The sequence below is a fragment of the Scyliorhinus torazame genome, chromosome 18 (assembly GCF_047496885.1).
Source record: "Scyliorhinus torazame isolate Kashiwa2021f chromosome 18, sScyTor2.1, whole genome shotgun sequence".
Classification (NCBI taxonomy): Eukaryota; Metazoa; Chordata; class Chondrichthyes; order Carcharhiniformes; family Scyliorhinidae; genus Scyliorhinus; species Scyliorhinus torazame.
This window is the reverse complement of record NC_092724.1, coordinates 56,997,592-57,141,150: the sequence shown is the minus strand read 5'-3', so window position 1 is coordinate 57,141,150 and position 143,559 is coordinate 56,997,592. Positions and strand designations below refer to the sequence as shown.

Sequence of the window (143,559 nt, the reverse complement as noted above, 5' to 3'; positions counted from 1 at the left end):
TAAATTTCCTAGAGCCTATGTGTTTTGCTTTGCAAGGTATGTACCTGGATCTATAACTTGTACAAAACTCAATAAAAAACATTTATAAAAAAGGATTGGCATCGGGAGGGCAGAACTCACAGTGCCGTGGACCCAAGGTTCGGTCCCAGCCCCTGGTCATTGCCCGTGTGGAGTTTTCACATTCTCCTCGTGTCTGCGTGAGTCTCATCCCCACAAACCCAAAGATGTGCAGCGTAGGTAGATTGGCCATGCGAAATTGCCCTTTAATTGGAAAAACAATGAATTGGGTACTCTAAATTTACAAGAGATTTGGAAAAAAAAGGATTGGTATGGGGAGGGATGTCAGGATTGAGATGGGGAGGAGGGTCACGATTGGGATAGGAAGATCATGATTGGGATGGGGAGGAGGATCAAGATTGAAATGGGGAGGAGGGTTACTGTTGCAATGGGGACGAGGGTCACGGTTGGAAAAGGAAAGAAGGTCACGGTTGGAATGGGGAACAGGGCCACAATTGGGATGGGGAGGAGGGTCACGATTGGGATGGGGAGGGAGATCACGATTGGGATGGGGCTCATTATTCGGATGGGGAGGAGGGTTACGATTGGGATGGGGCCAGATTGGGATAGGGAAAAGTCAGGATTGGGGTGGGTCGGGAGGTTATGACTGGGATGGGTATTGAGATCACTATTGGGATGGGGAAGAGTTACCTTTAACTATATTTCAGGAGGCAGCCATACCCCTCAGATTAATTACCTTGAATTATGTCAGTGGTCAGGAACAGGAAGGCGGCCCAATAATAATCACTTAAGCTCGGCAGTGCCAGGCCCCCCTATCCCTGCTACGCTGCAAAAAACCCCTCCTCACTCTCGGGGCCTTCCCAGCCCACACAAAGCTCATAACACTCTTCTCAATTTTTTTGAAAAAAGCCCTCGTAACCATCACCGGGAGGCACTGGAACACAAAAAGAAATCTCGGGAGGACTACCATTTTGACCGCCTGCACCCTACCCACCAGTGACAGGGACACCATGTCCTATCTCTTAAAATCCTTCTCCATCTGTTCCACCAATCGTGTTAAATTAAGCCTATGTAGGGTTCCCCAGCTCCTGGCTACCTGGATCCCTAAGTACCGGAAATCTCTTATTACCCTCCTCAGCGGTAAATCATCTATTCCCCTGCTCTGCTCCCCCGGATGCACCACGAACAACTCACTCTTCCCCATATTCAATTTGCACCCCGAAAATTCCCCAAACTCCCTGAGTGTCCGCATTATCTCAGGCATCCCCTCCACTGGGTCCGCAACATACAGCAATAGATCATCTGCATACAATGATACCCGGTGTTCTTCTCCTCCCCTGAGTACTCCCCTCCACTTCCTAGAGCCCCTCAGTGCTATGGCCAGCGGCTTATTTGCCAATGCAAACAGTAACGGGGACAGGGGACACCCCTGTCTTGTCCCTCTATAAAGACGGAAGTAGTCGGACCTCTGCCTGTTCGTGATCACACTTGCCACCGGGGCCCTATATAGCAGCTGTACCCATCCAATAAACCCCTCTCCAAAACCAAATCTCCTCAACACTTCCCATAGGTAGTCCCACTCCACTCTGTCAAATGCTTTCTCAGCGTCCATCGCCACCACTATCTCCGCCTCCCCCTCCGGCGGGGGCATCATCATCACCCCTAGCAGCCTCCGTATATTCGTGTTCAGCTGTCTCCCCTTAACGAACCCAGTTTGATCCTCGTGGACCACCCCCGGGACACAATCCTCTATCCTTGGTCGCTATCACCTTGGCCAGGAGCTTAGCATCCACGTTCAGGAGGGAAATAGGCCTGTAAGACCCGCACTGCAGCGGGTCTTTTTCCTTCTTTAAGAGTAACGATATCGTCGCCTCCGACATAGTCGGGGGCAACTTCCCCCTTTCCCTGGCCTCATTAAAGGTTCTCGTCAAAAGCGGGGCCAGTAGGTCCATGTATTTCCTATAAAATTCCACCGGGAACCCATCCGGTCCCGGGGCCTTCCCCGCCTGCATGCTCCCAATCCCCTTTACCACCTCCTCCACCTCAATCCGTGCTCCCAGTCCCGCCCTCTCCTGCTCCTCCACCTTCGGGAATTCCAGCCGATCTAGGAAATGCATCATTCCCTCATTCCCTTCCGGGGGCTGAGCCTTATACAGCCTCTCATAGAATGCCTTAAACACCCCGTTCACCCTCTCCGCTCCCCGTTCCATCTCACCTTCCTCATCCCTCACCCCACCTATCTCCCTCGCCGCTCCCCTCTTCCTCAGTTGTTGGGCCAGTAACCGGCTCGCCTTCTCTCCATACTCATATTGTACTCCCTGTGCCCTCCACCACTGTGCTTCTGCCTTGCCCGTGGTCAGCAGGTCAAATTCCATATGTAGCCTTTGTCTTTCCCTGTACAGTCCCTCCTCCAGAGCCTCTGCATATTGCCTGTCTACCCTCAGAAGTTCTCGCAACAGTCGCTCCCTTTCTTTGCTCTCTTACTTCCCTTTATGGGCCCTTATGGATATCAGTTCCTCTCTGACCACTGCCTTCAGCGCCTCCCAGACCACTCCCACCTGGACCTCTCCGTTATCATTAAGCTCCAGGTACCTTTTGATACACCCCCTCAGCCTTAGACATACCCCCTCATCCGCCAACAACCCCCTATCCAATCTCCAGAGTGGGTGCTGCTCCTTTTCCTCTCCTATCTCCAGATCGACCCAATGTGGAGCGTGGTCAGAAATGGCTATGGCCATGTACTCCGTCCCTGTCACCTTCGGAATCAGCGCCCTTCCCAGGACAAAAAAGTCTATCCGTGAATACACCTTGTGAACATGGGAGAAAAATGAAAACTCCTTCCTCCTAGGCCTAATAAATCTCCAGGGGTCTACTCCTCCCATCTGCTCCATGAAGTCCTTAAGCACCTTGGCCGCTGCCGGCCTCCTCCCGGTCTTAGACCTAGACCGGTCCAGCCCTGGATCAAGCACCGTATTGAAGTCTCCCCCCATTACCAGCTTTCCCGCCTCCAGGTCCGGGACACGCCCCAGCATATGCTTCATGAAGTTTGCACCATCCCAGTTCGGGGCGTATACGTTTACCAGAACCACCGCCTCCCCTTGCAATCTGCCACTCACCATCACGTATCTACCCCCACTGTCCGCCACTATGGTCTTTGCCTCAAACTGTACCCGTTTCCCCACTAAGATAGCCACCCCCCTATTCTTCACATCTAAGCCCGAATGGAACACCTGCCCCACCCATCCTTTACGTAGTCTGACCTGATTTGCCAGTTTCAAGTGCGTCTCCTGCAACATGACCACATCTGCCTTTAAGTTCTTTAGGTGTGCGAGTACCCGTGCCCTTTTAATCGGCCCATTCAGCCCTCTCACGTTCCACGTGATCAGCCGGGTTGGGGGGCTCTTTAACCCCCCCCCCCCCATGTCGACTAGCCATCCCCTTTTCTAACCCAGCTCCTCACCCGGTTCCCACGTACCCGTATATCCCACCGACGGTGCTCTCCCGTCCCGACCTCCCCTCCCCATAACAGCTCCCCCTTCCCCTTAGCAGAAGCAACCCAGTTAACTCCCCCCCCCCCCTCCGCTAGATCCCTTTCTAGCGTAGTTGCACCCCTCATGTTGCTCCCAGAAGTCAGCAAATTCTGGCTGACCTCGGCTTCCCCCGTTTGTCCTCGGCCCCTCATTGTGCGAGGCCCCTCCTTCCTGCGTCCCCGTTCGCGCCACAATTACCATAGCGCGGGAGCAAAGCCCGCGTTTCCCCCTCGGCCCCGCCCCTGATGGCGCAGTTCCCTTCTCCTTCCCCTTTCCTTCCCACCGGCACCCATAGTTCCCCATACTCCTCCCCCCCCCCCCCCAACGAGGGGAAAAGAGAAAAGTTACAAAATTGAAAAATTGAAAAAATTCCCCCCCCCCCCCCCCTTCCCCTTCCTCGTCCCACATAATCACCCCACCACTTTATTACAGAAGCTTTTTCTCTCGCCAGACTATTCCAGCTTCTTGTCCACAATGAATGTCCACGCCTCTTCTGCCGTCTCAAAGTAGTGGTGCTTCCCTTGGTGTGTGACCCACAGTCTCGCCGGCTGCAACATTCCAAATTTAACCTTCTTTTTGTGGAGCACCGCCTTGGCCCGGTTGAAACTTGCCCTCCTTCTCGCCACCTCCGCACTCCAATCCTGGTACACGCGGATCACCGCGTTCTCCCACCTGCAGCTCCGAGTTTTCTTCGCCCATCTTAGAACCATCTCTCTGTCATTGTAGCGGTGAAACCTCACCACTATGGCTCGAGGTATTTCTCCTGCCTTTGGTCTTCGCGCCAGAACTCAGTAAGCTCCCTCCACCTCCAAAGGGCCCGTCAGTGCCTCCGATCCCATTAGCGAGTGAAGCATCGTGCTCACATATGCCCCGACGTCCGCCCCCTCTGTGCCTTCGGGAAGACCCAAGACTCTTAAATTCTTCCTCCTCGAATTATTCTCCAGGGCTTCCAACCTCTCCACACACCTTTTGTGCTGTGCCTCGTGCGTCTCTGTCTTTACCACCAGGCCCTGTATTTCATCCTCATTCTCCGCAGCCTTTGCCTTCAGGACCCGAAGCTCCAACTCCTGGGTCCTCTGCGCCTCCTTTAGCCCTTCAATCGCCTGTAGCATCGGGGCCAACACCTCTTTCTTCAGCTCTTCCACACAGCGCCGCAGGAACTCTTGTTGCTCCGGGCCCCATACCGAACAGCCATCTTCCGACGCCACCTTGCTTCGAGCTTCCCTTCCTTGCCGCTGCTCCAGTGGATCCACTGCAATCCGGCCGCTATCCCCTCCTTCATCCATATTTATCCAGGGGGATTCTCTCCTATTTCACCACACAATGATTTTGGCCGTTAAAAATTGCCGTTGGGGCTCTTAATAAGAGCCCAAAAGTCCGTTTCAATGGGAGGTGCCGAAACGTGCGACTTAGCTGGTCATCGCCGCACCCGGAAGTCTCAATAGTGAATTTAAACCTGATCTTTGTGTTAAAAGGGTCTTTTGTCTTCCGAATGTTGTTTGGGAATTTATTAAGGATTACTTAGCGTTGTATTCTTTGGAGGTTGTATTTAAATTGATGGTTGCTAAGATGTTCACTGTATGTTTAAAAAAGGTTAACTTGAGTTCATAGAATAAACATTGTTTTGCTTTAAAAAATACTTTTCAATTTCTGCTGTACCACACCTGTAGAGTGGGCCGTGTGCTCCCCATACCACAATCTATTAAAAGTTGTGGGTCAGGTGAACTCCATGATACACTTTGGGGTTCTCTAAACCTTGGACCATAACACCGGCTATGCCAGCATTTATTGCCCATACTTAATTGCCCTTGAGGTGGCAATTAAGAGTCAACCACATTGCTGTGAGTCTCGAGTCACATATAGGTCAGACCAGGTAAGGACGACAGATTTCCTTCCCTCAAGGACATTATTAAGGGTAGCACGATGGCACAGTGGTTAGCACTACTGCATCACGGCGTCGAGGTCCGAGGTTCGATCCCGGCTCTGCGTCAGTGTCCGTGTGGAGTTTGCACATTCTCCCCGTGTTTCCGTGGGTTTCGCTTCCACAACCCAAAGATGTGCAGGGGAGGTGAATTGGCCACGCTAAATTGCCCCTTAATTGGAAAAAATGAATTTGGTACTCCAAATTTATAGAAAAAATAAAGGACATTAGTGAACGAGTTGCATGTTTACAACAATCGACAGTGGTTTTATGATCGTGAGACTTTTTAATTCCAGATTTTTTATCGAATTTAAATTTCACCATCTGCAGTGGTGGGATTTGAACCTGGGTCTCCAGAGCATTATTCTGAGTCTCTGGTTCACTAGTCCAGTGACAATACTACTACACAACCTCCTCCCCTTGTACCAATGATCGCGATGAAACAAGGAAAGAGGTTCTGTGGAGGGAATACGAGCAGCTTGGTGCTAAATTAAAAATCAAAACCACAAAGGTAATTATCTCCAGATTACTTCCTGAGCCACAAGCATTGACATAAGGCCAATAAGATTAAATGTGGGTTCAAAGACTGATGTGGAAGAAATGGTTTAGAGTTCATGAGACGTTGGCCCCAATACTGCGGAAAGAGGGAGTTGTCCCGTTGGGACGGGCTCCACTTGAACCTTGGTAGCATGAGTGTCCTGGTAAATCGAGTAACTCAGGTTGTAGATTGGGTTTTAAACTAAATAGTGTTGGGCGGGGGGGGGGTTTACTTGCATGGAAACTTTTGAAAATCCACATGTAAGGTGAGAGTACTGGTTAATGATGAGGCTAATTCTTACCAGATAATGAAAGGAAAGGACAGAGTGCAAATTTCATATTATACCAGGGAATCATACAAAAGTAGGGAAAATTAATCATAGGATAAACTTAGAGGCTTTGTATCTGAATGTGTGTAGCATTCAGAATAAAATAAATGAGTTAACAGCACAAACAGAAAATCTTGTATAGCTTGGTGGTGATTACTGAGTCATGGCTACAAGGAGACCAGGTCTGGGAGTTGAATATCCAAGGATACTCAATGTTTCAGAAGGATAGCCAGACAGGAAAAGGAGGCAGTGTAGCTTTGTTAATAAAGGAGGGGATCATCGCTGTAGTGAGAAATGATATTGACACTGAAGATCAAGTCATAGAATCAGTCTGGGTAGAAATAAGAAATAGCAAGAGAAAGATGTCCCTGTTGGGGGTAATCTAGAGGTCCCCTAATAGTGGTTTCTCAGTTGGACACAGCATAAACCAGGAAATACTGGGTGTATTGTAAGAAAGATGATATGCATACAGACTGTATTAATCAAACTGGGAAGAGGGAGAGTTCATAGAGTCTATTAGAGATTGTTTCTTGGAACAACAATTTGTTGACCAACAAGGGAGCAGGTTGATTTGGATTTGGTACTGTGTAATGAGATGGGAGTAATTAATGATCTTATTGTGAAGGGTACTGTAAAGAAGAGTGATCATTCATGCTTGAATTTCAAATTCAGTTTGAGGTTAATAAACTTGCGTTCCACACTAGCGTTCTAGTGTTAAACCAAATTAATTACATAGACATAAACACAAATTTGGCCTTGGTGGGCTGGCAGAAAGACTAAAACGTAGGACAGTTGATGAACAGTATCAGATATTTAAGGGGATATTCAATTCCTCCCAACTAAAATATATTCAAGAGGAAGAAAGAGTGTCAGAGGGAGAAAATGCATCCGTGGCTAAGTAAGGAAATTAAAGATAACATTAAAGAAAAAGACTAAGGCATAACGCATTGCAAAGGTCGGCGGGAGCCTGGAGGTTTGGGAAACTTGTAAAGATCAACAGAGGGTTACTAAAAAAGTAATAAAAAGAGCAAAGATAAATTATGAAAGAAATCTGGTGCAAAATATAAAAATGGTTCTATAAATGTATAAAAAGGAACAGAGTACCTAACGTCAACGTTGCTCCCTTAGAGGAAGAGACTGGGAAGCTAATAATGGAGGAATCACAAATGGTCGAGACACTAAATCAATATTTTGCCTCAGTTTTCACGGTGGAGGATACCGGTACCATCCCAATAGTATCAGGTAATGCAGAGATTGTTGAAAAGGAGGAACTCAGGCGGCAGGGTGGCACAGTGGTTAGCACTGCTGCCTCATACCACCGAGGACCTGGGTTTGATCCCGGCCCCATGGCCCTGGTCCATGTGGAGTTTGCACATTCTCCCGTGTCCGCGTGCGTCTCACCCCCACAACCAGAGATGTGCAGTGTAGGTGGATTGGCCACACTAAATTGCCCCTTACTTGGAAAAATATGTTTTTTAAAGAAAAGGAGGAACTTAAAATAATCGCCATCACTCGGGAAAAAGTACTGAGTAAACTCCTGGGATTAAAGGAAGACATGTCCCCAGGGCCTGATTGCCTACATCCAAGGGTTTTAAAGAAATTGGCAGCAGAGATAGTGGTGGTATTGGTTATAATATTCCAAAATTCCCTGGATTCTGGAAAGGTTCCAGTGGATTGGAAAAAGGGAGGAGCTGGCCAGAGTTAATTGGAAGGTGAGCTTAGCAGGAAAGACGGTGGAACAGCAATAGCAGGTGTTTTGGGGGTTATTCAGGAGACACAACAGAAATTCATCCCAAGGAAGAGGAAACATGATAAGAGGAGGATAAGGCAACCCTGGCTGACAAGGAAAATCAGGGACAGTATAAATGCAAAAGAAAAAGCATACAAGATGGCGAGGGTAAGTGGGAAGCCAGAGGATTGGGAAGCCTTTAAAAGCAAACAAACAACTAAAAAAGAAATAAGGGGGAAGAAGGTGAAATATAAGTGTAAGCTAGTTAGTAATATAAAAGGAGATTGCAAGAGATTGTTTTCGACATGCAAAAGTTAAGAGAGAGGCAAGAATGGACATTGGACCACTGGAAAATGAGGCTGAAGTAGTAGTAATGGGGAACAAGGAAATGGCAGAGAAACTGAATCGGTACTTTGCATCAGTCTTCACAGTAGAAGACACCAGTGGCATACCAGAGCTTCAAGAGAGTATGGGGTAAAGGTGAGTGTAGTGGCCATCAGTAAGAAGAAGGTGCTGGGGAAGTTGAAAGGTCTGAAGCTGGATAAATCATCCGACTACACCCCAGGGTTCTGAAGGAGGTGGCTGAGGAGATTGTGGAGGCATTGGTGATCTTTAAGGAATCAGATTGTTCGGGCAAGGTGGTGCAGTGGTTAGCACTGGTGCCTCACAGAGCCGAGGACCCGGGTTTGATCCTGGTCCCGAGTCACTCTCGGTGTGGAATTTGTACATTCTCCCCATGTCCGTGTTGGTCTCCCACAACCCAAAGATGTGCAGAGAGGTGATTGGCCACGCTAAATTGCCCCTTAATGGGAAACGTTTTAAAGAATTAATCAGATTGTTCCCTCTGGGGTCAAGGATCAAACTCCGTATCATTTTAGATTGGATGCCCAGGTTTGAATTCAGATCTGCCTTGTCCTGTCACCTCCTCCAGATTTCACCCTAACTCCTTTAGAAGTCTATTATCAAAACTGACCTCTGGGTGGGAACTTGTTGGGAGCCAAAAGCCACAGGAGAACAAAATGTCCAAGTTTATTAATAATAATAGCTTAATGTTACAAATAGGCTTCAATTAAGTTATTGTGAAAAGCCCCTAGTTGCCATATTCTGGCACCTGTTCAGGGAGGCCTTTATAGGAATTGAACCTATGCTGCTGGCCTTGTTCTGCATTACAAGACAGCTGTTTATCCCACTGTGCTAAACCAGTCCCTGGTTTATCATGTAGTTTATCATGTAGTTTATCATGTGATAACCCTTTTCCCCACACATCCCCTGTCTCATTAACTTTAAACCTGAAGATTGGTTGCCTGAAGTCTCTCATTAAAATAATCTTCTTGCTCCTTCATGCTTCCCGGAGAAATGTAGTTTCCTGCTTATGTTCAACCTGCTAGCCTAACACATTCCCTGAGTGTTAGATTAGATTTTGAAGGGCAGCACGGTGGTGTAGAGGCTAGTGCTGCTGCCTCATAGCAGTGAAGTCCCAGGTTCAGTCCCTGCTCTGGGTCACTGTCCATGTGGAGTTTGCACATTCTCCCTGTGTTGCATGGGTTTCGCCCCCACAACCCAAAGATGTGCAGGGTAGGTGAATTGGCCATGTTAAATTACCCCTTAATTAGAAAAAATTAATTGGGTACTCTAAATTTAAAAAAAAGATTTGAATATGCATTAGCATTTTAGTTTTAAATATATATAGTCATTCTTAAAAAATTATTTTATTCCATCCTTTTAAAGAGTCATTTTAAATTTGGCGTCTTACCTCAATGAAGTGCGTGTTCTCGTTGTAAGCAAATGGAGCTGTTGTGTACACCCCTGGGTTGCTGGGTCTAAACCAATTTTAGCTTTAGTAATAATAAATCTTTCCTGTTTTTACATACACATCAGGGAACATGGTCATTCTCTTACCTGTATCTGTTATCTTTATATTGCTAATTCTGACTCTTGTTTTTATCTCTAATTGTGTTATTTTCTGCTTTGCTCTCCCCACACTCTTCAACTCCTTGCTCTTTTTCTTTCCATTTTGACTAAGAGATGGAAGATGGTACAATATGCTTTGGTGCAGCAGGTGAAGGAACCAACAGTAGCTGCAAGTTGATATTAGGCTGGGGACATGTGGTCTTCAGTTACTCCCTTACATTTTCTCCCCCAATTGCTCATGCTTTCCCCTACCTCCTTGTTGCTATCACATACCCAACCTTTCATCCAACCGCTCCACACCCACATGGAGAGGGGTGTGGTGCATAAATCTCAGCAGGGACAACGTGGGCTGAATGGTCAGTGTCTGTTTTGTGCATTCTGTGAGAACTACAGAAATGTCTCATGGTGCCACCCAGTGGTGCAAGTCTGCTGCTGAATGTAAACTGATCACTTACTCTCATACACAAGTGCCTTGTGTGTGGCAGGAAAACATGATGCCTTCAACAATGTCAAAAAAAAGTTTACATTTATATTGCACTTTTCACAACCACAAGGCATCTCAAAGCGCTTTACGGCCGATTAAGTACATTTGAAATGGAATCACTGTTGTAATGTAGGAGACATGGCAATTTTCACACTGTAAACTCACACAAACAGCAATGTGATAATGATAAGTTCTGTTTTTGTGATGTTGATGGAGGTATAAATATTGGGAAACTCCCATAACATATGGGGACAACGGATATCGCAGCTATTTATGTTGACTTCTTAGTCAATGTATCACCTGCAAATTGAAAAAAGTGATAGATTTTTAATTACTGTAAAATAATTGTGTGTTAAATCATACCCTTCCTGCTACTGCCATAATCCTGGTACTTCCTGCTGTTACCTTAGACCTCACCCCACTGACAGCAGTGCTAAAATAGCTCCAGTCCCTCATTCCCACTTCTTTCCCCCGCCCACTATTTACCTCGGATTAAGTTTTTTTTAATAAACATTTTATTGAGGTATTTATGGTTTTATAACAGTAACAGAAGAAACCGGGTACATACAATTATAAACATAGTGCAAAAGCTGTCTTCCTCTCTCGCAGGTCCCACCTTTTCTAACCCCCTACTCTACACTAAACTAACCACACAGCTCCCCCCGCCCCCTCTTCTGCTGACGGTTAATTTTCCCTCAAGACTTCGACGAACGGCTGCCACGTCCGGGCGAACCCTAACATTGACCCTCTCAAGGCAAACTTGATTTTCTCCAGAGAAAGCTAGCCAGCTTCGGCGGCTTTGAGTCCCTCCAAGCTAATAATATCTGTCTCCGCGCTACCAGAGAGGCAAAGGCCAGAACGTCTGCCTCTTTCTCCTCCTGGAATCCCGGATCTTCCGACACCCCGAAAATCGCCACCTCTGGACTCGGCGCCACCCTTGTTTTCAGCACTTTGGACATGACGTCCGCAAACCCCTGCCAGAATCCCCTAAGCTTCGGGCATGTCCAGAACATATGAACATGGTTCGCTGGTCCTCCTGCACACCTTGCGCACCTGTCTTCCACCCCAAAGAACCTGCTCATCCGGGCCACTGTCATGTGAGCCCGGTGAATGACCTTAAATTGTAGCAGGCTGAGCCTGGCGCATGTTGTGGACGCGTTGACTCTGCTCAACGCATCCGCCCAGAGACCATCCTCTAGCTCTCCTCCTAACTCCTCTTCCCATTTGTGTTTCAGCTCCTCGGTCTGTGTTTCCTCTGACCCCATAAGCTCCTTATAAATGTCCGAAACCCTCCCTTCACCTACCCACACTCTGGAAACTACCCTATCCTGTGTTCCCCTTGGTGGTAGGAGCAGGAAGGTTGAGACCTGCCTGCGTAGGAAGTCCCGCGCCTTCAGGTACCTAAAGTCATTCCCTCTTGTCAGTTCAAACTTCACCTCCAGCTCCCTCAAGCTGGGAAAGCTCACTTCTATAAACATATCACCCAACCTCTCGATCCCTGCTCTCTGCCACCTCCGGAACCCTCCATCCAACCTCCCCGGGGCAAACCGGTGATTATTGCAAATTGGAGACCAGACCGATGCTCCCTCTGCTCCCACATGTCTCCTCCATTTCCCCCAGACTCTCAGGGCCACGACCACCACAGGGCTGGTGGAGTAGCGTGCCAACAGGAAAGGCAGAGGCAACATTACCAATGCCACCAAGCAAGTGCCCTTACAAGATGCCGCCTCTACTCGCTCCCACACCGACGCCCCCCCCCCCCCCCCCCACCCCCACCCCCACCCCCAACCCCCACCATCCACTTCCTAATCATGGCTATATTTGCCGCCCAGTAATAATCACTAAAGTTCGGGATGCCAGCTCGCCCTCACTCCATTCCAACATCTCCTTTTTAACTTGTGGGGTCTTACCTGCCCATACAAAGCCTGAGATCACCTTGTTGACCTGTTTAAAAAAGGGCAGAGGAATAAAGATGGGGAGACATTGAAACACAAACAGGAATCTCGGGAGAACCGTCATTTTCACTGTCTGTACCTTCCCAGCCAATGACAGCGGGAGCACGTCCCACCTCCAAAAATCCTCCTTCATTTGGTCTAGTCGGGCCAGATTAAGTTTGTGCAGCTGTTCCCATTCCCGCGCCACCTGGATGCCTAGGTACCGAAAGCTTCTCCCTACCACTCTAAACGGCAGCTCCCCCAATCGCCTCTCCTGCCCCCTTGCCTGGATCGCGAACATCTCGCTTTTCCCCATGTTCAATTTGTAGGCCGAAAACCGGGCACAATCCCCAGAATTTCTTCCATCCCTTCCAATGGGTCCGACACATAGAAGAGCAGATCTGTCCCCCCCCCCCCCCCCCCGCCATCCACCCCCCCCCCCCCCCCCCCCCACCAGACCAGTCCCTTCCAGCCCTTTGAGGCTCTCAACACAATTGCCAGCGATTCTATGGCCAGCGTGAACAACAGTGGGGAGAGGGGGCATCCCTGCCTCGTCCCCCGGTGCAGCCTAAAATAGCCCGATGACAGCCTGTTCATCCTAACACTTGCCACGGACGCCTGATACAGCAGCCTGACCCAGTCAATTATGCCCCGCTCAAACTCAAACCGGCCCAGTACCTCCCACAGATAATCCCATTCCACCTGGTCAAGTGCCTTCTCTGCGTCCATTGCGACCACTACCTCTACGTCCCTAACCTCTGGGGGCATCATGATAACATTCAACAGTCTTCGTACGTTGGCTGCCAACTGCCTCCCCTTAACAAATCCTGTCTGGTCCTCCCAAATCACGTCCGGAACGCAGTCTTCAATCCTTGAGGTGACTTAATTGAGGCATACAAGATGATCAGAGGATTGGATAGGGTGGACAGTGAGAGCCTTTTTCCTCGGATGGTGATGTCTAGCACGAGGGGACATACCTTTAAATTGAGGGGAGATAGATATAAGACAGATGTCAGAGGTAGGTCCTTTACTCAGAGAGTAGTAAGGGCGTGGAATGCCCTGCCTGCAACAGTAGTGGACTCGCCAACACTAAGGACATTCAAATGGTCATTGGATAGACATATGGACAATAAGGGAATAGCGTAGATGGGCTTTAGAGTGGTTTCACAGGTCGGCGCAACATCGAGGGCCGAAGGGCCTGTACTGCGCTGTAATGTTCTATGTTCTAAGATCTTAGCTAACAATTTGGCGTCTACATTTAGTAGGGAGATTGGTCTGTACAATCCACATAGCTCAGGGTCCTTATCCCGCTTCAGGATCAATGAGATAGTGGCCTGTGACATCGTCGGGGGAAGCCCCCCTCTCTCCCTTGCCTCATTAAATGTCCTCATCAGTAGTGACCCCAGCATCCCAGAGAACGTTTTGTAAAACTTCACGGGCTACCCATCCGGTTCTGGGGCTTTACCCGACTGCATGACCTTCAGCCCATCTGCTATCTCTTCCAACCCGATCGGGGCCCTCAGCCCTTCTACCAAGTCTTCATCAACCTTTGGGAACTTCAGTCACCCTAAGAATTGCCTCAGCCCCTCCGGCCCAGCTGGGGGGTCCGATTCATACAACCTGCTGTAGAATTCCTCGAACGCGTTATTGACCCCAGCTGAACCTCTGACCAGGTTCCCATCCCTGTCCCTTACTTTCCCAATCTCCCTGGCCGCTTTCTAAGCTGCTGCACAAGCATTCTATTGACCTTCTCTCCATATTCATAGATCGTACCCCTTGTCTTCCTCAGCTGCTCCACCGCCTTCCCTGTAGTTATCAAGCCAAACTCCACCTGTAGCCTCCGTTGTTCCCTTAGAAGTCCTGCCTCTGGGATCGCCGCATACCTCCTGTCGACCTGTAGTATTTCCTTGATCAGTCGGTCCGTCTCTGCTCTGTCTGCCTTCTGCCTGTGGGCCCCTCATCGAGATCAGCTCCCCTCTAACCACCGCCTTCAGCGCCTCCCAGACCACCGCAGCCGAAACGTGCCCCGTGTCGTTGACTTCCAGATAGTTCTGGATACATTTCGTCAGCCGCCCACACACCCCTCATCAGCTAAAAGTCCCACGTCCAGCCTCCAGTGCGGACGCTGGCTACCCTCCTTAATCACCTGTAGGTCAACCCAGTGCGGGGCATGATCCGAGATCGTGATTGCTGAATACTCAGTGTCCACTACCCCTGCCATTAAAGCCCTGTTCAGGATAGAAAAGTCAATCCGGGAGTACACTTTATGCACGTGCAAGTAGAAGGGGAACTCCTTCACCTGCGGCCGCCCAAATCTCCATGGGTCCACCCCCCCCATCTGCTCCATAATCCCCTTTAGCTCCTTTGCCATTGCCGGCATCCTGCCCATCCTTGAGCAAGATCGGTCTAGCCCTGGGTTAATGACTGTGTTGAAGTACCCCCGATAACCAGCTTATGCAAATCCAGGTCCAGGATCTTCCCCAACATCCTCCTTACGAATTCCACATCATCCCAATTCGGAGCGTACACATTCAAGAGTACCACCGGCAGCCCCTCCAGCTTTCCACTGATAATAATGTACCGACCCCCCATGTCCGCAACTATTCTTCCCGCTTCGAATGACACTCGCTTGTTAATCAGGATCGTGATCTCTCTAGTCTTAGAGTCCAGCCCCAAGTGGAAAACCTGTCCGACCCATCCCTTCCTTAGTCTGACCTGGTCAGTTACTCTAAGGTGCGTCTCCTGCAACATTGCCACGTCCGCCTTCCGTCCCCTCAAATGCGCGACCACGCGTGCCCTCTTAACCGACCCATTTAGCCATCTTACGTTCCATGTGATCAGCCTGGTTGGGGGCTTCTCGTCCCCCCCCTGTTGCTAACTTTTCGTTGGTTCAATTGGCTCTGTTTTATAACCTTTGCTCTAGAGTCGCCAGGTATCTTTATGATACCACCACGAAGTTCAAGTTCAAGTAATGATCAATAACTCAACACACCAATTAGTAAGATTAAAATCAATACACATTTATTATACACAGTAAATCACTACTCATGCATAAACTCTACTTTCTAGGCTATTTCTACCACTAACAGGCCTATACTTAGCTTTGGTCTGGCCCACCAGGTCAGGGGAACAAATGGCCTTTCGTTCGGGTTCTGAAACTGCGGGATTCAAAAGCTGGTAAGGACTGGTAGCTAGGAGTGCCTATCTCGTAGCAAGCGTTGACTTGAGACTTACTTCGTTGGAGCGGCAGCCGGACAGGTCACTCTCAAGGGTTGCTTCGCGTTGCTGAGTGACCCTGTCAAGAAGGACGATTTGAACTTGGGGGCTTTACTTTATAGTCCCCAGGGGCTTCCCGCCTTTCGGGGCGGACCCCGTACCTGGTTTCAAGTGATTGGACTTCGTTCCAATCGCTTGGTTCGATTTCTCCAATACTGGAGCGGTTCCCTGATCGATGGGCGGTCTTTAGGTGTCCGTTAACCTCTTTTGTGTTGGCTCCTGCTGGCGCCGAGGAGTCTGGCTTGGCCTTGTTTACCTTAAATGTTTCAATTGTTCCCGGGGATCGCTCATTAGTATGTAGATGGCTGCTACATTATTATGCCGATGGTTGCTGGTATCGATGCTGTCTGGGCTTTTGCAGAGTCTAATACACAGTAAACCCGCACCTGCTAGTTTCTGTCTGTGTTGGCTGAATTTCCCTTCAGCCTTTGCTGTTCTCCATTTTACGTCGGGAATTAGCCAACCCAGGTGGCTACACTCCCTCCTTGTGATCCTAACACGAAGCGTGAAGGATCACATAACTGCGTTGTTCTTCATTCCCTGACCCGGCGAGTACTCGTTTGTGGCCTCTACACTAACCATAACTATGCAAGAAATTTTTAGCTGACAATTCTAAGTGGCGCTATGTCAAAACAGGCACATGCAGTACAAAATAAGAAAACGGTACCTCTAACAATCCTCAATAAACTACACTCACTCAAACATTCAATCCTCCTAACTTCCTAAATAATACAAACAAAATCATAGCAGCATTATTCACATTTTTCCTGGCTTGGCAGTCAAGCTCAGGATTGTACAATCGCTCATAAACATTTCTTTATTCACAAAAAGGAACGCAAACGAATGTTCCTTATTATAGATCGCGGGGGTCGGGGGTCTGGTCATAACCGAAAATAGGGGATTGTATCCTTTCTACCGGGTGCGAGCACGGTAGGCTCTCCTTCTCCATTTTTTCAGACGAATAGTCTGTACGATGCAGCAGAGTATCGCCAATACTAGTAGGGATTCTATTAAGTAGGACAGGGAGTACCAGGTTATAAACCTGTCACACCAAGATGGTGTGGTGTCGCTTGTGACTGGGCTCTGGGTACTGTGGGGAAGTGAATCATTAATGGCTGGGGGGGGATGGGGTCAGGGGGTTCGCGTTCGCGTGCAACCAAATGTTCATGAGGGTGATGAGCAACACGGAGGATGTCCTCATGGTTCTTCTTCTTTCTCTTCTCTTCGCTTCTCTGCTCTTCTCTTCTGTTCCTGGAGCTTCTGGAGTTCTGTGGGATCAAGCATAGTGTCTGTTACCATCTTGTTTTAATATCTCATATGATAGCATGTCTGTCCTTTAGTGCCAATTATTCCCTTTATAATTGGTCACTATGTGTGACTCCCTCATTTTTTTTTTTCAAAAACCGAATATTCAGGACAAGACACACTTACAAATACTGAACCAGTGCGAGCCGTCTCGCAGGCTGTGCGATTTACCATCCAAATGTTTGAGGATGTAAATAGCATAGGGTTGGCAACCTAAGGATCGCCTGAAACAAAACAAAAATTTTTGAACGAAAATTGCCGAAATGAGGTGCGTATGGGCCGCGACGGGTAAGATTTGGATGGATTCCCCGGGTAGGACGGCGACGAATGCCGTGTGTGCTCTATCTGAGCACAGCTGACCAGAGAGGGGTCCCCAGGCAGGGCGGGTCCCAATGCCGTTTCTCCACTGCCTGAGCAACCGACAAGAACGGGCAAGAAATGCAGTCAGTGTGGGGGGGTTGCCGTATTGGTTCTTCCTTCGAACCAGAAGGGGGCAGTTACGAACGGGGGTGTGGAAAGCTCTCAGGTTTCTGCTGATGAGCGTGCTGACAAGTTTCAGAGGTTTCGGCCGAAAAATAAGGCGTGGGGCCATGGATAAAATTTCCGATTTCACAAACAACATTTAACAATAACACTAACAAACAATATTAAACATGCTGCAGGTTCCATCAGAAAGGACACCGTTTTCTCCCAAGCGGTTCCTTTTTAAAACATCATCTGGACACCTCAGTTATTAGTTGCGAACAGGGTCGTAAAGGGGTTCTCGTTTTGGGAACCAGACTCAAAGTCGTCATCTTCTCCCGGATGCCAAACTCTCGAATGTATCAGGGCGGATAGGGCTGAATGGTGTGATTTGGGATCCCTCTCGTCATTCCGGACGAGTCTGTCTGAGTTATCTCGGTGCCAAAAGGTGGTGTCTAGTTCTGTGGGGACTGAATCGGGGTCGTCATTGTAGGTCAGTGGTCGGTGGTGGGTTTGTTTAGGAAAGTGATCATGAAGGGATCACTCGAATTGTGGTCAGATTCGCAGGGTGTGGGTCCTGTTGCATGGGAGTAGTAGGGAGGCGTGCTGTGGCTATTGTCTGAGTCACAGTCGCTGTCGCTGCTGCTGCAGTCTGTGGGCGTTCCGGGGCGGAGTGTATATTTCGGGGGTGGAGTCGAGGTTGTGTCCGTGGCTGGGCTGGACGTGTTGGGGGAGGGTAGGGTTACGTTGGCTGTGGGCGGGGCATGGTCTGCTGCGTCGAGCCTGACGTGATGTGCGTGGTTAGACTATGTTCCATATGCCTTAAGTTGATTGATATGGAACCACGCAGTCTTTCCGTTGGGATACTTTATTTTGTAGACGGAAGGGCTTACTATGTCCGCAATGGAGTACGGACCCGAATATTTAGGTGACAGGAATGTTCTGAGGTCTTCATGACACGTCCCGTAAAATGGGAACCTTGGTCGGATTCAATGCTGTGGCGGAGTCCCCAGCTCGTAAAGATGTGGTGGGTTAAAATCTTGGCTGTGGTCTTTGCAGTGTTCGTTCTGGATGGGAATGCTTCCACCCATTTTGTAAACGTGTCTATCATCACAAGTACATACTTATAACCATTCCTGCAAGGGGGCAATGGTCTAATATAATCAATCTGGAGGTTAGTCCTGGGGCCATTAACGGGTCGGGTGTGACTAAGTTGAGACTTTTTGGCATATCTGTCCTGATTGTTCTGGGCACAGATAAGGCAATTCTGAACGTAGTGAGTTACATCTTCTTTCAAACCCGGCCATCAACAGAGCTGCCTGAGGTGGGCTGTAGTGGGATCAATTCCCTGATGTCCATGACCGTCATGGAACAAACAAATGAGCTGATTCCTGTCCTCTTCAGGAACCACATAAAGGGTGTCTTTTAACACCACACCATCATGTGTGGTCAGTGTATTCTTAAACCTATCAAAAGGTGCTGGGAATCTTCCTTTTAAAATCTCCCTGAGATTGCTATCCTGCTTCTGGGCCTGCACTAAATCCTCGATATTAGTCTGCGAGACCTGAACTGCATTCACTGGTGTGCGTTCGGGGGCTGTCCAAAAATATCCGTGCCTAGAACCTGCTTTTGCCAGTGCGGAGGCCTTTACATTTCCAGGGGGGGAGGAACGATGGTGACTACGAACTTTAACTCTTCCAAAAGTCCTGTCCTGTGCTCTTTCTAAAATGTGACGGAGCAATGGGGGTGAGGGGGGGGGGGGGGGGTTTCCGTCTGCGGAAACAAATCCTCTTGCTTTCCACAGGGGTAGGAATTCCGTAAGGCTGTTGCAGAAATAGAGGCTGTCCGAATATATGTCTGCTGAGCTGGGGAAGGAACCTGGGTGCTCCACTGTGTATGCGATGGCCGCAAGTTCTGCTGCCTGCGCGACTAAGTGTCCTGGAAGTTTTATTGCTATTTCTTCTAGGGCGCGTCCCTGCACGTCCTCGACATAAATGCTGCATCCTGTTATGCGCTTCCCTTCTAATACTGTGGAAGAACCATCCACATATATCCTAATGGGTTCGCACGTGTCTCTGTGCTTGGGGTTCTGGGTTGGATTACCTATCTTTCTGGGGGGTGTTTTTGCAATAAAGGGGCCTGTGTTGTGGTGCGGAGAGATAATGTCACATTCATGGGGGAGGTTCCGGGGTACTGTAGGTTATCGGCTAAAAAAGTGTGGGTCTTGGTCCTTTTAACAGTGATGTCCCATCCCTGCAAAAGAAGGGTCCATCTGGCTGCGCTGATCTGACTAACTGTACCATCCTTGAGTTGTCCGTCCAGTAAAAGTTGGGTGGGGGTGTGTTCTGTGAGGATTGTGATGGGGCTTAGTCCGGTTATGTATGAAAAATTCTGTACTGCCCAAAAAACTGCGAGCAGGTTTTCGCAGGCTGAAAATCCATGCTCCACAGCATCTAAAACTCTGGAGGCGTAAGCCACCGGCCTGAACTGTTCGTGCCGTTCCTGGAGGAGCACGGCCGAAAGGGTGCGGTCTGTGCTTCCTACCTCTATTGCATAGGGGGAAAGCGGGTCTGGAACTTGTGCGGGGGCTGCTATGAGTGCTCTTTTCAACGAGTCCACAGCATCCGTATGCTGCGGAAGCCATTCCCAGGGGGCTCCTTTCTTTAGGAGGTCTGAGAGGGGTGCTGCCTTGCTGGCGAAACCGTCAATGTGGTTTCGGCAGTAGCCAACCAGTCCTAGAAATGACCGGAGGGCTGAAACGTTCTGGGGAAGGGGCAATTTAGCAATCGAGTCAATCCTATTATGCTCGATCTCGGGTTTACCGTGCGTGATAATTGTACCCAAATATATCACCTTGTTTTCCAAAATGTGGGCCTTTTTGGGGTTAACTTTACATCCAATTTTCTGTAGGAGTTCCAGGAGTTCGGACAGAAGCTCGATGTGCTCTTCCTTGGTGTCTGTCTGCAGTAGTAGGCCGTCTACATACTGGACCAGACATTCGAGGCGAGAAAATTTTGATAATCCATTTGCCAGCTGTCGGTGGAAAATGGAGGGGGAGTTGTGGAATCCTTGTGGAAGGCATGTCCACGTGTACTGCTGATTTTTAAAAGTGAATGCAAATTTGTATTGGCACGCTTTTGCCAATGGAATGGACCATAATCCATTACTGATATCCAAAACCGTAAAGTATTGGGAATTGAGTCCCTGTCTGAGCATGGTCTCGGTACTTGTGGCTACCGTGGGGGCTGCTGCGGGGGTGATTTTGTTGAGTTCCAGGTAATTGATGGTCAGTCGCCATGATCTATCGGGCTTTCTCACTGGCCAAATCGGGACATTACTAGTGGAGGCTACTGATCTAAGTACGCCCTGCTCTAATAAGCTGTCGAGTGCTTTTGAGATTTCTCCCTCTGCCTCTTGCGGAAATCCATATTGTTTTTGGGGTCAAGGGTCAGGTCCTGTGATTTGTACTGAACCAGTCATCCGGCCACAGTCGTGTTTGTGGGTCCCGAATGCTGTCCTGTGCTTCTGTAAAACTGCCCTAACCTGCTTGTCCGTGCTAATCATAGTCGGGTCAAACCAAAACTCGCCTACTGCGCTAATCTTGTTTGCATATTCTCCTATGGTGAGTGTTGCGGGGGCTCTTGCGGATTTTGCCATTCTCCAGACACATTGGTTGACTGGATCAAAGGATAGGTTGTGGGAATTCATGAAATCTATGCCTAAAATGTGTTCTGCTGTGTGGGGTAGATCGACTAAAACTATGGGGTGCTTGGTGGTGATGTTGCCGATTTGAATGGGTACAGGGGCTGTGATGTGTCCCTGCTGTGAGTGGCCTGTAAAGCCGCAGAGGGTGATGGTGGCTGTAGTGGGCCACGCGTCCTTTTGAAACATGGTGGAGGAATTGATTGTGGTGCAGGACCCTCCTGTGTCCCAGAGAAACTCGATGGGCTGTCCCCGTATTTTTGCTGCAACTACTGGTCAGCCAGACCTATCCCAAAGGGTGTCGCATACCCAACTGGGGGAGCCCGAACACCGTCAGTCCGTTACGTTCAGGTTCGTCTGATCTGAACGGATGCTAACGCTATGTATTGGATTTGTCCTGTTCTTATTTAGAGTGCCCGTCTGCTGGGCTCTCTGTTGCTTTTGTGGGGCATTGCATTCTCTTGCAAAGTGTCCCAACTGTCCACAGTTGTAACACTCCTGTGACTTTTGTGGGGGGCTGTTCTTGCTTTCATTTACCCATACGGGGTTTTTGTGTGTTTTCACTGCGTGTATGTCTGCTTCTGCCTGCTGTTCTTCGGGGTTTTAATTCATGGGTTTGGTTTGAACAGATTGCTCCCAGGCGTGGGACAATCGTTTTACAACCCATTTCTCATTATGAGCCTCCTCTGAGGGGTCATAATTTGCACAAGCTTTTTGTCCTGTTTCTGTGGCATGGGAGATATGGGTGCGGGTCCATTTGGCCATGTTGTCTGGGGGCAAATGGGCGCGGTCTAAGTCTCCGAAAACTGCTGCGAAATGGATCCACAGGCGTCCAGCAAACGCAGTGGGGTGCTCGGTTTTCTTTTGCCTGCACTTATTGAGGCCATCTACGGGGTCACCCCTGTTAAACCCGATCGCGTCCAGGATCGCGGTATGCATTTCTGCAAGAGTGCATCCTCCTACATTCTGTGGGTCCGGAAGGGCTGCTACGACTGAAGGGTCTAAACTCAAAACTGTGAGCTTTACTTGCTCTCGCTCATCCAGGCCGTACATGGTCGCCTGCTGCTTTACTCTGGCAAAGAAGTGGTGGGGGTCTGAGGTGGGGAGGAACGATTTGATTTTATCGCACGCATCCCGTAATTGGGTCACTGTTAAGGGGGTGTTGTACAGAAATTCCGTGTCGTCCGATGTGGCTGTGCGGTGGGTGGTTACTGGATTCATTGGAGCCTGAACTATCTGCTCTGTGGGGAGTTGGGGCGCTTTTCTCTTCTGGGGCTTTTCCTGCGCACATGTTTCCTGAACATATCTCTGCGCTGTCTCATTTAATTCTTCCCAATCAGGGCCGTCTTCCTCATCTAGCTGTGATCCAAAGGTTTCCTGGAATCCTTTTTGAACTGAAAGCAGAGATTGCAGTTCTGCAATCTGCTTCCGGCACTTTGCGTGGTCTAATGAGCTTTGTCTTTGCTCCGTGGTGGCAGCATGGACTGCTCTTAACGTTGCCTTCAGGTCACTACACTGCCTCTGCAATGCTGCTTCTCTGTTTCCTCTCGTACCAGGACTGCACGTTGCATGTCCTGATAGGTCTTTTCGTACTGGGATTGGAAGCTGCTTAAGTGCGCCAGACAAGACTGGTGTGCCCGCTTGGCCTCATCCACCTCTCCGTCCTTTGCTGCTAACTTCCTCCTTAACTCTGCGTTCTCTTTCTCTACCTCACTGACATCGACCTTGCTCATTCGATGTATGCCTTCTATCTCTTTCCGGAGCGTTCTAACGACCTCCTTTGTGCCTCGCAATTGTGCCAAACAGGACACAATTGCCATTGGCTTGCGAGCTTTTCCTAAGCTCTTCTTGTGAATCTCGCTCAGGTTCTCCCACCAAGTATGTCCTATACTCCCGGGACCTGTTTCCTCATTTTCACAGAATTTGCTCCAAAGGGGCCATCCTTTCCCTTTGAGGTACTTTCTGATTTTGTCTTCCCAAACGGGACACTGTCCTACTCTACTACTGCTGGTCGCTGCGACCATGAATTCTTCGTGGTTCATGACGCGTTGCATTGCCTGCATTGCCATCTTTCCTCTCTAAATGCTTCTCTTGAAATTTGGAACAAGGGGTATTAAGGCGGTGCTGTAATTATGGGTACAGCTTTCGCTATTTCCCGGAAAACAAACTCCCGACAGTTTTGTCGCAACAAAAAATCTATCAGTATTACCTTATCGCCCTGTTAGTTACGCATGTATTAACACACTTCCGAATTATGAGGATTGATCAGAACTGCTGGAACACTTGTGGTATTTTTCTGTTCCCAATTAGATTTCTAATCCAAATTTTTGGGTTCTCCCGGAGTGGTTAAGCCACTTCTAGATCGGGTCCCGTCAGGATGTCGCCAGTAATATGTTGCTAAATTTTCGTTGGCTCTGTTTTACAACCTTTGCTCTAGAGTCGCCAGGTATCTTTATGATAATGCCACGAGGTTCAAATTCAAGTAATGATCAATAACTCAACACACCAATTAGTAAGATTAAAATCAATACACATTTATTATACACAGTAAATCACTACTCATGCATAAACTCTACTTTCTAGGCTATTTCTACCACTAACAGGCCTATACTTAGCTTTGGTCTGGCCCACCAGGTCAGGGGAACAAATGGCCTTTCGTTCGGGTTCTGAAACTGCGGGATTCAAAAGCTGGTAAGGACTGGTAGCTAGGAGCGCCTATCTCGTAGCGAGCGTTGACTTGAGACTTACTTTGTTGGAGCGGCAGCTGGACAGGTCACTCTCAAGGGTTGCTTCGCGTTGCTGAGTGACCCTGTCAAGAGGACGATTTGAACTTGGGGGCTTTACTTTATAGTCCCCAGGGGCTTCCCGCCTTTCGGGGCGGACCCCGTACCTGGTTTCAAGTGATTGGACTTCGTTCCAATCGCTTGGTTCGATTTCTCCAATACTGGAGCGGTTCCCTGATCGATGGGCGGTCTTTAGGTGTCCATTAACCTCTTTTGTGTTGGCTCCTGCTGGCGCTGAGGAGTCTGGCTTGGCCTGGTTTACCTTAAATGTTTCGATTGTTCCCGGGGATCGCTGATTAGTTTGTAGGTGGCTGCTACATTATTATGCCGATGGTTGCTGGTAACAATGCTGACTGGGCTTTTGCAGAGTCTAATACACAGTAAACTTGCACCTGCTAGTTTCTGCCTGTGTTGGCTGAATTTCCCTTCAGCCTTTGCTGTTCTCCATTTTACGTCGGGAAATGACCAACCCAGGTGGCCACACCCACCCCCCCCCCCCCCCCCCCACCACCCCCGTCCGCCGATCAGCCATCCCCTTTCTTGGGCCAGTCTCCAGCCCGCGCCCCACGCATCCGCAGCCCCAGGCAGCCGCCGTCTCCGACTCCCTATTGTCCCACAGCAAAAGCCCCTCCCCCATCAGGAGAACACTTCCCCCCCTCACCTCCCCTGTACCAGCACTATACACACAGCCCCCTTCAACAAGCATACTATCTGCTCACCCCCCACTGCACTTCTGTGAGCTAGCCCGCCCAGCTAGCTTGGTGGCCCCCGCCCATGGCGCCAGACATTTTCCCACCTATTATTCCCTCCCCCCCTCCCCCCCACTCGGACACACATACGCAAACCTAAACAATCCCAACAAAATTGCCCCCAAAAAACACAACAAAAATCAAAAAGAAGTTCCAACATCTAAAATTCACACTTCCATCCCCCATCAGTGCAACTGCAAATTCTAACTCAAGCAGCTCGTCCGCAGACCCCAAATCAATACAAAAGGCATTACAAGTAACATCCAAAGATAAAAACTTTTCTTTTTTAAAAACATAACAAAAAAGAAAAAAAAACATGAGCACTGCAGCAAAGTTCAGTCCAAACACCTCAGTCCGCTACCGGCCCTTTCCTTCTAGCAAAGTCCATCACTTCCTCAGGCGACACGAAGTAGAAATGTTGCTCTTCGTGCATAACCCAAAGACGGGCTGGATACAGAAGTCCAATCTTTACCTTCTTCTTAAAAAGGGTCGATTTTATCTGGTTGAACCCTGCTCTTCTCCTGCTACGTCCGCTCTCAGATCCTGATACATATGCAGGACTCTGTTCTCCCATTTGCAGCTCCACGTCTGCCTGGCCCATCGTAGAATGCACTCCTTGTCCAGGTACCTGTGGAATCTCACCACCATTGCTCTCGGGGGGTGTTGTCGATTCCTCTTTACTATGCTCTTTACTCTGGCTGTTTCAATTAGGGCAATCAGTGAATTTGTCTTCTTTCTATATTGTCTATATTCTACACCTATTACTAAGACAACCTGTACTTAATTTCGGGCACCTGGTTTAGGTCAGGAAACAGTGGTCGCTGTTCAGGATCTCTTGGGTTCAAAGTGGTAACTGCTGCTCAGCTAGGCTCATCCGTCTGGTAGTGGGCGTTGAACTCAAACTTGCTTCTGGTGTTGCTGCAGTTGGCAATGGCCGTGACCGGGATACCAGGGCCAAAAGAGAGCGAGCATATGGCGAACTCTTCCTTTATACTTGGGGGCTTTTGCGCTCTTTGGGCGGTCCTTCGATTTGGGCCTTACTAATTGGGTGATCCCTGATCATTCCGTTCGATTCCTTAGCCAATAAGTGGGCAGGGATCTGGATGACTGGGCGTGTCTCAAGCGGACATCGACCCCGTTGTTTGTGTTTCCCTTGGACACGGAGTAGCGCCAAAATGTCTGGGACTGTCCCGGTAGCTGGAGTACCAGTCCTTTGTGTTGGGGGAGATGGGCCATTACCTGCTAATCGGCCTGATTAACATGCTAATGGGACGGTGTTTCGATACCGTCTGGACTTTGCTGACAAATATGCATTTCAGACTCAGAACCTGCCTGACTCTTGGCTTGTCCATTTTACCCATCAGTCTTTGTGAGTTGCTCTGTGCTTAGTGGCCATCCCAGATGGCTACAGGGGTCACCCACACGCGGCTTCCTCAATAACGTGAACATCCCCTCCCCCAGTAGTTTCTCAAACATAGCCGCTATGTATGTCCCTGCGTCCGTTCCTTCGGATCCCTCCGGGAGACCCACGATTCTCAGGTTCTGCCGGCGGGACCTGTTCGCTAGATCCTCCACCTTTCCTGGAGCCTTTTCTATTGGTCCCTCAGCATTCCCACCTCCAACTCCACTGCTGCTTGTTGTTCCTCCTGCTCAGTCAGTGCCTTCTCCACTTTCTGGACGCCCGATCTTGAGCATCCAGTCTGAGTTCCAGTCGTGCAATCAACTCCTTAATCGGCTCCAAGCATTCCTGTTCCTGCTTGGCGAAGCCCTCCTGTATGAACTGCATCAACTGCTCCGTCGACCGCTGGGTCGTCAAGCCACAACTCCGGTCGTCCGCCATAGTTTCTCCCGTTGCAGCCTCAGCCCAAGCCTTCTCCGTTCGCCTATTTCTTCCTTTGCGAGCACTCCTGGTCTGCTTCTCCATGCACTAATGTAGGATTCCTCGTCACAGTTGCATCCAACATCAATTTTCCACTTCAGATCTGAAAGAAATCGGGGAAAAAGTTCCAAAGTTCCGACCCGAGCGGGAGCCGCCAAATGTGCGACCTACTCCTTCATAACCGCCACCGGAAGTCGGATTAAGTTATAAAGGCAGTAAACATGCCTTTCTCCTCACTGTCCCCCCCCCCCCCCCCCAGTAACCCCTGAGAGGTGACACACGGGGGCCAAGAACCAATGGACAGCAAAAAAGCAAGCAGTGGTGAACAAATCCACGTCTTCACACCATAAAATAAAAAGCCTCTAGTGGACCCTATCTACTCAGGCTCTCACTTATATAAACTTAATGTACAGCTCAATCACAGAAATTTAAATTAAATATCTATGGATAAAATGCTCCCATCAATTTCCCACAGGCCTAAAGAAACATACTAGAAATTACTCTTAATTATTCTAATTTCATTAATGTTTAATTCCATAATGATCCTGCGAAGGGCAGCACGGTGGCATTGTGGATAGCCCAATTGCTTCACGGCTCCATGGTCCCAGGTTCGATTCTGGCTTGGGTCACTGTCTGTGCGGAGTCTGCACATCCTCCACGTGTCTGCGTGGGTTTCCTCCGGGTGCTCCGGTTTCCTCCCAGTCCAAAAATGTGCAGGTTAGGTGGATTGGCCATGATAAATTGCCCTTAGTGTCCAAAATTGCCCTTAGTGTTGGGTGGGGTTACTGGGTTATGGAGATAGGGTGGAGGTGTGGACCTTGGGTAGGGTGCTCTTTCCAAGAGCCGGTGCGGACTCGATGGGCCGAATGGCCTCCTTCTGCGCTGTAAATTCTATGATAATCTATGAATTCCATTACAGTGACAAAGGTTGTTGGCTCCACTGCAAATTGCCAAGGCTTTTGGTTATTCCAAATCATCCTCCGTTCCCACCAATCATTTCTCCCTCATTTCAGTTGCTCCCTCAGTCGCTTCCAATTACTTTCCACCCCTCCCCATTCCTCAATCTGCCAGAGGAACCAAAGTGAAATCATCTTTGCTGGTGAGCTGCCTGGGTACAGCCAGTAGGTGGCTGCAGCTCACCAGATAAGACCATTACTGAGTGGATCTTGGGCTTAACCGTTCTGGTGTAATAATCATTTCCTGCGCTCCATTTATGCTTAGGCAAACCAATTTCTAGGTCATGGCATGAACTCCCAGTTAGGACACCAGAAGGAAAAGTGTGGCATCATTGAAGGAACGTTTGAATGTGTGGCTGGTGATTGGATGAACCGAGAATGGCTAAACCACCTTTCCCACCCACAGCCACTCTGTAATTAAAATATTCTGTAGCTCAAGCAAGTCAGAAACCAGACAATCACATTACCTCAAAAGAGGTGCAGGACTCCCCACATGAACATTCACTACAATTGTGTGCCAATAACACTGCAATGAAGTTACTGTGAAAATCCCCAAGTTGTCATACTCCGGCATCTGTCCGGGTACAGAGGGAGAATTCAGAATGTCCAAATTGCTGAATGAAATTTTACAGGCCTTTGGAAGTGGGTTTGGAGTTGGTGGGGCAGTGGGGAAAGCACAATTGGAGATAACTGTAATGGAAAGGTTTGCCTGTCTGTTGTCATCTCTGGCTGCTTTTCCCAGTGGTGGGATGTGTCCAATGTCGGCAACCCTTCTGGCAGTGGTGGGAAGCCAATTAAGGTGTATAACTAGGTAATTAATAGCAATCTTCTAATGACATTGAACTTTTTGCAGGGTTGCACGAGTCTTGTGTTGTGTCAGCATCTCAGAGGCGGCTGCGCAATGGGAAGTCAAAGAAGCGTGCGAGTTCAAGGTTTTCTAATCTTTATTTGCAAAAAATGGCACAGTTGATATCTTCTGCGAGCAGAATTTGCAATTACATGAGGAGCTCCTGAACACTGATGTCTTTGAATGTGCTAGCGATGATGCAGTGACAGCCACTCCCAGCAGACTGATGCTGTTTCCAATGTGACCCTCCCGTTCCTGTAGCACTGCCATCAGCAGCACACTCACTGCAAATAAGTGAAAGTTACCAGCTGGCCTTGCAATGGGATGTGCTGAATCAAATCCTACCTCTTCAGGCTGCCGCCATCCCAAATTGGATGTTGATCCTCGTGGCTCATTGTTAAATCTTTTTATTGGTATTTCTCATATTTATAAACAATTGTATATATACATCACATTTTTCTTACCCGTGTTAATGTACTTTAATGTACAGAGAGGTTTATTTTGTCTTTCATTTAAATATACATTTCGCCGTTCGCTGGATCGGTCGGTTGTCGTTCCCCCCCCCCCGGCTTCAGCTGTGTTTCCTTTCATTTTCACGGGGAAAAGGGAGGGTTACCCCCCCCTCTCTTCTCTTCTTTTATGGTTTCCCACCTTCCTTCCGTCCCCACCCCCCCCGCGGGTTGCACAGTCCTTTGGTTCCTCATCTATCTTGGTTTTTTATTAACTTACTCCTTGTTGCTGGCCTCAAACTGACCTCGAACAGGTTTTGGAACGTTGCCAGAGGGGCCCTGCCAACCACATCCACATGTCTGGGCTGTCCAGAACTCAGCAAATTTGAGACAGCCCAAACATGTGGATGTGGTTGGCAGGGCCCCTCTGGCAAAGTTTCACATTTGTCCTCCATCTCCGGGAAGAACCTGCTCATTCGGGTTCTGGTCAGGTGCGCTCTGTGCACCATGTTGAGCTGCATTAGACTGAGCCTTGCGCAGGAGGAGGTGGAGTTAGCCCTGCTCAGTGCTTCACTCCAGATTCCCCACTCTACCCCTGTCCCCAGTTCGTCCTCCCATTTTTGTCTGGTCTTGTCCAGTGGAGTCCGGGCTCTGTCCAGCAATTGTCTGTATATTTTCCCACATAGTCCCCCCTCCTTGCTGCCTGTGCCTATCAGGTCCTCTAGTAGAGTGGATTCTGGGACACAGGGGTACTCTACTGTCTCTTTGCGGAGGAAGTGTTTTATTTGGATGTGTCTCATTTCCTGTCCTTTTGCTAGTTTCCACTTCCTCGTCAGTTCGTCCAGTGTCGTCAGTCTGTCTCCTACCGTCAATATGCTCCCGTCCTGCCTCCATCTCTGTACGTGGTATCTAACATGGCTGGGAGAATCTGTGATTGCCGCAGATGGGGGCCATTTTAGTTAGCCTGAAGTGTTGTCTCAGCTGTGCCGACGTTCTCAGCGTGGCCACTACCACTGGGCTCATTGTGTATCTTGTTGAGGGGGATGGGAGTGCTGCTGTAGCCAGGGCCCAGAGGGCCATTCCTTTGCAGGAGGCCTCCTCCATTTGTACCCAGTCTGTGCTGGGTTTGTGTACCCATCCCCTCACTCTTTCTGCCACTGCTGCCCAGTCGTAGCAGGTTCGGTAAAGCCAAGCCCCCTTTGATTTTCCATATTTGCAGTGTTGGTTTGGGAATTCTCGTATCCCCCCCCCCCCCCCCCCCCAATCAAATGCCATGATTCGACTGTCTACATTCTGGAAAAAAGCCTTGGGGATGAAGATCGGTATGTATCTAAACAGGTAGAGGAACCTTGGCAGTACGTTCATCTTGATCGTTTGCCCTCTAACCGCCAGGGAGAGTGGGAGTGAGCCCCACCTTTGCAGGTCCTTTTTTACTTCCTCCACCAGGCAGGTCAGGTTCCACTTGTGGATCTGTGTCCAGTCTCTGGCTATCTGGATCCCCAGGTAACGGAATCCATTCTGGACCTCCCCCATTTGGGTTCATGGGAATGCCTCACTTTTGCCCAGGTTAAGTTTGTAGCCCGAAAAGGTTCTAAACTCTTTCAGGGTCTACAATATTGCCTTCAGTCCCTCCTGTGGCTTTGAGACATAGAGGGGCAGGTCATCTGCATAGAGTCTCCTGTCTCCTCTCCGGATTCCCTTCCAGCTTCTCGCATCGCGCCGGGCTATCGTTAGGGATTCGATCGCTAACACAAACAAGAGTGGTGACAGGGGGCAGCCCTCTCTTGTTCCTCTCTGTATCTGGAAACAGTCAGAGCTGGTGGTGTTAGTACCAACGCTCGCTTTGGGAACGTTGTACAGGAGCTTCACCCAGGTGGTAAACCCCGCTCCTAGCCCAAATCGTTCCAGTACCTCGAGGAGGTAGTTCCATTTGACTCTGTCGAAGACCTTCTCTGCGTCCAGGGAGATGATCACCTCTGGTGTTCTTTCCCCGGGGGGGGGGGGGGGGATCATTATGTTCAGCAGCCGCCTGATGTTCGTGAGCTGCCTACCCTTGACAAAGCCCGTTTGGTCCTCTGCAACCACCTCCGGTACGCAGCCCTCCAGCCTTTTGGCCAGGACCTTTGCGAGTATTTTCACGTCCGCATTCAGCAGCAAAATGGATCTGTGTGATCCACATTCCATCGGGTCTTTATTTGGGTATCAGTGAAATTGAGGCCTGTGCTAGCATGGAAGGCAGAGTCCACGAACATGTCCCTTAGGTGTGGGGCCAGAACTGGTGCAAATTGTTTGTAGGAGTTCGGTGGGAACCCGTCGGGTCCGGTGCCTTCCTCGCCTGCATGGAGCTGATGCTCTCCATGATTTCTCCCAGATCTATTCCAGCCTTGTCTCCGTGTTCGTAAAAGGTCTCCTGTGTCTGGCGGAGTTGGTACACTGTTTTCCTGGTGGATTTGCAGCTTTTTCCTCTCCGCCAGCAGCTCTATGGTGGGGGCCTCGGAGTATTTTCTGTCGACCTCCAGAATGGAGTCCGCCAGTTGTTGCCTGGCCTCCTTCTCTTCCCTATCTCTGCTTGCCTTGTAGGTTATGATCTCTCCTCTAATCACGACCTTCAGTGTCTTCCAAAATCCGTTTTGGTTGTTACTAACGTAATCGCCTATGGCCCACAATGTTTTTTGGCAGAAAGCCTTGTCGACCAGGAGGTCCGTGTCCAGCCTCTATGTGGGGCGCTGGGCACTCCCTGTCTCCAACTTCACATCCATATAGTGTGGAGCGTGGTTGGAGATTACGAACGTGGAGTATTCCGCTCCTGTGATCCATGGGAGCACCGATTTCCCCACTGCAAAGAAGTCGATACGGGTGTACACCTTGTCCACTTGTGTGAAGTATGAGAATTCCTTTTCTCCTGGGTGTAGGATCCTCCATGGGTCTACCGCCCCCATCGGCTCCATAAAAGCTCCAAGTTCCCTAGCCATGCCAGTCTTTTTCCCCATTTTGGGGTTTGATCGGTCAGTCAGTGGGTTTTGTATGCAGTTGAAGTCGCCCCCCATAATCAGCCGGTGTGTGTCAATATCAGGGATTTCCGCCACGGTCTTCTTTATGAATTCTGTATCGTCCCAGTTGGCAGCGTACACATTTACCAGTACCACTGGTGCCCCTTCCAGGACACCGCTGACCATGATGTACCGTCCCCCTGGGTCTGTAACTGTCTTGGTTTCTGTAAACTTCGTCCTCTTGTTGATTAGTATTGCCACTCCCCTTGCCCTTGCCCCTTAATATGAGTGGTATGTCTGTCCCAGTCAGCCCTTCCTTACTAGCAGTCAGTCCTTCTCCCTCAGGTGCGTCTCTTGTAAGTACATTATGTCTGCCTTCAGGCTACTTAAGTGGGCGAAGACTCTGGATCTTTTCACTGGGCTGTTTAGCCCCCTTACGTTCCAGGTAACAATCCTGGTGGGGGGTTTCTGACCCCCCCCCCCCCCCGGTCCTGCGGGACCACCCATACTTACCTGTTGGACGGGCCCCTGCACTCCGGGGTTTCCCTTTGTTAGGGGGCCGTCCAAAATGGCCACGGTCGCAGCTCTCACCATGAGGACGGGCCCCAGCACTCCGGGGTTTCCCTTTGTCCAGGGGGCATCCAACATAGCCGCCAACTATGTATACGTCACGTGGATGCGCCCCTGCACTCCGGGGTCTCCCTTTGCTCTGATGCCCACCCGAGTGGCTGTTTGCGGTGCCATCTTGATTCCTCGCCATGCTCCATGCCTGCCGAGGCCTGGGTCCATTCTGTTTCTCTACCTCAGCCTTCACTTTGCTTCCCTTTTGTTCTGCGCTCCCCCCGACCCTTCCCCCCCCCCCCCCCCCCCAGCCCCTGTCCCTCTGTCCCCCCCTGTGTTCTTCCCCCCTTCAGCCCCATCTCCTTTGTGCCAGGCGCTCCCTCACCCCTGAGAGGTGCGCCGTGGCCCTCCTTTATTTGTGCCCTCCCGTGTTGGCCTTCCTCGCTAGTACGGAGGCTCTCCTCCCTGTACTTGCCCGGCTCTGGCCCTGCTTTACCCTCCTCCTTCCACCCCTTATCTCGCCCTCCTATCTGCTTTTCTCACTCTCGCTCCCCTTGTTCTGCTCCGCCTCATCACATTGAGAGATGAGACGAGCCCGAAAACAAGGCTGCACAGTCCCGTGTAAAACAGAAAACATATGCATACAGTCCATGATATTATTGTCTCTGTTGGCGGTCTGTCCTCCGCTCTTTGTTCCGATTCTTTTTTCCATTCCTGCAGCTTTCAGTTGGTGCAGTTGTTCCTCCCTCAATTTGTTCGATTTAACGAACTCGGCCACATCTGCTGGGGTGTTGAAATACAGTTCCTTTCCCTTGAATATTACCCCACTTTTGTAGAGTGTTGATTTTGCTCTGTTGAACTCGGTTCTCTTTTTTGCCATGTTCGCCGCGTCCTTTTCCTGCTTCGCTGTTCGGTTCGCCAGATTTCCCCTTTCCTGGTTCGCCTGAACCTTCGCCTCGCCGCGTGGAGCCGTCCGCCTGCGCGCCCGCAGCTCCTGCTGTTATCCTTCGCTGCTGCTCCTTACATCTCGCCTTCCCCTCAATTTATTATTATTTCCAGGCGTATTCCTTTTGTGTGCCTTTCGCTGGGTTTTAGTGGGCTTTTTAAGCCGAAATTCTTGATAAATTGCCTCTGTTGGGTTTGTTTGGGAGGAGAGCCACCTGATGTGCATGCGCTCAGCACATCGCCGCCACCGGAACGGACCCTCGCGGCACATTGTTAATTGTCCACCTTTCAGAAGGTTGAATAGGAAGGCATGTTGCTGCCATGAACAGGAGGTGATCTCAATGGCCGAACATTTTCTGAACTCAGAAAATTTTGCCCATGCCCCAAAGAACAATATAAAAATAAACAGAAAATGCAAGAAGCACTTTGCAGCTCAGACTGCATCTGTGGAGAATTAAATATGATTTAGTTTCAAGGGGAAGGGCGTTTTTTTCCCCCCAATCTTTTTTTCTTTGTAAATGTAAATTCATGTTGGGCCTGGTTCATCCTCTATTGCTTCACTCAAATGCCCATTCTTATAATCAGTCGTAACAATGAGTATCGCCAAGTCAGTCAACAAAGGAACATGCCGCAGTGAGTCCATCTTGTCCACGCTCAATGTACAGCAACAATCATTGGAAATTATTCCCCCATTTCCTAGAATAGAATACAGGAGTCAAAGAAAATCATTAAAATCCATTTCCAGCCCAGATTATTGCATGACCTTCTCTCTCATTGGGTAAAGCACTTTAACAATCTGCTGAACCAAGAATCCAGGGGGCAATTCTCCGATATTGAGGCCAAGTGTTCGCGCCGTCATGAACGCTGACGTGTTTCACGACGGGGCAAACAGGGCCCAGACACGACCTATTCTTCATGCCGCTCCAGTGTCCTTACGCGGCACCAAATGGGCGCTGCGCCAACCCGCGCATGCGCAGTTGGGGCAGCCCAATCCTGCGCATGCGCAGTTGGGCCACGTCATCCTGCGCATGCGTGGGGAACATCTTACACATGCCGGCCCCTCACCAATATGGAGCCGGTGTCCTGCGGCCGCGTGCGGGAGGAGGTAGGCCCGAGGGGGGGGGGGGGGGGGAGGCTGGCCCGCCGATCGGTGGGCCCCGATCACGGGCCAGACCCCATCAGAGGCCACCCCGGTGAAGGAGCCCCCCACCACAGGCTGCCCCCCCCCTCAGCGTTCCTGCAGAGTTCCCGCCGGTAGCGACCAGGGGTGGCCGGCGCCGGCGGAAACCTTTCCTGTCGTAGCGGCCGCTTGGCCCATCCGGCCGGAGAATCGCCGCTCGCCGGTTCTCCGAGCAGCCCGGTGCGAATTGCGTGCCGCTGGTTTCCGGGGGTGGGAGAATCGCGTGCGGGGGGTTGGGGCGACGTGGCGTGATTCGCGCGGCGCCCCGGCGATTCTCCCACCCGGCGTGGGGGGGAAGAGTAGCGCCCCCAGTGTACGACAATGCTATTGTATAAATGGGAGAGAAGCAAGTCCATCGTTGACAATTATTGGGGTATTTTATCTCTCACCACAATGGATAAAATTCTTGCAGTGACTCCTAAATGCCCTCTGAAATGACAAGCAAACCACTCAGTTCAAGGGCAATAAGGGATGGGCAATAAATGCTGGCCCAACCAGGGACACATACATCCCCTGAACAAATTTTAAAAAGTAACTTAAAATATTCTGGGGAGGCACGGTGGCACAGTGGTTAGCACTGCTGCCTACGGTACTGAGGACCCGGGTTCTATCCCGGCCCCGGGTCACTGTCTGTGTGGAGTTTGCATTCTCCCCAGGTCTGCATTGGTTTCATCCCCACAACCCAAATATGCGCAGGTTAGGTGGATTGGCCACACTAAATTGCCACTTAATTGGAAAAAATAATTGGGTACTCTAAATTTATTTTTTTTAAATGGGTACATTTCCACCTACCCCCAATAACCTTTCAGTCCCCTTGTTTATCAAGAATCAAAATTACAGGGTGACCCGGGTTGGGAACTTGGCAACTGTAGCGACCTGTTCCAAGAAAAACTAGCCATGGAAGCAGATCAGTTTGCCTTGTGCACCACGAGGTGCGGCAAATTAAACAAAAAAGTTGGGAACTTAATATTCCAACTTAATTTTTAGAGTACTTCGTCAATGAAAATATTCAAAACCAAGATCGAGGGCGGCACGGTAGCACAGTGGTTAGCACTGTTGCCTCACAGTGCCAGGGTCCCAGATTCAATTCCCGTTTGGGTCACTTCTGTGCGGTGTCTGCATGCTCTCCCTGTGTCTGCGTGGGTTTCCTCCGGGTGGTCCAGTTTCCTCCCGCAAGTCCTGAAAGATGTGCTTGTTAGGTGAAATGGGTATTCTGAATTCTCCCTCTGTGTACCCGAACGGGCGCCAGAGTGTGGCGACTAGGGAATTTTCACAGTAACTTCATTGCAGTGTTAATGTTAGCCTACTTGTGACAAAAATAAAGATTATTATTATTTATAAGATTTTAGGGCACTGAGGGAATTAGGGAATATATGAGGATGGGGTGAGAAAGTGAAGATGATGAAAATCAGTCAGAATCTTACTGAATGGCAGTGCAGGCTTGCTGGGCAGTATGGTCTACTCCTATTTCTAAAGTTCTTTCTATTTCAAGTTGAGTACTTTTGATGTTCTGTTACCTTTTCAGACTAACTCGTCATTCCGCATTGATCCTTGTGGGATCTTTCTGCGTACAAGAAGGCAGGATAGTTTCACCTACATTTCAACATATGTTCTTGTACAGAGACAATTACTGAGTCGGCCTACTAAAGACCATCTAGTTCTAGACTATTTAATTTTATTATAGTATTGTAGCAGCGTTTCCACGGCCTGAGCATTGAGCCAGCTTTTACGTGGAGTTCCTCCCTCATAGTTACGGCTCAGCTTAAAACACAGCTCAGCAGACACACATCAACCTGGTTAAGACGGCTTTATTATTCCAAGCTTGGTTTTATGTACGTGGAGAGAGATCTGGATAAATGCCATGATCAATCTGGCTAACACTGATAAAAACACACTAATTATAGGATTTTCCAAAAATCAATAGCCCACCCCAGTGGAACTTGATCCAATCCTTGGAGTTGTCACTTTAATATTATCCAGTAAAATTTACTTTAAGCAAAATGATGACTTGTAATCAGCTCATGATTTAACCCCATCACGTCACCTGTTGTTTACCAGGATCTTGTGTCCATTCTGAAGTTGTTTTTCTGACATTCTCATCCTACATATCGCAGTCAGTTCCTGTCCACTTCATTGTTCATCCAGGGGCAGGATGTCGCTGGTTTCCTCTTTACACCATGGATTGTCTGAAACAGGATATTGGGGCCACCAATAAGAACTGTTTACTGAGTTGGCTATGCTATTTGCTGACCACACAATCCCATTTGTCTCAAAAACATGGGCAAGTTAGCTAGCTTAAATCCCATCATGCATTGTGGCCACTGCTTGTAGCAAGAGTATAAATGCTTATTACTGCTATGTCCTACAAATACAGATTTAATAGTTAATAATGGTTACTGAGTATACTTTCTATGATTAATCTCAATCCTTAATAAACTAACTTATGTAGAACTATTCTAGTGTTGTCCTAGCTGTTCAGTGTTAAGGGGTCTCATCTCTGGACACCCCTTCAAGTATAATAAACTGTGGGTAGGAAACTAATGCTATAAAACTGGAACTAATACAAACCCCCAGGCTACAGTGTCACATACTACTACTTACCTGACACCTACTGGTCAGAGGCTATATATATTTACACAAACAGGGGCAGCACGGTGGCGCATTGGTTAGCACTGCTACCACACGGCACCAAGGTCCCAGGTTCGATCCCGGCTCTGGGTCACTGTCCGTGTGGAGTTTGCACATTCTCCCCGTGTTTGCGTGGGTTTCGCCCCCACAACCAAAGATGTGCAGGATAGGTGGATTGGCCATGTTAAATTGTCCCTTAATTGGAAAAGATGAATTGGGTACTCTAAAAAAAAAAATTTAAATAATATTTATACATATCACTACATCCCCTTTCCTTGAGATTTCAAAGAAAACACATAAACATATTTCAGTAAATATTACATGATATGCATAACAATGTTTTTAACATCATGTACAGTAATATTGTCCATTCGCATATCCAATCTTTCCGGTTTCTTTCTGTTTCTTGTTGATCGTCTCAACTTTGGTAAATCTGACTGCCCAGTGACCTCTTCCTATTTAGATCCATTCCGATCTACATCCCCAAGCCCTTTTTCAAAGCACTAGACAAACAAATCATGGCGATCGTATGGGGGGGGAAGTATGCTAGGATCCCAAAGAAGGTCCTACAAAAAACAAACCTACAATTCTACCACTGGGCGACGACGGCCGAGCGAATAAGGGGATGGATCAAGGAGCCAGAAGCCGAGTGGGTGCGCGCAGAAGAGGCCTCCTGCATGGGGACCTCCCTCCGGGCCCTCACCCCGGCAGCACTCCCATCCCCACCCAAAATACACTCCAGCAGCCCGGTGGTGATAGCCACCCTCCAGTCCTGGAACCCATTACGGCAGCAATTTGGCCTGACAAATGTTGGACAAAGCTCCCATCTGCAACGACCATAGGTTCACACCAGCGCTGACTGACGCCATCTTCAAAAGATGGGGACAGGACGGAGGGACACTGACAGTCAGGGACCTATACACGGACGGCAGGATCGCAACACTGGATGAACTGACAGAGAAATTCCAGCTAGCCAGGGGGAACGAGCTAAGGTAGCTACAACTCAAAAACTTCATACGAAAGGAGACAAGGATGTACCCACAACCGCCACGACAGACATTACTGGAAGAGTTACTGGACGCAAGCATACTAGATAAAGGGAACTGTAGCGACATGTATGACCGACTGGTAGAAAGGGCCGAAACCGTATTGGACGCAACAAGAAAGAAATGGGAGGAGGAGCTGGGGATTGAAATAGGGTGGGGACTCTGGAGCAAAGCACTGCATAGGGTCAACTCCACCTCCACGTGCGCAAGGCTCAGCCTGATGCAGCTAAAAGTGGTACATAGAGCCCACTTAGCAAGAACCCGTATGAGTAGGTTCTTCCCGGAGGTGGAGGATAGATGTGAACGGTGCCAAGGAGGCCCGGCCAAACACGCCCACATGTTCTGGTTTTGCCCCAGACTTGTGGGGTACTGGACAGCCTTCTTCGAGACAATATCCAAAGTGGTGGGGATGACGGTGGAGCCATGCCCGAAAGTGGCAGTTTTCGGGGTTTCAGACCAGCCAGATCTATTCCTGGGGAGGAGCGTGGACGCCCTTGCCTTTGCCTCCCTGATCGCCCACCATAGAATCCTGTTCGGCTGGCGGTCAGCAGCACCACCCAAAGCTTCAGACTGGCTGTCCGACCTCTCGGAATCTCTCCAAATGGAGAAAATCAAATTCGCCATCCGAGGGTCAGACGACGGCTTCCACAGAACTTGGGAGCCATTCACCCAATTGTTCCGGGACCTGTTTGTGGCCAACGAACAAGCAGAAGAATAGCCAGGTAGCCAAGAGTCAGGGTAAAGTAGCCAAAGCATGAGAGGGAGGGCTGAAGCGGAGGTGAGCAGCAAGATCTGTCCGGGAGAAGCAAGTGACAACACCAACACCAGACCCATTCGAGTATTGCCCTCAGTAATAGTTTCTCCGGCACCCAAATGTATATCTACCTCCCCAGTCTCCACTCCCACCCATCCCCACCACAAACAGTTGCCTACTTATGTGTTGTAAATAATTTTGTCAGTTGTACAGAGTTGCTGCAATTCAGCTGGTGCATAATACCCTACCAGTTATTTTCTTTTCTTTTTTAATATTTTTTTTTTTTGGTATGTTTGTGTGTGCCCTTCTCTTCTATAAATATATATATATCTTATTCTGTGTACGTAACGGTAAATATACTTTGCTTAAAAACCCAATAAAAAAACATTTATAAAAAAACTTTGGTAAATCTGTGTGATAGCCTCCTTCTGCTCTGTAAATTCTATGATTCTATAATTGTATCAAGAACAAAGAACAAAGAAATGTACAGCACAGGAACAGGCCCTTCAGCCCTCGAAGCCCGTGCCGACCATGCTGCCTGACTTAACTACAATCTTCTACACTTCCTGGGTCCGTATCCCTCTATTCCCATCCTATTCATGTATTTGTCAAGATGCCCCTTAAATGTCACTATCGTCCCTGCTTCCACCACCTCCTCCGGCAGCGAGTTCCAGGCACCCACTACCCTCTGCGTAAAGAACTTGCCTCGTACATCTACTCTAAACCTTGCCCCTCTCACCTTAAACCTATACCCCCTAGTAATTGACCCCTCTACCCTGGGGAAAAGCCTCTGACTATCCACTCTGTCTATGCCCCTCATAATTTTGTAGACCTCTATCAGGTCGCCCCTCAACCTCCGTCGTTCCAGTGAGAACAAACCGAGTTTATTCAACCGCTCCTCATAGCTAATGCCCTCCATACCAGGCAACATTCTGGTAAATCTCTTCTGCACCCTCTCTAAAGCCTCCACATCCTTCTGGTAACGTGGCGACCAGAATTGAACACTATACTCCAAGTGTGGCCTAACTAAGGTTCTATACAGCTGCAACATGACTTGCCAATTCTTATACTCAATGCCCCGGCCAATGAAGGCAAGCATGCCGTATGCCTTCTTGACTACCTTCTCCACCTGTGTTGCCCCTTTCAGTGACCTGTGGACCTGTACACCTAGATCTTTGGGGCAGGACGGTAGCATTGTGGATAGCACAATTACTTCACAGCTCCAGGGTCCCAGGTTCGATTCCGGCTTGGGTCACTCTCTGTGCGGAGTCTGCACATCCTCCCCGTGTCTGCGTGGGTTTCCTCCGGGTGCTCCAGTTTCCTCCCACAGTCCAAAGATGTGCAGGTTAGGTGGGTTGGCCATGATAAATTGCCCTTAGTGTCCAAAATTGCCTTTTGTGTTGGGTGGGGTTACTGGGTTATGGGGATAGGGTGGAGGTGTTGACCTTGGGTAGGGTGCTCTTTCCAAGAGCCGGTGCAGACTCGATGGGCCGAATGGCCTCCTTCTGCACTGTAAATTCTATGATAATCTATGATCTCTCTGACTTTCAATACTCTTGAGGGTTCTATCATTCACTGTATATTCCCTACCTGCATTAGACCTTCCAAAATGCATTACCTCACATTTGTCCGGATTAAACTCCATCTGCCATCTCTCCGCCCAAGTCTCCAAACAATCTAAATCCTGCTGTAGCCTCTGACAGTCCTCATCGCTTTCCGCAATTCCACTAACCTGTGTGTCGTCTGCAAACTTACTAATCAGACCAGTTACATTTTCTTCCAAATCATTTATATATACTACAAACAGCAAAGGTCCCAGCACTGATCCCTGCGGAACACCACTGGTCACAGCCCTCCAATTAGAAAAGCATCCTTCCATTGCTACACTCTGCCTTCTATGACCTAGCCAGTTCTGTATCCACCGTGCCAGCTCACCCCTGGTCCCGTGTGACTTCACCTTTTGTACTAGTCTACCATGAGGGACCTTGTCAAAGGCCTTACTGAAGTCCATATAGACAACATCTACTGCCCTACCTGCATCAATCACCTTTGTGACCTCCTCGAAAAACTCTATCAGGTTAGTGAGACACGACCTCCCCTTCACAAAACCATGCTGCCTCTCACTAATACGTCCATTTGCTTCCAAATGGGAGTAGATCCTGTCTCGAAGAATTCTCTCCAGTAATTTCCCTACCACTGAAGTAAGGCTCACCGGCCTGTAGTTCCCTGGATTATCCTTGCTACCCTTCTTAAACAGAGGAACAACATTGGCTATTCTCCAGTCCTCCGGGACATCACCTGAAGACAGTGAGGATCCAAAGATTTCTGTCAAGGCCTCAGCAATTTCCACTCCAGCCTCCTTCAGTATTCTGGGGTAGATCCCATCAGGCCCTGGGGACTTATTTATCTTAATATTTATTAAGACGCCCAACACCTCGTCTTTTTGGATCTCAATGTGACCCAGGCTATCTACACACCCTTCTCCAGACTCAACATCTACCAATTCCCTCTCTTTGGTGAACACTGATGCAAAGTATTCATTTCGTACCTCGCCCATTTCCTCTGGCTCCACACATAGATTCCCTTGCCTATCCTTCAGTGGGCCAACCCTTTCCGTGGCTACCCTCTTGCTTTTTATGTACATGTAAAAAGCCTTGGAATTTTTCTTAACCCTGTTTGCCAATGACTTTTCGTGACCCCTACTAGCCCTCCTGACTCCTTGCTTAAGTTCCTTCCTACTTTTCTTATAGTCCACACAGGCTTCGTCTGTTCCCAGCCTTTTAGCCCTGACAAATGCCTCCTTTTTCTTTTTGACGAGGCCTACAATATCTCTCGTTATCCAAGGTTCCCGGAAATTGCCGTATTTATCCTTCTTCCTCACAGGAACATGCCGGTCCTGAATTCCTTTCAACTGACACTTGAAAGCCTCCCACATGTCAGATGTTGATTTCCCCTCAAACATCCACCCCCAATTTAGGTTCTTCAGTTCCCGCCTAATATTATTATAATTAGCCTTCCCCCAATTTAACACATTCACCCTAGGACCACTCTTATCCTTGTCCACCAGCACTTTAAAACTTACTGAATTGTGGTCACTGTTCCCGAAATGCTCCCCTACTGAAACTTCTACCACCTGGCCGGGCTCATTCCCCAATACCAGGTCCAGTACCGCCCCTTCCCTAGTTGGACTGTCTACATATTGTTTTAAGAAGCCCTCCTGGATGCTCCTTACAAACTCTGCCCCATCTAAGCTCCTGGCACTAAGTGAGTCCCAGTCAATATTGGGGAAGCTGAAGTCTCCCATCACCACAACCCTGTTGTTTTTACTCTTTTCCAAAATCTGTCTACCTATCTGCTCCTCTATCTCCCGCTGGCTGTTGGGAGGCCTGTAGTAAACCCCCAACATTGTGACTGCACCCTTCTTATTCCTGATCTCTACCCATATAGCCTCACTGCCCTCTGAGGTGTCCTCCCTTACTACAGCTGTGATATCCTCCCTAACCAGTAGCGCAACTCCGCCACCCCTTTTACATCCCCCTCTATCCCGCCTGAAACATCTAAATCCTGGAACGTTTAGCTGCCAATCCTGCCCTTCCCTCAACCATGTCTCTGTAATGGCAACAACATCATAGTTCCAAGTACTAATCCAAGCTCTCAGTTCATCTGCCTTACCCATAATACTTCTTGCATTAAAACATATGCACTTCAGGCCACCAGCCCCGCTGTGTTCAGCAACTTCTCCCTGTCTGCTCTGCCTCAGAGCCACACTGTCCCTATTCCCTAGTTCTCCCTCAATGCTCTCACCTTCTGACCTATTGCTCCCATGCCCACCCCCCTGCCATACTAGTTTAAACCCTCCCGTGTGACACTAGCAAACCTCGCGGCCAGGCTACTTATGCCTCTCCAGTTTAGATGCAACCCGTCCTTCTTATATAGGTCACACCTGCCCCGGAAGAGCTCCCAGTGGTCCAGATAACGGAAACCCTCCCTCCTACACCAGCTGTTTAGCCACGTGTTTAGCTGCTCTATCTTCCTATTTCTAGCCTCACTGGCACGTGGCACAGGGAGTAATCCCGAGATTACAACCCTAGAGGTCCTGTCTTTTCCTTTCTGCCTAGCTCCCTGAACTCCTGCTGCAGGACCTCATGCCCCTTCCTGCCTTTGTCGTTAGTACCAATATGTACAATGACCTCTGCCTGTTTGCCCTCCCCCTTCAGGATGCCCTCTACCCGTTCAGAGACATCCTGGACCCTGGCACCAGGGAGGCAACATACCATCCTGAAGTCTCTTTCACGTCCACAAAAGCGCCTATCTGTGCCCCTGACTATAGAGTCCCTTATTACTATTGCTCTTCTACGCTTTGACCCTCCCTTCTGAACATCAGAGCCAGCCGTGGTGCCACTGCTCTGGCTGCTGCTGTTTTCCCCTGATAGGCTATCCCCCCGACAGTATCCAAAGGGGTATACCTGTTCGAGAGGGGGACAACCACAGGGGATTCCTGCACTGACTGCCAGCCCTTTCTGGTGGTCACCCATTTCTCTGCCTGCACCTTGAGTGTGACCACATTTATATAACTGCTATCTATGACGCTTTCCACCACCTGCATGCTCCTAAGTGCATCCAATTGCTCCAACCGAACCATGCGGTCTGTGAGGAGCTCCAGTTGGGTGCACTTTCTGCAGATGAAGCCATCCGGGATGCTGGAAGCCTCTCGGACCTGCCACATCTCACAGTCAGAGCACTGCACCCCTCTAACTGACATTGCGTCAATTAATTAGTAAATTAAAGTTAAAAGTTTTTTTAAAATTAAAAAGTTACTGTTAACTATCTGTTTCCTAGCACTAGAGTTCTACTATAAATGTCCGATCTCTGGCTTAGATACCCCTCTAAATTATAATTAAGTAATTATGTTTAATTAGTTACCAATGCTTAATTTTTTTAATTTAGTGTAGATTCCCACCCAGCCACTCAGGTCACTGCTTTTCTGTGATGTCACCTCAGTTCCCCCCCTCCACACACACACAAATTGAAAAGGTAATAAAAGTAAAAATGAGTAAAAATCACTTACTTACCTTCTGAGGGTCTCAGATGTTCTCAGGTTCTCTCCCTGCTGATTAAAAGTTACAGGCCAGAAGAGAGAGAACAAAACAGTAGGGAAAAAGCACCTTCCCCCATTCTTCACCGAATTACCTCAATGCACCAAATTACCAAGTTTCAAATTCTCACTCTGTCTGTGTCTCACTCACTCAGGCTGTGTGTCCTTGACCAGCGCAACGCTGAACATTTTATTTTATAAATTTAGAGTACCCAATTATTTTTTCCAATTAAGGGGCAATTTAGCGTGGCCAATCCACCTAACCTGCACATCTTTTGGGTTGTGGGGGCGAAACCCACGCAGACACGGGGAGAACGTGCAAACTTCACACGGACAATGACCCAGGGCCGGGATTCAAACCCGGGTCCTCAGCGCCGTAGGCAGCAATGCTAACCACTGTGCCACCGTGCTGCCCCAATTGTTCTGAACATCATTCAGCACATTGACATTTAATTCATTCACTGCTTGTGTCAGTTTCGGTGAATGTAAACTTTTATATGCATCCTCGCCTTGCTGTTCGGCAACAGGTTGTTTCACTTTTATGAGTGCTCATCTATTTCTCCTTAAAACCTGTCTTTACTCAGTTATCACAGTACAGGACCTTGGACCTGTTTTCTGCAATACTTTAGCACATTTTGACTAGCCATTAGGATCCTCTACTCTCACCATGTCATTTGGTTTCAAAGGTCTACTCCTGATAGACTTGTCATAATATTCCTTTTGTTTCTTCTTCTGAGATTCCATTTGATCTCTTACCTTCTCATTCAGCTTTTGCTTGATATGCATGGCAGGGTTGTTGTAAGTTTCTGATTGATCAACATTGCTGCTGGCGATATACCACAACTTAATGGAGATGTTTGATAACTTAGCAGTGCTAAATGTGGATCATTTTTACTGTCCACAGGCTTTTTCAGTAACTGCTTGACTATGTGAACCCCTTTTTCTGCTTTGCCATTTGATTGTGGGTATAATGAACTTGACGTTACATGCTTAAAATCATATTGCAAATTACTGCTGTTCTTTTCTGTTAAAGCATGGTTCATTATCACTCATTACTAACTCAGGTATTCCATGTCGTGCAAACGTTGCTGTTGTCTGCATGATTATACAATTTGCTGATGAGCTAGATAATTGTGCTTCTAATCTACCACTACCAAATATTCTTTACCATCAAATAGAATAAGTCTATCCCTACCTTTTGCCAAGGAACTGACACAATTTCATCTATTTGCATCGATTCCTTTGCTTGTCGATATTGATATTGTTGACAAGGTGTACACTTTTCCACCATCTTCTGTATGTCTTTGTTTATTCCCGGCCAATATATAGTATCTTGCGCTTGTCGCTTGCATTTCTCAATTCCAAGGCGACCCTCATGAATCTTTTGTAGCAACTCCTTGCGCAGAGACTGTGGAATTATGATTCTCTCTCGCCTCAGGAACAAACCATTTGCTCTGATCGTATGTGATGATATTTAGAACATGAACCTTGCGGCCATCTATTGTTGAGATTGTGTATCACCATTTGTAATACTTCATCCTTTTCTGTTTCTTCAACAATCAGTTTTGACCTTGCATCCGACACTGGTAGTGTTTCCATAATCATATCTGCATGAACCTGCACATCCTCTGCAGTAGAGCTGTGCTGTTGTAAATCTAGATAACACATCCGCGACCACAATATGCTTGCCAGGTATATAGATTAATTCAAAATCATATCTCTGAAGCTTCATCAACAGATGTTGAATACGAGGAGACATCTCACTGAGATTCTTCTTGATTATTGCAAAGAACGGTCTATAATCTGTCTCGACAATGAACGTAGGTAGGCCATATATATAGCTGTGGAATTTCTCCAAACCATTCACGAGCCCTAAACACTCTTTTTCCATTTGTGTATAACAACATTCAGATTCTGTCATAGATCTTGAAGTATATGCTACTGGTTTCCAATCACTACCATATATTGTTGCAGCAATACTGCACCTGGACCATCCTTCAATGCATCTGTTGAAATCTTGGTATTTTTTTGTTGGATCGAAAAATGTTAATGCTGGTGTGATCATTAGAGCTTTCTTTAGTCTTATCCATTCTTGTTCATGATGTTCAGTCCAAGCGAAGTTGTTCATTTTCTTCAGGATATCTCTAAGACATGCTGGGTGGAATTCTCCGTTTCTGTGGCTAAATCCCGACGGCGGCTTGGGACCCGTGGTGTTTTAACGACGAGAAAATCGGCACGGACCCCTCACCAATTCCGGTAACGGTGATGGGCTAGCACTGCCGCCATGTGAAACTCCCACGGATCACGCAGAAAACAGCCGGAGGGGGCAGCACGGTGGCGCAGTGGTTAGCACTGCTGTCTCACCGTGCCGAGGTCCCAGGTTCGATCCCGGCTCTGGGTCACTGGCCGTGTGGAGTTTGCACATTCTCCCCGTGCTTGCGTGGGTTTCGCCCCCCACAACCCAAAGATATGCAGGGTAGGTGGATTGGCCACTCTAAATTGCCCCTTAATTGGAAAAAATGAATTTCTCCAAATTAATTTTTGAAAAAGAAAACGCCGGAGAATGGTCGGGTGCCGGGCCGTGCATGCACACAGCTGACGATTTTCACAGGTCGCACTGTACAACATGGCACCAGCCATGCGCGTAACCTAACCCGCAAACCCCACAGCCCACCCCCTGGCCATCCCCCACCAGTCTCCCAGCCCTAGCAGACATCCCCCCGGCCAGCGGCACAATCCCGGCCAGTGTGGCGACGCTGGACAGTCCGCAGCCAACAAGCCTGCTCAGATCACACGTGTCCCGCACCGTCGGGAACTCGGCCCATCGGGGGTGAAGCATCGCGGGTGGGCCGGCCGATGCTGTGCTAACGGCACGTGGTGTGCGACACGATCATGCCACTTTGGAGGGGCGGAGCATGGCGGACCAGCGTCAAACTGGCGCCGGCCCCGAATCTGGTGTCGGAGTCCATTCTCCGCCGGTCGCCTAACATGATTTTGGCATCGGGCTACGGAGAATCCCGCCTGCTGTCTTTGCTGAGAGATTTGGTATGAACTTTCAAATGTAGTTGATCATGCCCAGTACTCTTAGTACTCCCTTTATATCTGTAGGTCGAGGCATATTTATGATGCCTTGTATCTTCATGTCATCAGGCTCTATTACTTGAACAGGTAATCTGTCTCCTAGGAACGTTATTTCTTTTGCACCAAACGGATATTTGCCTTATTGAGTCATAACCCATTTCTTCTTATATTTTGTAATACCCTAATTAACTGTTATTGTATTCCTCTTGGGTGGAACCCCAAATTATGATGTCATTGGCGTGTACTCAAACACCCTGAATGCCTTCAATATGTTCCATCGCTCTGTGGAATATTGCTGACCTGAGACTATGCCAAAGGGCATAAGAAGAAAGCAATATCTGCCAAATGGAGTATTGAATGTACAGTACTTGGTACTTTCTTCATCTAGCTTGAGCTGCCAGAATCCTTGCGAAGCATCACGTTTGCTGAAATATTTTGCACCTGACATCTCACTTGTCATCTCTCTCTTTTAGGTATCGGATAGTCTTCCCTTTTTATAATCGCATTTAAATCTTTGGGATCCATACATATTCGAAGATCACTGTTTCTTTTTTTTTTACACATACCATTGAATTGACCCAATCTGTCGGCTCTTCAATCTTTTTTGTAATGCCAAGATGTGTCATTCTGTTTAATTCTGCCTTTAGGCAGTCACGTAGTGGCGCTGTAACCCTTCTCGGAGCATGTATCACCAGTTGAGCATCCTTTTTAAATTAAATCTTGAAAGGTAAAACACCAAAACCCTGGAATATTTCTGGAAAAGTCTGCACGTTTTTTTTAAGAGTACCCAATTCATTTTTATTCCAATTCAGGGGCAATTTAGCGTGGCCAATCCACCTACCCTGCACATCTTTGGGTTGTGGGGGTGAAACCCACGCAAACAACGGGGAGAACATGCAAACTCCACACGGACAGTGACCCAGAGCCGGGATCGAACCTGGGACCTCAGCGCCGTGAGGCAGCAATGCTAACCACTGTGCCACCATGCTGTGCTGGAAAAGCCTGCACAATGGACTCCATTGATCCATTGTGTGTGCTCAATGCACCGTCAGTGCTATACGCTCTTCTCACCAGCTCCAATGCTTCACACGCTTCATCACTTAATAGCGATTCACGGCCTTCAGCAATTATCAAGAATTTCAATTTATGCATATTATTTTTTACTTGTACATCCAATTCACACATTCCTAATGTGTCAATTTTCTGACCATTATAGTTCTTCAACAAGACTGGTTTCTTGCATAGTTTTGATATCACTGATGAAGTTTATGCGGTTTGCTCTTGCTCCTATATCCAACTTCACAGTGATAAGTGATCGATTTATCAAAAAAGAAACTGTCCATTTGTCCTTTGTCACTATTCCAGTATCACTTTTGTCACTTTCTGTTTTTTTAGGCGGCATTTTATTCTTTTCGGTTGTGTTTGCCCTGTCTTCATCCAAGACTACATCAACAAAAAATGTGCCTCCCAAGTTAATGTCATCAATTGTATTAATTGACTTCCCTGCATTAATGATTTTGTTTGTGAAACATTGTTTTGCAAAATTATTTTTTACTTTGCACTTTGTGCAAATTTTGCCATAAGCTGGACATTGCCTCAGTAGGTGCCATTTTCCACATCTTTTGCATGTAATGGCTGCATCTGCTGAGCGTTTAAAATGGCTGCTGCTGTTGAGACCATGTTTTATTTTTGAGTGCATCACAACATCTAATGCGTCGGCATTGCTCCTAATTTCACACCAAAACCGTGTGCATTTAGTGTGCTATGTTGCGTAGCTAGTTCACTAGCGTGGCAAATCCTAATCGCATCACAATAGCACAGGTGGACGGCATGGTAGCACAATAGTTAGCGCAGTTGCTTCACAACACCAGGGTCCCAGGTTCGATTACCAGCTTGAGAATTTGTCTGTGTGGAGTCTGCACGTTCTCCCCGTGTCTGAGTGGGTTTCCTCTGGATGCTCCGGTTTCCTCACAAAAGTCCCGAAAGACATGCTGTTAGGTGAATTGGACATTCTGAATTCTCCCTCAGTGTACCCGAACAGGCGCTGGAATGTGGCGACCAGGGGACTTTTACAGTAACTTCATTGCAGTGTTAATGTGAGTCTACTTGTGACAATAATAGATTATTATTATAACTGAAGTTCATTATCCCATAAGAGACGTTCACATACCTTATCATTGTTTACTCCAAAGACAATTTGATCCGGAATCATTGAGGATTTTAAAGTTGCGAAGTTACACGTTTGTGCTTTTAACTTGAGTTCGGTAAGAAAGGCTATTAAAGGACTTGACCGTCTTCTGCGTGTGTGTTCTAAATATATATCGCTCACAAGTTTCATTCTTTTTAAAAATAAATTTAGTGTACCCAATTCATTTTTTCCCAATTAAGGGGCAATTTTAGCGTGTTCAATCCACCTATCCTGCACATCTTTGGGTTGTGGGGGAGAAACCCATGCAAACACGGGGAGAAAGTGCAAACTCCACACGAACAGTGAGCCAGAGCCAGGATCGAACCTGGGACCTCGGCGCCGTGAGGCAGCAGGGCTAACCCACTGTGCCACCGTGCTGCCCTCAGTTTCATTCTTCTCAGAGTGCAAAAATTCTTTTATGACGGCATCAAAGCTTTTACTATCGTCTTGTTCATATACGAAGGTGTTCTAAATCTCAATCACCTGTGGGCTGCTACCGTTAGCCAATTTCATCTGGCTACGCACGCCTGCAATCCTAAAGCTGCAACAGTGTAAACTGTTGTTTAAATGCGTGCCAACTGCCATCAACATTACCGGTTACTAGAAATTGTTCTGGAGTTTTTAAACTACCCATCTTCTTCTTGCACTGGTGTTGCGTTTTCAGAGATTTCTTTTTCGACAAGATTGCTTTTACCCTTGATGTTCCACGTTGTCCTTGTAGCACCATTTCACCAAATTTGAAGACAGTGTCCTTCAAATCTTCACACTTCTGATCTTTTAGTTTTTGACCGCCACTCTTGGTACCATGTTATGTTCTTTTACAAAGACAATTACTGAATCAGCGTACTAAGGATCATCTAGTTCAGGACTAGTTCATAAACTGTGGTTAGGAAACCGATGCTATAAATCTGGAACTAATACAAACCCAACTGACCATGATGGTTTCTCCTCAAGACTCCCCCAGGCTACAGTGTCATGTGCTGCTACTTGCCTGACACCTACTGGTTGGAGGCTATACATATTTACACATACACTTGATAATGCACATCAGTACAGAGGTGAAGCACATTGGGCCTCCGAGGTTGTGAGATAACAACAACTATCGCAATCCCTGACTGAATGGACCATTTCATCATTATTTAACTGACTGAACGTGGGCTTCACAAACCTCACAACCGCTATCGCCAACCTTTCAATTGATCCCGCGTCCTTATCAACTGAATGATGAATCTGATTCCGTAGCCAGGCAGGATTCTACCCGCTGATTAGCTACCTTGGCCATCAGTCAATGGTGGGCCGAGCCTATCGCCTGACGAGCTCGAAGCCACCATGGGGTTTCCGGCGGTTGGACTCGCCTGGGGTAGTTCAGCACCTCAAACAACCGGCATGCACGGCGGCGGGGCCCAGAGGCGCAGGCGCAGCTATGCACCGGTGGTTTCTGGAGCTTGTAGTTTGTCGCGCGGACAGACTCCCCAGCATGCGCGGCGGCGCCCGCGGACGCATGCGCGGAGAGATCCCGGCCCGAGCCGTCAGCTGGAGGTCTCCATTTTACTTTCTACAAATAATATCGGTCGTTCCAGGGCCGAGGGTGGCTGCGGGTTCCCACCTTCCTTCCTTCTTTATTGGCCCGGCCGGTGTTTAAATGGCAGCAGGGGCTCGAAGATGGACATCAAGACGGCAATTTTCAACGCAGCTCGGGACGGGAAGTTGAAACTTATGCAGAAGTTGCTCAACAACCGGAGCACCGAGGAGCTGGAGGCGGTGACATTGGAGAAAACCAACGGTGGCACCCCCCTGCTCATCGCCTCCAGGTACGGCCACCTGCAGGTGGTCGACTACCTGATGGAGCACTGCAAGGCCAAGGTGGAGCTGGGCGGCTCGGTCAATTTCGACGGGGAAACCATCGAAGGGGCCCCGCCGCTCTGGGCAGCCTCAGCCGCCGGGCACCTGTCGGTAGTCCGGAGTCTCCTGGAACACGGGGCGTCCGTCAACAACACCACCCTGACCAACTCCACCCCACTGCGGGCAGCCTGCTTCGATGGCCACCTGGAGATCGTCAAGTACCTCATCGAGCACAGAGCAGACATGGAAGTGGCCAATCGGCATGGGCATACTTGCCTCATGATCTCATGCTATAAAGGGCATAAAGAGATTGCCAAGTATTTGCTGGAGAAGGGGGCGGATGTGAATAGGAAGAGTGTGAAGGGGAACACTGCTTTGCACGATTGTGCAGAATCAGGAAGCCTGGAAATCATGAAAACGCTGCTAAAATGTGGGGCTAAAATGGAAAAGGATGGTTATGGAATGACCCCCTTACTTGCTGCCAGTGTCACAGGCCACATGAATATTGTGGAGTTTCTTATTAACCATGTACAGACCAGGAAGGAAGACCGAATTGATGCACTTGAACTGCTGGGAGCCACATTTGTTGATAAGAAAAGGGACTTGCTGGGAGCTATGAAGTTTTGGAAGAGAGCAATGGAGAAGAGACACAGTGATAAAAGCAAAGTAGTTAAGAAGCCACAGGTCGGACAGTTGGTGCTGGCCTATGATTATGCAAAGGAAGTTACAACTTCTGAAGAACTGGAGGCCCTGATCACTGACCCAGATGAGATGAGGATGCAAGCTTTATTAATTCGAGAGAGAATTCTTGGTCCATCCCATCCAGACACCTCCTACTATATCCGTTACCGAGGTGCAGTCTATGCTGATTCTGGAAACTTTGAAAGGTGCATAAATTTGTGGAAATATGCATTGGATATGCAGCAGAACAATTTAGACCCATTGAGCCCTATGACTGCTAGTAGTTTGCTCTCATTTGCTGAACTCTTTTCTTTTGTCCTGCAAGACCGTCCAAAAGGCACCCTAGCCATGAAGGTGTCATTCAATGACCTGATGGGCATCTTGTGCAAAAGTGTTCGTGAAGTAGAGCGGGCAGTGAATCAGCGCGAGAACCCACCAGATGTGGCACAGTTCACTAAAGCTTTGTCCATTATTTTGCACTTGATCTCCTTGCTGGAAAAGGTCAAATGTAGCCCTGACCAGGAGCATTATAAGAAGCAAACCATCTATCGCCTCCTGAAGTTGAACCCAAGAGGAAAGGGTGGATTTACCCCATTGCATCTAGCTGTTGACAAGGACACAACATCAGTTGGCCGCTATCCAGTTTGCAAGTTCCCCTCATTGCAAGTGACCTCGGTACTATTGGAATGCGGTGCTGACGTTGACTCAAGAGATTATGAGAACAATACTCCCCTGCATATAGCTGCATTCAACAACAATCTTGATATTATGAACATGTTAATTGACACTGGGGCACATTTTGATGCTACCAATTCCTCCAAGAAAACTGCTTGGGATTTGTTGGATGAAAAGAAAATGGCCAAGAATTTGATTCAACCTATCAACCACATCACCCTCCAGTGCCTTGCTGCTCGTGCCATTGAAAAACATAAGGTGATTTACAAAGGATTAATTCCAGAAGGACTGGATGCATTCATTCAACTACACTGAAGTGCCTGCACAGGTGCTTCTCATAGGGGTTTAATAACTCTTACTGACAGATAAATTTGACACAGACACTTCAGTGAAATTAAAATCAGTCTGCCTCCTGAAGGGCTATTTATATGTTATAGGGCTAAGACTTTAAGGTGGAACAAACAAAATTAGTTTTGCAGAATACTCGTTGGTTACTCTGTGTATTATCCATTCTGGATTGCAGCAAAGGCTGAATGTTGGGGTGAAGGAGAAGTTAGAAGTCAGTAGTTCGTTTACAGAAAATTAGTTTGTAATCTGCGAATCCTTTTTTATTATTGTGCCTCCTCCACTTGGCTTTCTTTCCCCATTGCTCTCATGCTGCAACCCTGGCTCAATGGATCACAACCCATACATCTTGTACATTGTTCACAGAATTCTAGATTTCTGTCCAGCTGTTAATTCATAGGCAAGTCATATTCTCAACTGTACTTCAAAATCAAAGGAGAAGCACACCTAATTAATCCCAGTGCCCCTCATGTGTTTCAACTGCCTTTTAAGATTCAGCAAAGAATATATCCAGTCTGTTCCACCAGGTCCAAAGATAGACACAGTGTGAGTTACGCTTTAAATTTCAAACCCAATGACTTCCCAAAATAAAATGCATCACAGGTTGAATGGAACACTTGAGGTAAAGAACCAATTGGAATGTGTCCCCAGAATTGGAAAGTGGAAAAAATTACCAATGCAGGAAACAAACAGCATGCTGCTCAACATTGGATAGGGTAAGATAGGTTAGTGTATCAGTTTATTTCAGATACTGACCAGCCTATTGAGTTTCCCTCATTTCTGTCCCAATTTTACATGAGATTTCCATGTTATGTACACGTTATGTATGTAATAATAAATGTACAGAACACTTTCTATACATGATTTAGTAAAACCAGATTTTACTTTTATTAAAGGCTGGTTTGTTACCAGTAAGCTTATTTTTCCTATTACTGTAATATCTTGATCATTGCAGCCTAAGTATCAAACCTTTCACTATTCAACCATCTATCAACAAGACCTGGGGTTGATGAAAGATTTTTAGTGGGCTTGGAGGAAGGGTGAAATAGTGGAATGAAGCACCGTTTGGAAATCTAATATCCAGTAAAAGGTATATGTAGCATGCTATAATGTTTGGTAGGTTCATCCACAAAACTTTATTATTGCAGTGGTTTTACCAGGACAGCAAAGATATTCACAATTGTGGCAAAAGCTATTCAGCCTCTTTTGGCCCATCAGCGCTATACATCTCTCTTATTGCTAAAGCACACAAGTGGAATCTGTCCCAAATCCAGGAATTGATAAACTAAACCTGTTTAAAGCATGGAGGCTCACTATGGTGGCTAAGTTTCATATCCAATTTACCCTTGGACTGGATATTCTCTCAATTTTAAGAATAACCTCTTTTTGCATAGCATGCTTCTGTCAGATACTAACTGTTTTAGTAACAGGGTTTAATCCACCACTGTATCCTTTGGCACATAAGAGAATGGCAGATGTGTTTTCTAAATCGGGCCTGCTTGTTTGAATTCAGTGAGGCATTCAATTATCATCTTAGTATTTCCCCACCCGCTGCCACCATCCCATGCAGTCAGTTTTTGATATTTCCCCTTCATAAATATACACATACCTTTTGTCTACAATCTGTTGTTACAAACAAAATGTCAAAAGGCCAAGCAAAACTATGTTTAAGTTGTTCCCTGGAAATGAAAAATGGGAGCCTTGAGTTGCATGCTATCTCAGCAGCCTCCAACCTTTTCATTCAAATTTAAAAAAGGGATAGCTGTGCAAGTTCAACTTCCTGATTTGCTAACGTGCAATCTGATTCAAGAAAAACGGGGAATGTTCAAAGTAACCTCATTGCAACAGAAGTGAACTGCAAATATTAAAAATGCAAAAGCGGTGTTTTTTCCCCCTGGCACACATCACTGAAATAAAACAGAGCAGATTAATCTTTTTGAGTACCCAATGTATTTTGAAATTTGCATGTTTGTTATCTGCTAAAATGATTTTTCTTAACACTGGATATTCTAAGTATCATTTGAACCCTTTGAGCTGTCCAAAAGTCAGTGTTCTCTGAAGTAAAACAGATGTATGGTTTTTTTTTAAAACAGTGTAAAAAATGTAACTGCAGCTTACATACAGTTAAAGGATGGCAGAGATTTTAAACCCTGTTGTAAATACTGGGACTGTTCAAGGCACTATGTATAGATCTAATTTGTTTTATGGGGCTTTATTTTATGGAAAAACTTGGAAACCAGTGTGTGACTGCATGTTTTCACACAGTGCACAAAAATGCTAATATTGATTTTGTTAAGCATTTCATAACTACACTTAGAAACTTAGCTTTCAGAATCTATTTATTTTAGCATATTTTTTGCCCATTCAGAGTTTACAGTAGATTGTTTGGCTTAAAGAGTATTTAAATGCAAATTGCTGCTGAGCTGGACTTGTGTGAATTGGCTGGCTCTTATAATAAAAGTGTATCCAAAGCAAACTGATGTAGAATGTTAATTATTCATACCTTCTGACAAATAAATGGTAAATCTAGGAAAAGGATACCTTTAGATTAAAGGAGGGAGGAAAGACCAGAGTTTAGGGAGTTGCAAAACTTTAAATTCCAGGAAAGAAATTGGTGCATTCTTGCTTTCAATTCCTTACACGCCGAGTTTGAGAAATAAAAATGTTCACAAGTAGTGACCAAAATAACAGCAGCAAACAAGAGATTAGAATGTTGTGACAGAGACTCGAATCCCTCCCAAAGGAGGTCCAAGGAGTGCCTCACCAGATAGTGAGCAATGCTAAAATACTAGATGGATTTGCACTCTAGAGAGTTAACAATTATTAAGGGAATAAAGATATTTGGATTGTCAGAAGAACTGAATTTCTCACTGGCACCTTCAGCAGGAGAAGGGATGTTGAAATTAGGATATGAGTATTAATTCTCATTGTTTTTGGATCCCTTTCTTTGACTTCACCTCTCCAAATCTCAATTTTTTCCCCCCTATCCCACTACCCTCCCGGGTTACCTGCGCTCTTCTAATTCTGATCTCTGAGCATCCACAGTTCTTAAAAATAAATTTAGAGTACCTGCTTATTTTCAATTAAGGGACAAATCCACTTACCCTGCACATCTTTTTGGGTTTTAGGGGTGAGACCCAGGCAGACATGGGGAGAATGTGCAAACTCTACACGGACAGTGACCTGGGGCCGGGATCGAACCTGGGTCCTTGGCGCTGTGAGGCAGCAATGCCAACCACTGCACCACCGTGCCGCCCTGAACATCCACAGTTTTAATACACTTTCCTTCTTTAAGGCTACCACTTTGACCAAGCGTTTGATTTTATATGTCCCATGTGATTTGGTGTCATGTTTTATAATGGGTGTCAAGTGTCTTGAAACATTTTATTAAGTTAATTGCACTGTATAAGTATGGGTTGCTGTAAATGAAAAACTAATGGTACCATCAAAGCTAAGAGATGGCGGGTGGCGTGGGCGAGCAGGGCGGCCGCAGCAACAAGAGCTCCCGCCGGTGGCTGCGATTCACGGCGATTTCGGGGAAATCCCCAAGTCTTCACGCACACCCCCCCCCCCCCCCCCCCGACTATCGTCGGCCTTTGGAGCCGTCACGAGCAGCCAGCGGGGCCGGTTTAAAAACCAGCGAAGAACCCTGCGCGGGTGTCGGTCGGCGGGGGCTGAGGCGCTGGGCCCGGAGCGGCGTTGAGGTCAGAGCAGTGGGGGTGGAGCTACGAGGAGGCCGAGGCGGCAGGCCCGAGGCCAGGGCACCATGTAGGGAGGGTGCTCCACGTCGGATGGCTCCCACCTAGGAGGAAGAAAGAAGGCTGAAGCCTGGTCCCAGGGGAGCTCTGGGTGAATGCAGAGGAGAAAGAAAGAAGGTTGAAGGAAGTTTGGTGAACTTTTTTTTTTTCTCTCCCCTTTTTTTTCCAAAAAAAGAATAAGTCAGATTGATGAAGGACAGAAGGGTGAAGGGGGAGAGAGGAGAAAAGAAAGAATATAAAAAACAATAAGTCGCTAAAGGATGCGAAGAGCAGCGTCGACGAAAGGAGGAAATGCGGGTTCGCCGCTGAAGGAGAAGACTAGCAAAAGTGTTGACAGGATGGCGGAAGCCGAACTGCAAGGCGGGGCCGCACTACTTACGGTGGAGAAGATGACCGAGGTGATGGTGGTGGAGCTGGAAAAACAGTTTGTGGGGCACATGGAGGCCTTGAGGAAAGAGACGGCAGTCGTGTTGAGGTCATTGGTGGAGGAGGCAATCGGCCCGATGAGGGTGGAGGTGGCAAAGGCATCGGCCGAGGTGAGAGAGCAGGGCGAGAAGGTGGAGGAGGCCGTGTCATGACACAGCGACCAGGTCACCTCGATGGGGGACGAGCTGCGGAGGGTGGTGGAGGTTAACTGAGGACTCCGAGCAAAGCTGGAAGACTTGGAAAACCGCTCAAGGCGGCACAAGTTGAGAATTGTGGGCTTGCCCGAAGGGACAGAGGGCCCAAGGCCAACGCAATACTTAGCTAAGAAGTTGGCGGAGCTGATGGGGGACGGTGAGAGCCCCACCCTGTACGAGCTAGACCGAGCTCATCGGTCATTAAGGCCGAAGCCCAAAGTGAACGAGCCGCCAAGGGCAGTAATTATCTGCTTCCATAAGTTTTGCATGAAGGAGAAGGTATTAAGCTGGGCGAAGCAGAAGCGTGAGGTGCTGTGGGATGGTACTGCGGTTCGGATCCACCAGGACTTGACGGTGGAGTTGGCAAAAAGACGAGCGGCATTTGGGCGAGTGAAGGCAGCTTTGTACAAGAAGGGGGTGCAATTTGGTATGGTGTACCCGGCGAAGTTGAGAGTAACATATAACTCCAAAGACTTTTATTTTGAGACAGCGGAGGCGGCTGAGGTGTTCGTGAGGGCAGAAGGCTTGGGACAGACGTGAAGAGCGGAACTGGAAGAGAGACTGTGGACTGTGTTTGAGCGTCTGGAAAATGTATAAATGTTACAACTTTCTTTTTACTGATTTGTATTAAAATTTACTTCTCTTTGCATTGTTACAGAGTTCAAGTTAATGGTGCTCTGTGTTGCGACGGTTAAATGTTATGTTCGTGGATTGTTGGGTTTGTTTTGGTGTTTCTCTGGGACTGGGTGGAAGGGGGCGAGAGGTCTTGGCGGGGGGAGCCACCCGCGCTAGCTAACTAAAGTCAGTTAGTGAACAGGGGTGAGGTGAGAGGAGGGCTGCGGACGTTGGAGCCTGGAGAGCAGGCGTCAATGGGCCTACGAGGCGAGCGAGAGGGGGGGAAGGGATGGATGTTGGGGGATGTTTTTGTAGGGGGGGTTCTTGGGAGGGGGGGGAAGGGGTTCGATGTTAACAATGGACAGGGGCGGGTCAGGCATATGGGGCAGGGCCCGGTGGTATGGTGATGGATAAGAAAGGTGGGGGGGGGGGGTGTGAGAGACCCCCAGTAAGGATAGTCACGTGGAACGTGAGAGGGCTAGGAGGTCCGGTCAAGGGTGCTTGCACATCTTAAAAGTTTGAAAGCCGATGTAGCAATGCTGCAGGAGACTCACTTGAGGGTGAAGGACCAGGTGAGACTTAAAAAGGGCTGGGTTAGCCAAGTGTTTCACTCCAGATTTGATGGAAGGGCTCGAGGGGTAGTGGTGTTGATCAGCAAAAGGGTACGCTTCCAGATGGGGAATGTGGTGGCAGATCAGGGGGGTAGATATGTGATTGTGGCAGGGGCGCTGGAGGGGAGATTAGTGGCGCTGTTAAGTGTATACGGTCCCAATTGGGACGATGTGGGATTCGCGAGGAAGGTGTTTGGGGCTATTCCCGACTTGGACACGCATGAGCTGATTGTGGGGGGGGACTGGAACTTGGTGCAGGAGCCAAGGTTGGACAGATCACGGCCGCGCTCGCTGGTCCCATCAGGGGGTGCGAAGGCGCTGGCTGGGCTAATGGTGGAAATGGGAGGGGTGGATCCTTGGATGTTTCTGCACCCAAGGGAACGGGAGTACTCGTTTTTCTCAGCGGTCCATAAGGTATACTCGCGGATCGAGTGTGGTGGGGAAGGCTTTGCTGGCTGGAGTCAAGGGGTCGGAATACTCTGCAATTGCAGTGTCAGATCACGCTCCACATTGGGTGTATATGGTGCTGGAGAAGGGGGTAGCACATAGACCGGGGTGGAAACTGGATGTGGGGCTTTTGGGGAACCAAGTGTTCTGTGAGAAAATTGAAAAGGCAATTAAGGAATATGTAGGTTTCAGTTGTACGGGTGAGGTGTCGAAGGCAGTGGTCTGGGAGGCTCTAAAGGCGGTGGTGAGGTAATTTCGTTTAAGGCCAGGGTGGACAAAGAGGAGAGGTTGGAGCGGCAGAGGGTAATAGATGAAATGCTGGAGGTAGATAGGAGGTATGCAGAGGATGGGGACCCGGCGAAGCTGGAAAAGAGGAAGGAACTACAGGCGAGCTTCGACCGACTGTCCACCAGGAAGGTGGTGCGCCAACTGAGACGAGCAAGGGGTGCAGTTTATGAACATGGAGATAAGGCAGGTTAGCAGGTCAGCACCGGAGGGAGGCAGCGGCAAGGGAAAATCTTCAGGTGAGGGATAGGGCAGGGAAGTTGGTGGTGGCTCCAGTGCTGATTAACAAGGTTTTTGAGGAGTTTTATGAGAGGTTGTACAAGTCAGAGCCACCCGGGGGAGACCGTGAGATGCAGGAATTTCTAGATGAGTTGGAGTACCCAAGGCTAGGGGAGGGGGACAGGGCTACATTAGAAGGAGCTATAGCGGAGCAGGAGATAAAGGATGCGATTGGGAGGATGCAGTCGGGGAAGGTGGCAGGGCCGGATGGGTTTCTGGTGGAATATTATAAAAAATTCAAGGACAGGTTGGCACCCCTGATGGTGGGGATGTTTGAGGAGGGAACCTTGGGGCAGGCATCGATTTCACTGTTCCTAAAAAAAGATAAGGATCCGACAGAGTGTGGGTCGTATCGGCCCATATCACTTCTGAATGTGGACACAAAAGTGTTGGCGAAGGTACTGGCGGGTAGGCTGGAGGAGTGCCTCCCGAAGGTGATAGGAGAGGATCAGTCAGGGTTCGTGAAAGGGAGGCAGCTGTTTTCGAACATTAGGAGGGTTTTGAATGTCATTATGGCACCAGCGGAAGGGAAGGAAACAGAGGTAGTTGTGGCATTGGACACCGAGAAGGCGTTTGATCGGGTAGAATGGGGGTACCTGATGGCAGTGCTGGAACGGTTTGGGATTGGACCAAGGTTTGTGAACTGGGTAAAACTATTATATAAGGAGCCGAAGGCGAGTGTCCGCACAAATAATATCAGTTCGAGATACTTTTCTCTCCACTGTGGGACGAGACAGGGATGTCCTATGTCCCCCCTGCTGTTTGCACTTGCGATTGAGCTGTTGGCCATTGCATTGAGAAGTTCGGGAGCATGGAAAGGAATAGTGCGGGGTGGGGGGGTAGAGCATTGGGTGTCCTTATATGCCGACGACTTGCTGCTGTATGTGTCGGAACCGAGTGCGTCGATAGGAGGAATATTGGAGCTACTGCGGGTATTTAGGTCTTTCTCGGGGTACAAGCTGAACCTGGACAAGAGTGAGTATTTTGTGGTGTCTCGGCCAGGGGTGGGGGGGGCTGCCATTCCGTAGGGCAGGGACTCATTTTAGGTATCTGGGGGTGCAGGTTGCCCGGGAGTGGGGGAGGCTTTGCAGGTACAACATCACTAGTTTGGTGGGGAGAGTGAAAGCCGATCTGGCAAGGTGGGATGGCCTTCCTCTGTCACTGGCGGGTCGGGTACAGACGGTTAAAATGAATTTGTTTCCGCGATTCCTGTTTATTTTTCAATGCCTACCGATTTTCCTGCCAGTCTTTTTTCAGGGAGATTGAGGGAAGGATTACCTCATTCATATGGGGAGGGAAGGTGGCCAGAGTGAGAAAGGTGCTGCTACAGAGGGGAAGGCAGGCAGGGGGTTTGGGTCTCCCGAACCTGTTGTACTACTATGGGGTGGCGACTGTGGAGAAGGTGCGGAGCTGGGTCAGAGGGGTTGATTCTCAGTGGGTCAGAATGGAGGACAGTTTGTGCAGGGGGTCGGGGCTGAAGGCACTAGCAACAGCGCCGCTCCCGATAGCTCCGGGGAAATATTCAGGGATTCTGTTAATAATAGCTTCATTGAAAATCTGGAGGCAGTTTCGCCAACACTTCGGGTTGGGGGTAGGGTCAAGGGAAATGCCGATTCTGGGGAACCACAGATTTGAGCCAGGGAGGTGGGATGGAAGTTTTCGGAAATGGGAGGAGAGGGGGATTAAGACGCTAAAAGATTTGTTTCTTCGGGGTCGGTTTGCAGGATTGAGGGAGCTGGAAGCGAAGCATGGGCTAGAGCAGGGAGAAGTGTTTAGGTACATGCAGGTTCGGGATTTTGCCAGGAAGGAGATACAGAGCTTCCCAGAGGAACCGGCCTCCACATTGCTGGAGGAGGTGTTGACGACAAGGGGACTGGAGGAGGGGGCAGTGTCAGCGGTGTACGGAGCTATTTTGGAAGAGGATAAGGCACCACTGGAAGGGATCAAAGCAAAGTGGGAGGAAGAGCTGGGAGAGGTTATAGAGGAGGGGGTCTGGTGTGAGGTGCTCCGGAGAGTGAATGCCTCCACCTCATGTGCAAGGTTGGGGCTGACACATCTGAAGGTGGTATATAGAGTGCACCTCACGAGGGTGAGGATGAGCCGATTTTTTGAAGGAGTAGAGGATGTGTGTGAGATTTGCGGGGGGGAGGGGGGGCCCTATTCATGTTCATATGTTTTGGTCCTGTCCAAAGCTAGGGGAGTACTGGAAGGAGGTGTTGGGGGTAATTTCCAAGGTGGTGCGTGTGAAACTGGACCCGGGTCCCCGGGAGGTCATATTCGGGGTGTCGGACCAGCCAGGGTTGGAAACGGGTGCGGAGGCAGATATCATAGCCTTCGCCTCGTTGATCGCCCGAAGGCGGATCCTGCTGGGATGGAGAGCAGCCTCCCTGGCGTGGCGGGGGGACCTGTTGGAATACTTGACCCTTGAGAAGGTTAAGTTTGAACTGAGGGGAAGCTCGGAGGGGTTCTACAAATCATGGGCACTATTTATTATGCACTTTCAAGAACTGGATAACATCGAACATTAGTTGGGGAGGGGGGCTGTGTAGATTAAGGGTGACTGGGTAATCCCTGATTCCTTTTTGTCATTTGTTTATGTAAACATGCAGGCTGATGTTTGGGGGTTGGTGGGCGGATGGGATCGTTGTTATTGTTATGGGGATTGACATATCTTGCTGATTATTGTTTATTGTTGATCGGTGTAAATGCGGGAGAAAATGTGAAAAAGGAGAATAAAAATATTTTCTTTAAAAGCTAAGAGATGGCAGCGATTCAATTTGATAAAAAGGATTTTGTACCTTCACACAGCTATTTACTGTAATTTTTTACCTCAACCAGCTTGGATCCATATACAGTTTACAATTCAAGTACACAAGGCTTTCAGAGATAGTGTTCAGCTTGATTTTCATTCCTTCCCTTTATGGTTTAGGTGCTAATTTCAGTGCATAGTGTGTAACAGTAATGTAGAGTAGGGTTGTATACCTGGAGCTGATAGGGCAGTAATGGGGATCCTCTTATACCCCAAAACTAGAATCGTGTTGGTGTGAATGTTGGATGAAGGCAGGATTGGGTTTGTCTTTAATGCCGCTACAGTCAATTGGCCTTCCAATGATCAATGACCGGATTGGCCATATGGAAAAGGGACAGGAAAGTGACCACTGGTCTTGGAGTTGTAGGACAGCATGGGTAGCGAATTGAAGATGAAACAAAACTGAATTCTCACAAATTAAACTTTGTGAAAAATTTAAGCTGAATTTCTCAGTTTCCAACTATCTCCACCTTCTCCAGTTACGGGGTGGCACAGTGGTTAGCTTGTTGCTTCACAGCGCCAGGGTCCCCGGTTCGATTCCCACTTGGGTCACTGTCCGTGCAGAGTCTGCACAGTCTCCCCGTGTTCTGCATGGGTTTCCTCCGGTTTCCTCCCACAAATCCCGAAAAACGTGCATGTTAGGTAAATTGGACATTTTGAATTCCCCGCCGGTGTGTGGCGACTGAGGGCTCTGCTCAGTAACTTCATTGCAATGTTAATGTAAGTCTACTTACGACAATAATAAAGACTATTATTATTAAACTGCTGATTTAAGGCACATGGGAACAAGTATTTTGGTGCAGACAAGTCTGCACCGACCCTCTGAAGGAGTACTCTACCTAGGCCCCAGTCTCATGCCCCAATCCACCTAACCTGCACTTCTTTGGACTGGGAGTAAACCAGAGCACTCGGAGGAAACACATTGAGAAATAAATATTTCAGGGTACATAATATTTTGGAAAGCAGACAGCCCTGATAGTAAAGGATGAAAAAATGACATCAATGAGGAAGGATCTAGGAGGAACATCATGAAGTAGAATTAGAGGTTTGCACGGTGACGCAGTGGTCAGTGGCGCAGTGACAAAGGGTCATCTTGACTCGAAACGTTAGCTCTTTTCTCTCCCTACAGATGCTGCCAGGCCTGCTGAGATTTTCCAGCATTTTCTCTTTGGTTTTTACTAAATTGCCCCTTAATTGGAAAAATGAAGTAAAATTAGTATAGGTGTAGATTAGGAATAACAAGAATCAGTAAATGGTGAGAGTAGTTTATACGCCTCCGAACAATAATTATACTGTTAATAATAATCTTTATTATTGTCACAAGTAGGCTTACATTACCACTGCAATGAAGTTACTGTGACAAACCCCCAGTCGCCACATTCCGGTGCCTGTTCGGGTACACTGAGGGAGAATTCAGAATGTCCAATTCACCTAACAGCACATCTTTCGGGACTTGTGGGAGGAAACTGGAGCACCCGGAGGAAACCCATACAGAACGTACAGACTCCGCACAGACAGTGACCCAAGAGGGAATTGAACCTGGGACCCTGGCGCTGTGAGGCGGCACGGTGGCGCTGTGGTTAGCACTGCTGCCTCATGGCGCCGAGGACCCGGGTTCGATCCCGGACCTGGGTCACTGTCCGTATGGAGTTTGCACATTCTCCCCGTGTCAGTGTGTGTCTCACCCCCACAACCCAAAGTTGTGAGGGTAGATGGATTGGCCACGCTAAATTGCCCCTTAATTGGAAAAAACTAAAAAAAAACATACTGCGTTAACAAAAAGTTATTGGAGTGTGTAACAAAAGCAATGTAATAATTGTGGGGAACTTTAATCTTCACATTGAACATACAGTGCAGAAGGATGCCATTCAGCCCATCAAGTCTACACCGACCCACAACCCAAAGATGTGCAGAATAGGTAGATTGGCTATGCTTAATTGCTCCGTAATTGGGGGGGAAAAAGAATTGGGAATTTTAAATTTTAAAATAAATAAATTTCTTTCAAAAGACATCAAATTTGTAAAGGTTCATGGTCAGAGAGACTTGGTGGTGCCCATACAAAGAACTCAAAAGTTAGTGTGCAAGTACAGCAAGCAATTAAGACGGCAAATGGCATGTTGGCCTTTATTACAAAGAGATTGGAATACAGGAATAAAGTATTTACAATGGTATAGAGTTTTAGTGAGACCACATCTGGAATATGTCGCCCATATTTAAAGATAACTTGTTTTGGAGGCAGTATATCAAAGGTCCTGGGATGAGGAGGTTTTTGCTTGATAAGGTGGACACATAGGTTATTTCCACTGGTTGGGGAATCTAGAACATGGGAGCAGAGTGTCAGGATAAAGAGAGTCAATCATTTAGAACTGAGATGAGGAGAAATTTCTTCAAAGGGTTACGATCTTTGGAATTCCCACCCGCAAGTTATGGTTGTTCCGTCATTGAGTATATTTAAGGCTGGGGTGGACAGATATTTGAGATCTTCGAGAATCAGTGGTTTGGGGAGGAGGCAGAAAAGCAGATTTGAAACCCAAGATCAGCCATGATCATATTGAATAGCAGAGCAGGCACAGCGGGCTGTATGGTCTACTCCTATCTCTAGTTCTTGACCCCCTTCATCTGGTCCACTGGCTTTGAAAGCAGACCAAGGCAGGCCAGCAGCACGGTTCAATTCCCGTAACAGCCTCCCCGAACAGGCGCCGGAATGTGGCGACTAGGGGCTTTTCACAGTAACTCCATTTGAAGCCTACTTGTGACAATAAGCGAATTTCATTTCATCTGGGAGAAATAAATAAAAAATCGTAGGCCAATTTAGGAAACAATATTGGGGATATATCGCTCTGACCTCACCTATGCTTTACCAGGATAATCAAGCAAGTTCCATGAAACATGAGTAACGTAAAACTAGTCACTGGCAAGCCAACCTACCCTGAATTCCTATAGATATTTTCCACTTGCACGGACTTGTCCAGCTGCCGACTGAAGGCATTTAGCGATTCCATACCAGGCGTTCTGGCAATCTAGTCCATTGATTGATGAAGCTCCAAAAACATTCATGTTTTATACTGATTCCCTTTATCTTTCCCTCCCTGACAGGGCCTCAGTTTAATGCCTCATCCAAGAGATTATTGTTCAAAGCGAAATGGAACTGGTGAAATTACTCAAACTTAAGGTAGACAAAGCATGCTTTATATTCCAAGAAAAATATAGTTGAGGTTCAAGACTATAAAAATACTGTAAAGGAAAATTGTACAAGAGGACTGGATGAAGCCTTGATGTCAAGCTGCTTTTTAGTCAGATGAAAACATTAAAAGCATCTTCCAACTGTATCCCTTGCTATCCTGAAGACACTAACTCCAGCCAGTATTTTGAGTTTTATGGATACCAGCAACCCCAAACAAATGCTATCCTTTATGCAACAATCCAGACATTGCCAGCAGGCTGTTTCTTAGTTGTAGGAAGCATCAGAAGAAAGTTCAAACTGCCCTCAGCTGCATCATGCATGCTCTGGCTGAAGACAATGGGCAATTATTGGGGGGGGGGGAGAAATTCTATCCCATTTTGTTAACCTTTACAGTATTTTGGCATTGAAACAACAGACTCCTGTGCTGCTTTGGGTGAGATCAGATATCTTAAAAACAGACCAGGACTCAAACCCTGGGCTTTGTTCGTTTCAATTTATGACAACTACTGGCTCTATTTGTACATCATTGTTTCTACCCTAATCCCTCCCTGTTGTCTGCTTATTTATCTTTCTTCATTTCCATCTATATTTCTTCAGTTCTCCCCCATAAATGGTACTAAAAATTGCCCTTTCCACACAAAAATAAATAAATAAAAGGGTGGATGAAAGTATTTGTTGTTTTATCTCTGCAATGACCTCCTGCTGATGAGGGAGGCATATCTTGGCTTCAGGGGGAATTGCTGAGACCAATGAATAGGTGACAACGCAGTAAACATATAAGAAACAGTCAGGCGCACCAAAGTCAGAAAGCTCTACTTGGAAATGCATTTTTTTTTAAATTTAGCGTACATTCCCAATTCATTTTTTCCAATTAAGGGGCAATTTTAGCGTGGCCAATCCACCTACCCTACACATCTTTGGGTTGTGGGGATGAAACCCACGCTGACACGGGGAGAATGTGCAAACACCACACAGACAGTAACCCAGAGCCGGGATCGAATCTGGGACCTCAGCGCCGTGAGGCAGCAGTGGTATCCACTGTGCCACCGTGCTGCCCTTTTGCATTTCAAGCATCAGTGCTTTTTGTGTGAAGGAAAACTTCCAAACATCATGCCTAAATTTGCCTTTCACTCAATTGTACACCTGTGTTCTACTGTCACAGTTCAATGAAAACATTAGGCCTATGTTTGTGTTATCCACCAGTCAACATCCAAAATAGATCGTTTGATAATCACATTGTGGAAGTTTGCTGTGTGCAAATTGGATGTCTTGTTTCCTTTCGTAGAATCCAAAGTGCAGAAGGAGACCAGTCGTCCATTCAAGTCTGCACCGACCCTTGGAAACACCCTACCTGAGCCTACTCCCCCACCCCCACGCCCACCCTATCCCCATAACCCCACTTCATTTACCATGGCCAATCCACCTCACCTGCACATCTTTGGACTGTGGGAGGAAACCAGAGCACCCAGAGGAAACCCACGCAGACACGGGGAGAAAGTGCTGACTCCACAGTCTCCCAAGGCTGGAATTGAACCCAGGTCCCCGGTGCTGTGAGGGAGCAACGTTAACCACTGTGCCGCCCCCTATATTGCAAGTCATTATAGTCAAAGTACTTAATTGGCTATAAAGCGCTTTGGAACATCCTGAGGTCATGGAAGGCACAATAAAAGTACAAGTCTTTCTTCATATGTTTATGTTTCTCTTTTAGATGCTGCTGTACATCTTATATACCTCAAAGGGTTTTTCTCTCATCTAGTTAGTCCAGTCTTTCCTCATAACTCAGTCCTTTGAAAGGGGTGGGCTGTGAGGTGTAGGGGTTACTGGTGGATGAATTAGAATGACCTGAATGACTCTTCGCTTCCACATCTACTTTGTGGTCCAGTAAATGAACCTTGCCACTTATTACAGAATTCATTCCTCAAATTGTAAAATAAAGAGAATAGACACCATAAACCCCAGGAAAAACTTAAGTTTTCCCAAATAAAACGTAAGTTTGTGTTTCAATATTTTAATCACTGAACATATTTACATTGTTTGCAACATTTTAACTAGTAGCGTCAAGCTTCCATTAGTTCTATCAGCAGCAAATAGACAGTGAACCCGGTCTTTAGCTGATCATCTCTACAACTGACTAGTTGCAGACTGAAGATTCATAACTTTAAATTGAGATAAAAATTCCCACTTGGGGTTTTTAAACAAGGGTTTCACGCACATCCCAGATTCAGATTTAATGTTGGACTCAAGAGATCATTGGGAATTGATCATGTTGCAATGCAACTATGTCATCAGCGTGCTTAATATGCATTTTACTTAAAAAAAGGCAATAACATTAACAACTAGTAGCAGAATACTACTACAGTGGTTGCATTTTATCAGATGGAGCAGGTGCCCAATTTTAATGGTTTGGCTCCTTTCTGCATTGAGTAAATGGATAGCAGGTCCAATGTCACAGAACAACTGTTGGTAGGGGTTAATTCGAGATCAACACTCAAAGACAGCATTCACTTTTATTGCAATAGCTCCAGTAAACATTAATAACATCATTATCAAATTGAATCTGACAAAGATTTGAAACTGATCATGGATTAAATAAAGTGTTCTTGGTGCAAATAGTATTATAGAAGGGTTTTCCCTCAGAAAAATGGAGGCTGGAGCCAAAAGAAACTTTCCCAGTAAACATTTATCTGATTAATAGCCTAAAATTTGATCACTAGTCAACAAATGCTGCCAAAATTTAATAATAATAATCTTTATTGTCACAAATAGGCTTACATTAACATTGCAATGAAGTTACTGTGAAAAGCCCCTAGTCGACACATTCCGGCACCTGTTCGGGTACACAGAGGGAGAATTCAGAATGTCCAATTAATCTAACAGCACATCTTTCGGGACTTTTGACTACGGAATTATTTTAATTTGTTATTGTCAAACAGAATCCCTTTTACATCAATCAGACTATATCACAGAATCGCTACAGTGCAAAAGCCCATCGAATCTTCACCGACCATCCGAAAGAGCACTGTACCTAGGCCCATGCCATATCTGTAACCCCAACCTACCCTCTTGGACACTTAAGGGGCAATTCAGCATGGCTAATCCACCTAACCTGCACATCTTTGGACTGTGGGAGGAAACTGGAGCAGCTGGCGTAAACCCACACAGACATGGGGAAAAAGTGCAAACTCCACACAGATACCCAAGGCCGGAATTGAACCCAGGTCTCTGGTGCTGTGAGGCAGCAGTGCTAACCATGGCCCAGTTGTGAGACAAAGGGGCTGTAAGATCTGACTATTTACGGTGAATTAAAACAAATACTAGTGGAAAATCGCCAGAAATCAGCAGACGAGAAAGAGAAAATTAATATTTAAATACAACTTTGAGTCAAACTCCACTCAAAACTTATTTTCTTTCCGACACTGAACATAGAACATACAATGCAGAAGGAGGCCATTCGGCCCATCGAGTCTGCACCGACCCACTTAAACCCTCACTTCCACCCCATCCCCGCAAACCAACAACCCCATCTAACCCTTTTGGTCACTAAGGGCAATTTATCATGGCCAATCCACCTAACCTGCACATCTTTGGACTGTGGGAGGAAACCGGAGCACCCGGAGGAAACCCACACAGTCACGGGGAGAACGTGCAGACTCTGCACAGACAGTGACCTAGCGAGGAATCGAATCTGGGACCCTGGCGCTGTGAAGGCACAGTGCTATCCACTTGTGCTACTGTGCTGCCCCAATGGTTGAAATGGCATGCATTTCCAGTTGCTTTTTTTTTAAACCTTTCAAAAACATTAGCCTTGAGAGCATTAGCATGCACAAGCTTGACCCATTCATCTGCAATTCCTCTCACTACTATTTTAGCAGTGGTGTCAAGCCATTGAAAGTTGCCACCCAGGTTGAGAGGGTTGTTAAGAAGGCGCACGGTGTGTTAGCTTTTATTGGTAGAGGGATTGAGTTTCGGAGCCATGAAGTCATGTTGCAGCTGTACAAAACTCTGGTGCGGCCGTATTTGGAGTATTGCGTGCAATTCTGGTCGCCGCATTATAGGAAGGATGTGGAAGCATTGGAAAGGGTGCAGAGGAGATTTACCAGAATGTTGCCTGGTATGGAGGGAAGATCTTGTGAGGAAAGGCTGAGGGACTTGAGGCTGTTTTCGTTAGAGAGAAGGTTAAGAGGTGACTTAATTGAGGCATACAAGATGATCAGAGGATTGGATAGGGTGGACAGTGAGAGCCTTTTTCCTCAGATGGTGATGTCTCGCACGAGGGGACATAGCTTTAAATTGAGGGGAGATAGATATAAGACAGATGTCAGAGGTAGGTTCTTTACTCAGAGAGTAGTAAGGACGTGGATTGCCCTGCCTGCAACAGTAGTGGACTCGCCAACACTAAGGGCATTCAAATGGTCATTGGATAGACATATGGACGATAAGGGAATAGTGTAGATGGGCTTTAGAGTGGTTTCACAGGTCGGCGCAACATTGAGGGCCGAAGGGCCTGTACTGCGCTGTATTGTTCTATGTTCTATAGGTTACATGTCTCACAACAGAACTTCAAGGCCAGTTTAAGCATTTTACAGCCCTCAGGACTCGACATTGAGTTCAACAACTCAAGACTGTGATCTTTTTCCTCTATTTTGACCGTTTTTTAATATCAAAAACATTTTCTTCCCAATGGAAACCAGCTTCACTAAGCCCCACCTCCGAGCTGTCACTTGTTCACAGACTCATTGGCAAGTTCATTGGTATCCCTACTGGCACAATCCTCAATATCGCTAAAACCTAAAAAAGACAAAGACCCAACAGAATGCGGTTCCTACAGACCCATCTCGCTACTAAACGTCGACCCAAAAATATTGACCAAAATCCTCGCCAAAAGGCTGGAAGACTGCATACCAGAGGTGGTTGCAGAAGACCAAACGGGCTTTGTCAAAGATAGACCGCTAACATTGAACATCAGGCGCCTGCTAAACATGATCATGGCCCCATCCGAGGAGAGAACACCCAAGGTGATCGTGTCCCTGAATGCAGAATAGGCCTTCAACATATCGGATGGAAGTACATCACAGAGATACTGGAATGGTTCGGGCTTGGAACTGGATTCATCGCCTGGTGAGACTCCTGTATAAACCCCCATGGCGAGCGTACGGACAAATACCACCAGCTCTTAAGTACTTCCAGCTACATAGATGCACGACGCAGGGATGCCTGCTATCCCCACTGCTGTTCGCCCTAGCAATCGAACCGCCAGCGATCGCGTTCAGAACAGCAAAGAACTGGAAGGGGATCCGAAGAGGGGGCAGAGAGTCTCGCTCTATGTGGATGACCTGCTCCTCTACATCACAGACCCAAAAGCAGCATGGAAGGAATCATTGCGCTCTTGAAAGCGTTTGGAACCTTCTCAGCTACGAATTTAACGAGATCTTCCCGATGAACCCGCCAGGGAGAGGGGCAGATCTGATGTGGCTACCGTTTAAACAGGGCCGGCACAAATTCCGCTACCTGGGGATCCAAATCGCCCACGACTGGTAGGGGTACTGAAATGGAACCTGACCAGTCTGACAGAGGAATTAAAAGAGGACCTGCAGAGATGTAACACTCTCCCTGGCAGGGAGGGTGCAGACGATCAAAATGAACGCTGCCCAGGTACCTCTTCCTAAGTAGGATCTTCCTACTTAGATCCATCCTGATCTATATCCCCAAGGCCTTTTTCAACTCACTGGACAAAGTAATTATGGTATTCGTGTGTGTGGTGGTGGGTGGGGGGGGGGGGGGGGGGGGGGGGGGGGGGAGAGAATGCAAGGATCCCAAAGAAGGTCCGACAGAAAACAAAATCCAGGGGGAACTAGCCCCCCAAACCTACAGTACTACCACTGGGCAGTGACAGCAGAAAAAATAAAGGGGTGAATATGGAGACAGAAGCTCAGTGGGTTCTCATGGAGGACTGGAAGGGGACCAGCCTCCAGGCCCTAGTCACGGCAGCACTCCCATCCCCACCCAAGAAGTACTCAACCAGCCCAGTGGTGGTGGCAACACTCCAGTCATGGAACTAACCGCGACAACATTTTGGCCTAACTGAAATGTCCGATAAGGCCCCCCCAACTTCAACAACCACAGGTTTGTGCCTGTGTTCACTGACGCCTCCTTCAAAGGGTGGAGGCAGGATGGAGGGCACCAACAGTCAAGGACCTGTACACAGACGGTAGGGTAACAACACTGGACGCCGGGTGTGGGGTGCGGGCACGTGGCTGGCTGAGGAGGGGTCATGGCTAGTCGGCGGGGGAGGGGGGGCGGGTAGCCCCCTGATCCGGCTGTTAACCTGGAATGTAAGGGGACTGAACGGGCCGGTTAAGCGGGCCCGCGTGTTTGTGCACCTGAAGGGGCTCAAGTCAGATGTGGTTATGCTCCAGGAGACACACCTGAAGGTGGCAGACCAGGTAAGACTGAGGAAAGGGTGAGTAGGTCAGGTGTTTCACTCGGGGCTAGATGCCAAAAATCGAGGGGTGGCAATCTTGGTGGAAAAGGTGTTATTCGAGGCGTTGAGCATTGTGGCAGATAATGGCGGTAGGTACATAATGGTAAGTGGTAAGTTGCAGGGAGAGAGGGTGGTGCTGGTCAATGTGTATGCTCCGAACTGGGACGATGCGGGTTTTTTGCGGCGTATGTTGGGTCGGATCCCAGACTTGGAAGTGGGGGGCCTGATAATGGGGGGAGACTTTAACACAGTGTTGGATCCTGCACTGGATCGCTCCAGGTCTAGGACGGGTAGGAAGCCGGCGGCGGCTAGAGCGTTGAGGGGATTTATGGACCAAATGGGAGGGGTGGACCCTTGGAGATTTGCAAGGCCGGGGGCTAGGGAATTTTCATTCTTCTCACATGTCCATAAGGCTTATTCTCGAATCGACTTTTTCATTTTGAGTAGGGCGCTGATAGCGAGAGTAGAGGATACCGAGTATTTGGCAATAGCCATTTCGGACCACGCCCCACATTGGGTGGACTTGGAGATGGGGGAGGAGAGGGACCAGTGCCCGCTGTGGCGCTTGGAGGTGGGGCTGTTGGCGGACGAGGAGGTGAGCGAGCAGGTCCGAGGAAGTATAGAGAGGTACTTGGAGACCAACGACAACGGGGAGGTCAGAGTGGGGATGGTATGGGAGGCACTGAAGGCGGTGGTGAGGGGAGAGCTGATCTCCATCAGGGCCCACAAGGAGCGGAGGGAGCGGGGGGAGAGGGAGAGGCTGGTGGGGGAGATGGTGAGGGTAGACAGGAGGTATGCGGAAGAACCTGAGGAAGGATTGTTGAGGAAGAGGCGCAGCCTCCAGGCCGAATTCGACCTGGTGACCACCAGGAAGGCGGAGGTGCAGTGGAGAAAGGCCCAGGGGGCAGTCTACGAGTATGGGAAAAAGGTAAGTCGGATGCTGGCGCATCAGCTTCGTAAGCAGGAAGCAGCTAGGGAGATCGGGGGAGTTAAGGACAGGGGACGGAGCGTGGTGCAGAGTGGGGTTGCCATCAATGGGGTCTTCAGGGACTTCTACGAGCAATTGTACCGATCCGAGCCCCTACGGGAGGAGGGAGGGATGGGCCATTTCCTGGACCAATTGAGGTTTCCAAAGGTGGAAGAGGGACTGGTGGCGGGACTGGGGGCCCCGATTGGGCTGGAGGAGCTGATCAAAGGAATAGGAAGCATGCAGGCGGGGAAGGCACCGGGGCCGGACGGTTTCCCGGTTGAGTTCTATAAAAAATATATGGACCTGTTGGGGCCCGCTGTTAGTTAGGACCTTCAATGAGGCAAGGTAGGGGGGGGCTTTACCCCCGGCGATGTCCCAGGCACTGATCTCCTTGATCCTGAAGCGGGACAAGGATCCCCTGCAATGTGGGTCTTACAGACCAATTTCCCTGCTAAATGTAGATGCCAAGGTGCTGGCGAAGGTCTTAGCCACGAGGATTGAGGATTGTGTGCCGCAGATCATCCATGAAGACCAGACTGGGTTTGTGAAGGGGAGACAGTTGAACGCGAATGTGCGGAGGTTTTTGAACGTTATCATGATGCCGGTGAGGGAGGGGGAGGCGGAGATAGTGGTGGCGATGGACGCTGAGAAAGCCTTCGATAGGGTAGAATGGGGGTACCTGTGGGAGGTGCTGAAGAGGTTCGGGTTTGGGGAGGGGTTTGTCAGGTGGGTTAGGCTGTTGTATGAGGTCCCGATGGCGAGTGTGGCCACAAATAGGAGGTGGTCCGAGTACTTTCGGTTGCACCGAGGGACGAGACAGGGGTGTCCCCTGTCGCCCCTGCTCTTCGCACTGGCGATTGAACCCCTAGCTATGGCACTGAGAGAGTCAAGGAACTGGAGGGGGTTGGTGCGGGGTGGGGCGGAGCATAGGGTGTCGCTTTATGCGGCCGACCTGCTGCTGTATGTAGCGGACCCGGTGGGAGGAATGCCAGAGGTAATGAGGATCCTTAGGGAATTTGGGGACTTTTCGGGGTACAAGCTCAATATGGGGAAGAGCGAGCTGTTCGTAGTTCAGCTAGGGGACCTGGAGAGGGGGATTGGCAAGCTCCCACTAAAAAGGGCGGAGAGGAGCTTCAGATATTTGGGGGTCCAGGTGGCCAGGAGCTGGGGGGCCCTGCATAGGCTTAACTTTACAAGGCTGGTGGAGCAAATGGAGGAGGAGTTCAAGAGGTGGGACGCGTTGCCGCTGTCCCTGGCGGGTAGGGTGCAGTCAATCAAAATGACGGTGCTCCCAAGGTTTTTGTTCCTGTTCCAGTGCCTCCACGTGTTTATCCCGAAGGCTTTTTTCAGGCGGGTTAACAGGAGTATAATGGGGTTTGTGTGGGCGCGAGGGACTCCGAGGGTGAGAAGGGTGTTCCTGGAGCGGAGTAGAGATAGGGGGGGGCTGGCGCTGCCCAACCTCTGTGGGTACTACTGGGCCGCCAATGCGACAATGGTGCGCAAGTGGGTGATGGAGGGGGAGGGGGCTGCATGGAAGAGGCTGGAGACGGCGTCCTGTGTGGGTATGAGTCTGGGGGCACTGGCAACGGCGCCGCTGCCGCTCCCTCCAAGGAGGTATACCACGAGCCCGGTGGTGGTGGCGGCCCACAAAATTTGGGGGCAGTGGAGGCGGCATAGGGGGGAAGTTAGGGCCTCGGCGTGGACCCCATAACGGGGGAACCACCGGTTCGTCCCAGGAAGAACAGGTGGAGGGTTTTCGGGGTGGCACAGAGCAGGGATACGCAAGTTAGGGGACCTGTTTGTGGACGGGAAGTTCGCGAGCTTGGGTGAGCTGGAGGAGAAGTACGGGCTCCCCCCCGGGGAACACCTTCAGGTACTTACAGGTAAGGGCGTTTGCCAGACGGCAGGTGGTGGAATTCCCACGGCTACTGCCACACACAGTACAGGACAGGGTGCTCTCGGGGGGGTGGGTGGGAGTGGGGAAGATCTCGGAAGCTTACCAGGTGATGCAGGAGGAGGCGGCCTCGGTGGTGGAGTTGAAAGGTAAGTGGGAGGAGGAGTTGGGAGAGGAGATCGAAGAGGGGACGTGGGCAGATGCCCTAGGGAGGGTGAACTCTTCCTCTTCATGCGCGAGGCTCAGCCTCATACAGTTTAAGGTGCTGCACAGGGCACACATGACTAGGACAAGGATGAGCAGGTTCTTTGGGGGTGAGGACAGGTGTGTTAGGTGCTCAGGGAGCCCAGCAAATCACACCCATATGTTCTGGGCATGCCCAGCGCTGGAGGAATTTTGGACGGGTGTAGCGAGGACGGTGTCGAGGGTGGTAGGATCCAGGGTCAACCCGGGCTGGGGGCTCGCAATATTTGGGGTGGCAGAGGAGCCGGGAGTGCAGGAGGCGAAAGAGGCTGGAGTTCTGGCCTTTGCGTCCCTGGTAGCCCGGCGAAGGATTCTCCTTCAGTGGAAAGATACGAGGCCTCCAAGCGTGGAATCCTGGATCAGTGATATGGCAGGGTTCATTAAATTGGAGAGGGTGAAATTCGCCTTGAGAGGGTCGGTACAAGGGTTCTTTAGGCGGTGGCAACCATTCTTAGACTTTCTGGCTGAACGATAGACATTGGTCAATGGCAGCAGCAGCTCGGGGGGTGGGGGGGGGGCGTTTACTTTATTTTTGTTTATGTTATTTACACTGGAAGGGTCTGAGTGGGTGTATACACCTGTTGTCTTAAGTCGGGGTGTTAATGTTAATTTATTATTCAGGTACGGGGGGGGAGGGGTTTGGGGGGGTTGCTTTTTTTAGATTGTGTTTTGTACTTAACCCTGTTGGGTTCTTTTTTCTTTCTCATTTTGTTATTGATATTTTATGAAAACCTTTAATAAAAATTATTTTTTTTTAAAAAACACTGGACGAGCTGACGGAAAGATTCCAACTAACAGGTGGGAACAAATTCAGATACCTGCAGCTCAAAAAACTTCCTACGAAAAGAAACAAGGACGTGCCCATGACCGCCGCGACAGTCACTACTAGAGGAATTGTTGGACCCAGATATTTTAGGCAGAGAGAACTGTAGCAACATGTACGGACGACTGATAGAGAGGGCCAATGCCAAACTGGACATGACAAGGGAGAAGTGGGAAAAGGACTTGGGATTCGAAATAAGGTGGGGACTCTGGAGCGAAGCACTGCATAAGGTCAACCCCATCTCCACATGCGCAAGGCTCAACCTAACGCAACTTGACCACAACCCGAATGAGCAGGTTCTTGCCGGAGGTGGAGGACAAATGTGAACGGTGCCAAGGAGGCCCGGCCAACTACGCCCACGTGTTCAAGGGCAGCACAGTGGGTAGCACTGTTGCTTCACGACTCCAGGGTCCCAGGTTTGATTCCCGGCTTAGGTCACTGTCTGTGTGGAGTCTGTCTGTTCTCCCCGTGTCTGCATGGGTTTCCTCCGGGTGCTCCAGTTTCCTCCCACAAGTCCCGAAAGACGTGATGTTCGGTAATTTGGACATTCTGAATTCTCCGTGTGTACCCAAACAGGCGCTGGAATGTGGCGACTAGGGGCTTTTCACAGTAACTTCATTGCAGTTAATGTAAGCCTACTTGTGACAATAAAGATTATTATTATGGTTTTCCCCAGACTGGATACTGGACAGCCTTTTTTGAGGCAATGGCCAAAGTGATGGGGATGAGGTTGGAGCCAGCGGAGAGCGGCAGTCTTCGGGGCATCAGATCAGCCAGATCTCTTCAGGGGGAGGAGGGCCGACGGCCTTGCCTTTGCCTCCCCGATCGCCCGCCGTAGAACCCTACTCGGCTGGAGGTCAGCAGCGTCTCCTAAAGCTGCAGACTGGCTGAACGATCTGTCGCAATTTCTCCAAATGGAGAAAATCAAATTTGCCACCCATGGGTCGGAAGAAGGCTTCCACAGAACATGGGAGCCATTCACTCGGTTTATGGCCAGCAACTAGGTAGCCAAGGATAAAGAGAGAGTAGTCAAAACGGAAAAGGGAAGAGGGAGGGGGGAAGGGGGAGGGTCCGGGAAAATAGGAAAGCACAACTAAGCCCAATAGAGGAACCAAGAGCCACAGAGGAGAGGGAAGGGGGGGGCGGGGGGCAGGAACAATAAAGGGGGAGCCAGGAAGGGGGACACAGGCGTGAAATGAGACACAGGTGACCACAACGGTCACAGCAAGGAAAAAGACAAAAGAGCGAAAAGATGAAACAACAAAAATAAATCCATGTAAATAGCAAAAAACGATCGCGATATAAATAACGTTAGGGGTACTGCCCAGGTGCTCCCTTGCAATATTCTCATTGTTGTGTGTATTTATATTTTGTTATGTATATCAAAACCCAATAAAAACAGTTAAAAAGAAAATTGATATCTTGCCTTTAAGCAACGATTAGATGAGCTTTTTGGTTGACGTGGATCAGTTTGATCCGAAGTGCCCGTCTCCATGCCGCAGATTCTATGATTCTCTTGCTATTAACTCTTCCTCTGTCTTGCGACAGTTGCAATCTTGTTGCAATCTCTCCTAGCTCCCACCAATCGCTGACCTCCACCAACTTTACAACTCTCTTTTTTATGGTTTGAAGTGTGAGTTGATATTATTCAGTAATATTGTATCTCAATGGAAAAAAAAAGTCCCAGAAAATGTAAAGGATTCTGTAAATCATTTTGACTAGTTGTATTTTAGGAATTAGTTAAAGCTACCATCATCCTCACAATGAAACTACCAAGGTTAGTCACAATATTAAATCAATCAGTCCCTTCTTCCCCAGGCTTCATCTTCATTCTTCCTCAGTTACTCCTGTGCACGGTCTCTCCCTATTCTCCAAAATCTCCCCTATTTTCCTCTCCTCATTCATATTCTCACTCGCACAAGTTTCTCTGGCTGCCCCTCAGAATTTCACACCGTCTCATTTTGTGTCTCGGTCTCTCTCCCAAAAAAGGAGGAAAACTTGCGTTTATGTAACACCTTTTATGATCAAAGATCCCAAAGCATTTTACACCCAAAGTATTTTTTGATGTGTATTTACTGTTGTAATCATAGAATGTTTACAGCAAAGGAGTGGCCATTTGGCCTGTCGGGTCTATGCAAGAGCAAATCAGCTCAGCCCACTTCCTTGCCCTTTCCCTGTAGCCCTGCAAATCTTTTCTCTTAATTTAATTGTCCAATTCTCTCCTGAAGTCCATGATTGACCCTGCCTCTACCATATTCTCAGCCGCTGTTTTAAAAAAAGATTTTTTTTCATGTCGCCATTTTTCCATTAAGGAATCCAGTTGTTATTGTTATAACACAGTATTAACTCATACTTCAAACTTGCACTAGTGCAGCTCTGTAAATGGTGTTTGCCCCCTTCCCTTCTCCTAAGAGTAAGTGATCATTCTGTTTAAACAATGAGCTTTTGACTATGGCGGAGGAGCAGGGAACAGCATCGTATTGTCTGTTCTATTCATGTCCGTCAGACACAGTTCCACTGGTCGGTAATCAGGAGCAGGTACATACTTGGGGTTGATTACTCAGGGTTGCTGAGATTAGTTGCAGCTTCCCTGCCCAGCAATCAGAGAACTGAGCTCAGATTATGTATTTAGCAGGGTCCTGGTGTGACAAAGTACCACATGTAATAAAAACTGATTTGATTTGACAACTCAGGGCATTTTTAAAAATGCATTTATAGGACATGACAACACTGGCTCGGTCAGCATTTATTATCCGTCCCTAACTGTCCTCCATTTCAGAACGTCCATTGTTGTGGATCTGCAGTCACATGTAGGCCAGACCAAGTAAAGATGGTAGATTTCCTTCTCTAAAGGACGAGTGAACCAGATGGGTTTTTACAACAATTGACAATGGTTTCATGGTCGCCATTAGACTTTTAATTACAGATTTTTATTAAATTCAAATTTCACCATCTGCCATGGTGTGATGTGAACCCGGGTCCAGAGTCCCTGGATTACTAGTCCAGTGAGACTACCACTGCACCACTGCCTTCCCTCTGTACAGACATTAGTACCAAGGTATCAAAAATTATACACTTGACATTTGTTTTCATTTTCAGATGACAGCTTTACCAGCATTTACAACTCTGCTGGCCGTTGATTTCTCCATCGATCAAAAATAACAAGTAAGACATCTAACTGTGGTCACTATCTCCATCCTGTTCATCATCTGTGCTCTCAATGGAATCTGCTATTGTCATCTGGTTGGAGTCCCCTATCTGTACATTTTTGGCATGCTGAATCTGGATTATGTTGGTGCCTTGGTTTTGCTGCTGTGTCGAACTACCGATAGTTACATTTTGACCTCCCTGCCCATTGCCAGGATTAATGACTTGAAAGGGTGGTTGTATAAAGGGGCTGAAATTTGGCTGCTTCGGTAACATTGACTGCAAAAAAGGATTCAAGCCAGGTGGCAATAGAGAGAAATCTGGATACGGCGGTGGGTTTAGCACAGGCTGTGTGAGTCCATTAACTGCAGTAGGTCCTGGATAGGGTGAGTGTGCGAACGGGTAGAGTTGTTGCATTTGGGCGAGTTGAGTGTAGAATTGCATATAATGCATTTGAGCCGATAGAGTTTTCTGAAGTTCTCTTTGGGTCTGACTTAGCCTTTCTTGATACTGTTTTTGCGTTTGCTCCTCAAGCCAAATTTTCTTATGCTTCTCAAGGACTTCCCGTGTAAATGTCTTTCTTACATGTCTTTCAAAATGTCTGGAATTCTCATCGAGTCTATTGATAGCGCTCAGTGCAAACGGGATATCCTCACTAGGCATCCGACTCTTCTGTGGTAGCATTGGAATGACAGTGTTATATTTGTACTCATTATTGATTGAATTTATCAGGACAATATTGGTCTTGTACTCATCCCAGCGATTCTTAAAACTGTTGGTGAGGAGGAGGATTGTGAAGGCAGAATTGTTAACTGCATCTTCGATACACTTTATTGGAGATCGCCCTGGGAGAGAGAATTCCTCAAAAAATGTTGCACCCTCCATATTCACTAATGATTCCAGTCTAACTTGCACACTTTCGGCAATTTCCACATCCTCTGGGGCATGAAAGACAACAAAAGGGTAAAATTTGTTCTCAAAGCTCTCGTCCACTGCCTTAGCAGACATGGTTTCAGAAGAATTAGACTGCCCACCTGTCAACAGTTTCGTCGTGTCCACTGAAGGACCGGGTGATATGGAATTGGTATCCCTTGGCCCCTGGACTCCTGATATTTTTGACTTTGAAGTAACTAGCTGGCCACCGCGTGTTCTTCCAGTACATTCAGTTGATCTCAGATCATTCACTTGATCTCCTGATGAACTTGGAGTTGAACAAACTGAGAGAACATTGTCCTGTTCGCCACACCGAGCCCCAATGCTGTCAGTCACCTTCTCCATTCCCAAATAGTTGTCAGAGGATAGATTCAATACATTCTTAGAATCATTCAAAGTTAAGTTGGTAGAATTTACAGGGTTAACTGCGTTCTCTTCAAGGTCTGCAATTGAGGAGTTTAATTTATCTCGGCATGAATTGGAATTGAATGATGCAGTGGGAGATGCACTGATTTCAAAATGGCTGGGTACTGTAATTTCTGAATTGTTAAGTGAGTCAGTCAGTATTTGATTCGGATTGGTCCTGCATGCAACAGTTGATCTCATACTCTGACTTGGCTCTTCAATTGACTTCAGAGGTGATACTTCACCATTCTCCCCCTCACCTTCAAAATCCAGAGGACCACACAGCAACCTAAATTCTTGAATACGTTCTCGAAGATCCAAACTATGGTCTTGATTGCTGGACTTGAGTGCTTTGATGGCAGCTTGGCATGCTTGGTTCCTCATGGAGGGCTTGCACAGATTTTCTTCCACAAGCACTGCAAGCATCGAAGCAAGGTCCATAAGAACACCACTGCCTCCGCCTGCAAACTCTTCATTTGACGCCTCAGATGCCTCCCCTTCTCCCTCTGCACCACCGCCTGAACCTCGAATTTTGTTGAAAATGTACAAAGCAGATCTGTCAGCCGGCATCTCATTCAAAACTGACCTGGCTGCTCTCTCAGCCTCATCTTTCTTTTTTAAGAAGAATGATATAATGCTGTACAGGAGTCGGTGAATCTTTGCTTTCGCATTGGCAGTATTGAACTTGTACCACAGGCTGAAAAGTCTTTGTTCTGTGACTCCAGACAAAATGTCAAACAAGTCATCAAGAGATGGGGTGCGATCGCAACCTTCTGCCATAATCGCACCTAGTGTCAAAACTGAGCTAGGCTAATGGAACAAGAAGGAACCAGCCAGTGTTTGAACATTGCTTCCAATTCCAATCAGGCTGATCTGACAATGAGCGTTGGGCACATTATACAGGAAGGGAAGTCTGTAAACCCTGTTTGCATCTTGTAATGCCAATGCTCAGGTCGACTGAGATACACCAGTTCAGTCTGAAAAAGAAAGGGAATACAAAAGTTATTTTTCTTGGCAACAACATTTTCAGGACTAATTTTGTATGCTGCTTTCTTCCCTCTTTTATCTAATGCTGTTTGTTCATACTGAAGTCTGGTTTCATTCTCAGATAGCTATTCTTCATGTGCGAGCCTAACTTGTTTGTGTCAATAGGCAAGTTACCGACAGAGGACATCACAGGATAGAGCTATCCACTCTTCATGTAGTGTCCACACTAGAGCAGGAGATAATGATTAGCAATCAAGAAGAAGCTATCCATCTTTGTGCGTGTTCAACTTTAGTAGCCTAATGTGGGCGGTGCGATGGTGCAGTGGTTAGCACTGCTGCCTACGGCACTGAGGGCTCAGGTTCGATCCTGGCCCTGGGTCACTGTGTGTGTGGAATTTGCACATTCTCCCCGTCTTTGCGTGGGTTTGACTGCCACAAACCAAAGATGTGCATGGTAGGTGGATTGGCCATGCTACATTGCCCCTTAATTGGAAAAAAATAATTGGGTACTGTAAAAACTGTAGCAGCCTAATGTAACTCTGAAGCCAGCTAACTCAAAGCAGTGTGGTGTTCAAACTCAGGACTTTGGTCTCTGTGGTTCGTTGTTAGATTGGATCATGTTATATCCAATAGGCCAGATCTGTATTCATGCCATCAGTGAGGTATTTTTCCCTATTCAACAGAAACCAGTATAAACAAATTGAATGATTCCTCTCCTTGCACCGCAAACGCATAAAATCTCATCTCAGAGTTAAATAATGTTTAACCTGTTTTAGGACTAGTGGCATTGCTGACAGTATGTCAGACGCTGAACAAATTTCTAAGCATAGAGGTATGATACAGTGGCACAGTGGTTAACACTGCTGCCTCACAGCGCCAGGGACCCGGGTTCAATTACAGCCTTGGGTGACTGTGTGGAGTTTGCACGTTCTCCCCGTGTCGGCGTGGGTTCCCTCCGGGTGCTCCGGTTTCCTCACACAGCCCAATGAAGTACAGGATAGGTGAATTGGCCATGTTAAATTGCCCCTTAGTGTCCAAAGATGTGCAGGTTAGGTGGGGTTACGGGGGTAGGGTAGGGGAGTGGGCCTAGGTAGGGTGCTCTTACGGAGGGTCAGTGCAGACTCGATGGGCCAAATGGTCTCCTTTCTGCACTGTAGGATTCTATGATACCATGTAAATGTATTGTTCTTATGATCTTAGAAGAGAATAGTAAAGGATTATTTTTGGAAATCCAAACACCCTGGTTTTTACTGAAAGAATGAAGTCACGAGGTTCACTGTTTAAAACAAAATAATTTTACTGCACAGAAATCAAAGAACATGAGTAATAATAACTACACTCTTATCATAAATAGTCAGTTACATTAAAGATATTTAAAGTACAATAAACAGTTACTTATACACTAAACCAAACTTAGCTTAAATTTCTTTCTACATCTTTTTGACTTGCATCTCAAAAAGCTCAAGTCAGATGCTTAAAAAAGAAATCCCATTAAGGGGCAATTTAGCGTGGTCAATCCACCTACCCTGCACATCTTTGGTTTGTGGGGGTTAGACCAATGCTGACACGGGGGGAATGTGCAAACTCCACACGGACAGTTACCCGGGGCCAGGATCGAACCTGGGTCCTCGCCACTGTGAGCCAGCCATGCTAGCCACCGTGCCCTCAAGTCAGACACTTATCAAAAATTATCAAAGATTTCTTGAGCCTTCAGCTTACTTCTGGCAAGGTTGTCCCATCAAAACTCCTCCCACTGATTCCATAGTTATAGGCTCCCAGGTCAACACGGGTGTTGGTAGCGTCTTAAGTGTAGCAAACGTGCATCAGAACTCTCTTGGTTCTAATGTTCTTGAACTCTGGAGTTTTGCATTTAGGAACTCGCTCCCTCTCTTCTCAGCTTGACTATCCCAGAAATCCAGTGCACTGTTGGTAGAGTTCTTCAGTTATCAAAATTTTAAACCCTTTTAGTCTGCAGACCAAATTTCAACTGAATTCTGTTTGAAAAGATGTTCCCTGCAGTCAGATTTTTCTAAACTGAACTCCATGAAAACAGGACCACACATAGTAATCTACTCTCCCTGAAATTAACTTGTTTACCTTTTGCTTTACTATTGATTATTTCCGAGGCAGTTTGGTCGTATGATCAATTACTGAAAGCCTTGCTTTTTACAAGAGATCATTTTCCAAAGAAACCTAGTTCTTAAATGGACCATCACCCCAACTTAAATACAGAGTTTTTCCCCCAAAAGTACTTGGTCCATTAAATTATTCTGCTGCCAAAATCAAGCTATATTCACGATAACATGTGATATGTTATGTGATATGTGCATGATATATCCAATCACTGTAAGCCACCACAGCCTGAGGTCATCAAGTTGAATTGCCACTTCATGTTGAGATATTTGCAAACTAAATAGTTTGTAAATTTCCGAGGGCAGTTCCAAAAAAAAATTCAATGACTGCTTTTAGTTTTTAACTTTATGAACTAAAGTGTGATATCAGAAAAACATTAAGGAGAACTTTCTTCCCTCAATAGTGCATTGAAATCTTTTACAACCTCATAACCTGCTGACTTGATTTTACAGACTCTTCCAACAATGCAGCATTCACCTCAGTATTGCACCAATTGTCAGTCTCGGTCATGCTTGGCCAACATGCGGCACATGGGCCACGACACGGCCTGTCCGAGGTCTCTATCCACCCAGTGTTCAAAATGTCAGTAAATGAATTCAACAATTCTTCAAAGAACTGTTCCTTCAATCACAGGTGGTTTCGCTATCGCGCTTGCTGTCGTTAAGATCATTATGTGCACACGTGTGTGAGCGAGTGGGTGTGTACATGTGCATGAGCGACAGAGTGTGTACATGTGAGTTAGCAAGAGTGTACGTGTGCCTGTGCGCGAGCGAAAGTGTACGTGTGCCTGTGCGCGAGCGAAAGTGTACGTGTGCCTGTGCGCGAGCGAAAGTGTACGTGTGCCTGTGCGCGAGCGAAAGTGTACGTGTGCCTGTGCGCGAGCGAAAGTGTACGTGTGCCTGTGCGCGAGCGAAAGTGTACGTGTGCCTGTGCGCGAGCGAAAGTGTACGTGTGCCTGTGCGCGAGCGAAAGTGTACGTGTGCCTGTGCGCGAGCGAAAGTGTACGTGTGCCTGTGCGCGAGCGAAAGTGTACGTGTGCCTGTGCGCGAGCGAAAGTGTACGTGTGCCTGTGCGCGAGCGAAAGTGTACGTGTGCCTGTGCGCGAGCGAAAGTGTACGTGTGCCTGTGCGCGAGCGAAAGTGTACGTGTGCCTGTGCGCGAGCGAAAGTGTACGTGTGCCGGTGCGCGAGCGAAAGTGTACGTGTGCCGGTGCGCGAGCGAAAGTGTACGTGTGCCTGTGCGCGAGCGAAAGTGTACGTGTGCCTGTGCGCGAGCGAAAGTGTACGTGTGCCTGTGCGCGAGCGAGAGTGTGTGCCTGTGCGCGAGCGAGAGCGTGTGTATGCGCGTGAGAAAGTGCATGTATGCGTGAGCGTGAGCGCGGGTATGCGTGAGCGCGGGTATGCGGGAGCGCGGGTATGCGGGAGCGCGGGTATGCGGGAGCGCGGGTATGCGGGAGCGCGGGTATGCGGGAGCGCGGGTATGCGGGAGCGCGGGTATGCGGGAGCGCGGGTATGCGGGAGCGCGGGTATGCGGGAGCGCGGGTATGCGGGAGCGGGAGCGCGGGTATGCGGGAGCGGGAGCGCGGGTATGCGGGAGCGGGAGCGCGGGTATGCGGGAGCGGGAGCGCGGGTATGCGGGAGCGGGAGCGCGGGTATGCGGGAGCGGGAGCGCGGGTATGCGGGAGCGCGGGTATGCGGGAGCGGGAGCGCGGGTATGCGGGAGCGGGAGCGCGGGTATGCGGGAGCGGGAGCGCGGGTATGCGGGAGCGGGAGCGCGGGTATGCGGGAGCGGGAGCGCGGGTATGCGGGAGCGGGAGCGCGGGTATGCGGGAGCGGGAGCGCGGGTATGCGGGAGCGGGAGCGGGGGTATGCGGGAGCGGGAGCGGGGGTATGCGGGAGCGGGAGCGGGGGTATGCGGGAGCGGGAGCGCGGGTATGCGGGAGCGGGAGCGCGGGTATGCGGGAGCGGGAGCGCGGGTATGCGGGAGCGGGAGCGCGGGTATGCGGGAGCGGGAGCGCGGGTATGCGGGAGCGGGAGCGCGGGTATGCGGGAGCGGGAGCGCGGGTATGCGGGTGCGGGAGCGCGGGTATGCGGGAGCGGGAGCGCGGGTGAGCGGGAGCGCGGGTATGCGGGAGCGGGAGCGCGGGTATGCGGGAGCGAATGAGCGGGTATGCGGGAGCGCGGGTATGCGGGAGCGGGAGCGCGGGTATGCGGGAGCGGGAGCGCGGGTATGCGGGAGCGCGGGTATGCGGGAGCGCGGGTATGCGGGAGCGCGGGTATGCGGGAGCGGGAGCGCGGGTATGCGGGAGCGGGAGCGCGGGTATGCGGGAGCGGGAGCGCGGGTATGCGGGAGCGGGAGCGCGGGTATGCGGGAGCGGGAGCGCGGGTATGCGGGAGCGGGAGCGCGGGTATGCGGGAGCGGGAGCGCGGGTATGCGGGAGCGGGAGCGCGGGTATGCGGGAGCGGGAGCGCGGGTATGCGGGAGCGCGGGTATGCGGGAGCGCGGGTATGCGGGAGCGCGGGTATGCGGGAGCGCGGGTATGCGGGAGCGCGGGTATGCGGGAGCGCGGGTATGCGGGAGCGCGGGTATGCGGGAGCGCGGGTATGCGGGAGCGGGAGCGCGGGTATGCGGGAGCGGGAGCGCGGGTATGCGGGAGCGGGAGCGCGGGTATGCGGGAGCGGGAGCGCGGGTATGCGGGAGCGGGAGCGCGGGTATGCGGGAGCGGGAGCGCGGGTATGCGGGAGCGGGAGCGCGGGTATGCGGGAGCGGGAGCGCGGGTATGCGGGAGCGGGAGCGCGGGTATGCGGGAGCGGGAGCGCGGGTATGCGGGAGCGGGAGCGCGGGTATGCGGGAGCGGGAGCGCGGGTATGCGGGAGCGGGAGCGCGGGTATGCGGGAGCGGGAGCGCGGGTATGCGGGAGCGGGAGCGCGGGTATGCGGGAGCGGGAGCGCGGGTATGCGGGAGCGGGAGCGCGGGTATGCGGGAGCGGGAGCGCGGGTATGCGGGAGCGGGAGCGCGGGTATGCGGGAGCGGGAGCGCGGGTATGCGGGAGCGGGAGCGCGGGTATGCGGGAGCGGGAGCGCGGGTATGCGGGAGCGGGAGCGCGGGTATGCGGGAGCGGGAGCGCGGGTATGCGGGAGCGGGAGCGCGGGTATGCGGGAGCGGGAGCGCGGGTATGCGGGAGCGGGAGCGCGGGTATGCGGGAGCGGGAGCGCGGGTATGCGGGAGCGGGAGCGCGGGTATGCGGGAGCGGGTATGCGGGAGCGGGAGCGCGGGTAATCGGGAGCGGGAGCGCGGGTATGCGGGAGCGCGGGTATGCGGGAGCGGGGGAGCGGGAGCGCGGGTATGCGGGAGCGGGAGCGCGGGTATGCGGGAGCGGGAGCGCGGGTATGCGGGAGCGGGAGCGCGGGTATGCGGGAGCGGGAGCGCGGGTGTGCGGGAGCGCGGGTGTGCGGGAGCGCGGGTATGCGGGAGCGCGGGTGTGCGGGAGGAGCGCGGCGGTGAGCGCGGGTACGCGGGGTAGTGCGTGAGCGGGAGCGCGGGTACTGCGGGAGCGGGAGTACGCTGGGGAGCGGGAGCGGAGAGCGCGGCGTGTAGCGGGAGCGGCGGAGCGCGGGTACGCGGCGGGAGCGGGAGCGAGCGCGGGTACGCGGGAGCGGAGAGCGCGGGTACGCGGGAGCGGAGAGCGCGGGTACGCGGGAGCGAGCGCGGGGTACGCGGGGAGCGGGAGGCGTGAGCGCGGGTACGCGGAGCGGGAGCGGCGGGTACGCGGAGAGCGGAGGAGCGCGGGTACGCGGGAGCGGGGGAGCGCGGGAGTACGCGGGAGAGCGGATGAGGCGGGGTACGCGCGGTAGCGGGAGCGAGGGGTACTGCGGGGAGCGCGGTATGCGGGAGCGCGGTATGCGGAGAGCGCTGGGTATGCGGGAGCGCGGGTATGCGGTGAGCGGGGTATGCGGGGAGGCGCGGGTATGCGGGAGCGCGGGTATGCGGGAGCGCTGGGTATGCGGGAGCGCGGGTATGCGGGGAGCGAGCGGGGTTATGCGGGTGAGCGCGGGTATGAGGCGGGGGATGCGGAGCGCGGGTATGCGGGAGCGCGGTGTATGCGGGAGCGAGCGGGTATGCGGGAGCGCGGGGTATGCGTGGAGCGCGGGGTATGCGGAGAGCGTGCGGATGCGGGAGCGCGGGTATGCGGTGAGGCGCGGGGTATGCGGGAGCGCGGGTATGCGGGAGACGCGGCGGGGTATGCGGGAGCGCGGGTGTAAGCTGCGGAGGAGCGGGTGCAGGCGCGGGGTATGCGGGAGCGGGAGCATGCGGGGAGCGCGTGAGCATGCGGGGAGCGGGGAGCATGCGGGAGAGCGGGGAGCAGTGCAGCGGAGCGAGCGGGAGCATGCGGGAGCGGGAGCATGCGGGAGCGGGAGCGGGAGCATGCGGGAGAGGGCGGGAGAGGGAGCGCGGGTATGCGGGAGAGGGAGCGCGGGTATGCGGGAGAGGGAGCGCGGGTATGCGGGAGAGGGAGCGCGGGTATGCGGGAGAGGGAGCGCGGGTATGCGGGAGCGCGGGTATGCGGGAGCGCGGGTATGCGGGAGCGCGGGTATGCGGGAGCGCGGGTATGCGGGAGCGCGGGTATGCGGGAGCGCGGGTATGCGGGAGCGCGGGTATGCGGGAGCGCGGGTATGCGGGAGCGCGGGTATGCGGGAGCGCGGGTATGCGGGAGCGGGAGCGCGGGTATGCGGGAGCGGGAGCGCGGGTATGCGGGAGCGGGAGCGCGGGTATGCGGGAGCGGGAGCGCGGGTATGCGGGAGCGGGAGCGCGGGTATGCGGGAGCGGGAGCGCGGGTATGCGGGAGCGGGAGCGCGGGTATGCGGGAGCGGGAGCGCGGGTATGCGGGAGCGGGAGCGCGGGTATGCGGGAGCGGGAGCGCGGGTATGCGGGAGCGGGAGCGCGGGTATGCGGGAGCGGGAGCGCGGGTATGCGGGAGCGGGAGCGCGGGTATGCGGGAGCGGGAGCGCGGGTATGCGGGAGCGGGAGCGCGGGTATGCGGGAGCGGGAGCGCGGGTATGCGGGAGCGGGAGTATGCGGGAGCGCGGGTATGCGGGAGCGGGAGCGCGGGTATGCGGGAGCGGGAGCGCGGGTATGCGGGAGCGGGAGCGCGGGTATGCGGGAGCGGGAGCGCGGGTATGCGGGAGCGGGAGCGCGGGTATGCGGGAGCGGGAGCGCGGGTATGCGGGAGCGGGAGCGCGGGTATGCGGGAGCGGGAGCGCGGGTATGCGGGAGCGGGAGCGCGGGTATGCGGGAGCGGGAGCGCGGGTATGCGGGAGCGGGAGCGCGGGTATGCGGGAGCGGGAGCGCGGGTATGCGGGAGCGGGAGCGCGGGTATGCGGGAGCGGGAGCGCGGGTATGCGGGAGCGCGGGCATGCGGGAGCGCGGGCATGCGGGAGCGCGGGCATGCGGGAGCGGGAGCGGGAGCGCGGGCATGCGGGAGCGGGAGCGCGGGTATGCGGGAGCGGGAGCGCGGGTATGCGGGAGCGCGGGTATGCGGGAGCGCGGGTATGCGGGAGCGGGAGCGCGGGTATGCGGGAGCGGGAGCGCGGGTATGCGGGAGCGCGGGTATGCGGGAGCGCGGGTACGCGGGTACGCGGGTATGCGTGAGCGGGAGCGCGGGTATGCGGGAGCGCGGGTATGCGGGAGCGGGAGCTCGGGTATGCGGGAGCGGGAGCGCGGGTATGCGGGAGCGCGGGTATGCGTGAGCGGGAGCGCGGGTATGCGTGAGCGGGAGCGCGGGTATGCGTGAGCGGGAGCGCGGGTATGCGTGAGCGGGAGCGCGGGTATGCGTGAGCGGGAGCGCGGGTATGCGTGAGCGGGAGCGCGGGTATGCGTGAGCGGGAGCGCGGGTATGCGTGAGCGGGAGCGCGGGTATGCGTGAGCGCGGGTATGCGTGAGCGCGGGTATGCGTGAGCGCGGGTATGCGTGAGCAGGAGCGCGGGTACGCGTGAGCGGGAGCGCGGGTACGCGTGAGCGGGAGCGTGGGTACGCGTGAGCGGGAGCGCGGGTACGCGTGAGCGCGGGTACGCGTAAGCGGGAGCGCGGGTATGCGTGAGCGAGTATGCGTGAGCGAGAGCGCGTGTATGCGTGAGCGAGAGCGCGTGTATGCGTGAGCGAGATGGCTTGTATGCGTGAGCGAGAGGGCGTGTATGCGTGAGCGAGAGCGCGTGTACGCGTGAGCGAGACCGCGTGTATGCGTGAGCGAAAGCGCGTGTATGCGTGAGCACATGTCTGTATGAGCAAGAGTGTGTATGAAAGCAAGAGTTTGTGTGTCTGTGAGTGTGTGTATATGTGTGAGCGTGAGAATGTACATTTGTGAGCAAGACTGCGTATGCATGAGCAAAAGTTTGTGTGTATGTGAGCGAGAATGTGTAAAGCGTGAGAAAGAGCGTGTGAGCGCAAGAGCGTATGTGTGAGCAAGAGCGTGCGTGTGTGAGCATGGGAGTGCGTGTGTGTGTGAGCAAGAGCGTGTGTGTGTGTGTGTGAGCAAGAGCGTGTGTGTGTGTGAGCAAGAGTGTGCGAGAGCATGGGAGTGAATGTGTGAGCAAGACCGTGTGTGAGTGAGCAAGAGCGTGTGTGAGTGAGCAAGAGCGTGTGTGAGTGAGCAAGAGCGTGTGTGAGTGAGCATGTGCGTGTGAGCAAGAACGTGTGCGTGTGAGCAAGAGCGTGTGCGTGTGAGCAAGAGCGTGTGCATGTGAGCAAGAGCGTGTGCGTGTGAGCAAGAGCGTCTGTGAGTGAGCAAGAGCGTGTGCGTGTGAGAGCAAGAGCGTGTGTGTGTGAGCAAGAGCGTGTGTGAGCATGGGAGTGAATGTGTGAGCAAGAGCATGTGTGAGTGAGCAAGAGTGTGTGTGTGTGTGTGAGCAAGAGCGTGTGTGTGTGTGTGTGAGCAAGAGCGTTTGTGTGTGTGTGAGCAAGAGCGTGTGTGAGCATGGGAGTGAATGTGTGAGCAAGAGCGTGTGTGTGTGTGAGCAAGAGTGCGCGTGTGTGTGTGTGAGCAAGAGCGTGTGTGTGAGCAAGAGCGTGTGTGTGCGTGAGCAAGAGCGTGTGTGTGTGTGAGCATGGGAGTGAATATGTGAGCAAAAGCGTGTGTGTGAGCAAGAGCGTGCGTGTGTGAGCAAGAGCATGTGTGTGAGCAAGAGCGTGTGCGTGTGAGCAAGGGCGTGTGCGTGAGAGCAAGGGCGTGTGCGTGAGAGCAAGGGCGTGTGCGTGAGAGCAAGGGCGTGTGCGTGAGAGCAAGGGCGTGTGCGTGAGAGCAAGGGCGTGTGAGAGAGCAAGGGCGTGTGTGAGAGCAAGGGCGTGTGTGAGAGCAAGGGCGTGTGTGAGAGCAAGGGCGTGTGTGAGCAAGAGCGTGCGCGTGTGAGCAAGAGCGTGCGCGTGTGAGCAAGAGCGTGCGCGTGTGAGCAAGAGCGTGCGCGTGTGAGCAAGAGCGTGTGCGTGTGAGCAAGAGCGTGTGCGTGTGAGCAAGGGCGTGTGCGTGAGAGCAAGGGCGTGTGTGAGAGCAAGGGCGTGTGTGAGAGCAAGGGCGTGTGTGAGAGCAAGAGCGTGTGTGTGTGTGAGCGCAAGAGCGTGTGTGAGAGCAAGGGCGTGTGAGAGCAAGGGCATGTGTGAGCAAGAGCGTGTGTGTGAGTGAGCAAGAGCGTGTGTGTGTGAGCAAGAGCGTGTGTATGTGTGAGCAAGAGCGTGTGTATGTGTGAGCAAGAGCGTGTGTGTGTGTGAGCAAGAGCGTGTGTGTGTGTGAGCAAGAGCGTGTGTGTGTGTGTGAGCAAGAGCGTGTGTGTGAGCAAGAGCGTGTGTGTGCGTGAGCAAGAGCGTGTGTGTGCGTGAGCATGGGAGTGAATATGTGAGCAAAAGCGTGTGTGTGAGCAAGAGCGTGCGTGTGTGAGCAAGAGCATGTGTGTGAGCAAGAGCGTGTGCGTGTGAGCAAGGGCGTGTGCGTGAGAGCAAGGGCGCGTGTGACAGCAAGGGCGTGTGAGAGAGCAAGGGCGTGTGTGAGAGCAAGGGCGTGTGTGAGAGCAAGGGCGTGTGTGAGAGCAAGGGCGTGTGTGAGAGCAAGGGCGTGTGTGAGAGCAAGGGCGTGTGTGAGCAAGAGCGTGCGTGTGTGAGCAAGAGCGTGCGTGTGTGAGCAAGAGCGTGCGCGTGTGAGCAAGAGCGTGCGCGTGTGAGCAAGAGCGTGTGCGTGTGAGCAAGAGCGTGTGCGTGTGAGCAAGGGCGTGTGCGTGAGAGCAAGGGCGCGTGTGACAGCAAGGGCGTGTGAGAGAGCAAGGGCGTGTGTGAGAGCAAGGGCGTGTGTGAGAGCAAGGGCGTGTGTGAGAGCAAGGGCGTGTGTGAGAGCAAGGGCGTGTGTGAGAGCAAGGGCGTGTGTGAGAGCAAGGGCGTGTGTGAGCAAGAGCGTGCGTGTGTGAGCAAGAGCGTGCGTGTGTGAGCAAGAGCGTGCGCGTGTGAGCAAGAGCGTGCGCGTGTGAGCAAGAGCGTGTGCGTGTGAGCAAGAGCGTGTGCGTGAGAGCAAGGGCGTGTGTGAGAGCAAGGGCGTGTGTGAGAGCAAGGGCGTGTGTGTGAGCGCAAGAGCGTGTGTGTGTGTGAGCGCAAGAGCGTGTGTGAGAGCAAGGGCGTGTGAGAGCAAGGGCATGTGTGAGCAAGAGCGTGTGTGTGAGTGAGCAAGAGCGTGTGTATGTGTGAGCAAGAGCGTGTGTATGTGTGAGCAAGAGCGTGTGTGTGTGTGAGCAAGAGCGTGTGTGTGTGTGAGCAAGAGCGTGTGTGTGTGTGAGCAAGAGCGTGTGTGTGTGTGTGAGCAAGAGCGTGTGTGAGCATGGGAGTGAATGTGTGAGCAAGAGCGTGTGTGTGTGTGAGCAAGAGCGTGTGTGTGTGTGAGCAAGAGCGTGTATGTGAGCAAGAGCGTGTGTGTGTATGTGAGCAAGAGCGTGTGTGTGTGTATGTGAGCAAGAGCGTGTATGTGAGCGTATGTGAGCAAGAGCGTGTATGTGAGCAAGAGCGTGTGTGTGAGCCAGAGTGCGTGTGTGAGCCAGAGTGCGTGTGTGAGCCAGAGTGCGTGTGTGAGCCAGAGTGCGTGTGTGAGCCAGAGTGCGTGTGTGAGCCAGAGTGCGTGTGTGAGCCAGAGTGCGTGTGTGAGCCAGAGTGCGTGTGTGAGCCAGAGCGTGTGTGAGCATGAGCAAGAGCGTGCGTATGTGAGCAAGTGGGTGTGTGAGCAAGTGTGTATGCGTGAGCGAGGTGCGTGTATGCGTGAGCGAGGTGCGTCAATGCGTGAGCGAGGTGCATGTATGTGTGAGCTCCTGTCTGCGCGTCTGCGTGAGCGAGAGCGCGCGTCTGCGTGAGCGAGAGCGCGCGTCTGCGTGAGCGAGAGCGCGCGTCTGCGTGAGCGAGAGCGCGCGTCTGCGTGAGCGAGAGCGCGCGTCTGCGTGAGCGAGAGCGCGCGTCTGCGTGAGCGAGAGCGCGCGTCTGCGTGAGCGAGAGCGCGCGTCTGCGTGAGCGAGAGCGCGTGTATGCGTGAGCGAGACCGCGTGTATGCGTCAGCGAAAGCGCGTGTATGCGTGAGCACATGTCTGTGTGAGCAAGAGTGTGTATGAAAGCAAGAGTTCGTGTGTCTGTGAGTGTGTGTATATGTGTGAGCGTGAGAATGTACATTTGTGAGCAAGACTGCGTATGCATGAGCAAAAGTTTGTGTGTATGTGAGCGAGAATGTGTAAAGCGTGAGAAAGAGCGTGTGAGCGCAAGAGCGTGTGTGTGAGCAAGAGCGTGCGTGTGTGAGCAAGAGCGTGCGTGTGTGAGCAAGAGCGTGCGTGTGTGAGCATGGGAGTGCGTGTGTGAGCATGGGAGTGCGTGTGTGAGCAAGAGCGTGTGTGAGTGAGCAAGAGCGTGTGTGTGTGTGTGTGTGTGTGTGTGTGAGCAAGAGCGTGTGTGTGTGTGTGAGCAAGAGCGTGTGTGTGTGTGAGCAAGAGCGTGTGTGTGTGTGAGCAAGAGCGTGTGTGTGTGAGCAAGAGCGTGTGTGAGCATGGGAGTGAATGTGTGAGCAAGAGCGTGCATGTGAGCAAGAGCGTGCGTGTGTGTCAGCAAGAGCTTGCGCGTGTGAGCTAGAGCGTGCGCGTGTGAGCTAGAGCGTGCGCGTGTGAGCTAGAGCGTGCGCGTGTGAGCAAGAGCGTGTGTGAGTGAGCAAGAGCGTGTGTGTGTGTGTGTGTGTGTGTGAGCAAGAGCGTGTGTGTGTGAGCAAGAGCGTGTGTGTGTGTGAGCAAGAGCTTGCGCGTGTGAGCTAGAGCGTGCGCGTGTGAGCTAGAGCGTGCGCGTGTGAGCTAGAGCGTGCGCGTGTGAGCTAGAGCGTGCGCGTGTGAGCAAGAGCGTGCGCATGTGAGCAAGAGCGTGCGCGTGTGAGCAAGAGCGTGTGTGAGTGAGCAAGAGCGTGTGTGTGTGTGTGTGAGCAAGAGCGTGTGTGTGTGTCAGCAAGAGCTTGCGCGTGTGAGCTAGAGCGTGCGCGTGTGAGCTAGAGCGTGCGCGTGTGAGCTAGAGCGTGCGCGTGTGAGCTAGAGCGTGCGCGTGTGAGCAAGAGCGTGCGCGTGTGAGCAAGAGCGTGCGCGCGTGAGCAAGAGCGTGCGCGTGTGAGCAAGAGCGTGCGCGTGTGAGCAAGAGCGTGCGCGTGTGAGCAAGAGCGTGCGCGTGTGAGCAAGAGCGTGCGTGAGAGAGCAAGGGCGTTTGTGTGAGCAAGGGCGTGTGTGTGAGCAAGAGCATGTGTGTGTGAGCAGGGGAGTGTGTGTGAGCAGGGGAGTGTGTGTGAGCAGGGGAGTGTGTGTGAGCAGGGGAGTGTGTGTGAGCAAGAGCGTGTGTGTGAGAGCAAGAGCGTGTGTGTGTGAGCAAGACCGTGCGCGTGTGAGCAAGAGCGTGCGCGTGTGAGCAAGAGCGTGCGCGTGTGAGCAAGAGCGTGCGCGTGTGAGCAAGAGCGTGCGCATGTGAGCAAGAGCGTGCGCGAGAGAGCAAGGGCGTTTGTGTGAGCAAGGGCGTGTGTGTGAGCAAGAGCATGTGTGTGTGAGCAGGGGAGTGTGTGTGAGCAGGGGTGTGCGTGTGAGCAAGAGCGTGTGCGTGTGAGCAAGAGCGTGTGCGTGTGAGCAAGAGCGTGTGTGAGTGAGCAAGAGCGTGTGTGTGTGTGAGCAAGAGCGTGTGTGAGCATGGGAGTGAATGTGTGAGCAAGAGCATGTGTGAGTGAGCAAGAGTGTGTGTGTGTGTGTGAGCAAGAGCGTGTGTGTGTGTGTGAGCAAGAGCGTGTGTGTGTGTGTTAGCAAGAGCGTGTGTGAGCATGGGAGTGAATGTGTGAGCAAGAGCGTGTGTGTGTGTGAGCAAGAGCGCGCGTGTGTGTGTGTGAGCAAGAGCGTGTGTGTGTGTGAGCATGGGAGTGAATATGTGAGCAAAAGCGTGTGTGAGCAAGAGCGTGCGTGTGTGAGCAAGAGCATGTGTGTGAGCAAGAGCGTGTGCGTGTGAGCAAGGGCGTGTGCGTGAGAGCAAGGACGCGTGTGACAGCAAGGGCGTGTGAGAGAGCAAGGGCGTGTGTGAGAGCAAGGGCGTGTGAGAGAGCAAGGGAGTGTGTGTGAGCAAGAGCGTGTGCGTGTGAGCAAGAGCGTGTGCGTGTGAGCAAGAGCGTGTGCGTGTGAGCAAGAGCGTGTGCGTGTGAGCAAGAGCGTGTGCGTGAGAGCAAGGGCGTGTGTGAGAGAGCAAGGGCGTGTGAGAGAGCAAGGGCGTGTGTGAGAGCAAGGGCGTGTGTGAGAGCAAGGGCGTGTGTGAGAGCAAGGGCGTGTGTGAGAGCAAGGGCGTGTGTGTGAGCAAGAGCGTGTGTGTGAGCAAGAGCGTGTGTGTGTGTAAGAGCGTGTGTGTGTGTGAGCGCAAGAGCGTGTGTGAGAGCAAGGGCATGTGTGAGCAAGAGCGTGTGTGTGAGCAAGAGCGTGTGTGTGAGCAAGAGCGTGTGTGTGTGTGAGCAAGAGCGTGTGTGTGTGTGAGCAAGAGCGTGTGTGTGTGTGAGCAAGAGCGTGTGTGTGTGTGAGCAAGAGCGTGTGTGTGTGTGAGCAAGAGCGTGTGTGTGTGTGTGAGCAAGAGCGTGTGTGTGTGTGAGCAAGAGCGTGTGTGTGTGTGAGCAAGAGCGTGTGTGAGCATGGGAGTGAATGTGTGAGCAAGAGCGTGTGTGTGAGTGAGCAAGAGCGTGTGTGTGAGTGAGCAAGAGCGTGTGTGTGAGTGAGCAAGAGCGTGTGTATGTGTGAGCAAGAGCGTGTGTGTGTGTGAGCAAGAGCGTGTGTGTGTGTGAGCAAGAGCGTGTGTGAGCATGGGAGTGAATGTGTGAGCAAGAGCGTGTGTGTGTGAGCAAGAGCGTGTGTGTGTGTGAGCAAGAGCGTGTGTGTGTGTGAGCAAGAGCGTGTATGTGAGCAAGAGCGTGTGTGTGTATGTGAGCAAGAGCGTGTGTGTGTATGTGAGCAAGAGCGTGTGTGTGTATGTGAGCAAGAGCGTGTGTGTGAGCCAGAGTGTGTGTGTGAGCCAGAGTGCGTGTGTGAGCCAGAGTGCGTGTGTGAGCCAGAGTGCGTGTGTGAGCCAGAGTGCGTGTGTGAGCCAGAGTGCGTGTGTGAGCCAGAGCGTGTGTGAGCATGAGCAAGAGCGTGCGTATGTGAGCAAGTGGGTGTGTGAGCAAGTGTGTATGCGTGAGCGAGGTGCGTGAGCGAGGTGCGTGTATGCGTGAGCGAGGTGCGTCAATGCGTGAGCGAGGTGCATGTATGTGTGAGCTCCTGTCTGCGCGTCTGCGTGAGCGAGAGCGCGCGTCTGCGTGAGCGAGAGCGCGCGTCTGCGTGAGCGAGAGCGCGCGTCTGCATGAGCGAGAGCGCGCGTATGCGTGAGCGAGACCGCGTGTATGCGTGAGCGAGACCGCGTGTATGCGTGAGCACATGTCTGTGTGAGCAAGAGTGTGTATGAAAGCAAGAGTTCGTGTGTCTGTGAGTGTGTGTATATGTGTGAGCGTGAGAATGTACATTTGTGAGCAAGACTGCGTATGCATGAGCAAAAGTTTGTGTGTATGTGAGCGAGAATGTGTAAAGCGTGAGAAAGAGCGTGTGAGCGCAAGAGCGTGTGTGTGAGCAAGAGCGTGCGTGTGTGAGCATGGGAGTGCGTGTGTGAGCATGGGAGTGCGTGTGTGAGCAAGAGCGTGTGCGAGTGAGCAAGAGCGTGTGTGTGTGTGTGTGTGTGAGCAAGAGCGTGTGTGTGTGTGTGTGTGAGCAAGAGCGTGTGTGTGTGTGAGCAAGAGCGTGTGTGTGTGAGCAAGAGCGTGTGTGTGTGAGCAAGAGCGTGTGTGAGCATGGGAGTGAATGTGTAAGCAAGAGCGTGCATGTGAGCAAGAGCGTGCGTGTGTGTCAGCAAGAGCTTGCGCGTGTGAGCTAGAGCGTGCGCGTGTGAGCTAGAGCGTGCGCATGTGAGCAAGAGCGTGTGTGAGTGAGCAAGAGCGTGTGTGTGTGTGTGTGTGTGTGTGTGTGAGCAAGAGCGTGTGTGTGTGTGAGCAAGAGCGTGTGTGTGTCAGCAAGAGCTTGCGCGTGTCAGCTAGAGCGTGCGCGTGTCAGCTAGAGCGTGCGCGTGTCAGCTAGAGCGTGCGCGTGTCAGCTAGAGCGTGCGCGTGTGAGCAAGAGCGTGTGTGAGTGAGCAAGAGCGTGTATGTGTGTGTGTGTGTGTGTGTGTGTGTGAGCAAGAGCGTGTGTGTGTGTGTGTGTGTGTGTGTGTGTCAGCAAGAGCTTGCGAGTGTGAGCTAGAGCGTGCGCGTGTGAGCAAGAGCGTGCGCGTGTGAGCAAGAGCGTGCGCGTGTGAGCAAGAGCGTGCGCGTGTGAGCAAGAGCGTGCGCGCGTGAGCAAGAGCGTGCGCGTGTGAGCAAGAGCGTGCGTGAGAGAGCAAGGGCGTTTGTGTGAGCAAGGGCGTGTGTGTGAGCAAGAGCATGTGTGTGTGAGCAGGGGAGTGTGTGTGAGCAGGGGAGTGTGTGTGAGCAAGAGCGTGCGCGTGTGAGCAAGAGCGTGCGTGAGAGAGCAAGGGCGTTTGTGTGAGCAAGGGCGTGTGTGTGAGCAAGGGCGTGTGTGTGAGCAAGAGCATGTGTGTGTGAGCAGGGGAGTGTGTGTGAGCAAGAGCGTGCGCGTGTGAGCAAGAGCGTGCGCGTGTGAGCAAGAGCGTGCGCGTGTGAGCAAGAGCGTGCGCGTGTGAGCAAGAGCGTGCGCGTGTGAGCAAGAGCGTGCGCGTGTGAGCAAGAGCGTGCGCGAGAGAGCAAGGGCGTTTGTGTGAGCAAGGGCGTTTGTGTGAGCAAGAGCATGCGTGTGTGAGCAGGGGAGTGTGTGTGAGCAGGGGAGTGTGTGTGAGCAGGGGTGTGTGTGTGAGCAAGAGCGTGTGTGTGTGAGCAAGAACGTGTGTGTGTGAGCAAGAGCGTGTGTGTGTGAGCAAGAGCGTGTGTGTGTGAGCAAGAGCGTGTGTGTGTGAGCAAGAGCGTGTATGTGTGAGCAAGGGAGTGTATGTGTGAGCAAGAGAGTGTGTGAGCCAGAGCGTGTGTGAGCAAGAGCGTGTGTGAGCAAGAGCGTGTGTGAGCAAGAGCGTGTGTGAGCCAGAGCCTGTGTGAGCCAGAGCCTGTGTGAGCCAGAGCCTGTGTGAGCAAGAGCCTGTGTGAGCATGAGCCTGTGAGCATGAGCCTGTGTGAGCATGAGCGTGTGTGAGCATGAGCGTGTGTGAGCAAGAGCGTGTGTATGTGAGCAAGTGGGTGTGTGAGCAAGTGTGTATGCGTGAGCGAGGTGCGTGTATGCGTGAGCGAGGTGAGTGTATGCGTGAGCGAGGTGCGTGTATGCGTGAGCGAGGTGCGTCTATGTGAGCTCGTGTATGTGAGCTCGTGTCTGCGGGAGCGAAAGCGCGTGCATGCCTGAGCGAGAGTGCGTGTATGCATGAGCGAGAGTGCATGTATGCATGAGCGAGAGTGCGTGTATGCGTGAACGAGTGCGTGTATGCGTGAGCTAGAGTGCGTGTATGCGTGAGCGAAAGCGCGTGTCTGCGTGAGCGAAAGCGCGTGTCTGCGTGAGCGAAAGCGCGTGTCTGCGTGAGCGAAAGCGCGTGTCTGCGTGAGCGAGAGTGCGTGTCTGCGTGAGCGAGAGTGCGTGTCTGCGTGAGCGAAAGCGCGTGTCTGCGTGAGCGAGAGTGCGTGTCTGCGTGAGCGAGTGCATGCAAGCGTCAGCGAGAGTGCGTGTCTGCGTGAGCTAGAGTGTGTATGCATGAAGAGTTTGTGTGAGCAAGTGTGTATGAAAGCAAGAGTTTGTGTGTATGTGAGTGTGTGTACGTGAGCGTGTGTGTAAATGCGTGAGCAAGACGGTGTATATGCATGAGCAAGAGCATGTGTGAGCAAGAGCGTGTGAGCAAGAGCGTGTGTGTGAACAAGAGCATGTGTATGAGCAAGAGCGTGTGTGTGAGCAAGAGCGCGCGTGTGTGAGCAAGAGCAAGATTGTGGTGTATGTGAGAGTGTGTGTGTATGTATGTGTGAGCGTGAGAGTGTGTGAGCAAGAGTGTCTGTGAGCGAGAGAGTGTGAGCAAGAGTGTCTGTGAGCGAGAGAGTGTGAGCAAGAGTGTCTGTGAGCGAGAGAGTGTGAGCAAGAGTGTCTGTGAGCGAGAGAGTGTGAGCAAGATTTCTTTCCCAAGAGCAAGAGTCACAAGCTGTAAACGGCGGCTCTGCCTGACGCAGAGGTACCACTGGGCAGCGTTCGAGTATTTGCTCAGCATGACCGCGGAGGGGGTCCACGTGCCTATTCATATCCTTTTCTTGTATACGTACCGAATATGAGACACTTCCTGATCACTTCACCACTATCTCCGGGATCCATAATGTGCTGTCAGCAAAGTTCATAGACCATGTCGCCCTGATGGGCCAGGGTCGCCTTGTGTCGGTCTGCTCCTGTCAGTCGTGGAGTTTTTTCCCAATGCTGGGAAGGACAAGGAGTGCGCAGCCGACAGTCCATTAGCAACTCCGAGGGTGCTACTCTGATAGTGGCGTGCAGTGTGGTGCGGTAGTAGAGTAAGAATCGGTCCAGAAGGAACTCCGGAGAACCGGAGGTCTGATTCCGCATCCCTAACTTAAAAGTCTGTGCTGCCCGCTCGGCTAGCCCGTTGGAGATCAGATGATAAAGTGCGGTCCTTACGTGGCGGACACCGTTCATTTTCAGGAAATCCCCAAATTACGCACTAGCGAATGCCAAGCCGTTGTCGGACACCAAAGCCTGAGGACGTCCGTGGGTACAGAAAATTTGGCGGAGCTTCTCAATTGTGGCTCGCGATATCATCGTGGACATGCAGTGGACGTCCGTCCACTTCGAGTGGGCATCCATGATAAGTAAAAACATTGCTCCCTGGAAAGATCCCGCAAAATCTATGTGGAGGCGGGACCACGGTCATCTCGGCCAATGTCATCCTTGACGCCAGTGTAAAGTACCAGGCGAGCAATCACAAGGAAACAATGGCGGATTAGAAAAACACAATATTTATTTACCTACAAAATACACTCCTACTCCCTGAAGGGTCTCCCGTGCCTGGCCCACACTTATTTATGTCTCAAGGTCCCCTAGGTTAAGGGTGTAGCTCCCTCCCTCATCTGGAGAGATCATTCTCAGGTGAGACCATGGGGAACATGATGGTGCTGATCCCATGGCCTTGGGACGGGCTGCAACACAGAGACAAGAGTGTAACTGACTGAGCCAAGCTCAACTATACATTATCCATGCATCACCAGTCATCTCTGGACGAAGACTTGGGAATTCTAAGCTGCTCTTAGACATCCATTAATACCTATGCCAGAGTAATCAGCCCCAACCTTTTCTCCCTAAAGCAAAATTCCTGGGTCTTTGCATCTCTGGTCTCCTGAACATCTCCTCATAAGAAGGTGAACAGATAAGGCAGACACAGGTAAACTATTCCCACTGATCAGCGAGTCTAGGACACGCTAGACTCTTAGTCGTCTGCAAATTCGAACTAGACCACTGGGGACTGAAGTTAAAAAACACTTCTGCATGTAATTCTCTTCTGGAAAGGGCAGCTGCTGATGTGGGCCAATTGTTAATTTTTAATATGATATTGGTGTTATTCAAAGTTACTGGTAAATGTTGGGCTAAGGTGTGAATATGGGGTTAGTTTGCTGATGAGCCATGATCTCATTGAACAGTGGAACAGGTGCAAAGGCTAAGTGGCCTACTCCTGTTCTTATCTATTCCTGACACAAGAGTTGAGATCAGGAATTCACTGTGTTGAGGGATTAAGAATCTAGATCCACCTCGAGACAATCTGATATACGATATCATATCTGAGGACTGGAATATAAAGTACCTCTTGATACTGTAGAAGTTACGCAGATAATGGCACTAAATCTGTACACCTTGTGGTACCAGTATACCTAGGGAGACAGTTGCGTAGAGGTAATGTCACTGGAATAGTAATCTGGGGACATGGGGTTCAAATCCCCACCACGCCATCTCATGGAATTTGAATTCAATTAATAAAACAAAAAATCTGGGATTGAGAGCTAGTCTCAGTATCATCAATTGGAAAAACCCATCTCGTTCACTCATGTTAAGGAAGGAAATCTGCCTCCCTTACCTGGTCTGGCTTACACGTGACTCCAGATGAACGGCAATGTGATTGACTCTGGCAAGCCATTTGGTTCTGGGCCAATTAGGGATGGGCCATTGCCATTGACGCCCACATCCCATGAAAGAATAATTAAATAAATGGTCACCTTCACATCACTCCTACTACAGCCTCTCCAGCAATGCACCACACCTATCACGCTACGGAACACTTGGAGAAAGATCAATCAGAATCAAGTCCTGATTATGTTGAATTGGGTGACTATTCACACAGCCTTGGTTGGAGACATCTTTAGACGGGGCAACTACCCCCAAAATTACAAGTATAAAGTCAATAAAACAACACCATCAAGAACAGCAGCCAAACTTCTTCAATCTTTTCAAAAGCTCTTTGTGTGGCATATTTAGAAAGGGGTCCTCGTGATATTGATTGGTGCTGTGCCAAGGTACAAAGAGCAACCAGCCTCAGAGTTAAAAGATTACAACTAATAGCAAATCCCAGCCAATAAGAATGTTAGACATTCTGCTTTGAAATGCGATTGATGAAAATGAAACTTTCGTTTTGTGAGAATTCATATCTCATTATTGCCTCTCACCAATGTCAGTTTTTCCTCACCCTCCCATGCCACACAATTACTGCACCCAGAAACCGGGTAGGTAAACTGCTCTCGAGCCTTGGCCTATAGTGCTTTTGAAATGGTTGTTAATACAGAAGATACTCTAAAACAGTCATCTTCTACCGTGAGATGAATTGTCAGCCCTCCACTTAACTTCTCCCCGTGCAATGGTGCAAGGGATATACAGGCATGAGAGGCAGAGAGAAAATTACATTATTCAAGAAGGGAAATAGGGAAAAACCATGTAATTACAGACCAGTGAGTCTAACGTCAGTGGGAGGGAAAATGTTTCGAGGGACAGAATTAATCTCCATTTGGAGAGGCAAGGGGGGTCAATAACCAGGGTGCCTAGATTTAAGATTATGGACAGGAGATTTGGAGGGTATTTGAGGAGAGACTATTTCACCCAGAGGGAGGTGGGAATCTGAAACTCGCTGCCTGAAAAGGTGGTAGAGGCAGGAACCCGCACAACATTTAAGAAGCATTTAGATGAGCACTTGAAGTGCCAGAGCACACAAGGCTACGGACCAAGTGCTGTAAAATGGGATGAGAATAGATAGGTGCTTGATAGCCAGTGCAGACACAATGGGCTGAAGGGCCTCTTTCTGTGCGGTATGACACATTGTTTGGGAGACAGAGAAACTGTGAGAAGATAGCGACTTGGAGGGACAGTACAGAATCTATAGAATCCCTACAGTGCAGAAAGAGGCCATTCGGCCCATCGAGTCTGCACCGACCCTCTGAAGGAGCACCCTACCTAGGCCCACTCCCCCATCCCATCCCCACAACCCCACCCAACCCGCATGCCTTTTGGACACTAAGGGGCAATTTCTACCACCTAACCCAAATTTCTTTGGACTGGGGAAAAGAAATGCGCAGAGTGAGGATGGAGGCATAGACAACAGAGAGGAAGACTGAGGGGAGGGGAATGAGTAGCAAGACAAACTGTAGACCCCCCTTCGCCTAATCAGTCATTCTTGTTTTCCTCCACTGTAATACTGTTGAGCGAGAGAGAAAGTGGCACTGTTTCCAGTGAAGAAGGTTCCCAATTTCATTGTGCGACTACAGAAACGTATTTACAAAATTCTTTCTGCTTCATTATTTGTCTTTTCCCTAGCGTTCCCTCAGGATTGAGGTCAACAACGCACTGGTTTGAAAATCGTGGGCTTTCAGTGCTTGATTTTAGCACCTATCAGTTTAAACAGCTGGGAAGAGATTGCAAAGTGTCATTGTAAAGGTTATACTGGTAGAGCTAATAGTTTTAATTGTTGACATTAGTTATCTGAAGCCATTCAACTGCCTCCACAATGACTCAATTAATGGCACTGCCCAATGTGACACTGAGTCACACAGGAGCAAGGATTCCACATTTGATCCCCTCTGCCTGTGTTGGGTTACCTATTGAATGATCCACGACGTTGGAACAGAACAGTAACCTTATCTGAAACGAGATCCAGTGGTAATAAATACTAATTAACAAACACCACATACAATTATATGCTGCACTAACAAAAGTGGGCCATTCGGCCCCTCGAGCATGCTCTGCCATTCAACAAAATCATGGATGATCTGATCATGGCCTCACCTCCATTTTCCTGCTTGTTGCCCGTAACCTTAATTCCCCTACAGTTCTGGAATCTGTCTGCCTCAGCCTTGAAGTGACTCGGCCTGCACAGCTCTCCGGGGCAAAGCGGAGTACTCAGCCATAGTGGTTTCGGATCATGCCCCACATTGGGTGGACCTGGAATTAGGAGAGGAAAGGGAGCAGAGAACACTCTGGCGATTAGATGTGGGACTGATGGCGGATGAGGGAGTGTGTGCAAGAGTGCGGGGGTGTATTGAGAGATACCTGGAGGTCAATGACGACGGCGAGGTCCCTGTGGGAGTGGTATGGGAAGCACTAAAAGCGGTGGTCAGAGGAGAGCTGATCTCCATTGGGGCCCACAAAAGGAAAACAGAGGCCAAGGAAAGGGAAAGATTACTGGGGGAGATTTTAAGGGTGGATAAGGAATTTGCAGAGACCCCGGAGGAGGAATTGTACAGGGAGAGGAGACGACTCCAGACGGAATTTGACCTTCTGACCACCAGAAAGGCGGAGGTACTGTGGAGGAAGGCACAGGGGAGGAGGTATGAATATGGGGAAAAGGCTAGTCGCCTGTTGGCTCATCAATTGCGAAAGAGGGCAGCAGCGAGGGAGATAGGAGGAATTAGAGATGAAAGGGGAGACACGGTGCGAAGGGCAGGAAAGATAAATGAGGTGTTCAAGACCTTCTATGAGGAACTGTATAGGTCTCAACCCCCAGAGGGAGAGGAGGGGATGCGGCAGTTCCTGGACCAATTGAGGTTCCCGAAAGTGGAGGAGCGGGGGGTGGTAGGCCTGGGGGCACCGATTGGGGTGGACGAGGTTATTAAGGGACTGGGAAGCATGCAAGCAGGGAAGGCCCCAGGACCAGATGGGTTCCCGGTGGAGTATTACAGAAAATATGTGGACTTGTTGGCCCCGTTGATGGTGAGGACGTTCAATGAGGCCAGGAAAGGGGGGACTCTACCCCCGACGATGTCGGAGACGACGATATCGTTAATTTTGAAGAGGGATAAAGATCCGTTGCAGTGCGGGTCCTATAGACCCATTTCATTATTGAACGTGGACGCCAAATTGTTGGCAAAGGTACTGGCATCGAGGATAGAGGACTGTGTCCCGGGGTGGTGCACGAAGACCAGACAGGGTTCGTAAAAGGGAGACAACTGAATGTTAACGTGCGACGACTATTAGGGGTGATAATGATGCCCCCAGTGGAGGGGGAGGCAGAGATAGTGGCGGCAATGGACGCAGAGAAGGCATTTGATAGGGTGGAGTGGGAGTATTTATTGGAAGTGTTAAGGAGGTTTGGGTTTGGGAACGGGTTTATTAGCTGGGTTAGACTTCTTTATGGGGCTCCAACGGCAAGCGTAGTTACAGGTCGACATAGTCGGAAATACTCCGATCTATATAGGGGAACAAGACAGGGATGCCCGCTGTCTCCATTGTTGTTTGCGTTGGCAATTGAACCTCTGGCCATGGCGTTGAGAGACTCCAGGAAATGGAGAGGGGTGATTAGAGGGGGAGAAGAACACAGAGTCTCGTTATACGCGGATGACCTATTGTTATACGTGTCGGACCCAGCGGGGGGGGATGATAGAGGTTATGCAAATTTTGAGGGGGTTCAGGGATTTCTCGGGGTATAGGCTAAACATGGGGAAGAGTGAATTATTTGTGATACATCCAGGGGACCAGAATAGAGAGATAGAAGGCTTGCCTCTAAGGAAAGTGGAAAGAAACTTCCGATACCTGGGGATTCAGATCGCTAGGAGCTGGGGAACCTTGCACAGACTTAATCTGACACGGTTGGTAGAACAAATGGAGGAGGACTTCAAGAGGTGGGACATGCAGCCTCTATCGCTGGCGGGCAGGGTGCAAGCAATTAAGATGATGGTCCTCCCGAGGTTCTTATTTGTATTTCAATGTCTCCCTATACTAATCACCAATACCTTTTTCAATAAAATAGACAGGAGCATCACGAGCTTCGTGTGGGCAGGGAAAGTTCTGAGAGTAAGGAGGGGGTTCCTTCAGCGTAGTAGGGACAGAGGAGGATTGGCACTACCGAACTTGGGCGATTACTATTGGGCCGCCAATGTGGCAATGATACGTAAATGGATGATGGAGGGTGAGGGAGCGGCGTGGAAAAGACTGGTGAGGGAGCGGCGTGGAAAAGACTGGAGAGAAAGTCCTGTAAAGGGACGAGTTTAGAGGCGCTGGTGACGGCGCCGCTACCGATCTCACCTAAAAAGTTTACCACAAACCCGGTGGTGGCGGCAACATTGAATATCTGGGGACAGTGGAGGCGACAGAGAGGGGTGTGGGGAGCCCTGGTGGGGTCCCCAATCAGGAACAACCATAGGTTCGCCCCAGGAAGAATGGATGGAGGATTTCAGAGCTGGTACCAGTTGGGAATTAGGAGGGTGGGAGATTTATTTATAGATGGGACTTTTGTGAGCTTGGGAGCATTGGAGGAAAAGTATAAGTTGCCCCGGGGAAATTTCTTGAGATATATGCAGGTGAGGGCGTTTACTAGACAACAGGTGAGGGAATTTCCGTTGCTCCCGACACAGGGGATACAGGACAGGGTGCTTTCAGGGGTGTGGGTCGGAGAGGGCAAGGTGTCAGAGATGAGGGAAGAGGGGGAGGAGTCGGTGGGCGAACTAAAAGGAAAGTGGGAAGAAGAATTAGGGGAGGAGATAGAGGAGGGTATGTGGGCTGATGCCCGAAGCAGGGTAAATTCCTCTTCCTCATGCGCCAGGCTTAGCCCGATTCAATTTAAGGTGCTACATAGAGCACACAGAACGGGAGCAAGATTGAGCAGGTTCTTTGGAGTGGAGGACAAATGTGGGACGTGTGGCGGGAGCCCGGCAAACCACGCACATATGTTTTGGGCATACCCGGCACTGGAAGGGTATTGGAAGGGAGTGACGGGAGTGATTTCGCGGGTGGTGAAGGCCCGGGTCAAACCAGGCTGGGGGCTAGCTCTATTTGGAGTTGCGGATGAGCCGGGAGTGCAGGAGGCGAAAGAGGCCGACGTTGTGGCCTTTGCGTCCCTAGTAGCCCGGCGCAGGATCCTACTCATGTGGAAGGAGGCGAAACCCCCCGGACTGGAGGCCTGGGTAAATGATATGGCGGGGTTCATTAAACTGGAGCAGATAAAGTTTGCCCTGAGAGGATCGGCTCAAGGGTTCACCAGGCGGAGGCAGCCATTTCTCGACTACCTAGGGGAACGTTAGAGGGAAGACAGATGACCAGCAGCAGCAACCCAGGGGGAAGCGGGGGGGGAGGGGGGAGGGGGTTAGTTTAGTTTAGGTCAAAGATAAAGGGGTTTTGTTACTTGTGTATTGTTAAAAATTTCTGTATTGTTATTGTTGCGTTTGCTTTGTAAGAGGGGAAAAATTGTTGTTTGGGAAAAAAATTTCAATAAAACATATTTTTTTAAAAAACAGCTCTCCGGGGCAGAGAATTCTGAAGATTCACTACTTGGTGAAAGAAGAAATTCCTCCTCATCTTGACCTTAAATGGGGGACCCACTTATCCTGAAACAATGTCCCCTAGTTCTAGATTCCAACACAAAGGGAAACATCCTCCCAGGTAATCCAACTCAGAATATTATATTTTTCAATAAGATCCTAAACATTTAACCTCTGAAAAGACTAAAAGGTTATCCTAAACCTTGGGAGTAGAGTGAAAGGCAACATGGAGTCCGGTTGGTTATATTGCCCTGCGTGGACCCGAGCTAGACAAAAACAGAAGGCCCATGGTTGACCTGCTCCATCCAGACAATGCGTTCCAGACCTTAACCACTTGCTAAGTTAGCTGATCCCAGCCAATGGTACAACAAGGGTGCTAACATTAGGTTTAAAATTGGGGGCAGCACGGTGGCGCAGAGGGTTAGCCCTGCTGCCTCACGGCGCCAAGGTCCCAGGTTCGATCCCGGCTCTGGGTCACTGCCTGTGTGGAGTTTGTACATTCTCCCCGTGTTTGCGTGGGTTTCACCCCCACAACCCAAAGATGTGCAGGCGAGGTGGATTGGCCACATTAAATTGCCCCTTAATTGGAAACAAAAATGAATTGGAAACTCTAAATTTAAAAAAAAGGTTTAAAATTGAGTACCCAAAAGGGAGAAATGAGATAACACTGATTGTGAACGAGTATCTATTGTTGGAACGTGTATCTGCACACACAGGAAGGCCATTTGGGACAAAAGTAGGCTTGGCTCGGACGTCCTTTACATACTGTTTGCATTTTTGGGAATCCCGTTGCACAGAAGGCATTAAAGTCACAGATATATATTCTTCTACATAATGCCAGAGAAAAGGAAGTTTAATTAGGAGGAGGGAAGATTCTGGGACGAGATTCCACACCAGCAGAGGTTACAGATTTGCAGTCTGCCATTTCTGTTGGCCTCCTTAGATTTGAAGGAGAGTACGGAAATTCTCTGGTCAAGATTTGTACCTTAAGCAACATTACTGAAATAGATTATTTGGTCATTTCATAGAGTCATAGAATTATTACAGCACAGAAGGTGGCCATTTGTGTACATGTCTGTTTTCTGCAAGAGCACCGCAGCTAGTCCCATTCTCACGCTCTTTCCTCTTATCGCTACAATTTGTAAGCCTCTACGCTCTGTGCAGTGAGTACTGTCCAAGGTCACACATGAAAAACAGCCTCTGAGCCAAGGCGTCAAAGAAAAATCACCGCATCTCAGCATAAGCAGGAAACTGGGTACAAGGATTGAAGTGAAAATGAGACTGCAACTGCAGACAAAAAAATTAAATTATCCCATCAGGTCCCTTGCCCCATCACAGCCTCCTCCTTCAGGTACCATGCCCTTCGAGGACAATGGTGATTATGGATTGGTCTACGATTATGCTTGATAAAGTACTGCAGTGGTTGCCATTACCTTCTGCAATTTCGCTGGCCAGTAAACTCTCCCGCTCTTACTGTACTGCCTAACATATTAGATGGATTTACAGGCTGATAATCAACCTGTTTGGCCAGGTTATGAATGCATCGTTGCCTAACCCACATTCAAGTCTGTGCATAATATTTACAGTGCAGAAACAGACCACGAGGCCCAAATGGTCTGTGACACAGTTTACGCTCCACACAAGCCCCCTCCCACCTGTATTCATCCAACTCCATCAGCACATTCTATCTCATGTGCTTTTCTAGCTTTTAGTGAAATAGGTCAATGCTACTCCCCTCAACTACTCAGTGTGGTAACAAGTAATGAATGCCCCATTTTTGTTTATGCCCAAGTGGTTTTTTTTATGCACAGAGCCCCTTTAAAATGTTTTTGCCTGACATGGTGCTGATGGAGACCCGAATGCTCACCAGTTTGGGGCAAGACCAGAACATATGCTTGTGATTCGCCGAACCCGGTGAACAACGCTCACATCTGTCCTCTACCTTCAGAAAAAACTCACTCTTCTATGCCCTGGTCAGATTTGCCCTTGAACTGAATCAAGCTGAGTTGAGCCCATGTGGAGAGGAGGTGGAGTTTAGAGCTTCACTCCACACCCCCCCCCCCCCTCAAAAGCCTGACCCAGCTCCCTCTCCCACTTATTTTTAACCTCAACCAATGGAGCTTGCTCCACCAACAGAAGCCGGCTATAAATATCCGATATCTTCCCCTCCTCTAGCTCAACCGTTGAAAGAACCCCATCCATCAACGAGGGCGAGGGGAGGAAGGAATCTCCTTATGCAAATTGTTAAGCACCAGATAATACCAAAACAGATTAGTTCTTGGAAGCAGGAATTTACCCAACCAGTTTTCAAAACCCACAAACATCCCTTCTATATGTCTCCGAACTAAATAAAAGATATAATTTTATTGACTTTCACAATGAAAGATTAGGAAAGAAAACTGGAAGACACAGAAACAAAAATAGGAACCTTGGGAGAATATTCATCTTTACCGACTGGACCCTGCCCGCCAGGGACAGAGGGAGGTGATCCCTCTTCCTTAGGTTAGCCTTGACTCCACTTATCAGACATGCAAAATTTAGTTTATGAAGCGAGGCCCTATCATGGGCCATGCGGATTCCCAGATAACAGAAGCTGGACCTGGCCAGGCGAAAAGGCAACCTCCCCAGATCGACTCCCCTCCCTGGGAGATTCACCGAAAAGCATTCACTTTTGCCCAGGTTCAATTTATATCCCGAGAAGGAGCTAAAACTCCTAAGCAGCTTCATTATCTTTTCTTCACTGGAGGGAGGATCTGTCACATACAACAAATTATCCACATACAGAGATACTCTATGGTCCCCCCCCCACACCTCTCCATCCCCCTCCACCTCATAGATGACCTCAGTGCTATGGCCAAAGGCCTAATTGCCAAGGCAAACAATAGCTGAGACAATGGATACTCCTGCCTCTTACCTTTTTTCAGCTGGAAATATTTCAAACTCATGGCATTCATAGAAAAGTTGGCGGTGGAAGCCCTATATAGGAGCTGGATCCAAGATAGGTCCAAAACCAAACCTTTCAAGGATCTCGAACAGATAACCTCACTCCAACCTATCAAACGCGTTTTCAGCATCCAATAAAATCATTACCTCTGGCCCAGGGACTGAAGAGGGGGACAGAATAACATTCAGTAATCGCTGAATATTGGCCGACAGCTGCCTGCCCTTAACAAACCCAGTCTGTTCTTCCAATATAACCTCTGGAAGTCAAGGCATTGTCAAAACCTTTGCAACAACTTTGCATCCACATTCAATAATTTGTTTTTTTAAATTTAGAATACCCAATTCATATTTTCCAATTAAGAGGCAATTTAGCGTGGCCAATCCACCTACCCTGCACATCTTTGAATTGTGGGGGCGAAATTCACCCAAACATGGGGAGAATGTGCAAACTCCACACGGACAGTGACCCAGAGCCTGGATCGAACCTGGGACCTCGGCGCCGTGAGGCAGCAGTGCTACTCACTGCACCACCGTGCTGCCTTCATTCACATTCAATAATGAGAGAGGGCGATACAACCCACACTCTGTCAGGTCCTTATCTTTCTTTAAAAATCAGAGAAATCGAAGCCTGTACCAATATAGCTGGCAACATCCCCCTAGACATGGAGTCATTAAACATCTCGAATAACAATGAGACCAGCTGACCCACAAATTTCTTATTAAAATTCGATTGGAAATCCATCCAGACCCAGCGCTTTACCTGACTGCATCGAGCCCATGCATTTCCCGACGTCCTCCGGAGTCGGCAAAGACTCTAATTCCTCCTTTCTTTCATTCTACAACCGGGATAGACTCCGTCATAGACAATCCATCATCAGGATGCTCCGACTTATAAAGCCTACGATAGAAAGCTTCATTGACTTTCCCTGAAGCGGAGACCAACCTGCCACTCGAGTTCTTTACCTGCACTATTTCCTGAGAGGCTGCCTCAGCTGGTGCGCTAACAGGCGACTGGCCTTTTCCCCATGTTCATAAAAAGCCCCCTCGAGTGTCACAGCTGGCACACCACCTTGCCCCTCGAAAGCAACCCAAATTCAACTGCAGTTTCTTCCTGCTTTCTAACAACTCCAGCGTCGGGGCACACTAGTATTGACGATCCACCTCCAGGGTGGCCTTCACCAACCTTTGCCTCTGCACCCTTTCACTCTTCTCTTTATGTGCCCCATAAGAGATTATCTCCCCCCTAATGACCGTTTTCAGAGCCTCCACCCAACAAGGAAGGCAAAATCTCGTCACTTCTAGTAAAATCAATGTACTCTCCAATGGCAGAGGAAACTCTCTCACAGAATTCCTCATCCAACAACACCATTTCCAACCTCCAAGGGCAGTGCTGAGCAGGGCCCCCCCCCCCCCCCCTCCAACCAAATCCACAAAATGCACCGCACAATCCAAAATCACTATAGTGTGAAATACCCGGCCTCCCACCACCCCCAGAAGCAGAGACTTACCCAGCACAAAGAATTTGATCCGAGAGTAGACCTAATGTACCCGAGAGAAAAAATTATAATCCTTCTCATTCAGATGTAAAAATCTCCACAGGTCTGCCTGCTGCCCCACTCCCCCGATCTGCACTATAAAGGACAAGAGAGCCTTTGCCACCCCAGAAGGACTCAAAGACTTGAGCATCGATCAATGCAGCTGAGGGTCCAGTACACACTTAAAGTCTCTTCCCAGGACTAACTGGTACGAATCCAGATCGGGAACAGAAGCCAGCAAATTGTTGAGAATAATAATCTTTATTAGTGTTACAGGTAGGCTTACATTAACACTGTAATGAAGTTACTGTGAAAATCTCTTAGTCGCCACACTCCAACGCCTGTTCGAGTACATGGAGGGGGAATTCAGAATGTCCAAATTACCTAACAAGCAGGTCTTTCGGGACCCACAGACACGGGAGAAATGTGCAGACTCCGCACAGACAGTGACCAAAGCCGGGAATCGAACCCTGGTCCCGGGCACTGTGAAGCAACAGTATTTTTTTTTAAAATAAATTTACAGTACCCAATTATTTTTTCCAATTAAGGGGCAATTTAGCGTGGCCAATCCACCTAACCTGCACATCTTTGGGTTGTGGGGGTGAAACCCATGCAAACACGGGGAGAATGTGCAAACTCCACACAGTGACCCAGGGCCGGGATTCGAACCCGGGTCCTCAGCGCTGTCGGCAGCAATGCTAACCACTGCACCACCATGCCACCCGTGAAGCAACAGTACTAACCACCGTGTTAACGTGCCGCCCTAACATCAGTATCATCCTTGTTTGGTGCATATCCATTGACCAAGTCCACCAGGGTACCTGCCAATGACCCACTGACCATTACATATCTCCCATTAGGTCTAATTAATCAAAATTGCAACCCACCAGGCCCTACGGATTCCAAATGAAATACTTTCCCCACCCAGCCCTTCCTTAACCGAGTCTAATCTTTAATCTTCAAATGAGTCTCCTGCAACAGCACCACATCAGCCTTCAAACTCCTATGGTGTGCAAACACCCTAGATCTCTTTACTGGGCCATTTAACCCCCTCACATTCCACGTGACCAGCCGAATAGGGATTGTCTACCACCCCCCCCAGCGACTCAGAGTCAGACATTCCCACCCTGTGGGGCAGTCCAGCAACTACTCAAAGAGAGCCGGCACCAGGCCCACCCAAGATGGCTGACAAATCCCCCATCAAGACAGAACAAAGAAAGGTATGCTACCACCATCCGAGAACTACCCCACCTCCCATCAATATTACACTCAAATAATCCAGAAAACAACAAGTCAAACAAAGACTTCCCCCTCCCAAACCCAACAAAAACAAACACCTCTCATGCTTAAAAAAACCCACAGTTTGAGCTGCATACACCCTCCCTCCGCTCCCTATTTAGCTAGCAGGATGACCCCCACACAAAGTAAAAAGCATAACAACAAAAACCCATAACGCCCAAATGCAACTTTAATTGTCCCACCTAAAAATGAAAGTTACGTGAACAACAACACCAATCCCACAAAACCCACAATAAAAATCCAGGTACAAAGCTCCAAAGCGCCCATTAAAACTTCAAATCAAACCCCAAAATCCCACCCCCAGACATACATCTCCCAATCAATATAATTCAGTTATCACAATCCCAGTCTATGTTTCTGCACAAACACCTCAACCTCCTCCAGAGTTTCAAAGTAGTAATCTTTTGATTGCTAAGTCAGAGGCGCACAGGATAAACCACACCAAATCAAACACTGCTCTGATACAACGCAGCCTTGGCCTTGTTGAATGCTGCACACCTCTTGGCCAGCTCCACTCCAACATCTTGATAGATCCTCATAATGTGGCCCTCCCATCTAGAGTCCTGATGATCTTTTGCCCACCGCAGAACTGTCTTTGTCTTAAGAACTTTGAAAGCGCATGATGATCGCACGCAGTGGCCCAACAGCACAGGGTTTCTGCCTCAAAGACCTGTGGGCCTAATCCAACTCAGGAGGGGATGTCATTTCCTCCTCCACCATCTTCCAAAACAACTGCAATACAAACTTTGTCGGACTCGGATTCTCCAAGCTCTCCAGCAACTCAACCATCCTCAAGTTCTGTCTTCTGGAGCGATTTTCCAAATCGTCCACCTTGGCTCTGAATGCCTTGTTGTCACCAGCCACCTGTGGCATCGCCACTTCCACAGAGGTGATCTGGTCACTTTGTCTTGAAAGAGCCACCTCCACCTCTTTTAGCTCTGTGCCCTGTGCCTTTACCATTTAATCCACCTTTGCCAAGGCCGCTCGAATAGAGGACATTGCCCCCTCAATCGCTCATGATCCTCAGAGACCATTTGCCGTAATTTCTGAAGCTCCCCCGCGAGGGTGCCTGTTAGCATCTCTTTTTTTTTCCTTTTTTATATAATTTAGAATACCCAATTCATTTTTTCCAATGAAGGGGCAACTTAGTGTGGCCAATCCACCTACCCGTCACATCTTTGTGTTGTGGGGGCACCCACGTAAACACGGGGAGAATGTGCAAACTCCACACGGACAGTGACCCAGAGCAGGGATCAAACCTGGGACCTTGGCATGGTGAGGCTACCTACAGGCTCCAGGCTGCTCACACTCCCGAGTGCTGCCAGTGTCCATTAAATGTTCAGAAGGCCTCTGGTCATCTAGGAGCCCACCCAGGCCGCAGGGGCGGGAATGATTACCTTCCCTCTGATCTTTGAGGAGTATGAGCTCCCCCGGGGGACCACTCCCAGCCTGGTCAGTCTTTCCTTTTTTTTTTTATAAATAGAAAATATTTTATTGAGGCATTTATAATTTTAAGAGTTTTAAACATCAAATTTCAACAAGAACAGAAACACAACAATATAACCAACAAACTCACCTAAACAAACCGCAGCCAACATGGCTTACACAACCAGTGCCACCTTCCCCAGCACCCCCCTCCGTTTATTCTCCTGCCCTTACTCGTCTCCCCCATGCCTACCCTTCACCCCCCCATCTCTGCCCCCTGCTAACAGCTTAATTTCTCTGGAAGAAGTCGATGAATGGCTGTCACCTCCAAGTAAACCCCTGCAACAAACCCCTCAAGGCGAATTTAATTTTCTCGAGTCTGAGAAACCCCGCCATACATGCACTGCTTATGGTGGGGACAATGGAGGGGTGTGTTCCGGGGGTGATTGCTGAGGTCAAAACAGGCTTCGTAAAGGGCAGGCAGCTCTCCAGTAACATCAGGAGGCTATTAAACATGATTAAGACCCTGTCGGAGAGGCGGGTACGGGTGGTGATTTCTATGGATGCGGAGATCGACCGGGTGGAGTGGAGGTACCTGTTTGAGATCCTGGGATGGTTCGGGTTTGGCCCGAAGTTTATGGCGTATGTGGCCTTGGTGGTGAGTGTACGGACAAATGAGAGGAGTTCACGGAGTTTTGGGTTGCACAGGGGAAGAAGGCAGAGGTGCCCGCTGTCACCGCTGTTGTTCGCGCTGGTGATAGAGCCTTTGGCGATGGCCCTTAGGGGGTCAGACGAGTGGCAGGGGATTGCGAGGCGGGATAGGGAACACTGGGTGTTGCTATCCACAGACAACCTGTTGCTGTTCATGTCGGAGATGCTGGAGAGTATGGGGAGAATTATGGGCATACTGTAGAGGTTCGGGGCCTTCTCGGGATTAATGTCGGAGAGAGAGTGAGGTGTTTCCGGTAAATGCGGCGAGTTGGGGAGCCAATCTGGGGGCATTGCCATTTAAGATAGCCCCCCCGTGTCTGCGTGGGTCTCATCCGCACAACCCAAAGATGTGCAGGGTAGGTGAATTAGCCACGCTAAATTGGCCCCTAATTTGGAAAAAGAGAATTGATTATTCTAAATTTTAAGAAAAGGATAGCCAGGGACAGGGTCAGGTATCTGGAGGTCCAGGTGGTGGGCGAGTAGTGGAAGATGCACAAGTGGAACCTGACAACATTGGTGGAGGAGGTTAGGGGGGATTTTAGGATGTGGGATACGCTGCACCTGACACTGACGGGAAGGGTCCAGGTGGTTAAGATGGGCGTGCTGCCGAGGTTCATTTTTGTATTCCAGACCTTCCCGATCTTTATCCCCCAGGCCTTTTTCCGGAAATTGGACGCAGCGATCTCGGAGATTATATGGGTGGGGACGGTGCCAAGGGTAAAGAGGGCCCTGTTACAGAGGTAGAGGCAGAAAGGGGGCTTGGCGCTACCAAACCTGCTGCATTACTATTGGGTGGCGAACATGGAGAAGGTGAGACAATGGTGGGAAGGAGAGGGGTTAGATTGGGTCCTAGATGAGGAGTCCTGTGGAGGGTCCAGCCTGAGGGCCATGGTGACATTGTCGCTTCCACTAGCGCCGGGGAGGTACACAATGAACTCGGTGGTGCAGTCCACGATTAGGGTGTGAAACCAGTTGAGGAGACACTTTAGGATAGAGGGGATGTCAGTGCTGACACTGTTGTGTGGAAACCACAGGTTTAAGCGGGGGAGACGGATGGCATGAATAAGAAGTAGAGGGAGGTGGGGCTGGTGAGGGCGAGGGATTTGTACTTGGAACAGAGGTTTGCAGGTCTGGAAGAGCTGTGGCAGAGGGTGGAGCTGCCAAAGCAAATTCAGGTATATGCAAGTGAAGGACTTTATACAGAAGGAATGGAAAGGGTTTCCCAAGCTACCGGAGTGTACCCTGCTAGAGCGGTTGTGCTCCCGGATGTGGAGGGGGGAGGGCAAGATTGGTCATATATATGGTTGGCTGGGGGACCAAGGGGAAGCGTGGGTGGTGAGGATCAAGAATAAATGGGAGGAGCTGGGGGGTGAAGATAAGATGGGGAGTGTGGAGTGAGGCGATGCATTGAATAAACTCAACCTTCTCATGTACAAGGATGTGCTTGATTCAATTCAAGGTGGCGCACAGGATGCATATGACCCCGGCGAGGATGAGTTGGTTCTTTCAGGGGGTGGCTGATGTGAGAACTGTGGGTGAGGACCAGCGAATCATGTGCACATGTTCTGGGGCTGCGAGAAGCTGGAGAGATACTGAGAGGTGGTATTCAGGACTTTATCGAAGATTATAGGGGTTGAGGTCAGGCCGGACCCAATGGTAGCGAACTGTGGGGTATCGGAAATGCCGGAGCTGATGGAGGGGAGGGTGGCCAATGTCATGGCCTTTGCCTCTCTAATTTCCCGGTGAAGGATATTGTTGGATTGGCGATCGGCAATGCCATTGGGGGTGGCAGTCTGGCTGGGGGACTGTATGACTTCCTTCGGTTGGAAAATATCAAGTTCAAGTTGAGGGGGTCAGCGGAGGGCTTGGTGACATGGTGGGGACTGTACATGGCAATGTTTGAGGGATTGTTTGTCGCGGGGATGGGGAATGGCACAAACTGTGAATTGTGGGGCTGTTGGCCATGTTACTGATTTGTTACTGATTTGTGTTTTTGTACTTTCGAATATGTTTGGAATAAAGTACATTTTTTTTTTAAACTTTACTTCCTATATAATAATAATCTTTATTATCACAAGTAGGCTTACATTACCACTGCAATGAAGTTACTGTGAAAAGCCCCTAGTCGCCACACTCCGGCGCTTGTTCAGGTACACTGAGGGAGAATTCAGAATGTCCAAATTACCTAACAGCACGTCTTTCGGGACTTGTGGGAGGAAACCAGAGCACCCGGAGGAAACCCACGCAGACACGGGGAGAACGTGCAGACTCTGCACAGACAATGACCCAGGCCGGGAATCGAACCTGGGAGCCTGGCACTGCGAAGCAACAGTGCTAACCACTGTGCTACTGTGCCGCCCTAAAGCTACATTGAGGGTTGTCTGCAAAGAAATGGACAAAATACAACAGAAGGATATATAAGTGAAGAATGTTATATCTTACATTCCTGCTTATATTCTATAACGTCCACAACCCATGGAGATACAGCAAGGAAAACTAATGGTCATCTTTTTCAGGGTGACAATTCCCCCACTGACATGTTTGGAAATATTCATCCTCGGTCAATTATTTTAACTTTGGTTTGCTCAACACTAAAAGTAACCCCATAGAATAAAATTACTCCTACATCAGGAACAGCTTCATTAATGTTACTGAGATTTACACGATCAGGCCAAATTCCACTTTTATTGCATGTGGCTGCAGGGATTCTAAAGGCAATTGGGAATTAAATTCCAGTTTTATAATTAGGCCTATTGATTCACAGTCAAATTCCAGATTTTGTTAGACAAGATCGGAAGATTTTCCATCGTTTTTACTGGATTTGAGATAACACATTCATTTTACCATGCAAACAACAAATCAGTGACCTGGAATATTACATATTCATGATTGTATTTTCTTCCAAAACAATCTAAACTTAAAAAACAGAAAAGCATATCAATTCCTCACACTGATTCCCTGTGACTTTATTACATGCAGTCCATCTTCTACTAAATAGGCTGAACCGCTATCTTCAGTAATATTTCAGCCATCTTGGTCCTTAATTTCACATCATCCTTCATCTCAGAGAATCCCGTGTGTGGAAGGAGAACATTCAAGCCCAGCGGGTCTCTCTCGACACTCTGAAAGAGCACCCTATACGGGCCCAGTGCACGCCCTTTGCCCATAACCCCCCCCCCCCCCCTCCCTATCCATTGAACACTAAGGGACAATTTAGCATGGCCAATTCACCCAACCTGCACATCTTTGGACTGTGGAAGGAAACCGGAGTACCTGGAGAAAAATCACACAGACATGGGTAGAAACTCCACAGTCACCCAAGGCCAGAATCAAACCCAGGTCCCTGGTGCTGAGGCAACAGTGCTAATCACTGTGCCATTGTGCTGCCCCACAGTTTAAGGGGGGAAAAAATCTTCCTTTCAAGTACCAAAAACTGGAAACTCCAACCTTTGATTCCTCTTCCCCGTTTCTTTCTTCATCCCATAACCCCCACGGTTGCTAGGCTTTCAGCATCTCTGCTGAATCTTACCCTTTCTGACCCTGAATGAGCTGTCGTGAGTACGGATCTTAGTTCCATCCCACTTTACCCCAGCCCAGTGAGCTTTCCTGCTGCTTTCGCCTCAGCACCTTCCTTTCACAATGCTTTTCCCAGTGACTCGGACCTCCTTCACAGGCTCCCTCTTTTCTAATCTATTTCCCTTCCTCATTTCAATCTAGCTCTCTCTAAATGTACAGCACTCCGTTGACTCTGTTCTAACCCCGGAGTCATCATCAAACTTGTTTTCACCACTGATGTAAAATCACTTCACATTTCCAATCTTTACCAGGTCTGCTTTCTCTGTCTATGCTTCCTCCTTCAACAGTGGCCCAACCAGTAACAGTCAACTACCAAACCTGGTACCTTGAAATCTTTAATTCGACTCACTCCAGATAAAAGATGGTGCAACAGGAGCTCACCTGGGTCTTAGCTAAGCCTGTCCTGTCAGCGAGATGTGTGAAATACTCTTGTTTGTACTCAGCACCCTTCCCTTTTGATGACAGTGTTGTTGCTGCTCTCATTCGAACCTGGAATATTTTTTTACTCATCTCTGACTTTTGGGTGGTCCACCTCGCTCACTTTTCCTCCTTGATGTTTGTCTCCATAACACAAACAATAAACTTTCCAAATTTCTATGAGACCATTGACTCCCACCTTGGAGTATGTTTTGATCTTCTCATCTGCTTCTCATAAATACTTCATCTCTTTTTTTTCCAAACCCTGTCACGTTTACTTTGAGAACTCCAACTTCTGCACCTTAACTTCCAAACTCTCCTGATTTCTCAGTCAAGTTCTCAAATTCAACAGCAATTAACAGGGCGTTTTCACTGTGTATGATCCAATGTCCTGTGAAGCTATTGTCTTACTGAGTGACGGTGCAGGCTTGAGAGGAGCCAAAAGGCCTAGTCCTGTTCCTATTTCTTATAGAATCCCTACAGTGCAGGAGGTGGCTATTCAGCCCATCAAGTCTGCACCGACCCTCTGAAAGAGCACCTTACCTTTTTTTTGTTTTTTAAAATAAATTTAGAGCACCCAATTCTTTTTTTCCAATTAAGAGGCGATTTACCTACCAATTCACCTACCCTGCGCATCTTTGGGTTGTGGGGTGAGACCCATGCAGACACGGAGAGAATGCGCAAACTCTACACGGACAATGACCCGGGGCCAGGATCAAACCTGGACCCTCGGCACCCTGAAGCAGCAGTGCTAACCACTGAAGAACACCCTACCTTGGCTCACTCCTTTGTTCTCTCCCCGTAACCCCAGTTAACCTACTAAGGGGCAATTTAACATGTCCAATCCACCTGACCTGCTTATGTTATTTATCTGAGATTATTGTTTTACCTAATTTGGAAATGTGTCTCCAGTCCATGTTTGAAATTGTTCCCCCGTCCCCCCTCGCCCCGGGAACTCTTCTTAATACATGTTTGAACTATAGGTTGGCACGGCTGCCGCAGTGAGTGAATGCTGAGGGCCACTACCTATTCACCACCGACCCCCAGGAAGATTTCCTCTTCTGCACGGAAATGGGACTGAACCTAATGGCTTGTTCCAACAAGACACCAGGCCAGTATAGGGCAGGCAGAGAGACAGAGACCAGCCTTCACCCTGGACCCCGTCCTCCAAACACTTACCTCTTCACTTATCGCTTGCAGAATGCGGATGCAGACCAGAGTTTGTAGCGAGTTCAACCCGGAACCGCTCTCAAAATCGCTTTTGCTGGCGAAAGGGCTGTTAAAAACAAAACAGCCAATGGAAGTTAAGAGGGCGGGAAGCGAAATGAGCTCCTGGCAAAGTGGCTGTTTGGCAGAGAGCGACGCCACTTGGCAGACACTCTGAGCCACGGCCACTGTCTGGGCTCTTTCTATGCGCAGACATTCGATTCCCGTCCGCAGACAGGGGTGGTCGCCTCCTGGATTATCTTTCCGGAAAGAATTCAACTTCGTAGAAAGAACTTGCATTTCTGTAGCGCCTTTCGTGTTTATTAACACGAAGCGAAGAATGTTTGCTTTGAGGTCCAAGAAGACTTCCTTGCTCTTTGGATACTCTTGCCCATGATGTCTCCAGCCCTGGGGACACTCAGGAAAATGGTGCGTTCCACACCAATGAAATTCTGGAACCCAGAGAACTGCATTCCAGCAGGAATCTTTTCAATGATAATAATCTTTATTGTCACAAGTAGGCTTACATTGCAATGAAGTTGCTGTGAAAATCCCATAGTTGCCACACTCCAGCGCCTGTTCGGGTACACAGAGGGAGACTTCAGAATGTCCAATTCACCTAACAGCATGTTTTTCGGGACTTGTGGGAGGAAACTGGAGCACCCGGAGGAAACCCACACAGGCAAGGGTGCACGTGCAGACTCCGCACAGACAGTGACCCAGCCAGGAATCAAACCTGGGATCCTGGCGCTGTGCAGCCACAGTGCTAACCACCATCGAATCTTCACCTTCAGCTGAGGGACACGGAAAAGGGGGGAATCTAAGGGGAAAACGCTAACATTCTCTGAGCTATGTCATGGAGTGAAACGGGCAGACACGGAAGGGATTTTTTTCCCCACTAAGACACACACTCCAGCCTCTTCCAGCAAAACTCTTACCCAAGAGCACAGTCGGAGGGAAATAGAACAACAAAAAAATGTTTGGCCAGGTCATTAAGGAAGGGTACTCTCTCCCACATAGGCGAGTCTGTGCTCAATCTCATACACTTCCCCACATTCACTTAGAGACCAGTCATGTCCTGTTGCCTCCTGTTCACAGACTGCAGTGTTGGGTGACCAAAGATGTTTTTATTTCAGGCAAATGCAGTTAGCTGGTCAAGATTTCTCCGTCATCAGCACTCTGTAATATAAAGTGGCAAGACTGTTTTATAAAATTATTCTCGGCATGGGCATTTGCTGTCAAGGCTGATTTATTTCCAATCATTGGAACTTGAACCACTGCAATCCAAATGGTGAGGGTGGTCCCACAGTTAGGGAGTTTTGGTGATTTCAGCCAAGAACAATGAAGAAAGGGCCAAGTCAGAGTGGTATATGACTTGAAGGAGATTTGGAGATGGTGCCTGTTGCTTTTGCCCTTCCAGGTGACATAGGTTTGAGATGCGCTGTTGAAAAAGCTTTGCCGATTTTCTGCAATGAATCTTTGTTGAGAATATACACAGCTGTCACAGTGCACTGAGAGAGTACATATTCAATCTCGTAAATGGGGTGGTGATGAAGCAGGCTGCTTTGCCTAGGAAAGGGCCAAGCTTCTTGAGTGTCAATGGACCAGGCAAATGGACAATATTCTATCACACTCCTGACTTGTGTCTGGTAGAGACTCTCAGGGGTCAGGAGGTGAGCAACTATAGAACCACACACTGCAGAATACCCAGCCTCTGACCTGCCCTGGTAGCCATAGCATTTATGTGGCATACCCAGTCAAGCAGTTGAGCTTCTGGTCAATGGATTCTACAATTCATGGACTTTATTCATAATGCACTTTCGAGAACTGGATCATATCGAACATTAGTGGGTTGGGGGCTAGGAGGGATGGGGGGGAGGGGGACTGTATGTGTTAATGGTGACTATGGGTGATTCCTGATTCCTCTTTGTCATTTGTTTCTGTTAACATGCGGGCTAATGTTTGGGGGTTTTGTGGGAGGATGGGATCGTTGTTATTGATATGGGGATTGACATTACCATTCGTTACTGATTATTGTTTATTGTTGGGTGTAAATTTGGGAGAAAATGTGAAAAAGAAGAATAAAAAAATATTTTTTTAATAAACTCCACACGGACAGTGACCCAGGATTCAAACCCGGGTCCTCAGCGCCGTAGTCCCAGTGCTAACTACTGCGCCACATGCCGCCCCTGCCTGACATTTTTTTTTTGTTTAATAAACATTTTATTGAGGTATTTTTGGTATAGTAACAACAACAAAATAAACAATATACATGAAACCATAAACATAGTGCAAAAACCTTTTACCTTTCATACAGGTCCCACCCTTATTAACCCCCTACTCTAATCTAAACTACTCACCCCCCCCCCTCCCCCCGATCTGCTGACGATTAATTTTCCGCAAAGAAGTCGACAAACGGTTGCCACCTCCGGGTGAACCCTAACAGTGACCCTCTCAAGGCGAACTTGATTTTCTCCAAACAGAGAAAGCTAGTCATGTCCGATAGCCAGTCTCTGACTTTGGGGGCTTAGAGCCCCTCCATGCTGATAGTATCCATCTCCGGGCTACCAGGGAAGCAAAGGCCAGAATCTCTGCCTCTTTCTCCTCCTGGATTCCCGGGTCTTCTGACACCCAGAAAATCGCCATCTCTGGACTCAGCGGCACCCTTGTTTTTAACACTGTGGACCCGCAAACCCCTGCCTAAATCCCCTAAGCTTTGGACATGTCCAAAACATGTGGACATGGGCCGGCGGTCCTCCCAAACATTTTGCGCACCTGTCCTCCACCCCAAAGAATCTGCTCATCCGGGCCACTGTCATGTGAGCCCGGTGAACGACCTTAAATTGTATCAGGCTGAGCCTGGCACATGTTGCGGACGCGTTGACTCTACTCAACCCGTCCGCCCATAGACCATCCTCTATCTCACCTCCCAGCTCCTCCTCCCACTTGCGCTTCAGCTCCTCGGTCTGCGTCTCCTCTGACCCCATAAGTCCCTTGTAAATGTCCGAGACACTCCCCACTCCTACCCACCCTCTGGAAACTACCCTGTCCTGAATCCCCCTCAGCGGTAGGAGCGGGAAGGTTGACACCTGTTTACGTAGGAAGTCCCGCATCTGCCGATACCTGAATTTGTTTCCCCTCGCCAGCCCAAACTTTTCCTCCAACGCCCTCAGACTCGGAAAGCTCCCCTCTATGAACATATCCCCCATCCTGTCAATCCCCGCTCTCTGCCATAACGGGAACCCCCCGTCCATATTCCCTGGGGCAATCAGGTGATTATCATAGATTGGGGCCCAGACCGATGCTCCCACTACTCCCACATGCCGCCTCCACTGGCCCCAAACTCTCAGGGCCGCCACCACCACTGGACTGGTGGAGTACCGTGCCGGCGTGAACGGTAGAGGCGCAGTTACCAATGCCCCCAAACTGGTGCCTTACATGAAGCCGCCTCCATGCGCACCCATGCCTCCCCCTCCCCCACCACCAATTCCTGATCATGGCTATATTAGCCGCCCAGTAATAGTTGCTAAAATTTGGCAGCGCCAGCCCGCCCTCTCCCCGACTCCGCTCAAGCATTACCTTCCTTACTCGCGGGGTCTTGCCCGCCCAGACGAAGCACGTGATCACTCTGTTGACCCACTTAAAAAAGGACCGCGGAATAAAAGATGGGTAGACACTGAAATACAAATAGGAATCTCGGGAGGACCGTCATCTTCACCGTTTGCCCCGTCCCAGCCAGAGACAAGGGAAGCGCGTCTTATCTCCGATAATCGTCCTTCATTTGGTCCACCAGCCGGGCCAGATTCAATTTATGCAGCCGATCCCATTCCCGCGCCACCTGGATGCCGAGGTACCTAAAGCTTCCCTCTACTAACCTAAACGGCAGCTCTCCCAGTCGTGCTCGCCTGGACCACAAACATCTCACTCTTCCCCATATTAAGCTTATACCCCGAAAACCGGCCAAATTCCCCTAGAGTCCTCATGATTTCTTCCATCCCCTCTAATGGGTCCGAAATGTACAGTAACAGATCATCCGCATAGAGCGAAATCCTGTGGTCCACCCCACCCCCGGGACCAGTCCTCTCCAGCCCCTCGAGGCTCTCAGAGCAATTGCCAACGGCTCTATAGCCAGCGCAAACAACATTGGGGAGAGGGGGCATCCCTGTCTCGTCCCTCGGTTCAGTCTAAAATAATCCGATGTTGTCCTATTCGTCCGTACACTTGCCACAGGAGCCTGACAGTAACCTGACCCAGTCAATAAAGTCCCGCCCGAATCCGAACCGTCCCAGTATCTCCCACAGATAGTCCCATTCTACCCGATCAAAAGCCTTTTCTGCCTCCATTGCTATCACTACCTCCACCTCCCTACCTTCCGGGCGCATTATGATCACATTGAACAGCCTTCTTACACTGGCCACCAACTGCCTACCCTTAACAAACCCCATCTGGTCCTCCCCAATAACGTCCGGAACACAATCCTCGATCCAGGAGGACAAGATTTTGGCCAGCAACTTGGCATCTACATTCAACATGGATATCAGCCTGTAGGACCCACACAGCTCCCGGTTCTTGTCCTGCTTAAGAATCAGCAAAATCATTGCGTGTGACATCATCGGGTGCAACACCCCTCTTTCCCTTGCCTCATTGAACATCCTCAACAACACCGGCCCCAATACCCCCGAGAACGTTTTATAAAACCCCACTGGGTACCCGTCCGGACCCAGGGCCTTACCCGTCTGCATGGCCTTCAAGCCCTCCATTATCTCTTCCAACCCGATTGGGTCCCCTGCCCTTCTACCCCCTCCCCGTCCCCCTTTGGGAAATTCAGCCCCTCCAAGAAGTGCCTCATCCCCTCCGGCCCCGTCGGGGGTTCCAACCTGTACAGTCTGCTGTAGAAATCCCGAAACGCCTTATTCACCCTGACAGAATCACCAACCAGGTTCCTATCTCTGTCCCTTACTTTCCCTATCTCCCTAGCTGCCTCCCTCTTCCTAAGCTGCTGTGCAAGCATTCTGCTGGCCTTCTCTCCATGTTCATAGATCGCCCCCCTTGCCTTTCTCAGCCCTCCCTGTGGTCAGCAAGCTAAACTCCGCCTGTAACCTCCGCCGTTCCCTTAAAAGCCCTGCCTCTGGGGTCTCCGCATACCTCCTATCAATCTGTAGTATCTCCTTTACTAGTCGGTCCGTCTCTGCCCTGACCACCTTCTCCCTATGGGCCCAGATCGAGATCAGCTCCCCCCTGACTACAGCCTTCAGTGCTTCCCACACCACCACTGCTGAAATTTCCCCCGTGTCATTGACCTGCAGATAGCTCTGAATACATTTCCTCAGCCGCTCGCACGCCCCTTCATCCACCAAAAGTCCCACATCCAACCTCCAGTGCGGGCGCTGGTTACTGTCTTTACTAACCTGCTGCCTAACATTTCTGTGGGGTAAATGTTATTTGCTATTTATCGGTTCAAGCCTGGATGTTATCTATGGAGACTTGATAGCTTTGAAGTCCCACATTTTTGAGGGTTCAACAACAGCCAACATAAAAAATAAAGTAAAGGCACCATAGTCCCAGATGACCCTTTGAGAGGGAGAGATTACTGGTGGTGATTTAACCTGAGGATCGCCATACCTCAGGCGAGGGGCAAGGTTGAGAAGGCGAGGCCTTCATGAATAATCTCAGCTGGTATGGGAATTGAGGGTAGCATGGTGGCACAGTGATTAGCACTGCTGCCTCACAGCTCCAGGGACCCAGTTTCAATTCAGGCCTCGGGTGACTGTCTGTGTGGAGTTTGCACTTTCTCCCCGTGTCTGCATGGGTTTTCACCTGGTGCTCCAGTCCAAAAATGTGCAGGTTAGATGGATTGGCTATGTTAAATTGCATCTTAGTGTCCAAAAAGGCTGGGTGGGGTTATGGGAATAGAGTGGAGGCATGGACTTAAGCTTAAAGTGTGCTCTTTCCAAGGGCCAGTGCAGACTTGATTGGCCAAATGCCTCCTTCTGCACTGTAGGAATTATATGAACCCATGCTATTGGCCTCACTCAGCTGTCCAGCCAAATGAGCTAAACTGAACTAAACCTGCTAACATACCATGTAAATATAAAACGAGTTGGATTGCAATGGGATGTGTGAGTCTCTGTCAGAATTCTGCTTCATTGGATTGGATTTGTTTATTGTCCCGTGTACCGAGGTACAGTGAAAAGTATTGTTCTGCGTACAGTTCAGACAGATCATTCCGTACATGAGAAAATGGCGGGTTCGATGGATGGATTGGGCGGTGTTCACCACGCTCTATAGTTTCTTGCGGTCTTGGGCCGAGCAGTTGCCATAGCAGGCTGTGATGCAGCCAGATACAATGCTTTCTATGGTGCATCTGTAAAAGTTGGTAAGAGATTTAACTGGAACAGCAGCATTACATAAGCAGGGGAGAGCCAGTCACAAGCTTCTGTTATTGAGTGGCTGGAGATATTGTTAAATCTCAACCTGAAAGAGGAACAGGAGATAAGTAACTTGACAAAGAGGAAGTCTGATCTGAACAAAGAGACAAAAATAAGATAGACCTTGTATTCTACATCCCAACTGTCATGAAAGTTTGGAATCTGAGGAGAAAATCGAGTGTTTCTCCAAATAATAACCTAAATTTTCACTGCAGCTCTCTATTTATCTCCGCTGCTTCCAATCACTTTCATTTGCCTTTTGTGAGTTTTTCCCCTATATTCTTGCCTTATCGCCCCCTCACCGCCATTGTAAGCCTTGGCTCATGGTAACACCTTCGAGCAGATGATTATGGGCCCAAGTCCCACTACAGAGACTTGAGTACATACTCCAGCTCCTTTTTTATTGCAATACTGAGTGACTACATCACTGTTGGTGCTGCCATCTTTCACATAGAAATGTTCCTGTCTCCTTGGGTGGATGTTAAAAGCCCCATGACACTGTTTTGTGAAGGTCTGGTGAGAGAAGTCCTCCCAGTGTCCCAACCAATATTTATCTCTCTATCAGCATCTCAAATATTTTTTTAAAAATTTAGAGTACTCAATTATTCTTTTTCAATTAAGGGACAATTTAGCGTGGCCAATCCACCTACCCTGCACATCTTTGGGTTGTGGGGGGGTGAGCCCCGCGCAGACACAGGGAGAATGTGCAAACTTCACAGACAGTGACCCAGGCTGGGATCGAACCCGGGTCCTCAGTGCCGTAGTCAGCAGTGCTAACCACTGTGCCACCGTGCCGTCCACCAGCATCACAAACATTTTTTAAAATAAATTTAGAGTACCCAATTCATTTTTTTCCAATTAAGGGGCAATTTAGCATGTTCAATCCACCTACCATGCACATTTTTAGGTTGTGGGGGCGAAATCCACGCAAACATGAGGAGAATGTGCAAACTCCACACGGACAGTGACCCAGGGCCGGGACCTGGGATCTCGGCACGTGAGGCAGCAATGCTAACCACTGCGCCACCATGCTGCCCAGCATCACAAACATATTGGGCTGGATTTTCTGGACCCCCAGCTGCATTGATCTCGGCGGCGCAACATTCACTGGTGGTGGGATGATCTACTCCCGCTGCTTGTCAATAGGGTTTCCTATTGAAGAAAGCTCACACCTCCTGGAAACCCGCAAGCTGAAAGATTTCCAGACCCTTCTCAATGGGGGGGAGGGGGGGTGGCACACACGTTTGGAAGTTTCCCCAGTGTGGCCCAGAAGAAGAATCGGTGTCAGTGGAGGTAGGCAGCCAATTGAAATCAATCAGATCCTAATCGGGGTAATTCACGTGCCAGAACACCTCCCCACCATGTGGGGTTGTGGATTCTGGGGAGCCTTACTGGAGGCAGCCACCCTGCAGCAGTCCAGGGGGCCACCGGAGGCAAACCTTAATCCCGCAAAGACGGGGCTAGTCGCAGGAAAGACCACCCTCAATCCTGCTAGCAAAAGGGTTGCTCCTCCAATCAGAGGGGCTGCTTGCTTGACCTCTCTAAATTATTTAATTATTTGCCTGCCTTCGATGAAGCCTCCATTTTGAGGGGCCCTCTTGATCTCCGACCTCCCTCAGAAGCACTGCGCCTCTCCCAGTGGGGCTGTCGAGGCTCCAGAACCACAGACCCTCTGCTTGGGGTGCTTATCCGCCACCCTTAATTGGACAAGTAGCTCGGAGGCAGACAATTAGGAGTTCGTCTCAAACAATATACCTGCATCTCGCTCCCAGCAAGGGCTCAAGATCCCCATTAGATCCTGAGTATGGGGTCCCAACGCCTGAGGTAAAATACAGCCCATTTTGTCATGTGCATTGCAATAATACTTAAATAATTTGACCTCACATTATTATTTGAACACATTTTTGTTGGCTTTAACAAACTCTTCTAGATCTGTAATAGCATACATTTTAATGCACCGTATAAATTCACTTTAATATCTTAACATATTAAGATTATTCAGAAAATATGCTGCATTTCTACATTTTTTTAAATGCACATTGTAATTACAGTGGATTGCACAACGTGCTATATTTCTTTTAAATGTGGTCTGTAAGATATTTTCACATTTTGGTAGTAAATCGTTTGATCATAGATGAATTAGAAAGGATTGGTAGGTAAATTACATGGAACTCTGCTTATTGTCAATACTTATTGAAAGGGAAATTAATCCAAGATTCATTGAGATTTCCTGTTCTCACTTGTTCATTCTCAGAACCTCAAAGGCATGGAACTTCTTTCCTTCTTCAGTTTTCACTTCCTACTTGAATTGATCGGACTTAAACTGCAAGCATGGAATAATCCAATGACTAGTTCACAAACTTATTTTCTCCACTACTTTTCCGACCTCAGATGACTGTGTGGAGTTTGCATGTTCTCCCCGTGTCTGCGTGGGTTTCCTCCCGGTGTTCCAGTTTCCTCCCACAGTCCAAAGGTGTGCAGGTTAGGTGGATTGGCCATGCTAAAATTGCTTCTTAGTGTCCAAAGATGTGTAGGTTAGGTTATGGGGTTATTGGGACAGGGCGGGGTAGTAGGCTTGGGTAGAGTGCTCTTTCAAAGGGTTGATGCAGACGCCAAATGGCTTTCTTCTGCACTGTAGGGATTCTATGGTTCTCTACGATATTGGTGGCATCCAGCACTATAGACCTACGGCTAGGTTTCTCTGTGAACGAATAGGTGCCTCTTCAGAACCCTTTCCCTTCTGGAATTAAAAATAACCTCCACTCACAGTATCTGCAACGCTCTCTCCTTTTCCCATGTTACATGGTGTTGCTACAATGCTGATTGATCAGCATCGGCTGGGGCCACTGTGGAGCATCTGCAAGGTGGAGAGTGTCGTGGATAGCGCTTATAGAGACGTGGCAGGCTCAGACTCTGCAGGCAGGAAGGGAATGGGTGACCACCAGGCAGAGCAAGAGAGCTGGACAGGCAGTGCAGGTATCTCCTGCAAAACAGATATACCGCTTTGGATACTATTGACGGGAATGACCTCTCATGGGAAAGCAGCAACAGCCAAATTTGTGGCACCATGGTTAGTTCTGCTGCAGGGGGAGGAGTAAAAAGTGTTGGAATGCAATAGTTATAGGGGATTCCATTGTAAAGGGAATAGATAGGCGTTTCTGTGACCGCAAACAAAACTGCAAGGTGATATGTTGCCTCCTTGGTACGAGGGTCAAGGATGTCTCAGAGCGGTTGCAGGACTTTCTGGAGGGGGAGGTGAACAGCCAGTGGTCGTGGTACACATTGGTACCAATGACATAGGTAAAAAAAGGGGTGAGGTTCTGAAAGCATAATACAGAGAGTTAGGAAGAGTGTTGAAGTCGGACCTCAAAGGTAGTGATCTCATGATTACTATCAGTGTCACGTGCTAGTCAGAGTAGAAATAGCAGGTTATATCGGATGAATACGTGACTGAAGAGATGGTATGAGGGGGAGGTTCAGATTCCTGGGGATATGGGACCGGTTCTGGGGGCGGTGGGACCAGTACAAACTGGATGGGTTATACCTGGGCATGACTGGGACTGATGTCCTAAGGGCAGTATTTGCTTGAGTGATTGGGGAGGGTTTAAACTAAAACGGCAGCAGGATGGGAATCTATGCAAGGAGTCAGAGGAGGAGGAAATAAGGGCAAAAGACAGAAAGGGGAATAAGAAAACTGATAGGCAGAGAAACCAGGGGCCAAATTCAAACAGGGTCACAGTGCAAAATATTGGGAGCAAGACAAGTAACGTTAAAAAGACAAGCTTGAAGGCTTTGTGTCTTAACGCATGGAGCATTCGCAATAAAGCAGGTGAACTAATCACGCAAATAGACGTACAAAGGTATGATATAATTAGCATTACGGAGACATAGCTGCAGGGTGGCCAGGGATGGGAACTGAATGTGCAGGGTTATTCAGTATTTACCAAGGACAGACAAAAAGGAATAGGTGGTGGGGTTGCGTTGCTGGTGAAAGAGGAAATTAACTCAGTAGCGAGGAAGAATATTAGCTCCGACAATGTGGAATCTGTATGGATAGAGCTGAGAAACACCAAGAGCAAAAAAACATCAGTGAGCGTCATATATAAACCTCCAAACTGCAGTGGTCCTTTTATAAGGCCAAACTGCAGTGGTGATGTTGGGAATGGAATTAGACAGGAAATTAGAGGCACATGCGATAAAGGAATATTTGCAATTATGGGTGATTTTAATCTGCATATAGATTGGGCAAATCAAATTAGCCACAACACGGGGCGGCACGTTGGCGCAGTGATTAGTACTGCTGCCTGGGGCGTTGAGGATCCGGGTTCGATTCCGGCCCAGGGTCACTGTCCATATGGAGTTTGCACATTCTCCCTGTGTCTGTGTGGGTTTCACCCCCACAAACCAAAGCTGTGCAGGTTAGGTGGATTGGCCACGCTAAATTGCCCCTTAATTGGAAAAATAATTGGGTACTCTAAATTTAAAAAAATTAGCCACAATACTGTAGAAGAGGAATTCCTGGGGTGTGTACAAGATGGTTTTTTGAACCGATACGTTGAGGAACCAACTAGAGAACTGAACATGCTAGACTAGGTACTGTGTAATGAATCATTGACAATCTAGTTGTGCGAGACCCCTTGGGGATGAGTGGCCATAATGTGACAGAATTTTTCATCAAGGTGGAGAGTGAAGTAGTTGATTCTGGGACTGGGGTCCTGAATCTTAATAAAGGAAACTATGATGATATGAAGTGTGAGTTGGCTTTGATTGATAGGGGAATGTTACATAAAGGAATGACAGTAGATTGGCAATGGCAAATATTCAAGGAGCACATGGGGGAACTGCAACAATTGTTTATTCCTGTCTGACACAAAAGTAAAAGGGAAAGGTGGCCAATCCAAGAGAAATTAGAGAAGTATCAGATCCAAGGAAGAAGCATACAAATTGGCCAAGAAAAATAACAGGTCTGAGGATTGGGAGCAGTTTAGAGTTCAGCAAAGAAAGACCAAGGTATTGATTAAGAAGGGAAAAATAGAGTACAAAAGTAATCTTGCAGTGAACATAAAAACTGACTGTAAAACTGACGTGAAAAGAAAAAGATTGGTGAAGACAAATGTAGGTCCCTTACAGTCAGAAACAGGGGAATGTATAATAGCCAAAGACATTGGCTGAGCAACTAAGCTCATACTTTGGTTCTGTCTTCACAAATGAGAACACAAATCAGATACCAGAAATGTCAGGGAATGCAGGGTTTAGTGAGAGGGAGGAACTGAAGGAGATCAATATTAATAGAGAAATGGTGTTGGGGAAATTGAATGGATTGAAGAATGATAAATCCTCAGTCTTGACAATCTACATCCCACAGTTCTTAAGGAAGTGGCTCTAGAAATAGTAGATTCATTGGTGGCCATCGTCCAGGATTCTATAGACTCTGGAGCAGTTCCTACAGATTGGCGGGAAGCTAATGTAACTCCACTATTTAAAAGGGGAGGTAGAGAGAAAATAGGGAATTATAGACCACAGACAGACTCTTGGCGGTTGTGGCAAGGACTAAACAACATACCGGGCTACAAAGCGAAGCCGAACAGTATCTTCGGCAGCAGCGTACCCAACCCCGATGAACTCAATGCATTCTATGCTCGGTTCGAGCAGGAAACCAACAATCCGCTGTCGAGTGCCCCAGCAGCCCATAACTCACCCATACCCACCAACACAGCTTCCGAAGTCAGATCGGCTTTCCTGAAAGTGAATCCTCGGAAGGCGACTGGCCCGGACGGGATCCCTGGTCGTGCACTCAGAGCCTGTGCGGACCAGCTGGCAGAGATGTTCGCAGACATCTTTAACCTGTCCCTACTCCACTCCGAGGTCCCCACCTGCTTCAAAAAGACCACCATCATACCAGTGCCAAAGAAGAACCAGGCAACATGCCTCAATGACTACCGTCCGGTGGCCCTGACTTCAGACGTAATGAAGTGCTTCGAGAGGTTGGTCATGAAGCGCATCACCTCCATACTCCCAGAATGCCTTGGTCCACTGCAATTAATATCCCGCTGCAACCGGTCCACAGCAGATGCCAATTCCCTGGCCCTACACTCGTCCCTAGAGCATCTCGACAACAAGGACTTCTACATCAGTCTCCTATTTATTAACTACAGCTCCGCCTTCAACACCATAATCCCAGCCAAGCTCATATCAAAGCTCCAAAATCTAGGACTTGGCTCCTCACTCTGCAACTGGATCCTCGACTTTCTAACCCACAGACCACAATTAGTAAGAATAAACAACAGCACCTCCTCCACAATCGTCGTCAATACCGGGGCCCCGCAAAGCTGCGTACTTAGCCCCCTACTCTACTCCCTGTACACACACGACTGCGTGGCAAAATTTGGTTCCATCTCTATCTACAAGTTTGCTGACAACACGACCATAATGGGCCCGATCTCGAATAACGATGAGTCAGAATACAGGAGGGAGATTGAGAACCTAGTGGTGTGGCGCAGTGACAACAATCTCTCCCTCAATGCCAGCAAAACTAAAGAGTTGGTCATTGACTTCAGGAAGCAAAGTACTGTACACACCTCTGTCAGCATCAATGGGGCTGAGGTGGAGATGGTTAGCAGTTTCAAATTCCTAGGGGTGCACACCTCCAAAAATCTGTCCTGGTCCACCCACGTCGACGCTACCACCAAGAAAGCACAACAGCGCCTATACTTCCTCAGGAAACTAAGGAAATTCGGCATGTCCACATTAACTCTTACCAACTTTTACAGATGCACGATAGAAAGCATCCTATCGGGCTGCATCACAGCCTGGTATGGCAACTGCTCGGCCCAGGACCACAAGAAACTTCAGAGAGTTGTGAACAAAGCCCAGTCCATCACACGAACCTGCCTCCCATCCATTGACTCCATCTACACCTCCCGCTGCCTGGGGAAAGCGGGCAGTATAATCAAAGACCCCTCCCACCAGCCTTACTCACTCCTCCAACTTCTTCCATCGGGCAGGAGATACAGAAGTCTGAGAACATGCACAAATAGACTCAACCCTCTTATGGACTGACCTCATTAACACTACACCCCTGTATGTTTCATCCGATGCCAGTGCTTATGTAGTTACATTGTGTACCTTGTGTTGCCATATTATATATTTTCTTTTGTTTCCTTTTCATTTCATGTACTTAATGATCTGTTGAGCTGCTCGCAGAAAAATACTTTTCACTGTACCTCAGTACACGTGACAAGAAACAAATCCAATCCAATCCAATCCAACCGGTAAGCCTGACATTGGTAGTGGGGAAAATTCTAGAATCCATTATCAAAGATTTTGTAACAGATCACTAAGAAAACAGTGGCAGGATCAGACAGAGTCAGCATGAATTTATGAAGGGGAAATCATGCTTGACAAATCTATTGGAATTCTTCGAGGATGTAACGAGTAGAGTTCATTTTTTATTCCCAATTAAGAGGCAATTTAGTGTGGCTAATCCACCTAACCTACACATCTTTGGGCTGTGGGGGTGAAACCCATGCAGACACGGAGAGAATGTGCAAACTCCCCACGGACAGTGACCCAGGGTCGGGTTTTGAACCCTGGTCCTCAGCGCCGCAGTCCCAGTGCTAACCACTGCGCCACATGCTGCCCCTTTCAGAAGACTTTTGATAAAGTCCTACATAAAAGATTGGCGTGTAAAATTAAAGTGAATTGGGTTTAGCGATAGTGTATTGAAATGGATAGAAACTGGTTGGCAGACAGGAAACAAAGAGTCGGAATTAACGGGTCTTTTTCCAATTGGCAGGCAGTGACTAGTGGGACACTGCAGGGATTGGTGCTAGGACCCAGCTATTCACAATATATATTAATGATATTAATGAGGGAACAAAATGTGATATCTCCAAATTTGCAGATGGCACCAGGTCGGGTGGGAGGGTGAACTGTGAGGGGGATGCAGAGATCCTTCAGTGTGATTTGGACAAGTTGAGTGAGTGGGCGAATGAATGGCAGGTGCAGTATAATTTGGATAAATGTGAGGTTATCCACTTTGGTAGCAAAAATGAGAAGGCAGACTATTATCTGAATGGCCATAAATTAAGAGAGGGGAATGTGCAACGAGACCTGGGTGTCCTTGTACACCAGTCACTGAAGGTAAGAATGCAGGTATAGCAGGCGGTATACCAAGTGGGGGTCGGAAGAGGTCTTCCACAAGGCGTGGAAGCCATTCACCAACTTGTTCCAGGACCACAGAGGAAGTACCCAACGGCAGGGTCAAACAACAAAAATCAAAGAACAAAGATCCAGGTCAGAACGAGGACAAGCACAGGCCGAATGAACCCTTTATGGGGAGGGGACCACCCACCCCCCGACGGAAACATGTAAATAAAACCAGCAAATGTGCCGAGCCATTGTACATCCAAAGGGGGGGGGGGAACAGGGACAAAGGCAAGGTACCCCACCCCTCCATGACCCCTCCCTCGCCTGTCTTTTCTTTTTTTCTGTTGGGGTTGACACATACCTAAATAGTTGAGCGGGATGAGACGGGGGTGGTTAGATGATATTGGTGTGGGGGAGGTGGCTATTCCTGCTATGATATGTTAATATATGGTTTTCTGCAAACTTTATCAAAAATTGTTAAAATCTCAAACAAAAAAATTTTAAACAAGGCGTTCCAGGCAAATGGTTTACAAGCCTTCATTGCGAGAGGATTTGAATACAGGAGCAGGGATGTCTTGCTGCAATTATATAGGGCCTTGGTGAGGTCACAACGGAATATTTTCCTTATTTAAAAAAAATATTTTCCCAATTAAAGGGCAATTTAGCGTGGCCAATCCAGCTACACTGCAAATAATTGGGTTGTGGGGGTGAGACCCACGCAGGAAACGGGGGAGAATGTACAAACTCCACACGGACAGTGACCCGGGGCCGGGATCAAACCCGGGTTCTTGCCGCCTTGATTGATCTCCTTATCTGAGGACCGGTGTCCTTGCTCTAGAGGGAGTGCAGCGAAGGTTTGCCAGTCTGATTCCGAGGATGGCATATGAGGAGAGATTGAATCATTTAGGATTGTATTCACTGGATTTCAGAAGAATGAAGGGGGTTTTCATAGAAACCTATAAAATTCTAACAGGACTAGACAGGGTAGATGCAGGAAGGATGTTCCCAATGGTGGGTGTGTCCAGAACCAAGAGTCACAGTCTGTGGATAAGGGGTAGACCATTTGGGACAGAGATGAGGAGAAATTTCTTCTCCCAGAGTGGTGCGCCTATATTTTCAAGAAACAGTTAGATATAGCACTAAGGGCAAAGGGGATGAAAGGATATGGGGGGAAAGCAGGATTAGACTGTTGAGTTGGATGACCAATCATGATCACAATGAATGATGGAGCAGGCGCGAAGTCCGAATGGCTTCCTCCTGCTCCTATTTTCTATGTTTCAATCACCCTTCTCCATCACGATTAATACTTTATACACTATTCGTTTACTTTACTTCATACCAACCATCATTTGTTTTGGATTTGGTTTTACAGCCAAATACCGTTTGGCACTCATAAAACTATTACCTTCAGCACGCAACAGTAACTCATTGCAAGCTATTTATTCTTGCATTTATTACATAAAACCCTGCTGGATTGTATTTTTAAAAACCTCTCTGGTTCACTACTGTCCTTCAGAGCACGGACCTGTTACCCCTGCACAGTGCAGCCTACATGTGACTCCAATCTCACACCATGTGGTGGACTCATTGCGCTCAAGGCAATGGGAAATGAGCAATAAATAGATCCTCACCTGTGTTGCTCACATCGCAAGAACAAATTTAATAGGTGAAAGTTATCTCCATCTCTGGCCTGTTTTGGTGCTTCTGCTCTTCATTTCCTTGACCAGGAGATTAATTTTTTTTAAAAAATATTTTTGTTCTCCTTTTTCATATTTTCTCCCAAATTTACACCCACCAACAACAAACAATAATCAGTAATGAATGCAATGTTAATCCCCATATCAACAACAATCCCATCCTCACACCAAACCCCCAAACAGCAGTCCGCATGTTAACATAAACAAATAACAAAAAGGAATCAGGAATCACCAATTGTCTCCATTAACACAAACAGTCCCCCTCCCCCCCCAACCCTCCCCCCACCCCTAATGTTCGATATAATCCAACTCTCAAAATGCATAATGAGTAACGCCGATGAATTGTGGAACCCCTCCATTCTTCCCCTCAGTTCAAATTTGACCTTCTCAAGAGTCAAGAATTCCAGCAGGTCCCTCCTCCATGTCAGGGTACAGGGTGGAGAGGCTGATCTCCATCCTAACAGGATCCGCCTTCGGGAAGGCTACAACATCTGCTTCCGCACCCGTTTCCAACCCCGGCTGGTCCGACACCCCCAATATGGCCTCCCGAGGACGCAATTCCAGTTTCACGTGCACCACTTTATAGATTACCGTACAAACCTCCTTCCAGTAATCCTCCAACTTTGGACAGGACCAAAACATATGAACGTGGTTTGCGGCCTCTCCCCCACCCCTCACCACCCGCAATGTTCACACACATCTTCTACTCTTTTAAAGAGCCGGCTCATCCTCACCCTTCTGAGGTGTGCTCTATATACCACCTTCAGCTATATCAGCCCCAACCTCGCACAAGAGGTGGAGGCATTCACTCTCCGGAGCACCTCACACCAGAACCCCTCCTCCATATCCTCTCCCAACTCTTCCTCCCACTTTGCTTTGATCCCTTCTAGCGGTGCCTTCTTCTCTCCCAAAATAGTCCCATAAACTGCCGACACTACCCACTTCACCAGTCCCCCTGTAGTCAGCACCTCCTCCAGCAATGTGGAGGCTGGCTCTACCGGGTAGCTCTGTATCTCCAGGGCGCGATTCTCCGCTCCCGCGCCGGTTTGGAGAATCGCCTGGGTCGCCAAATTTTCCCACGATGCCGGTCCGACGCCCTCCCACGATTCACGGAAGCGGCCAGATCGGCACAATCGTGTTTTGTGCGGCATGGTGCAGTGAATCGCCCGAGACAGCCAAAATGGCAATTCACCGGTACCCCCGCGATTCTCAGTGCCGGATGGGCCGTGCGGCCTGCCCAAAACGGCGGGTTCCCCCCGGCGCCGTTCACACCGGGTCGCTGCCGGCGGGAACAGCGCGGGAACGCTGGGGGGGGGGGGGGGGGGGGGGGGCGGCCTGCAGGGGGGCGAGGGGGATCCTGCACCGGGGGGGGCCTCAAATGGGGTCTGGCCCGCGATTGGTGCCCACCGATCGTCAGGCCGTCCTCTCTGAAGGAGGACCTCCTTTCTTCCGCATCCCCGCAAGATCCATCTGACATCTTCTTGCGGGGCGGACGGCAACCACGCATGCGCAGGTGACGCCAGTTATGCGGCGCACGCCGCGTCATGTATGCCTGGCACACGTAAATGACGTGGCGCCGCTCCTAGCCCATTTTGGGGCCCTGAATCGGTCGGGATAGGGGCCGGTTCACGACGGCGCGAACACTCTGTCTCCATTTCAGAGAATCGCGCCCCCTTTCTGGCAAAGTCTTGAACCTGCATGTATTTAAATATTTCCCCCTGCTCCAGCCCATACTTCGCTCTCAGCTCCTTCAATCCTGCAAACCGACACTCAAGAAACAAATCTTTTCGCGTCCAAATCCTTTTCTCCTCCCATCTCCGAACATTTCCAACCCACTTCCGTGGCTCAAATCTATGGTTCCCCCGAATTGGCATTTCCCTTGACCCTGCCCCAACCCGAAGTGCTGGCGAAACTGCCTCCAAATTCTCAACAAAGCTATTACTACCGGACTTCCTGAGTATCTCCCCGAGGCCGTCGGAGCGGCGCTGTTGCTAGCGCCTTCAATCCCGGCCCCCTACACCAACTCTCCTCCATTCTGACCCACTGGGAGTCAAACCCCTCTGACCCAGCTCCGTACCTTCTCCACATTTGCCGCCCAGTAATAATATATCAGATTCAGAAGACCCAAACCCCCTGCCTGCCTTCCTCTCTGTAGTAGCACCTTTCTAATTCTGGACACCTTCCCTCCCCATATGAACGAGACAATCATCCCTTCAATCTCTTCAATTGTACCCTGAGAAAGACCCAAACACCCGGAGCAGCTCCAGTATTTCTCCTATTGCCACACTCGGTTCCGAAACTTATAACAACAAATACCCTATGCTCTATCCCCCCTGCACTATCCCTTTCCATACCCCCAAACGTCTTAACGTGATGGCCAACGGCTCAAACGTGAGTGCAAACGGCAGGGAGGACATAGGACATCCCTGCCTAGTCCCACGGTGGAGAGAAATGTATTCTGAGCTGATGTTATTTGTGCGGACACTTGCCGTTAGCTCCTTATACAGTAGCTTTACCCAGTCCACAAATCGTGGTCCAATCCCAAACCACTCCAGAACTGCCATCAAGTGCCCCCATTCTACCCGGTCTAATGCTTTCTCGGCGTTCAATGCCACAACCACCTCTGTTTCCTTCCTCTCTGCCGGTGCCATAACCATGTTCAATACCCTCCTAATGTTCGAAAAGAGCTGCCTCCCTCTCACAAACCAGTCTCTTCTTCACCTATCACCTCGGGATGCACTCCTCCAGCCTACCTTCACCAATTTCTTTGCGTCCACGTTTAAAAGTGATATGGGCCTATACGACTGTGGTAGTCACCACTAGTAGTATATTACATGTATTACGGCACTGCCCGTATACAAGAGGTACCTGGGTAAATCCCTGCCTGCTGGCTCCGCCCAGTAGGCGGCGTATAAATGTGTGTGCTCGCCGGTGCTGCAGCCATTCTGGTGGCAGCTACAGGAGGCACAACATCTTTGCTCAATAAAGCCTCGATTATTCCACTACTCTCGTCTTTGTGGTAATTGATAGTGCATCAATTTATTGAGCAAAGATTTTTTTTAAACGATGGATCTACGCATCAAGCCTGATCGCCTGCAGCTGAGTCCTCAAGCAGCCACGTCCGCCTTTGACCACTGGCTAGCCTGCTTCGAAAGCTACCTCTGAACATCCGCTGAGGAACCCTCAGACTCGCAAAAGCTCCAAGTCCTCTATTCACGGGTGAGCCCTGACATTTTTCCTCTCCTCCGGGATGCGCCCACTTACTCCGAAGCGGTGGAGCTCCTGAAGGGACATTACGTTCGACCAGTCAATCAAGTATACGCCAGGCACCTCCTGGCCACGAGACAGCAACTCCCCGGGGAGTCTCTGGACGTTTCTGGCGTGCCCTGCACATCCGAGGTAGGAACTGTGACTGCCAGGCAGTTTCGGCAGTCCAGCACACCGAACTTTTAATTTGAGACGCTTACGTACGTCCGCCAGTGACTACTGGAAGGGGGTACGCTTGATCTTGCGGGAACTAGGCAGCTCGCTAATTCGTTAGATGTGGCCTCCCGTAATGTCCAGTCCTACGCCCCTGACCGCGCGGCACCCTCGTGGGCATTGTGGGTCCCACCAGCTGCCGATTCCAGCTCACCGCAAGCCTACGCCGCGCGGCAGCCAGCCAACTCTGGGGGGCCCAAGTGCTATTTTTGCGGGCAAAACAAACACCCCAGGCAGTGCTGCCCGGCGCAGAGCGCGACCTGCAACGGGTGTGGGAAGAAGGGACACTTTGTTTCTGTTTGCCAGGCTCAGTCGGTCGCCGCTGTTTACTGGCCCGGCGATCCTACAACCCCCCACGTGCGACCCACAGGCGCCACCATTTTCCCCGCCACAAGCGGCTCATGGGCGCCGCCACCTTTGATGTCGCCCGCCATGTGCGGCCCGTGGGTGCCGCCATCTTCGCCACCATTTTGGACGGCATCTCAGGACCCCTGCTCGCCTGGCCGTTCATCGCCGGCCGCTACCTCCACCACCACTGACCAGCCGGGACCTCCCAGCATCTGCCGCAGCTCGCCTCTATCACCCTGGATCAGTCCCGGCTCCACAACCTCGCGACCGTGACGACGACGGTGAAAATCGATGGGCACGAGACCTGCCTTTTTGACTCCAGGAGCCCAGAGAGCTTCATCCACCTCACGACGGTAAGGCGCTGCTCCCTCGCGGTACACCCTGTCACCCAGAAAATCTCGCTGGCCTCCAGATCCCATTCCGTGGAAATCCAGGGGTACTGCTTCACGACCCTCACCGTCCAGGGCGTAGAGTTCAGCAACTTCCGGCTCTACGTCCTCCCCCATCTCTGCGCTGTCCTGTTACTCGGCCTGGACTTTCAGTGCCATCTCCAAAGCCTAACCTTAAAATTCGGCGGACCCCTACCCCCCCTCACCGTATGCGGCCTCACGACCCTTAAGGTCGATCCACCTCCCCTGTTTGCGAACCTCACCCTGGATTGCAAACCCGTCGCCATGAGGAGCAAATGGTACAGTGCCCAGGACAGGACCTTCATCAGGTCGGAGGTCCAACGGCTTCTGCGGGAAGGGGTCATTGAGGCCAACAACAGCCCCTGGAGAGCTCAAGTGGTGGTAGTAAAGACTGGGGAGAAGCACAGGATGGTCATTGACTACAGTCAGACCATCAATCGGTACACGCAGCTCGATGCTTACCCCCTCCCACACATATCTGACATGGCCAATCAGACTGCGCAGTATCGAGTCTTTTCCACAGTGGACCTGAAGTCCGCCTACCACCAGCTCCCCATCCGCCTGGAGGACCACCAATACACTGCATTCGAAGCAGATGGCCGCCTCTGTCACTTCCTTAGAGTTCCCTTCGGCGTAACTAATGGGGTCTTGGTCTTCCAGCGAGAGATGGATCGAATGGTTGACCGGTACGGACTGCGGGCCACCTTCCCGTACCTAGATAACATCACCATCTGCGGCCACGATCAGCAGGACCACGACGCAAGCCTCCAAAAATTCCTCCAGACCGCCAAACTCCTTAACCTCACTGACAATAAGGAGAAATGCGTGTTCCGCACCAACCGCTTATCCATCCTTGGCTATGTCATGGAAAATGGAGTCCTAGGGCCCGACCCCGACTGCATGCGCCCCCTCATGGAACTCCCACTCCCCCACTGCCCCAAGGCACTAAAACGATGCCTGGGGTTTTTCTCCTTCTATGCCCAGTGGGTCCCTAATTATGCGGACAAGGCCCGCCCACTCATTCAGTCCACAGTTTTTCTCCTGATGGCTGTGGCCCGCCAGGCCTTCAACTGTATCAAAGCAGACATCGCCATGGCCACGATGCTCGCGGTCGACGAGTCCCTCTCCTTCCAGGTGCAGAGCGATGCATCGGACGTAGCTCTGGCCACCACCCTCAACCAGGCGGGCAGGCCCGTGGCCTTCTTTTCCCGCACCCTCCATGCCTCCGAAATTCGGCACTCCTCTGTCGAAAAGGAGTATATATTTCCAAGTCAGGATGGCAAGTGACTTGGAGGGGAACATTTAGGTGGTAGTGTTCTCAGGTATCTGTGCCCTTGTTCTTGTAGATGGTAGTGGTCATGAGTTTGGAAGGTACTATCTAAAGAGCCTTGGTGAGTTCCTGCAGTGCATCTTGTAGCTGGTACACACGGCTGCTACTCTTTGTTGATGGTGGTGGGAGTGAATATTGAGTGAATAATGGCCCAAGCCATTGTGGAAGCTGTGAGACATTTGGAGGCATTACCTGGCCGGCAGGAGATTCACTCTCCTCACTAAACCAATGGTCGATTGCCTTTATGTTTAATAATACACTGCGGGGCAAGATCAAAAATGACAAGCTCTTGAGGTGGAGGATTGAGCTCTTCGCCTATAACTATGAGATCTTGTATCGCCCGGGGAAGCTCAATGAGTCCCCTGATGCCCTATCCCACGGTACATGTGCCAGCGCATAAGTGGACCGACTCCGGGCTCTCCACTATGACCTCTGCCACCCAGGGGTCACCCGGTTCTTCCATTTCATCAAGGCCCACAACCTGCCCTACTCCATTGAGGAGGTCAGGACCGTCACCAGAGACTGCCAGGTCTGCGCAGAGTGCAAGCCGCACTTCTACCGGCCAGTTCGAGCGCACCTGGTGAAGGCCTCCCGCCCCTTTGAGCGCCTCAGCATGGACTTCAAAGGGCCCCTCCCCTCCACCGACTGCAACAGGTACTTTCTGAACGTGATTGACGAGTACTCCCGGTTCCCTTTCGCCATCCCATGCTCCGATATGACTTCTGTCACAGTAATTAAAGCCCTCCACAGCATCTTCACTCTGTTCGGTTTCCCCACCTACATCCACAGCGATCGGGGATCCTCTTTTATGAGCGATGAGCTGCGTCAGTTCCTGCTCAGCAAGGGCATTGCCTCGAGCAGGACGACCAGCTACAACCGCCGGGGAAACGGGCAGGAGGAGAGGGAGAACGGGACGGTCTGGAAGGCCGTCCTGCTGGCCCTGCAGTCTAAAAATCTCCCGGTCTCCCACTGGCAGGAGGTCCTCCCCGACGTGCTCCACTGGATCCGATCGCTCCTCTGCACAGCGACCAACAAGACCCCTCACAAACATGTGTTTGCCTTCCCCAGGAAGTCCACCTCCGGGGTCTCGCTCCCAACATGGCTGACAGTTCCTGGACCCGTCCTCCTTCGGAAGCATATGCGGACCCATAAGTCGGACCCCTTGGTCGAAAAAGTCCATCTCACATGCGAACCCGCAGTACGCCTACGTGGCACACCCCGACGGGCGCCAGGACACAGTCTTCCTCCGGGACCTGGCACCCGCTGGATCCCCATCCACGACCCCTGACCTGACACTGCCCCCCCCCCCCCCTCGGTTGGCTCATTCAGCCCTGGGCCACCCACCCTCCCTCCAGCGACCTCACCGCAGCCCCCGCCCCAGTAGGATCCATCCTCCCACTGGTTCCACTCAGGGGTGATGAAAACGAGGACAACACGCTCCCGGAGTCACATATGACCAAGTCGGCGCCCACATCACCACCAGGACTGAGGCGATCGCAGAGGAGGGTCAAGGCCCCCGACAGACTTAACTTGTGATGTTTTCCACCTCCCCCCGCCGGACTCTTTTTTAACAGGTGGTGAATGTGGTAGTCACCACTAGTAGTATATTACATGTATTACGGCACTGCCCGTATACTAGAGGTACCTGGGTAAATCCCGGCCTGCTGGCTCCGCCCAGTAGGCGGCGTATAAATGTGTGTGCTCGCCGGTGCTGCAGCCATTCTGGTGGCAGCTGCAGGAGGCACAACATCTTTGCTCAATAAAGCCTCGATTATTCCACTACTCTCGTCTTTGTGGTAATTGATAGTGCATCAACGACCCACACTCCCGTCGGATCCTTATCACAT

At 49.9% G+C, this 143,559-nt stretch overlaps 2 protein-coding genes and 1 long non-coding RNA gene across 6 annotated transcripts; 2 read left to right on the top strand and 1 right to left on the bottom strand.

Annotated features, from left to right (window-relative positions):
• The first annotated feature begins 50,778 nt into the window (after positions 1-50,778).
• Positions 50,779-55,288, top strand: LOC140395220 (protein fem-1 homolog C-like). The gene has a single exon (XM_072482765.1). It carries the CDS (start codon positions 50,932-50,934, stop codon positions 52,780-52,782), a length of 1,851 nt encoding a protein of 616 aa, XP_072338866.1. The 5' UTR covers positions 50,779-50,931; the 3' UTR covers positions 52,783-55,288.
• A 10,042-nt stretch (positions 55,289-65,330) lies between these two features.
• On the top strand, positions 65,331-67,106 carry LOC140394816 (uncharacterized). The gene is made up of 2 exons (XR_011936018.1): positions 65,331-65,408; positions 66,706-67,106. It is a non-coding gene; the product is annotated as an uncharacterized lncRNA (long non-coding RNA).
• Positions 67,107-78,725: 11,619 nt separating this feature from the next.
• Positions 78,726-120,015, bottom strand: ticam1 (TIR domain containing adaptor molecule 1). 4 transcript variants are annotated; one of them, XM_072482760.1, is made up of 2 exons: positions 119,845-120,015; positions 78,726-81,293 (listed from the first exon to the last, which is right to left on the bottom strand). In XM_072482760.1, the coding sequence occupies exon 2, from the start codon at positions 81,094-81,096 to the stop codon at positions 79,006-79,008; it is 2,091 nt and encodes a 696-aa protein (XP_072338861.1). In that variant the 5' UTR covers positions 81,097-81,293; positions 119,845-120,015; the 3' UTR covers positions 78,726-79,005. The 4 variants fall into 4 exon arrangements, with proteins under 4 accessions (XP_072338861.1, XP_072338862.1, XP_072338865.1 ...); XM_072482761.1 differs by lacking the exon at positions 119,845-120,015 and adding an exon at positions 103,293-103,448; XM_072482764.1 differs by lacking the exon at positions 119,845-120,015 and adding an exon at positions 99,290-99,576.
• Positions 120,016-143,559: the final 23,544 nt, after the last annotated feature.

Coding starts and splice junctions, on each gene's coding strand:
- ticam1 (XM_072482760.1), bottom strand. CDS start 81,096: ATGGCAGAAGGTTGCGATCGCACCCCATCTCTTGATGACTTGTTTGAC.
- LOC140395220 (XM_072482765.1), top strand. CDS start 50,932: ATGGACATCAAGACGGCAATTTTCAACGCAGCTCGGGACGGGAAGTTG.